The following is a 144179-nucleotide window of genomic DNA, read 5'->3' as shown; positions in this document are numbered from 1 at the left end:
TGACTGCTTGGTACCTGGTCTTGGGGCAGAAAAGGAGATCACAATCACTTCCTCACCTTGGTTTCCAGAGAGGTTAGGATCCTTCCCGACTGGCTTTTATCATCTTCTCTGGAAAACTGAGCCATGCTTTCTAATGACCCACCCCCCATCTTTGGCCACCTTTGACCAACTGTCTGTAGCCATGTCCATGGGAGGTTATAGGAGGCAGAAAATATAAATACTTCCCTGAGGATCTCAGACCTGTTTACCACAAAAAAGACTTGAGATTTGGACTTGCATTTCAGATCCATTGATCCTTGAGTTCCTTCCCCTCTGGCTCTGTCTGAGGAGCAATATACAAGAACACAAACTTTGGTCAAACAGTCTTAGGATCCCGGGAGATCCTAAAATATTCCAGATACAGTAATCTGCAATAAATTTACAAAGCTGAATAAGACAAAGCTCTGCTCTTGAAATGCTTCCAGTCTATTGGGAGAGGAAGGGGGTCTAAGAAAATGTTTTACAACATACTATGAAAAGAACATTTTGGAGGGAGACGTGAATCTGGATTAACCTCACCTGTGGTTCTCAGGAGAGCTAGACAGAGATGGGAATGTTTTAAGTGGATTTGGAGTATGAGTAGGTGTTTTAGTTAGACTTGGCTATTTTATTTTACAGGAACAAAAATTCTCTAAGTGTAAATGGATAAACACAATAAAAGTTTATTCCCTGCTTGTGCAAAGTCTAATTCAGATGTTCCTAGTCAGGCAGCTCTCTTCTCTGCAGTGATCTAAGATCCTAGGCTACATCATTCGATCAGTTCTACTGTTCTTTAGGACCTCAGAATTCTTCTTCTGGATTTTCACTGGATCCTCTTCCTCTTCACAATGAAGACACTGGATATAGACATCTCAAGAGACTTCAGGGGCCAGCCAAAAATTGCCTTACATCACTGTTATCCACATTATGCTAGCCAGAAATAGTCACATGGCTCCACCTAACTGCAAAGGAAGCTGGGAAATGTATTTTTCCTGTATGCCAAAGGGCGTAGAAAAATGGGTCTGGTTAATTCATAGTACTGATTGTGCCAGAGTAGGATTTACCAAGGAGAAAGGGAAAGACATGTCATGGAAGCTTTAAAAATGCAGGTGTGTGGTTACCCAATGTGAGCACTAAGTAGAACAGTCTCTCAAGAAAAATATATTTGGAAACCAGCCAGGAAAACCAAAGATAAGGCTTGAGATTTTGTGAAAGAGGGTTGCAAAGGGTAAAGTGGAAAGTTGGTCCGGGGGTCAGCTGACATATAAGCTAAGCTATCCGACTGGGGCTAATTCTTTCCTAAGGAGCCCACATGACTTTCTTTGCTCACACAAAGGGACAAGTCCCCAGAGAAGCTCCCACAAAAGGTGGCTTGGTCTATTTAAAAACAGAAACTATTCTTTCCTTTTCCTTTCACATGTCCAGATCCCAATGCCAGATACCTAAAGGCCTCCAGGAGAGTCCAGGGCTTACCTCTCAGCACAGGAGCTTTTACCACTGCCCTGAATCTCATGCAGCTACTCATCCTCATGTGCGCCTAGAGGGCCTAAAGTCATGAGTACTTGTGTCCTTGAGTCATGGGTACCGATAGCTTCCAGTTGGATCCCAGATGTTGGGTTCAGAACAGGGAACTTTGAAGACCGCTGGAAGCATGGTCTGAGATACAGTTCAGAGGCCTTTGCAGGAGAACTCTTTGGAAGAAGATGCAAACCATGGCAACCAGACCTGATACCTACACTCTGTCTTCTCACCCATCTTTGGCAGACTTTGAGATCTGACATATTAACTAACTCTAATTCTCAAATGATCTGTCAAAGAGCATTTTTTAAGTTTAAATGATTATTGACTTTAATTTCTTTTGATAATACAAGATTATTAGATTATTACAAAATTTTTTTCATGTAATACAGAAAAGTATATTTTTAAGTCACCAAAAATCTCACCACTTAAAAAATGAGCATTGAAAAATCATTTTCCTAGATCTTTATTTATATATAAAGGTAGATGGAAGGAAGAGAGAGAGGGATGGAAAGAAGGAGGGAAGAAGAAAGGAAAGGAATATGTTACAATGGACTGTACTTTTTCCTGGTGTGGTACTTTTATATTTAAAAAAAGTAATATTTATTGACTATTCAAAAAAATGCAAATTCAACCTCAAAGAAACTCTTCAACTCATCCTTCATGTTAATAAGAATTCCTAGACTTCCCTGGTGGCACAGCTTTTGGGAATCTGCCTGCCAGTGGAGGAGACACAGGTTCAAGCCCTGGTCCGGGAAGATCCCACGTGCCGCGGAACAACTAAGCCCGTGCCTCACAACTACTGAGCCTGTGCTCTAGAGCCCACAAGCCACAACTACTGAAGCCCACGTGCCTAGAGCCCCATGCACCTCAACAAAGAGTAACCCACGCTCACTGCAACTAGAGAAAGCCTGCGTGCAGCAACGAAGACCCAATACAACCAAAAATAATAAATAAATTTATTTTTTTAAAAAAGGAATTCCTTCACCTAAGAATTCTTCATACACTAGCCATGGGAACCACTATGCCACCCATCAATCTTCTGACTTTCTAAATTTCTTCATTGACCAAATAGTTCTTGAGGGCCTACCATGAGCTAGGCACTAGGCTAGTGCAGGGAAAAAGCAGTAAGCAGTCCACATTCTCACAGAACTTAGGAGCAGAAAGGTGTTTCTTGGAGCAAACTTCAAGGTCTTAGGGCATCTGACTTCATGGTATAGTGTGAGCTCCAGGAATCTGCATTTTGCAAGCTCTCCAGGTGATTTGGGTGCCTACTGGAGTTTGAGAACCCCTGTGCTTGTAGAGTTGTGTGCTAGTAGAAAGAACATTGCCCAGAAAAGACATGGCAGGAGTATAGGACTGGCCCAAGTCAGGAATCCAGGTCAAGAGTAGGCAAAGGTCAAGGCTTATAGAGCTAGACTGACTACTTTAGATAGCCCCATGGTATAATTATGAGTCCAGTCTGATCCATGTGCAGATCAGAGTTACCACTGAAATGGAGAGAAAGCACTTTTGCAGGTAATGGACTTTGGCAGGTGTTCATGGCAGGTTTCATCCTTAGGGTAATCTGGTGGATACATTTTCAAGAATTCTGATGAAGGAATGTAACCCCAACTTTTATGACTATCTGCCAGCAGTGACTTCTTTGTGCCCTGGCAAATGTCCTGAGGACTTAAACTCTTTAGCACAAAGATTCTCAGAGGAAGAAACAGTGAACTGCTAAGGATTAGGGTCAACTTCCCACTAGAATCTGAGTGCTCTCCTTGAAATATGCAGCTAAAAAAAAAATTGTTTTTCCTTCTCTATTTCGTTGAAATGTTAATATCCAAACTAATGTGCAGGAGAGGTTGAGACCCAATGTTTATCCAGGGACCATCCAAAGAGAGGTTTAGGTGAGAGGGGAATTGTGCTTTCCACATTTAAACAACTCTGCTTAACATGGTAACATGAGACCAGGCAGGGAATCCACCCACGGGATTCATGCAATTATGTAAATTGAATTAACACACTGTTTGGAGAATATATTATATTCAGATGGCAACACTCAGTTTTTAATCACCCTCTAGCCTTTTAAAGATACATGTCTCTAGAAATATAGATCAATGGAACAGGATAGAAAGCCCAGAGATAAACCCACGCACATATGGTCACCTTATATTTGATAAAGGAGACAAGAGTATACAATGGAGAAAAGACAGCCTCTTCAATAAGTGGTGCTGGGAAAACTGGACAGCTACATGTAAAAGAATGAAATTAGAACACTCCCTAACACCATACACAAAAATAAAGTCAAAATATAAGACCAGACACTATGAAACTCTTAGAGGAAAACATAGGAAGAACACTCTCTGACATAAATCACAGCAAGATCTTTTTTGATCCACCTCCTAGAGAAAGGGAAATAAAAACAAAAATAAACAAATGGGACCTAATGAAACTTAAAAGCTTTTGCACAGCAAAGGAAAACATAAACAAGATGAAAAGACAACCCTCAGAATGGGAGAAAATATTTGCAAACAAAGCAACTGACAAAGGATTAATCTCCAAAATTTACAAGCAGCTCATGCAGCTCAATATCAAAAAAAACAAACAACCCAATCCAAAAATGGGCAGAAGACCTAAATAGATATTTCTCCAAGGAAGATATACAGATTGCCAACAAACACATGAAAGGATGCTCAACATCATTAATCATTAGAGAAATGTAAATCAAAACTACAATGAGGTATCTCCTCACACCAGTCAGAATGACCATCGTCAAAAAATCTACAAACAATAAATGCTGGAGAGGGTGTGGAGAAAAGGGAACCCTCTTGCACTGTTGGTGGGAATGTAAACTGATACAGCCACTATGGAGAACAGTATGGAAGCTCCACAAAAAACTAAAAATAGAACTACCATACGACCCACCAATCCCACTACTGAGCATATACCCTGAGAAAACGATAATTCAAAAAGAGTCATGTACCACAATGTTCATTGCAGCTCTATTTACAATAACCAGGACATGGAAGCAACCTAAGTGTCCATCAACAGATGAATGGATAAAGAAGATGTGGCACATATATACAATGCAATATTACTCAGCCATAAAAAGAAATGAAATTGAGTTATTTGTAGTGAGGTGGATGGACCTAGAGACTGTCATACAGAGTGAAGTAAGTCAGAAAGAGAAAAACAAATACCGTATGCTAACACATATATATATGGAATCTAAAAAAAAAAAGAGTGGTTCTGAAGAACCTAGGGGCAGGACAGGAATAAAGATGCAGACGTAGAGAATGGACTTGAGGACACAGGGTGGGGGAAGGGTAAGCTGGGACGAAGTGAGAGAGTGGCATGGACATATATACACTACCAAATGTAAAATAGATAGCTAGTGGGAAGCAGCCACATAGCACAGGGAGATCAGCTCAGTGCTTTGTGACCACCTGGAGAGGTGGGATAGGGAGGGTGGGAGGCAGATGCAAGAGGGTGGAGATACTGGGACATATGTATATGTTTAGCTGATTCACTTTGTTATAAAGCAGAAACTAACACACCATTGTAAAGCAATTATATGCCAATAAAGATGTAAAAAATAATACATGTTTCTAAAGATTAATTATAAATATTATGTCTTAAATGCTGAAGTTGTAGAGGTCTGTATAAACCTCTATTCAATAATAATATTTATTATTGAAATGAGTGAGTGAATGAATGCTTGAGAAAAGTAAAATTAAAATATCAGAAATTCGTTTTTAAAAAAATCTCTGAAATGTTAAATAATTATCGTGAGCTCAATAGCTTTTTCATACTAGACTATAATTTTTGTTTATACATACTGCTAGCAAGAATTGGTATCTCGGGGGTGGCGGATGGCGGTGGGATGAATTGGGAGATTGGGATTGACATATATACACGAATATGTATAAAATAAATAACTAATAAGAACCTGCTGTATAGCTCAAGGAATTCTACTTCACTTTGCTGTACAGTAGAAACGAACACAACATTGTAAAACAACAATATTCCAATTAAAATTCTTTTAAAAAGAATTAGTAGCTCATTTTTTACTGACATCAGGCTAGGCAAAAGAAAAGTTTAGTGTTTCTAGACTCTAAGAAAATAAATAGTGATGGCCACAGGCGGTTTAATTGATAACCTGATAATGAGGGGAAAAAGGAAAAAGTGATAAAAACCAGATTTAAAATTCTAAAGTCACAGATGTCTGGTGGCATTTGGTATAGAGACAAGCAGCCTGAATATCCTCTAGTACAGGGGTCCCCAACTCCAATATCCTCTAGTACAGGGGTCCCTCTAGTACACAGTACCGGTCCATGGCCTGTTAGGAACCGGGCCACACAGCAGGGGGTGAGCGGTGGGCGAGTGAATGAAGCTTCGTCTGTATGAAGCTTCCCGCTCCCCGTTGCTCACATTACCATCTAAGCTCTGCCTCCTGTCAGATCAGTGGTGGCATTAGATTCTCATAGGAGCGCGAACCCTACCGTGAACTGCGCTTGCAAGGGATCTAGGCTGTGCGCTCCTTATGAGACTCTAATGCCTGATGATCTGAGGTGGAGCTGAGGCGGTGATGCTAGCATTGCAAATACAGATGATCATTAGCAGAGATGTTTGAATGCACAGAGACCATAATAAATCAATTGCCTGCAGACTCATATCAAAACCCTACCAGTGAGTGGCAAGTGAAAACAAGCTCAGGGCTCCCACTGACTCTGCATTATGGTGAGTTATATAATTATTTAATTATATATTATAATGTAATAATAATAGAAATAAAGTGCACAATAAACGTAATGCACTTGAATCATCCTGACACCATCCCACCCCACCCCACCGCTGGTCCGTGGAAAAACTGTCTTCCACGAAACTGGTCCCTGGTGCCAGAAGCGTTGGGGACCACTGCTCTAGTAGATTTGACTACATCACACACTGTAATAATTAATATTCAGGTTATCAAGAAAGTTTTGTGATGCAGCCATATATTCTAATTCAAAAGACAGGGAGATGTAAATACAATTAATATATCCTTCGTGGTTATTTTTGAGAGTTTTGGTATTATACGGGTTTGGCTTCCTTCATGGGTAAAATTCACTTGGCCAGAAAAGCTCTTTCTCCAATGACTAAGGTTGCCAGGTTTAGCAAATAAAAGCACGGGACGTGCAGTTAAATTTGAATTTCAACAAAACAACTAATCGCTTTTGGTATAAATAAATCACATCCAATATTTGGGATTTACTTGTGTCCTATGCGATATCTGGTACACACGTATACTAAAAAACATTGCTGTTTATTTGAAATTTAATGTAATTGGGTATCCTGTATTTTATCTGGCAACCCTACCAGTGACTCAGAAGGTAGCCAGTGTTGCATCTCAGAGTTAGTACATTCTGGAATTGTTGCATTTGAGAAAGCCTGGCTGATTCCATGAGTCAGCTCTACAGAGCTTTTCAAAAGAAATCTGTAAACTTTAGGATAAAATAACCTCCTAAAACATTAGCCTACCTCTGAAAGTCTCAAGTCAAGCTAGATTAAAGCTTGAAATAGACCTGCAGGTATGCAAATAGAGATAAGCTCTAGGGCAATAGGTTATAAGGAGTAAATTAACTCATTACGGCCCCTTGCAAAATCACCTCCTTTGAGCCGAATTCTATAGTGAAAACTTTGACTCTTACTGATGGAAGCCCCAGGAAAGAGTCTCATGACAGTCGTTACTGCAACTGCCACAGAATGTTGTTGAGGGCACTGTGCTCTGTTGTCCCCCTTCAGGCCTGACCTGCCCGCAAGTCTTGTCCAACTCTCCTGGGCTGCTCCCTTTTCTAGAAACCTCCCTTTTAGCCCAAATTCTGTTTCTGTAATTGTCTGTGTTGTCCTCTCGCTAGATTCTTTAAAGGACTAGGAATGTATCTTTTGACTTTGTATTCCCAGTGGTAGAACATTGCCTGGCCTGCAGTAAGTACACAATATGTGTTTGAAAGGATGGCAGAGAGGATAGCTGGATGGATGGATGGATGATTGATGGTTAGATGGACGGATTATACAGTTGAAAATATTACATTGTGTTTACGGAAAGGAAAAAATTAACTCTTCTACTTGTACAAGAATACTTATATTCACTTTATTCATATTAGGTAAAAACTGAAAAATTCAATGTGTCCAAATAGGAGAATGGATTAAAAAACTGTGGTATATTTAACCAATGGAATTCTACTTAGCAATAAAAAGGAATGAACTACTAATACACAACAGGGATAAACTTCAAAAATATTAATATTATGCTAAGTAATAGAAGACACACAAAAGAATACATAGTATATGATTCCATTTTTGTGAAAAATCTCAACAGGCAAAACTAATTTAGGGTGGAAAAACATATGAAAACTTTGTCTGGGAGGCAGAAGGGGGTGGGGATTGACTGGGAAGGGACATGAGAAAACTTTCTGGGTGATGATATTGTTAAATATTTTGATAGTTATTTGGGTTGCCTACGTGCATTTATTTGTCAAAATGCAATAAATGTACACTTGATATTAATGTGTTTCACTGTAATAAATTTTACCTCATAAGAAGAAAAGTCTGTAAACAAATATTGAACTCTGGTTACATTCAGAAGTATTTAGGAGAAGTAGAGTAATATTTGCAATTTGCTTTGAAATGCACCAAAAAATAGGATGGATTGACAGCTAGAAAGAAGAATACATCAATATAAGACAAAGCAGGTACAATAAAATGTTAATGGTAGAATGTAGTAGTGAGTATACAGGTGTCCACTGCAAAATGCTTTCAGCTTTGCTATGTTTGAAATTTTTCATAATAAGATGTTGGGATAAAAAGAAACTTTAGGTTCACCTGTCAGCAGGCTTCACTTAGAAAGAACTCTGATGTTCTCTAAAGATGTTTGAGAACTTTTCTCAGGGTGAGCAAATTCCATCTGAGGCTTTTTGGGGGTATTGGTCCCTCTCTCATGAGAACCCCACATACCATTTGGCTAAATTGAGTACACCTGGTGAAAATTCTACTTAGTTTATTTTTTATCAACTCCGATGATTCCAGCACTTTCTCCCCTGAAAACATAGTACGTTTTACTTAGAAGTAGGAAGAACTCCATCCCCATGGCTCCCGTCCCTTCTCCTGCATCCATTGGTTTCGATCCTTTACTGTCAGACTGAGGGATGTGTTAGCATTGATAAAAAGTCGATTAGAGGTGACTGACCCCTGAAGTTCGTGCCAGGTGGAGCTGCTCCCTCCTACAGAAGTAGTGTGTCTGAAGATCACTCTCCCTGACACGTTCCTGTAGCTGCTGAAGGAGAGGATTTACTTGGGGGAAATTTAGGCCTCAGGGGGACTTGAACATCATGCTCACAATTAGAAGTGACATGTGACCCAGGATTAAAAGCTGGCTGCCAGAGAAAGGAGTAAGCTGATTCTTTTGAGTTGGTCAGCTTCAGGAAAACTGCCTTTGTAATTCCATCAGTGAAAGGTCCAGAAAGTTTTCAGGGTGATCAGTTAAAAAAAAAAAGAGGTGAAGATAAGGAATCCCTTCTAAAAACAAACAAAAAAAATGTCACAGGCTCCGTATAAAGAGAAGACAGAAGGGTAAAGAGCTCAACCACATGGAAATTATCTGTGACTCTGTGTCTCGCTGTGGCTGTAGGATGTGGAAGGTAAGTCACAGTTGGAAACTTCGCTCTCCAACTGCAGTGTCTGCCTCCATCAAGGGAGTTGCACAATCAAGATGCCGAATATTCCAGCACTCTCCACAGGAAGTCTGTGTCCTGTGACCTGTTTGGGGACAGATTTAAGCTCTATCCACTAATGACCTTGGGTAGTGCATCCCATACACCCGGAGGTATTCAAACTGACCCTGGACAGTATATGAGGGATCACTAAAGACAATTAAAGGGCACAGTGGTATTATGGGCGGAAATGCGTCCCCCCAGAATTCACACGTTGAAGTCCCAAACCCCAGTATCTCAAAATGTAACCATATTTGGAGACAAGGTCTTTAAAGACGTGATTAAGTTAAAATGATGTCATTGAGGTGAGACTCTAGTCCAATATGACTGTTGTCCTTACAAGAAGAGGGAGAGACAGCAGGGGCACATGCACAGAGCGACAACCAGTGTGAAGAGCTGGCAAGAGGGCCACCATCTACAAGCCAAGGAGAGAAGCCTCAGAGAAAAACAACGCTCCCGGCACCTTGATCTTGGACTTCCAGCCTCCAGAACTGTGATAAAATAAATATGTCTAAGCCACACACCCAGTCTGTGGTATTTTGTTATGACAGCCCTAGCAAAATAATCGAGGTGGGGCTTGGAGTAGATGGCTTTCCAAGTTCCATCTTTGAATGTAAGCTGCATAGAAGCAAAATCTGTGGCTTGTTTACTACAGTATTCCAAACACCTACGATACTCATTGACCAATAGGTATTCAATAAATACGAATAAATAAATTGTATTAGGTTTTCCAGGGAACTCTATTATTGGAAGTTCACTACCAAGCACAGAGCCATTTAAATTTACATGTTGGCCCTTGATATAGTTCTATTGAATTGATTACAGCATGCAACTTACTTTGATTTTAGAAAATGTGAAAATAAAGGCATTAATAAAGAAAATAAAAGTCTTCTGAAATCCCAATCTTAAGATTTAACTATTATGAGCATTTTTGGTTCATTTTCTTAATTCATAAAAATATATACATAGGTAAGTTTAAGACAAATTGTAAATGCAGTATATTTTCTTCTTTTTTACAGACGATTACATTTTCTTATTTTATTATATATTTTCTCAAATGGGATCTTTAACATATGCATATTATTCCATCATCTAAAAACTGACTGAAACATAACAGAAAGAATGAAGTGAATCTATGTCCAAAAAAATCAATTTTTGAAATTATTTTTAGGGAGGTTAAATATTTTCCTGTGTTTTAATTGGATATTTGACTATTTCTTTTGTATTTTATGATTTCTTATTGTTTTATGTTTAGAAAAAATTTCCCCATACCCAATTTTCCCCATAACAGTTAATTAATCACTTCTATTTTCTTTGGGGTATTTCCATTATCAAAACAATATATGTTCATGATACAAATTTTGAAAATATTTGAAAGCTGAAAGAATAAAAAAAGATCATCTATAATATTCTGATCTTTTATTGTTTTCCTTCCCATCAATTAGTAGTGTATATTTTTACGTATTTGCTATCATATAGTATCTATAAAATGTATATATTAATTTTAAACTTATCTATATGATTATAAATGAACATCTGATCACCGTATAAAATCTGGAGACTGCACAGTGCTACTCGGAGAAAATAAAAACAACTAAATCCCAATCCCCCAGGCAGAGCCATTGTTAACATTTAGTATACAATATTTCCTTCCAGGTCTTTGTTGTATGTATTTTTACATAATTACAGATGTGTAATATGCACAAAATTATACTGATTTTAATCATTTTTCATCTAATATTAATACATATTCATAGTAGAAAATTGTGTATCTAAATGCATAAAATAGAAAATTAAAATCACTAATAAGAGTACCATTTCAAAGAAAATCACTATTAATAACTTGGCATATTACCTTATAGAGTAATAGTCACATATCTTATTTGAAATGTAACAAAAGATATACATATAAATCATACATATAATACATATGAAGCAATATTCATAGGTTTCCTATATAAGGAAATATAAATAGAAGCTTAATGATTGGTATAAACTAATTAAGTCATTTAATGTTTGTTCTTTTCCTCTGTATTTGAGTTTCTCAACTTTGCCCTCCAAATTAGTGACTTGATTTTCTACAGAGCAATTCTACTCTCTACTCCCTCCAATAATGATTTTAATTATCTTTTTGTAAATTAACTTCCTAGGTCAACAGCTCTTTGCAATGTTTTTCTCCATTTATTTTTGTCTTATGGTTTTATGCTCACCATTCAGGGCTCATACTGGGTTTTTTGTTTTTTTGAATATTTCTGTGGTTTATTTGTTGAAGTTTATTAATTAAACCTTTCATTTTTGATAATTGTGGTTCACATGCAGTTTTAAGAAATAATACAGAGAGATACCATGTACTATGGCCAGCTCCCCCCAGCGTTAACATTTTGCAAAACCATGTATAATATAATATCCCAATTCTGTATCTTTCTTGTTGTTCTTTTTATACCCACACCAACCTCTGTTTTCCTCTCTCTGTCTCCCTTTACACCTGACCCCTGGCCACCATTAATCTGTTCTTCATTTCTATAATTCTGTCATTATAAGAATATTTTATAAATGGAATGATATATTATGCAACCTTTGGAGGTTGGCTTTTTTCACTCAGCATTATTTACTGGAGATTCAAGCAGGTTGCTGTCTGTGTTTTTGTGTTTTGAAACATTTACATAAATGATACAAAATTGTGGGGAACAAAGTTTAAGGTGGTTCCCATAATCACCACTTCCTGGTATTCATACATTTGTATAATCCCCTCCCGTTGAGTATGAGCAGGACCTGCAACTTCCTTCTAACCCATGGAATGAGGCAAAGGTGATGTGATGTATGTGATTCTGTTTAAATGATTATATAGAGGGTAACACCATCTTGCTAGAGTCTCTTTATCCCTTCCTGGCTTTGAAGAAGCATCTGTCATGAGGAAGAGGCTGTGTTCAGGAAGCACACATGACAAAGAATCATGGGTGGCCTCTAGGAGCTGAAGGTGACCTCCTGCAATAAAAAAACGAACCCTCAGTCTTGCAGCTATAAGGAAATGAATTCTTCCAATAGTCTGAAAGAGCTTGGAAGTGAATCCCTCCCCAGTAGAGCCTTTGATGAAACTGCAGCCCTTACTGATACTTGGGATACAGCTTGATGAGATACTGAAACAGAGAACCCAGTTAAGCTATGACCACAATTCTGACCTACAGAAACTGAGATAATGACTATGTGTTATTTTAAGCCACTAAGTTTGTGGTAAAACCAATACAATAATCTATTGCAACTCCCTTTCCCACTCAGTGTTGTTTTTGAGATTTGATATATTAACAGCTTTACAGAATTTCAATACTTATACAAACCACAACTTCTCCATTCCACCCTTCAAAAAGGATGTATTTCCACTTCTTAGATATTAAAAAGCAAATGCTGTAGAGACTACCCTTATACTTCCTCAGTACATATATAACAGCTTCTCTAGAAAATGTATCTTGAAGTAACATAGCTGGGTCAAAGTATATGTGCATCTTCGACATTACTACATATTGCCAATTTGCTCTCAGAAGTGGTTTGGTTGCATACATTTTTTGTAGAGGAGAGTTCCTGATTCCCTACATCTTCACCAACACAGTATAATCACACTAAGTAATTTTTACTGATGTAATCCTTATGAAATGACAGTGCTTTGTTCCATAACGCACGATGAGGTTGAGCTTTTCATATGTTAATTGATTTTTTTGGGTTTCCTCTTATAAATATCTAAATTAACTATTCATGTCCTTTTCCCTTCTTTCTACTGACCAGCTTTCATTTTTCTTGTTGATTTGTAGGAAGCTCTGTTGTATTCTGAATTTTTAGCCTTTGTTGATTTTGAGTTGATAGTTTGTGAATGATCTTTTAAGTTGGTTTATGATAGTATGTCTACATTTTTTTTAAATTTTGAAGTCAAATATATCAAAATTTTTCTTTATACTCTGTACATTTTGAGTCCTGTTAAGAAATTTTCCCTTCTTCAAAATCATAAAGATATTCTAAACATTTTCAAGTTTGCTCTTATTATGAACTTAGAATTTATAGTTTCATAGTGAAGTAAGAATTTACTTTTATCTTTCCTCATGGTTAGCCAATTGTTCAAGCTCCATACATTGAGTAGCTCATTCTTTCTCACTGACATAAATGGTATCTCTGTCAAAGTCCAATTTGATTTTTATATATGTGAATCTATTTTGATATTCTCTATTTGTTACATCTATCTAATATGTCTATCTGTGAGACAATACCACACTATTTTAATTACTAATATCTTAATAAGTCTTGAAGCCTGGTAAGCTTGGTTCCAAACATTATATGTCTTAAATTTTTACTATATTGGTTTTGACTCTTTATTCACCCATATAAACTTTAGGATCAATTTATCGAGTCGAATAACAAATAAACAAACAAAAAAATCCTGTTGGGATTGTCACTGAAATTACATTTAACCCAAAAATTAATTTGTGGAGAATTGCCAGCATTATGATATTGAGTTTCCTCTCATTTATACATGGGGGGGGTGGTAGATAGAATAGTGGTCCTCCAAAGATGTCAGCTTCCTCTGAATATGTTAGGTTGCAAGGCAAAAGGGAATTAAGTTTACAGTGAAATTAAGGTTACTAATCAGCTGACTTAGAGATGGGGAGATAATTCTGCATTATCTGGGTGGGTCCAGAGCAAACACAAGGTTCTTAAATATGGAGGAAAGAAGTAGAAGAGTCAATGTAAGAGTGATGCAAAGTGAGAAAGACTCAATCAGCTGTTACTGGCTTTGGAGATGTAAGAGGCCATGAGCCAAGAAATACAGGAAACCTCTAGAAGCTGGAAAATGCAAGAAAATAGATTCTAAGAGCATACAGAAAGGAAGGCTCTGACACCTTGATTTTAGCTCAGTGAGACCCATTTTGGCCTTCTGACCTGAAGAAGATAAATGATCAGTTGTGTTATTTCAAGCCCCTATATTTATGGAAATTTGTTACAGCAGCAATAGAAAATCAATACAGGGAGATATTAGGTAGGTAGGTCGGTAGGTAAGTAGGTAGGTAGATGGATTACAGATCAGCAATAGGAAACTAACATGTATGTGTATAAATTTATGGTAATAGTTGACTGTCTATTTGCATTTTGATTAGAGACTATTCTCTTTGTGATATGACTTAAATTTATTCAAGACTAGTCTTGAGGCTAAGTATGTGGTCATGATTTTCATTACAGTAATCTCTCATTTGAGTTTAGGGAGGGTCTACCACTATGTGAGATGATGGATGCGTAAATTAGCTTGATTGTGGTAATCATTTCAAAATATATACGTATATGAAATCATCACATTGTACACCTTAAATATATACAATTTTTATTTGTCACTTCTACATCCATAAAGCTGGAAAATAATGCCATTTATACCAGACACAGTCCTTTGATATCTGGCATAAGGCTATGTTGTGTGTGCGTAAGAACGTAAGATTTACCAAAAGTATGTTGACAAATCTGGAGAATCCAGTGGAGTATTATACTCAGTGAATTGTTTTACATAGCATATCATTGACTACTCAACTTATTCTGAAAAAGGGAATCCAAAGTTTTGTCACCATTTTATAGATGGTAAGATAAACAAGGCATGGCTAGGTAAGTGAAAGACATTTCAAAGGCCATTTCCTTTACTCCTTGACCATATTGGTTCATTTCTGCTTTATTTTTTCAGAAGTCTATTTTCCCCCTGACCATGCTGAATTCTCTGATGACTGGTTAATGCTGCCAAGTTGGCAACTTGAAACAAAGTAATTTTAAAACCTGCATTCTAATACTGGGAGCCACTCGCTTTTGAACCTATAACTAATTCAAAAGCAATTGAAACCTCCCAAAGAGAGCACATTGTAGTGGGAAGCAATCCCCCAATCCCCCAGAATGAGGCAGTGAGTCAGGCCAAGTCCATCAGATGGGCATGCAGGCAGAAAGACTCCTAAAAGAGAGGGAGAGAGACCAAAATAGAATGGGGATAGAGTTGATCATCCCATAGTCAGGCTACTTGATTGATCCCCTTAAAAGTCCATGTTCCCACAAAACAAGCCAACCTTGTTGCATTGCACTGCTTGCAAGTGGGGCTCATACACTGGTACATACTTCTATCAATCAACAAATATTGTTTAAGTGCAGGGCATCCTATGTACTGGAGAACAAGAGAGACTATATATATAACTGCTCTATATAGTTTTGAGCAGCCCACCATGGTTTCCTTAAAGATTTACTGAGTGACTTCAATGTGCTTGATACAGTGCTATGTAGGCTTCTCCTACCAATATGGAGATTTCATGAAGATGTACACACGGAAAATAACAATTACCACTAAACATAAGTGTCCTTAACAAAATATATGGAAAGGAATGGGAAAAATCGGCTCTAGCAGAGTAAATGTATGACAACTTACAGAAAAAAGAGATGCTATTTGAATGAGATAATTCCCCAAAGCTATGAAAGGTAGTGAAATATCAACTGATTTAGAGGTTTTGCTTCTTTGCAGCCCTTTAAACTATCCATATGGCTGGCTTATTGCTACCAAGAAAGGGAAAACAGTTTTCACTTCTCAACTCCAAATTTCAATCCAGACTTATAAATCTACAGCAAATAGTCTTAAGAGTTATGCTTTCAAAGGAGAGAAAAAGGCTTTCTTAGACCTCCCCAAACTACATGTTTACATATCAGGAAGTAAAACTTGGAAAGAATAACCATATAGTATGTCTTGAACATGGAGAGGCATGAAAATGGTGAAAGGAGGTGTCTCCACACAGGAAGGGTTCCGTCATCCCTGTGCTAAAGGGGGACAAAAGAAGGTAAAGAACAAAAGTTTAAAGACTAACGCCTTCCTCTTCACGCCTTCGAGGAGGAATAAACCCCAGTGGGCAGGAGTTGAAACGTCTAGATCAGAAGGCCAAATGTCACCATGAGGATGCATAAACTCTCCACTGCATTCACATGCTCTCTTAGCAAGGAAGTAAGACAGGAAGGATAGAAAACTAGGTGCAAAGAGAAAGGTCCTCATGATGCCTGAGTCATCAACCAGAAAAGAGGGAGGTCAGGTTTTAAATGGGTGATATATCTTTAATTGGCAAGAAAACGTATTGTTCACCAAAAGAGTTCCTGGTGGTTTGAAAACAAGAGAGATCAGTTATAGAAAATAAAAGATACTTGCATTCACTTAGAGATAAAAAATAAGTAATTTAAAACTCAAATTCAAATATTGGTGAAATGGGGAGCCCTTTGACGGCATGACAAGGGAACCTTAAATTATCTAGATACTTAACCAATCAAAACTTCTCTTCCTTTGGGTTCCCTAAAGAACAGCAGTGCTCAAGAGCATAACAGTAGGTGGGAAAAGCATTTCTTTGCCCCTAACCACAAATCAGAGAATCACATTAACCTGTGATGGATCCGGTGGAGACTACTTTTCTAAAGATGATTAATTCCAATTGGTTACACACCAAACCATGTCACTGGGGTACAAGAAAAGGTGACCAATATATTAGGTAATTCCCAAGAGAGTGTGCATCAGTTCTCAGTGCCCAGTGCTGAGTTAATCCAGAGTGGATAGGGGCAGTGATGCTTTCTGGTTGCCATGTAGAAGCAAAGAGATAGAAGCCTCTGATGGTGAGAACACACGTGATGATACCAGATAAGCCCTAAAGGAAACTCCTGCTGCGTGGAAGAGTGAGAAAGCCAGCCCCACTTTCTCAGACTCATTTAATACACAATGACTCCATGCACCACTGTTTCCAAAAATAGCCCCAACAATTCATTCTTTTCTCCTCTGCAATACGAATGTGAATTTCCTGCCATTGAGAGGTGGTTTATTTCCCCTACCTTTGAGCTTGAGTCAGGCTGGCCCTGTGACAGTTTTGACCAATAGAATATCAGTGGAAGTGATGTTGTGCGGGGTCCCAGCCCACGCCTCAACAGACCTTGCATTCTCTGCCTTTGTGCTCTTGGATCACTACCCTGAGACCATCACGTAGACCACCAGTCTAGCCTACGAAAGGTAAGAGTTCACATGGAGGTAAACTCAATCATACCAGATGACATCCAGCTAAAACACCGATTGCCAGACTTAAGAATGAGACCATAAAGTTTCTTCCAGCTCATTGAACCCCCCAGCTGAAGGCTGTCACTTATGTGAGCCCAGTTGCAGCCAGCAGAGAAACTTCCCAGCCAACCCACAGAATTATAAGAAAAAATAGATTGTTGTTGTTTTAAGTCACTAAGTTTTAAGGTGGTTTGTTATATAGGAATAGACAAATATAACGGCTAGCACACATGGTCTATTTCCTGTATCTGACCTTTGTGATCAGCATCCTGGATTCTAGAGAGTGATAGTAGGTGCACCAGTAGAGGTAGAAAGATGGGCAGGGAAGGATAAAGCAAAGCAGCAGCTACCACCTGAGCAATCAAGAAGGGACAGATTTGGGATTACCTAATAGATGCTGATCAGCTGGATTTTGCACAGGACAAGTTCAAGTTTCCTTTTTACTTTGTTTCTTGGTGAGTGCAGAGAGAGGGGCACTAGCCTGGGCGTCAAGATCTGTGAGTTCTGTTTACTCACTGTGACCCTTAGATGTCTCACACCAGCCACCTGTGCCTCAGTGTCATCACCAGCAGAATGTCCTCAACCACACTGACTATTTCACAGCAAAATTATAATTAACACTGCTGGATCTTACACATGAAAGCTGTTAAGAGAGCAAATCCTAGGAGTTCATATCACAAGGAAAATTTTTTCATTTTTTCTTCTTTCCTTTTTATTGTATTTTTATGAGTAAATGGATATTAGCTGAACCTATTGTGGTAATAATTCTACAATATATGTAAATCAAACCATCATGTTGTACACCTTAAACTTATGCAGTGATGTATGTCAATTGTTTCTCAATAAAACTGGAAAAGACAGAGAGAGACAGAAGGAGAGGAGGTGGAGGTGGACCAATCTTATTCTTCAGTATAATATGGAGACTGTTAATATATTGGAGATCAAAGATAAGGTACAGAAAGAAATGAGAGATAACACTGAGTTTTTAAAGCTCCAAGACAAAGAAGGCGGGGATACCATTAACAGAGGCAGCAATTCAGGAAAAAGAGCAAGTTTGAGTAAGAGATAATGAACCTGAAATCACTTCTGGAGCTTGCAGGTGATGGTGTAACCCATCTGGAAGTCAAAAAGTTAGGAGAAAAGTCAGAGGTTTGAGATATACTCTCTGAATCAGCCTCCTTGGTGGTCATAGACCAATGGTTCAGACCACCAAGAGGAAAAGGACCCAGAAAGAGCAGAGGAGGAGGGTCACTGAGAGCCTGAGAGGAGCACTCAGAGAAATAGAAGATAACCAGGAATGCTAGGTATCCCAGAAATCTGAAAGTGATCGTGATGGCTAATTTTATGTGCCAACATCCCTGGATCACGGAATGCCCTGATATTTGGAAACATTATTTCTGGGTGTGTCGGTGAGGGTGTTTCTGGATGAGATTAACATTTGAATCAGTGGACTCAGTAAAGCAAATGGCCCTCCCCAAGGTGGAAGAGCATCATCCAATCCACTAATGCTTGAAGAGAACAAAGGTGGAGAAAGGAAGAATCATACCCTTTTCTTCTGCCTCACTGCTTGAGCTGGGACAGAAGTCTTCTCTTGTCCTGGAACTGAGATTTATACCATCAACTCCCCTAGTTCTCTGGCCTTTGAACTTGGACTGAATTACATCACTGGCTTTTTTCTGGGTCTCAAGCTTGCTAACAACAGATCACAGGACTTCTCAGCTTCTATAATCATGTGAACCAATTCCTCATATGTGTGTGTGTGTGTATATATATATATGTATATATATATATATATATATATACACACACACACGTGTATACATATATATATCCTATTGGTTCTGTTTCTCTGGAGAGAGTTGTCTAATTCAATGATGTTTCAAGAAGACATAGGTAATTACTTCCAAAAAATGAAAGCAAGACCAGGGATAAACTGTGGTTAGAACACCAACTAGGTTGGGGCCAAGAAATGCTGTAGAATAAGAGGTGGACTTTTTTTTAATCAAGACTCCCATTAAAGAGTTGAGCTCCCAGGTCTATAAATAGAGTGGGTAGACAAGATGTGCAAGGTAGGATGTACATTACTCCAGAAGAAAAGGAAAATATATTCCAATAGGTGATTTTATTGATGTTACCCATTAACTATGCTTCCCTGTGTGGGATTTTTGAGGCCACTTAATGAGGGATCCAGATCTGGCTTCTGACACCAATCATGACAGCAACTTTGAAGACTCTTCACAGAAAACACAAGTATCAAGAGGGACAGTTGCTTAAGGTTCTTGAAGACTACAGGGCAGTTTTATAGAATGGTGGAAGGTTAAGCATATTGCAATGGATCAGAATGGACAGAACTCAGCCCAAAGCCAGGATGATGTGGTCTCATTCTGGAAACACTGAGGATATGTTGGAGAAGCTGATGAGATCGCAAAGGTGAGAAACCCTGGGAAAACATCAGGGTCCATGGGATTTCTGTACGCGTTTGTCATCCACCCAAAAGGTACAACTCACCCACTGGTCAGGAAAGCTTCAAGTCTTGTTTTCCTCAAGGGAAGCCACATTGTTGAGAAAATCATTCCTCCCTGGAAATTCCTGATCTGGATGCCCACTTCTCTAGAAATGATATCTTAATTGACATTTAATCATTTTCATTTCTCAAATTTAATTATCCTCCTAAGTTCCCATCCTGGCCAAATCACTCTGCCTGCCTCTGTGTATGTGTGAATGGGTGTGTATGGGTGGGTGGTTTGTGCAAATAAATGTGCACATGCAGCTATAATGACCTGTGGTTTTCCTTCTTGGTCAAAGATAATTGTCACAGTATCGATACTACACATGTGAATAGAGCTGAGAACAACCTTTTGGTATAGGGAAGAAACATTGGAAAATATCTTCATGCTTGTGTCTAGGGTAGAATTTCCTACATTTTCTCAGTTTATGACATACTTGTCTCAGTAATAATTTCACTGCAACCCTAGGCCAAAAGGAAAACCTGTTCCCTTTACTAAGTTGTTAGATCCAAACACCTTAATAAGTAGTTATGTTCTAACAACTTAGTAGCCATTCAGAAAAAAACAATTCATATAAAGGAAGTCCCCAAATCACCTCCATTAACTGCACTCTCAATCACTCCATTTGTTCTGTCACTCCTCCCTACCTGAAGCATCCTCCTGCCCAGTTCTTTCCCGACACACAGCTCCTGTCATCATGACACAACTCAAGCATTACCCTACCCGCTTCTCATGCCCTCCCTCCACTCTGCCGTGAGAATTGCTCACACCTTCCTCTACGCTTCCAAAAGACTCTGCCCATGCCCTTAACACACAGCATCACAGTTACCCACTGATGATAGACTGCATACCTTAAAGTGAGGGAACATGTTTAATTCATGGCTCTCTCCTCATCTCCTTACAGGGTCTGCCACCTTGTAGGTGCTTGGTACATGTTTATTCATTGAGTGAATGATTGATGTTATCAAACTCACCAAACAACTTTGAAGTGACAATGTGTGAGAACTCTAGGTGCCAACATACGTATAAATGCACAGCTATCTATACACACGCGAGTCTACATATATACTTGCATTTATAATATACATATGCATGTTGACATAAACATCTGCCCACATCCCAGATGCCTGACTATTGGTTGCATGTCCTCTTTCTGCGCAAAATACAGAGAGACCTAATGACTTACTCAAGGTCACACAGCTCGTATGTGGTAGAATTAGAATTCAAACTCAGGCAAATTAGCTCTGGGTTCTTAACTGATAGGCTCTCCTGCCTCTCATTCCTCTTGGCTGAAGTTCTTTCTTAGGAGTGTGTCTATAACCAGGAAATCCTTCCCAAAACAAGTGAAGTGAACCACTTGTACTTTCCCCCCACCCTCTGCCCTGCTGCCCAATACTCCCTGAGACACCCATCAGCATAAAATCTATGAGTTCAACACATTCAGCAAATGGGCAAGTAGAGCCCTAATCTACACCAGGCACAGAGGTACTGATCTCAGTAGAGCACGGCCACTGCCATGGCTGAGAAGGGAAAACAGAGGCATTGCAGACATTAGGAAGACAATACACAAGGTGTACTAGGAGCATGGAATAAGACAGAGCAACTCATGCTGTTAAGATCACAGAAGGCCCCAAAGGAGGACATCAAGCTCCCAGAAAGCAGGGTTCCTATTCAAACCAGCCAGACCGAACTCATTCCAAAATGATTAGTCTAATTCTGAATGAGGCTGGTACATTTGAAGCAACATCACACTGCCCCAAGACAAGGAGACAGGGAAGGCCACCCAGCTCTGCCAAAGCCTTGAGCTAGCTGTTTCCCAACATTGTGCCTTAGTTTCCTCCCCTGCAGACGCTCCGTGGAGCGGTCTGGACTCTACATACACTGTCTTTAGCTCTAAAATGTCAGCTCATCCTTTATTAGAATCCAAATATGTGATAAAATATTTATCATGGTTCTCCAAAAATAAGGGGAAGGCATAGAATTTAAAGTAGTTGCATTTATTTTAATTTTTGGCGAGAGAACCTGGAGGCCAAGGGAAGAGGTCAGTGGCCAAAGAACCCACAGGGACATAGTCTTTCATTCCCGACCCATCACTCTTCTTGAGTAGCGGAGCAAGAACACTCAGATTGCTCCCTGCTGCCCCCATACTCCAAAGCTTACCCCCCTGATGAGCAATGCTTAATATCACTGAGCATCTCCCCGTGTGGCCAGAATTGTGCTAGACCCTTCATATCTACGTTGCCTTACTTCACCTTCTCAACGACACTGTAAAGAAAGGGTTATCCACGGGGAGTGGGAAGTGTAAGCTGGGACGAAGTGAGAGCGCGGCATGGACATATATACACTACCAAACGTAAAATAGACAGCTAGTGGGAAGCAGCCGCATAGCACAGGGAGATCAGCTCGGTGCTTTGTGACCACCTAGAGGGGTGGGATAGGGAGGGTGGGAGGGAGGGAGATGCAAGAGGGAAGAGATATGGGGATATATTTATATGTATAACTGATTCACTTTGTTATAAAGCAGAAACCAACACACCATTGTAAAGCAATTATACTCCAATAAAGATGTTAAAAAAAAAAAGAAATGAGTCAATTATAAGGGATATGATCTGAAGACAAAGCCCAGGGAACCCCCAGACTGTATTACCTCAAAGCTTTCACAGCATATTCTGATCCCCTGTTAAAAACACAGCATGCAAAAAGAAACGAACTTGTATTATTCCCTTTCGATGCCTATTTGCTGCTGCTTTGCTCTCTCTCAGTTGCTGCCCACAGCTGTTTTTTTGTTGTTGTTGTTCTTGTTGTTGTTTTGTCCTCTTCCTTTTTTCACATTTGCTCAAGAAAATGCCTGCCCTGGATGCAAACACCGAGAAGGGCAGCTCCTGGCTCCCTTGAGCGTAGGATAAGGTATACAGAGCATCACACTTACATTCCACAGTTTGTTAGACCAGCCATTCAAGAGCCAAGGTGATGTGTATCAGTTCATGTCCTCTGAGAAGCAGGCACCAAGGTGGAATCAAACGTGCAAGAGGTTGATTGGGTGACACACCTGTAAAGGATAAAAGGGAGAGAGAATGGGAGTAGACTGGGGAGAACCTTCGGACTGGAGGGAGGGAGGGAGGGAGGAAGGAAGGAAGGAGAGAAAGGAAGGAAGGGAGAAAATCCTCCAAAGGGACAGATCTGTGGAGAATCATCCTCAGCCACAGAGTTCTCCACATAAAAGCTGGCACTAATATTGATGGAATGAGTGAACCATCTCTGTATTTCGTCTACTAACCTTTGAATTAATTGAGGTCTTCTAATTGAGGTCACTCATTCAGCAAGCAGACACGTGCACCTACTATGTGCCAAATATTATACTAGGTGCTGGAGATGCTGAGATCCCTTTCACAGTTCCTGCCTGCAAGACATAAAGAGTGTGAAGACACTCAGGGGAATCAGAAATGTGAGCAAATGTTTACTTTTCTAAGTGCTCTGATAGCAGGATACACAAGATTTTTAGACGATTGCTATGATTAACAGGCGTCTATGGCAAGAAACACAAAACCCAACTCAAGTTGGCTTAAATAGAATAGCTATGCTCTTATAACAGAGTTGTATTTTCCTCTCTTTCTGTGTTTAGAAAGGGCACCTGCAACCTAAACATTCTTATTTACAGAAGCTTCATATTCATGCACCAGAATTTCTATTTTTCCTACCAAGGCCACTAATGCTACAACCTTGACAGTCTCTTTCCCAAAGTGTAAGAGGAAGCTGACTGACCAAGTGGATCCTCTACTATGCCCTTCATCCCACCTCAACGAATTTCACATTTTAGAGTTCGTTATTAACAATGCCTCAATTTATGTACCAAGTTCTCTATCATTTAAGATGCCTTGAGTTGTAAATAATAGGAAATTTTTACTCAAATTGTTTTTTTTTTAACTATAAAGAGGATACAGTGGTGAAAAATGAAGGCATTATTATTGAGTAATGAAGGTATTGATGTAGGTAAGTGTTGGTTTGATTCAGCAGCTCAACAATCTAATCATTTCCATCCCTCTTCTGCTTCCCACGGAGTCAGCTTCATCCTAAGGCAGGTTGCTCTTCATGGTTACAAGATGGCTGCCAACAACTACCAAAGATCCATGCTTTCTTGAATTATACCGAGACAGATGGGGAGGGGATTGCTACCAGAAGCTCTCTAATTAGAATGAGGAAGTACAATTCCAGAAACTCGTAGAAAACATCTCTTCTCATTTCATGAGCCCAAATGGGACCATGAGGCCAGCCCTGAACCAATCACCATGGCCAAGAAATGTGGCTTTACTAATTAAAATAGCCCTGAACCATACACAGGATTCAATCTTTTTCCCCACAAAGTTTATGGATTTGGATAAAAAAGGTGTTGATACCTGAATAAAAATTGGGATTTTTATAAAAGTGGATGTTAGGGAGATAAACACAATTTCCACTGCCATGATAATAGCAATAACGACAGCAAACATTTACTGAACCCTTCTATGCATGAGGGCTCTCTAAGAGCTGGTGATCACTAGCATGGAACACAGTATGTTCCACAAGAAATACAGCCAGAGAAGACTGAGTCTAGCCGTTCTGCAAGACTCCTGCTGAAACAAAATCCCAGCGAGGCTCAGCTGAATCTCCTCCACCTCTTCCCGCATCTCCGAGCACCCATGTTTCACTGCTTTGTTTGCTTCAAGTGTGAGTCAGACATAATTACTGAATTTAGGCAAGATCCCGAAAGGACAAAAAGGTCTTTTTACCCAAACAAATCCTTTGTTCTAATGAGCCTCACTCATCACGTCCTGACCTTGGAGCTCGATTAATTTTTCATAAGAAAAGTGCTGGTGCGTCTGACCCCTGCTGTTGAAGACCGTCCCATTAAAAAGTCATCACCTACCTCAGCAGGAACGGGACTGGAAACTGGCTGTAAGGACTCTATACTCTGGCGCTGAAGGCAGGAAACTGGGTTTTCTGAAGCACCTGGGGAAGAAATGGAAATCAGGCTCCACCTGAGCCAGAGTGGCCTCCTTGGTTCAGAAGAATCCTTCTGTCCCTAGAGTGCTCAAGGACGCCATTGGGAAACAAGGATTTTCCTGGAACTTCCTCCCCATCTCTGCCTCCCTTCCCTTGGCTGACTCCTCTGCATCCTTCAGTACTCGCCCTGGTTGTCTCTTCCTTTGGGAAGTCTTCTTGGCTTTTTCTTCAACCTTACAAATTGTGTACATTCCCCTTACAAATTGTGTACATTCTCTCCACCATACATTTAATGTGTGTTAGCAAAATGGCTTGATTACTTGTCTGTGGCCCCCACTAGATTATTGGTGCCTTAAGAGTAGGAATACAGTTTATTTTATTTTCAACTATATCCTTAACTTCTTAGTACAGTCTCTGGCACACATTAAAGGCTCAATAATTATTGTGGAAGGAAGGAGAGGAATAGATAGACAGGTGCCCAGAGGAAGAATGACTTGATTTTCTTTTCACAGTTCCATATCATAGAGCCTCATCATAAAGTCTTGAACTTGGAGCTGTCTCTTTTCAAATACTGCAAACCTTGATGGTGATGAGGAATTGTCTCTGCCTGCTTTCTCCAGCCCTAGAATCTGGGGGCTCAAGGCTGTGTCTGGCAGACGAAGCTTGAAGAGAATTGTGTGATGTCAAAATTCAACTGGGAAAACCAGATGTTCTACTCCTGGAAGTGTGGAGTGCAGGTGGGGAGTTGCCTGACATCTCTCACTTTTAGAGAGTTCTTTCTCTCTACCTTTCCCACAGGGTAAGGCATTCAGGGCAGAAAAATATTTCATGCCAAACCCAATTAGAGAAACACTACCTTAAACAGAACTAAAGAAGTTTCTATAATGCAGGATTTCTTAGAAGTTTAATATGCTGTGAGATATAAATCTATGAGTGAGATAAGGATAGAAGATTCCATTTATTTCCAAAATTAGTAACCAACTGAATTTTTTTCAGGAGTTTATTTAATCATCGTCCTATAGAATAGTGCTTCTCAAACCATTTGCGGCATAGAACAAGGTTTTTTTTTAATTTCTAATTTGCAGTGGACCTGTACATGGCCTTACTCTGCATGACTGCATGCCATACGCCACAGGTGTTTGACAACATCTGTACTCATTATACCCTGTTCAAGGAGATGAGTCCGTCGCACCTCTCTCTCTCATCAAATCAGATGTCCAATAGTATCTCTTACTTCTCACTCTCTCTGAGAGGAAAACAGAGCCAGACAGTGATCTGATAAACCACTACCTCTCCATTCCCCACATTAGGAGCTACCTCTGTATCACCTAATCCAGCAGCAGAAACATCTGGAGGAAGAAGCAGATTTCCCTTAACCCATCATTTGGGGAGTGAACACCAGGACCAGAGCTATGATTTGTTAAATGGCCAGGTTGGCCTGGTTTAGTGGGAGTTGAGAGCCTCTTTTTTCCCAGGCTCTGCCTTTGGATGCTTAAGAGGAGAAACCCTCAGACCAAAGAGGCTCTAAAGTAGGATCCTGGAGAGCTGTTATGTGTTCTCATGCCCAGCACCGTGTCTGACGCTTAGAAGAAGTTTGCCTGAGAAGGAAAGAAAAAGGATTAGATATTAGGTAGAAAATATTTCAGAGTCAAGAAAGGACTAATAGGGCACAGAAGTGCTCATACGTTAAAAGAGGGAAGCCAGAGAGGAGGAGATTTTGTTCTGACTAAATAATGCAGATTATTAGATTATTAAATAACAGAGGCAGTTAGCGTTTAATGGGGAAAATTTCACCTGTTCTCTTGCTGTATTCAAGAGCTAACTGTTGAGCCAGCCATGCTTATGGTAAAGAAAAACTCATCAGTATCTCAGTCTTTCCTATTAATTTCCAGGCTTCCAATTAATTGATTTTTCCTCATTGAAACCCCATAGTAATAAGTAGCTTGTATATAAATATGACAGGTATGCTGGGTGGTTAAGAGTATGCCATGGACATAGAGCAGCATTATAAATGATCTTGTCATCAGTTGCAATATTTTAAAAAATGAAGCCTTAAGCATAGCTTGGGTGTGTGTCTGAGACCATCTTTCATGCCTTTAAAAAGTTGCTGATCCTAAAGATTTTTTTTCTCTGTGTTACAACTTGAGCTTCTTTTGATGTTTATCTCTTTGGATATTACTTAAATAATTAAAGAAGGTATTTTTTACCTACTTTACATATGGAAAAGTTTAATTTCCATCATTGAATTAGAAAATTATTTAATGGCACCTTATTAAATAGAAGATAGATAGATAGATGCTGGATACTTTTATCAAAATGTACATGCCATGAAATCCAGATGGACACAAAGCCCCACTGTGATTTTCTGAAGCTTCCAGGTGCTGCCTTCCGACTAACATCAAAGAGAATTGAGGAGGAAGAAAGCCCAGTACCTTGAGAATGCACCTGGTTAGAAGCAGGTTGCAGGGTTCATGTGGCTTATTTCTACTAAAGGACCTGATGGAAAAGTTCATCTGCCTTCATGGGCAGCCCCCAGAGCCAGTTCTGTCAATGAAGAAGGAACATGGCTGCAATCACAGGCCACTTTTGAGTCTCAGCTCTGTCATTTAGCAGCTATGGAGTCCTGGACAAGCCGCCTAACCTCTTTGAGCCTCTGTTTCCTTATTTATAAGATACAGATGATAAAATTGAACATCTAAAGTTGTTTTGAAGAGTAAAAGTAAAGTTTTAAAGTGCCCAGACAGATGTTCAGAAAGTGGTATTTATTATCACCATTATGATTATGAATAACGAGGGATTCTCCTCTCTCAATATGAGATCCACAAAGGTCTTCCCCCTTAACCTACTTTTTCATGAAATGCTAACCTTTACACATTCAGTCAGCCTGGCTTCCCTTGACAATGGCAGCCTAGAAGGGACCCACTTGACCATGACTCCAGTGTCACTAGCAAAGCTGTTCTCCTTAAAGTGGGTGTGATGTCTCCTCACTGGTCTTACCCCTCTCTTTCTAGTTTTCAGGAACATTCACTCACTCAACTTAGCTATAGCCTTCTTACTTACAGCCCTGTTGGTGACAACTTGAGTGCACCATGATTTCACCACCTAGGATGCTACTGGAAGATGTTTAGGAGAAGCAACTGTACATGGCATACCTTTCTTCTCATCACTCAGAACAGAACCCAGGGAACTCAGCCCTAAATTTTATGACTGAGGGAAGGGGCTCTTTACCCATTTAGGCAGGAGTGGTCTTTAGTCTCATTATCTATTCTCGGGTTCTCTTTCCTGTGTCTAGTGGACAGACACTCATCCTGATGTCCTCTTCAGTTTTTCTCCCCAAATGGACCCCTGGGCAGCCTGTCCTGTTAGGCTATGGTACCCTAAACGGGAACATTACACTCTCATTGTTATTCATGCATATTCAACAACCAGTTACTGAGGGTCTCTACAATGCCAGGCACAGTTCCAGGCTCTAAGGGAATCAATGATGAAAGGGAAACTAAAAGACACTAACCCTACCCTCATAGGAAAGGCAAGACATTAATCAAATAAATAACAATACAATTGTGTGAACGTGCTCTGGAGAAGATGCACACGGTGCTATTAAAGGAAATAATAAGGGGAGTTGGCCCGGTCCAGGATATCAAGGAAGGCTTGTCCAAGGCAGTGATCCTTGAGCTTCAACCTAAAAGATGCGGAAGATGAACTAGATGAAGTGAAGAGGCAAGGTGAGAGATTATTCCAGGTAAAGGAAATAGATATTCAAAAGCCTAAGGCAAGGGGTTATATGGTGTGTGCCATTGAATCACCCAGAAAATGAGGAGGCCACTCATGAGAAAAGCAGGCAACATCCATATTATGTAAGACTTTGTAGGACGGCTTAAGGATTCTGGTCTTCTGCCCAATAGCAATGAGAAGCCACTGACACGATGTAAGTGGTTGGAGTATGACATGATCAACTTTGCACTTTCAAAAAGATGTTTTGGGGCCTTGTGCTAGTTGGACATTAACCATCTTTACAGATGGACTTCCAAGACCAACCTTTCAGCTGGCTCTGAGACAGTGAACCAGGAGGAAGCCTGAGTCAGGGGTCCCTATAACTGGATGCCACTAATATCTGCTGTCCTGTTGCTGATGACTTGAGTGCACCATGATTTCATCACCTTCCTTATCTTGTCTTCTGGTGCCAAAGAGCTTTCAGCATATCCAACTTCTCTCTGCCTAGAAGGCAAGAAAATCGCCATCCTTGATATCAGCATCTTCCTCTCCTCAGAAAGGGATCAAAATACTGCATTTCAGCCTCATTAAAGGTCAAACCTATTGAGGAGTTAATCCCCTATTAAAAACTTTTATCATTTTGGATTATAGTCTCCTTTGTATTTATTGGCAATAAAACAACACGCTAATAACTAAACCATCAGATCCATGAAAAAGAGACCTCTTTTTGTCCTGTTCTAGTTCCAACCTCCTGTCCAGTAGTTGCTTAATAAATATTTGTTATATAAATGGGCCTTTAAAAAAATTTACAAGAAGTAAAATGAAAAAAAATCACTCATCATGCAACCATTTTAAAATAACTTTCTGTTTTAGAATACCTTTGTTTTTATGAAGATAGACATGTATATTGAATTAATATTTTGGCATGTAATCCTAGTTTATATATGATGTCCACACTGTTTACAATATTGTCTTATCATAAAGACATGAGTCAAACTGTTAATTAGCCACTTGGATCTTCCTGGTGTGTATGCTGATGGACACGATTTATATGCACAGCAATATATAAAAAGACATGTTTATATGTTTAAAGCTATAACCCCACTACTTCACTGGGGTTTTTTTCTCCACACAGAGGCAAAGAAAATGAAACATACTTTCAAGGGAAGAAAGAAGAAAAGAACAAACTGAGTTTTAGGAATCATAACTAAAAGTTTAGATTTTGTCTTACTGAAAGCTTTGAGCTGACTTGAAAGTATATGTAGCATTCCTGGCAAACACCTGGGGGAAGGTATTTGTAAATACAACCTTAGATAAAGAAAGAGAGATCTCTAAAGAGAAGGACTTGGATTCAAGGGATCTGAGAGATACAAAACTGGTAGGGACTCCCCAGTGGCTGCCCTGCCCCCAAAATGTGTGCCCTTCTCTCCCAATGACCTCAACCTTCCCTGGAGCTCTCAATCCTTCACAAATGGCCCCCATCCTCTCCAGGTTAAATGAAGTGAGTTTCTGTTCAGATCCTCAATACATTTGCCGGTTTAAGAAAGGTTCTCAAGATTAACTCTTCCACCCAGAAGACAAGCCTCCCACCTACCCTTCCACACAAGCATACAACTGACCTCGTGGTTAGTGAGGGCGGTGAGCTCAAGTTTAGTGTCTAGTGATGACTAAAGCAACACAAAGAAAGAGGTGTCATGGCCGTTAGCAGTGTGGGGAACTATACCTCTCTAGAGGTCCTCAAAGGCCATACACTGGAGCTTTCCAGGACTGGAGATTAGAATTCAAAGGGGCCAAAGACTGCCCCAATTTCTTATGTCTTTGTAGCTCCAGGCCTTTGAATATCTTAGCTTCCCAGGAGGAGAGATGATGTGAAAAATTCTCAGGAAGTATTGATTGAATGAATGAATGAATTAATGAAGTCCACTGTTTCCCTAATCTCTATAAGCACAAATTACCTCTTCCTTTGAGACAACAGGATGTTACAGTTTTTGATGTCAGGCCACCCTGTGAATCCCAGTTTGGGTGGCTTTAATCTCTCTGAAACTTCTTCCTCATCTGAATAAAGAGAATTATAATCCATCTCAAAGCTCACTGTGAATACTGGAAGGGCTAATTTATCAAAACTACCTGGCACACAGAGGGAGGGACTCAGTGGATGCCGGTTCCCTGATCTGAATTTCCGAGGTCCTAATGCTTGGTACCACTGAGCCAAGGTCAATGCCAAGAGAGCCCTCAAAATCACAGGCTCTGAAAGTCAACTGTTTCCAGTTGAATACTAGCTCCATCCCTTACAGCTGTGTGACCTTGGGTAAGTAACTTCACCTCTCTGAATATCTGTTTCTACATCTAAAAGATGGGGATAATAATAGTACTTACCTTGAAGGGATTTCGTGAATACACGTAGAGTGTAGAATAATGTCTTGACTTAGAACTGTTCAATTAGTGTAACTATTATGTCAGGTGTATAAATCTCTTCTTGAAATTTAAACTCCTCAAGCCAAGAACTAAAATTTCTCTCTTTCAAGACCACCATCAGTGCTTTCTCATCTTGTTGACTCCCTATGCATACTCTGGGATTTGGGCTGATGATGGTTTGTTCTACTTTGCCCCGTGCTACCCAACACCCCATCTCTCCAGACCCTAGAGAACTTGGAGCAAGCCCAGGGCCTGGAGTGTGGTGGCCCCAGGGTGAGCCCTGCAGCCTCTCTACAGCACAGAGAGGCTTGAATGTCCCCTGAAGCTGCTTCCAGCCACACACTCTGCTCCCTGTTCAAAGAACTCCACAGGTCGTGTCGAGGGTCATGTGGATGGAATTCATGAGATTTTTCGCTCAATGATAGCACCTGAAACTGCAACTCCCCCCTTCCATTTTTCTCTGTGTGTGTATGTGGGTTTTTTTAGGTGAATGGGTGCATGAGGAGACATTAAGGTTTATTAAGTAAGAGGCAGAAATGCTTGCAAACTTTATTGCTCCTCTCAGGCCTGTAAACTATTCCCCTCAATCCTTCTTTCCGAAGCAATAAAAACTAGAGGGAGGTGAGCCCTGGGACCCCTGGATAAGGGTGTGTCTGCTCCCAGCCTGAAGCTGAAGCCCAGATTGAAGTTATGGCAGCCCCTTCACTGCTCCATCCTTCATGGGAGGGGGATTAAGGGGAACCCACAGAGCTAAAACTGCTGGGAGCCCAGAAAGCCTAAGCCCCAGCCTGTATGTAAAAACTAGAGAAGGAGCCATCTCAGGGAGGCTGGAGGCAGGGCAGGGACCCAGGAGGAACCACTGGAGGCTATGCAGCCACAGTCCTTTATACGCAAGAAGGTATATAGCTTGGGGTTGCGGGGGAGGGAGATTAAGGGCCATGAGTCAGAATGCTGGTCCTGATGCAGGCTCTGTTGCTTACCAGGCAAGTGGCTCTGAGCAAGTGACAGAACCTCCTTCAGCCTCAGTTTCCTCATCTGTCATAAGACTAATAAGATATCTGGATGAATGCATAAGTCAATCAATGTAAAGCAACTAACACTATGACAAGACTAGAGTATACACTAAAGACACCATGTCAAATCATTACTTAAAATGTGGGTTGAACACACATCCTGAAGGATTTGGAGCATAAAGCCATATGTGGTTAATAATAATCTGAGAGCCCAGAGGAAGCCCCCAAAGATATGGGCAGACATCAGTGGTGCTAAGAAAACAGGCTAGCAGGCTCTCCAGGTGTTGGCACCTGAGGGGTCCACCTGTCATGGCACCAGCTGCCTCCTCTGGCTGCTTCCAGCACCAGGAGGCCCTGGTACTGCCCAGTGAGCACTGTGAGGCCAGGGTCCAGGCCTAGGAGGGACTTAAGGTGACTTGTAGCCTGGTGGCAGGCCAAACAGTACCTGATGCACTTTAGCAAGGAGGAATATAAAGATCCACACCTGGGTCCAAGAACATACCTGCACGAAGAGAAAACAGGACCGAGGACCAGCAGCTGAAGTGTAATGACAAAGTTAAAGAGTCAGGGCTCCTGGTGGGCAGTGATTTCTTGTGTGATCCTTGACAGAATTATGTTTCTTACCTCCTATCAGTTTTCATTTGTGGGGCATGTTAACAAAACCATATTTCCTTTCAAATATTCAGGGGATTCTATAATAAATCACTGATGCATTCTTTTTGGAAAAGTGACATGGATATGTGCTCTGCCTAACGGAAAGTTAAAGCAAAAACCAGAGCTCAGAAATGGTATTTAAGGGACTTCCCTGGTGGCGCAGTGGTTGAGAATCTGCCTGCCAATGCAGGGGACACGGGTTCGAGCCCTGGTCTGGGAAGATCCCACATGCCAGCGGAGCAACTAGGCCCGCGAGCCACAACTACTGAGCCTGCGCGTCTGGAGCCTGTGCTCCTCAACAAGAGAGGCCGCGATAGTGAGAGGCCCACACACCGCGATGAAGAGTGGCCCCCGCTTGCCGCAACTAGAGAAAGCCCTCGCACAGAAACGAAGACCCAACACAGTCAAAAATAAATATAAATAAATTTTTTTAAAAAATTGGTATTTAAAAGGCTACTCCTGGGACTTCCCTGGCGGTCCAGTGGTTAGGACGCCATGCTTCCACTGCAGGGGGCATGAGTTCAATCCCTGGTCGGGGAACTAAGATCCTGCATGCCGTGCATCATGGCCAAAAAAAAAAAAAAAAAAAATGCTACTCCACAGCAATAAAATCTGTTAAAGTACAGGTAAGATTAAATCATTGTTTTAAGCTTAAGACCATATACTAAAGTCAAAATTATTTTTGCAAGACTCAATATTTAGAGTAAAAGACAACAACAACAATAATAATTCTATACCAATAAGTTGTATCTAAAATTCCTGCTAAGAAAACTGTGAAGTGGAAGAGAAGAATGGGAGAATGGTAGAAAAGAAAGCAAAAGTATGCTAAAACTCCTTAATTCAAACAGGAAAAGCTAAATTTAATACAGGGTACATAATGGTAAAAAGAAAGGAAAAGAAAAAGAAAGGCATTAAAAACACCCAACAAAAAGCAAGAGAAATCAACATGATCAAAGAATGAATTTAATAGTTATAACTTATATGTAAGTGTGACTTTAAAATATATAAAAACAGGGACCTAATCAAACTTATAAGCTTTTGCACAGCAAAGGAAACCATAAACAACCTATGGACTGGGAGAAAATATTTGCAAATGATGTGATCAACAAGGGCTTAATTTTCAAAATATACAGACAGTGCATACAATTCAGTAACAAAAAAACAAACAACCCAATAAAAAAATGGGCAGAAGACCTAAATAAACATTTCCCCAAATAAGACATACAGATGGGCAATTAGCAAATGAAAAGATGCTCAATGTCGCTAATTATTAGAGAAATTCAAATCAGAATTACAATGAGGTATCACCTCACACTAGTCAGGATGGCCATCATTAAAAAGTCTACAAATAATAAATGCTGGAGAGGGTGTGGAGAAAAGGGAACCCTCCTACACTGTTGATGGGAATGTAAATTGGTACGGCCAGTACAGGAAATGGTATGGAGGTTCCTTAAAAAACTAAAAATAAAGTTACCATATGATCTAGCAATCCCACTCCAGGGCATATGTCCAGAAAAAACTTTAACTGGAAAATATACATGCACCCCAATGTTCATAGCAACACTATTTACAATAGCCAAGACATGGAAGCAACTTAAATGTCCATTGACAGATGAATGGATAAAGATATATATATCACATATTTATCCATATATAAATATATATACACACATATACATACATAAACACAAAGGAATATTACTCAGCCATAAAAAAGAATGAAATAATGCCGTTTACAGCAACATGGTTGTACCTAGAGATTATCATACTAAGTGAAGTAAGTCAGACAGAGAAAGATAACTACCATATGATATCACTTATATGTGGAATCTAAAAGATGATGCAAATGAACTTATTTACAAAAGAGAAACGGACTCACAGACATAGAAAACAAACTTATGGTTACCAAAGGGGAAAGGGGGGGATAAATTAGGGGTTTGGGATTAGCAGATACAAACTACTATATGTAAAATAAATAAAGTCCTACTGTATAGCACAGGGAGCTATATTCAATATCTTATAATAATATAAAATGAGAAAAAATATAGATATATAAACAAAGATTCTTCAATTTAATCAGAATCTAAATTTAAACAGAGAGGCATCAAAAATTTTAAGTGGATTATGAGTTTAAAATGAAATTTAAAAGGAAACAGTAGTCACAATATTACTATCAGACAGAAGATTAACTAGGGTAGAGAAGCCCACTAACTAAAGATAAGAGTTCAACACACAAAGAGAAAAAAAGGAGAAAACATGAGAAATAATCATCCTTAAAAAAAAAAAGTTAAGAGTGTTCATTTTTCAGGTTTTAAATTATGTGAGTTTTATTTTCTTAGTTTGGTTTACCTGCATTTTCTCTATCTTCTTCAATATACCGAGAGGAAGAGTTACAATGCCTTCCCTTTACTACTCTCCTCATTCCCAAAGAAACTAATACAGCTCAAGTGTCTCCTCTTCTAGGAAACTTCCCCTTATGTTACAAATCCCATTGCTATATGGACCAGATTATGTGCCCTTTTCAGGAAGGTGCTGAGCCAGCTCCTATGAGCTAGAAAGCAGGGTGTGTACATCTCTTCCCAACTCCATGTGCAGCAATACAAGGTTGCTAGATTGAAATCTGCCAAGATGGAAGTATTTACACCATGGAAAGCAGCAAAAGCTACAAATCAAATCAAGTGCCCCCCCAAAATCTCCCACCCCCCACCTTAGAGCCGGTTGTTAATCGTTTATCAACACATTACTGTTTATGTTCCCAGAAGTCCATGCATGACCCTCTATATAGTCTCGGTCGTCTTGTATTACAATGTTTAACATGGTTTTTTTCTACCACTAATTTGTGAGCACCTAGTTGGTAGAAGGAAGGAGAGTAGAAAAAAGGAAAGAAGGTCAAATGGAAGAAAGTGAGGGAAGGAGGCAAGGATAAAGGGAGGGAACAAGGAGGAAGGGAGGGAGAGGGGGAAGGAAGGATAACTGCTTTCTTTCCTCAAATGTAATAATATTGCCTAATTATCCCTAAATATCAACCACGGCCCATTCTTTGGAGCATGAAATTCTCCAACTGTCATCAAGAGGAAGATCTAAGCTTTCTTACCCCTGATTCCTAAGAAGAAAAAGTCAGAGCAGGCACTAGCCTCTGGGACTTCCAGCCAGACTGGTCAGGAAGGTAGAATGAAGCTATTTTTAAAAAGACATCTCTTAATCTCAATTAGGATGGCAAATCCCAGTTTTGCTTAGAACATTTCCTGAGAATTAACAATTCTGAGTCTATTTCCTCATTCGGCACATGGGAGCCACGAGAACCCTCTTTGTCCATAACTTCTATCATTTCATGGAGGACCAAGTATTAAGAAAGGGCTCCATTCATTAGTGGAAAAACTAGTGAAATCAAATAAAGTTTTTAGTTTAGTTCATAGTATTGTACCAACATCAGTTTCCTAGTTTTGACCAACGTGCCGTGGTTCTCTAACATGTTAACATTAGTGGAAGCTGGATGAAGGGTATAGGGGAACTCTCTGTACTATTTCTGTGGCTCACTGGTAAATCTAAAATGATTTCAAAATAAAAAAGCTTTAAAAAAAGGGCTCCATAAACATAAAGTACTTGAAAATCTTACCTATTTGGTTTCTACCCCCTTTCAAAATGTATAGGAATCTCTTCAGGAATCATTTTGTTCTCATAGCTAATTAGGTACATTTTGGTAGATTTATCCAAGGAATGTGCTCATTATGTTAATATACCCTATTATATCATCATTAATGTGAACTCCCGGTCTTCATGAATATGGAAACCCAGGCCAGAAGAAGCTCAGAGGCCAAGGAACTTGTTGAAGTTAAACTAAACAAAACAGAAAACAGTAGCTAGACCAACTGGCTCAGCCAGTTTTTCTAATACAAACTAGGAACATCCACTAAGCTGTTATTTCCATTGTCCTATTCAAGTTCCTCCAGGTTGAGTGTGCCAGTATGTGTGCATGGCAACTGCTGCTTAGAAGAGAGAAGGAAATGAAAACCACTAATTATTGAGTAGCCGCTAGATCCATTCATTGGTTCAACAATTATTGATGGGACGGTGTGCCCGGCACTGGCCCAGCCCCTGAGGTTACAGATGAATGAAACAAACTTTAGGAGAGTGCAATCCATTGGAGAAATGGGCCCGAGAGAATAAAAAGCCAATAAATAACATAATTACAGATTGTAATAAGCTCTAGTAAGTAAGGAAACAACGAGTTGTAGTACCTTGTAAAGGAGAGAGATGTATGTAGGAGGGACAGGAGAGAGTTCTCTGAGGAGATGACATTTAATGCACAAACAGAAGGATGAGAAGTCGATCATGCAAAGGAGAAAAGCATTCCCAGCAAAGGAAAAAACAGGAGCAAAGGCCTTAAGATGGAAAAGAACTCAGCACATTCAAAGAACATAAAGGAGGTCTGTGCGGCTACAGGAATAACAAGAATGGGGGTAGGAGATGAAGAGGGAAGGTGGGCATGACAAAGAATTTAGATTTTACGTGCAAAGGGAAGCCATTGATGCATTTGAAGCCACAGAGAGACAAGAGCTGGTTTCAATAAAAGTTTTCCTGTGAGTGTTGAGCAGAGAGCAAAAGACCGGGACTGGGAAGACAGCAGAGAGACCAGTTAGTTGAACTGCTGCATGGAATTCCTTTATTCAGTGTTTGGACTCAGAGGCAGGAGCCATGTTCACTAAATCCAAGTTTTCAAATGTGGATCCATCTGCCCAAATGAAACATGGGTGTCTTCATGCCTTTCTCATACTTCTAGCTGTGAAATCTTGAACACATTACATCACCTCTCAGAACCTCAGTGTCTTCATTTGCAAAAGCAGTTTAGCTGAATCTCCCAGAGGATCCCGTAAATGTTATACTCTTTGTTTTCTTGGAAAGGAAAATGACTCAGATCTGCTGGAAATAGACCAGGTGGCTCCAGGCAGTTCCCTGGGCCGGGTGACAGCCAAGCTTGGGTGGAGCTTGAAAGGGGTGAGGGTGGAGACCTACAGCAGCCTGGGTACCTCATTATGAAGTGCAAAGTCCCACGTCCCAGGCTGCAAACCCTCAGCTCAGGAATGTTGCTTAGGTGGGGCCTGCGAGTGATGGAAAGAGCAGAGAGAAAACCAGGAGGCCCTGGAAGAAAAAATATAGATGATTACTTAAATAATTATAGGGTGGGGAAACACTGCAAAACTGAAAAGCAAAGGCAGAAGGCATAAAAGCAATTATTGATAGAATTTATTTTATGAAAAATCCAAGATTATCCTATAAATCAAACATAAAATCATGAATAAATCAATCAAAAATGTGCAAATGACATGAACAGGTATTTCACAGAAAAAGCATGCATAGTCAATAAACTTTTGGCAAGTCTTTAAACAGTATTGGTGATCAGAAAAATACAAATCAAGCCCACTGGATCTATAATTTTATGCACATTCAATTGGCAAAAGAAAGAAAGTTTACAATACTAAGTTTTGGAGTAGATTTAAAGCTACAGGTTCTCTTACACACTTCTGGTGAAGTGTAACGTGGTATTATCACTTTGGTAAAGACTTGAGTAGTGTCTTCTAATAACAAATATGTATATATGTTCTATGGTCCAGCAATTCTACTTATGGATGTAATTATACATGTATAATCAGGACATACAGCCAAGAATATTCAAGAGCTACATTGTTCTCAATAGCAAAAACTTGGAAACTATTCAAATAGCCATCAATGAGAAAGTGGATCAGCAAAAGTGATATATTTAAACAATGGAATAGCATACAGTAGTCAAAATGAATGAAGCGGGCTTCCCTGGTGGCGCAGTGGTTGAGAATCTGCCTGCCAATGCAGGGGACACGGGTTCGAGCCCTGGTCTGGGAAGATCCCACATGCTGTGGAGCAACTAGGCCCGTGAGCCACAACTGCTGAGCCTGCGCGTCTGGAGCCTGTGTTCCACAACAAGAGAGGCCGCGATAGTGAGAGGCCCACGCACCGCGATGAAGAGTGGCCCCCGCTCTCCTCAACTAGAGAAAGCCCTCGCACAGAAACGAAGACCCAACACAGCCAAAAATAAATAAATTAATTAATTAATTTAAAAAAAAAAAATGAATGAAGCATAATGACATGCAACCATATGGATACATTTTGGTAAAATTATATTAAATGAAAAGAGTACCAAAAGATTACAAACAGGTCCTTTAGGCAACTGGAAAAGTTCTTTATTATATGTTGGAATGGGAGATAGTTACATGGGTGTTTACATAAATAAAAAGATTTTCTCCACCAAAAATTTATTGAACTATATACTTAGTACTTTGTATATTTTTTTTTCATTTTTTAAAAAATTTTATTGAAATATAGTTGATTTACAATGTTGTGTTAGTTTTAGGTGTACAGCAAAGTGATTCAGTTATACATATATATATTCTTTTTTATAGTACTTTGTGTTTCTTAATATGTGTATATTATAAATTAATAATAATTGTCTTAAAAAGGATTACATACCCTTGCTACAAAATTTAAAACCACAACATTTTAAAATCTACCTTTTAATACTACAGCTCTACCTTTATTTAATAAAACTGAATAAAAAGATTCAGGATAATGGAGACCTCAGAGTAGAGGAGGCATGGGATGGATTAGGAGAGGAGAGACAACCATATTCATATGTAGCTTTTTTGTCAAGGGACTAGCTGAATTTAGAGAGGTAGTTCACAGATGTTTATTGCATAACTGAAAGTAACTAACAAAAAAAAATGACAAACAAAACAACTAAATAAAAGGAGGCTGGGATAGTTAATTTTATGTGTCAACTTGACTGGGCTACGGGGTGCCCAGATATTTAGTTAAACATTATTTCTGGTGAGGGTGTTTCAGAATAAGATTAATATTTGAATCCATAGACTGAGCAAAGCAGATTGCCCTCCCCACTGTGGGTGATCCTCATCCAATCCATTGAAGGCCTGAGTAGAATAAAAGGCTGAAAAAGAAAAAATTCTTTGTCTCTGCTTCACTGTCTTTGAACTTGGACTTCGGTCTTCTCCTGCCTCCAGACTCAGCTCTCTTGGGTCTCCAGCTTGCCAACTGTAAATCCTGGGACTTCTCAGCCTCCATGACGGTGTGAGCCAATTCCTTATAATAAATCTCTTTATATATAGGAGATATGGATATATAGATATATATACCCTATTGGTTCTGTTTCTCTGGAGAATCCACACTAATACAGAGGCCATGTATGGACAATAAAACAATGTGTCAGAACCAAGGATCATGATTAATTAATTTTGTTCACCTGAGATCTAAAATGAAAAGAAAAAAAGATATGTTTTTCTATGAGAAACAAAAGCAGAATGAAAACTCATATAATTAACATCTATTGAAGAACTCCAAATCACAAAGGAAAAAGCAAACACTTCAACTGATAAAATATGTAAGACATTTGATCAGATTTTTTTTTAGTAAAATGTAAAAGACGAAGACAAAATGTTAAACCTTATTTGGAAACAAAATAAAAATACCTTTTCCACATATGTCTGAATATTGGGAGCCAGTTTTCTCACTATCATGGATGTTTACAAGTATAAAAATGGAAAGGGTAGTATGTTTACACTGAGAGGGCTAGAAGTAATGACACACTCGTAGCATTCAGATCTTGGCTTCTAAATACCATGCTCCACTAAAAGGAGCGAGGACTCCTTGGGGGAAAAAAAAGACAAGTTCCAAATATGATGCAGGGAAAATAGAAGAAAGCATCCAAAGAATGATAGGGACATATCACAAGGACACAGAAGCCAGCTAGAAGTGACTCTGACTAATGATGTTTGCAACAATTTGAGCATCAAAAGTGGATTGTAACCCAGTAAATAAGCTAAGAATCTATGAGTCTGTGACAATATAAATACATGCATGCATACCTATATACATTCATACATACCTAGGAGAGATGAGAAAGCTCTTCCTTACAGAAAATCACCAACTAATATGTGTAAACCGAATAATGGAAAGTAGAAAATCATCAATGGATGCTAGAGCTAGAGGTTGAATGCTTGATGTGAAACAGAGTATTTGCATAGGCTCAAAGTATTTACCTACAAAGAGAGTACTAATGAAAAACCAGTAACTTTATGGTGGAGAAACCTGGCAGAAATTCCTTGAACTAAATGATCAAAGCTAATATCTCTAAAAATCAACAAATGAACATCATGTGCATCCTGATATGCTGCCCAAGAAGGACACAATATTAATTCTTTAGTTTTTCTACTGAAAATGCATACCCTGAGTCAAATCATGAAGAAATATCAGAGAAACCCAACTTGACAGGCATTCTGCAAAATAACTAGCTTATACTCTTTATAAATATCAAGATCACCTTATCTTTGATAAAAGAGGCAAGAATATATACTGGAGAAAAGACAGCCTCTTCAATAAGTGGTGCTGGAAAAACTGGACAGCTACATGTAAAAGAATGAAATTAGAACACTCCCTAACACCATACACAAAAATAAACTCAAAATGGATTAAAGACCTAAATGTAAGGCCAAACACTAAAAAACTCTTAGAAGAAAACATAGGAAGAACATTCTTTGATATAAATCACAACAAGACCCTTTTTGACCCACCTCCTAGAGAAATGGATATAAAAACAAAAATAAACAAATGGGACCTAATGAAACTTAAAAGCTTTTGCACAGCAAAGGAAAACATAAACAAGATGAAAAGACAACCCTCAGAATGGGAGAAAATATTTGCTAATGAAGCAACTGACAAAGGATTAATCTCCAAAATATACAAGCAGCTCATGCAGCTCAATATCAAAACAACAAACAACCCAATCCAAAAATGGGCAGAAGACATAAATAGACATTTCTCCAAAGAAGATATACAGATTGCCAACAAACACATGAAAGGATGCTCAACATCACTAATCATTAGAGAAATGCAAATCAAAACTACGATGAGGTATCACCTCATACCGGTCAGAATGGCCATCATCAAAAAATCTACAAACAATAAATGCTGGAGAGGGTGTAGAGAAAAGGGAACCCTCTTGCACTGTTGGTGGGAATGTAAATTGATACAGCCACTATGGAGAACAGTATGCAGGTTCCTTAAAAAACTAAAAATAGAACTACCATATTACCCGGCAATCCCACTGCTGGGCATATACCCTGAGAAAACCATAATTCAAAAAGAGTCATGTACCACAATGTTCATTGCAGCACTATTTACAATAGCCAGGACATGGAAGCAACCTAAGTGCCCATGGACATGAATGGATAAAGAAGATGTGGCACATATATACAATGGAATATGACTCAGCCATAAAAAGAAACGAAACTGAGTTATTTGTAGTGAGGTGGATGGACCTAGAATCTGTCATACAGAGTGAAGTAAGTCAGAAAAACAAATACCGTATGCTAACACATATATATGGAATCTAAGAAAAAAAAATGGTTCTGATGAACCTAGGGGCAGGACAGGAATAAAGATGCAGACCTACTAGAGAATGGACTTGAGGACATGGGGAGAGGGAAGGGTAAGCTGAGATGAAATGAGACAGTAGCACTGACATGTATACACTACCAAATGTAAAATAGCTAATGGGAAGCAGCCACATAGCACAGGGAGATCAGCTTGGTGCTTTGTGACCACCTAGAGGGGAGGGATAAGGAGGGTGGGAGGGAGACGCAAGAGGGAGGGGATATGGGGATATATGTATGCATATAGCTGATTCACTTTGTTATACAGCAGAAACTAACACAACATTGTAAAGCAATTATACTCCAGTAAAGATGTTAAATAACAATAAATAAATAAATAAATAATACCAAGATCAAAAACCTTCAAGAAAAGCAAAGAAATTGTTCCAGATTAAAGATAACTAAAGAGACATGACAACTAACATAGTATGTGTTGCAGGATTAAATCCTAGACTGGGAAAAACTAAATAGCTAAAAAGAATATTATTAGACAATTGATGAAATATAAATAGAGGCTGTGGATGAGCTAATAGCAATAGTATCAATATTAAATTTCCTGATTTTGATAATCGCACTATGGTTATATAGGAGGATGTCATTTTTCTCATGAAATACACACTGAATTATTTAGTAAATAGTGTCTCCAAACTAACTCTTATATGAATCAGGGGGAAAAAATCATATATAGAAATAGAGATAGAAATATGCATATGTGTTTAGAAAGAAAGAGAGAAATACATATATAATGCTTACATGCACATACATGTGAAACAAATGTGAAAAATGGAAGCAATTGGTGAATCTGTGTAAAAGCTATACAGGAGTTTCCTGTACTATTATCATAAAATTTAAAAGTTACTTTATAATATGTACATGTACATAGATACAAATAACTATACCCAAAGTACGTGGGAATTCAAGGAAGTTGGTACTAAAATATACTGCTAGTGGAAGCATATAAGTTGATATTACTTTTCTGAATGTTGACAATTTGGCAATATATATCAGAACCCTATATTTCTGCATATAATTTTCACCTCACAATATAAATATGAACATGGATGCACGTAAATCCAGAGCTACAATTATCATTACACAGGAAACCTGGGAAAACCTAAACGCCCAGTAATAGAAAACCAACTGAACAAAATATAAACATCCATTCAATGAAGTAGAGGTACAATCCATAAAAGTGCTAGTGCAGAAGACTATTTTATTACATGGAATTTTTTTCTGCACTATATTAAGTGAAAAAAAGCTAGGAACTATAATAACAACAGCAAAGAACGTGTAATTTAGCCAATTTTTTCAGAACAAAATTATATGTTATGATAGATTACGTTCTTGGCCCCAATTCTTGACTATTTTCTGATTCTACGCCCTTGGCCCCTAGACCTTGGATTCAGTCATGTGACTTGCTTGGACAAAGAGAAGGGGGTGGCAACAACATGTGTGAGCCAGTTTTATCCTAAGTCATCAGAGGCCTTGTACCGTCCCGCTTGTTCTGTCGCATTTCTGCCCGCCTCCATGAGAAGAATATCACCGGGCTGACGTCTGTTCCCAGGAGGAGAATGAGAGCCACATGGGGAAGGGCAGAAGTGCCCAGCCAAATTCGGCCTCGGTCAGCTGACCCCCAGCTGCTCAGATTCATCAAGGATTGCTATGTTAAGGTCTGAGGTTTGGGGTGGCACATTTTTCTGGCAATAGCTAATTAATATATATCTGAAGCACATACCTAAAGTATTAGGATTGCATTATTGTAGATAATCTTTATTTTCTTCATATTTCATTTATTTTCTAAATAAAGTGTACATGTATTCCTCTTGTAATAAGGGGAAAATGAGTTAACAAAAAAATAGAGAAACAGAAAAACAACGACAAGAGTAAATAATAAGCTCAAATTCAGGATCTCAAAGGATTCCTGGAAAATGTTTCACTACTCAAATGAATATATAGCTTCCACTCATTGAATGCCCACTATAACCCAGACATTTTAATGTGTCCTCCCGCCCCTTTTTTTTTTTTTTTTGGCTCTCATCTTTACTATTTACAAAGTAATAAAGTAAGACAGGCTTATTTCCATTTTACAATTGAGACTGAGATCTGTATAAGTTACGTAGCACACCTAAAGTTACTCAGCTATAAATTATCAGAGCTGAGATTCAAACACAGGTCAGCCTGATATGAATTCACCATCCTTGATCAATATTAGGTAAAAGTCCCAGATCTCTGGTCCTGCCAGAATTCCACTGCTACCTTAGGACATTTATTTTGAGTTCCATGGTGTCCTGAAGGTCTGCCACTGCTCTTTTACTGTGAAGTTACTCACAGTACACGCCAACCTCCCACAAGGGGGAGGGTGATAGAGTAAAGAAAGCTGCAAATTTCCTAGACCAAATAAATGCTGTAGCAATGAGATTCTGGGCTTCTGTGGTGTCCTAAGGAGCCTTGAGCGTCCCTCTGGACCTTTTGGAACATTCTTGGAACCCTGCCATCCTGTTCTGAAAAAGTCCAAGGAGCCACGTGGAGAGGTCCACTTGAAGGGAACTGAGTTCCCCAGCTGACAGCACCTGGGGAGCCCCAGCACCAACACCTAGCCCTGAATGCACCATCTTGTAAGTGAATCCTCGGGCCCCAGTTGAGCTGCCCCAGCTGACAGTGTGGAGTAAAGAAGAGCTGACCCACCAAGCCTTGGCACAGTTGCTGATGCATGAGCAACACAAATGATTGCTGTTGTTTTAAGCCACAGAATTTGGTGTCATTTGCTATGTAGCAATAGATAACTGGAATAGTGGGTATTTTTTCTTAAGTGATAAAGGAAGAAAAGAAGGAATTAGAGAGGGAGAGAGAGAACAAGGAAGAAGTGTTTGCCACTTCATTCCATGGAGAAAATTGCATAAATGAATAAAATTCTCTTAGTGAGGAATGCACCCTGACTCCCGGACCTCTGTGATCCTCTGGGCAGAGAAGGGTGTATTTTGGCTCTGCATTAGGCTCTCTCTGAGCTGCTCTCCTCATCCTCAGCAAAATCAAAATGGTAAAAGGACTGAATTCTTAGTGCAATCCTATGCTTATCCAGGCAACAGCAGAGAGGCAGAAGTTTTATTTCTACACTTTCTTGTGTATTTATTTATCCTGTCAAAAGCATTTTCAAACTTGTCATTTTAACCCCAAGGAATTTTTCACCATTTCGGAATTTCAATCACCATGTCACTGAACGGTGATGGTGATGCAGGCGTGGCCAAACTCCTTTGAGCAGCAGAAATCCCATGGCCTCTGCCTCCAGGTTAGCTAGTCCCTGGTGACCTGCTGCCAAAAGCAGTCAACCAAAGGAAGCTGGACCCTGGCTATGAAGTGACATTCTTGGGCAAGATGCTCATGTGAATCATGGCTTCCTTCTTCTCCTTGAATTGTGATTAAATCCTAATAAAATAGACTCTCTTCTCGGGGTCTCTAACTTCTGGAGTGGCAAAAGGAACCTAAGAGTCCATCTTTGTCCAGACATCTGACTCTAGGCTGAGAAATAAATAAATATTCCAGGACTCCTAGAATGTCATTCATTTGCCCATCAGATTCATTCCCTAACCTTCCTCTGCTCAGCTCTATATTGTACAGAGCCAAGTCCTGAAAATTGCATTTCCTAAATCTCTCAAAATTGGCTTTTTATTAGGGTTGACCAATCGTAATCAGAGGTACTAGTGGGAGATTGGAGGAGAGAAGGAAGGGAGAAGCCAGAGTATTTCTCTCCATCACTCTCTTTCAAGCCAGTGACTGGAACTCTTCCATGACTCCCATTGGTGCAGGATGGCCCTAGCTCCCAGGTTCCCAGGCTCTGTTAATTCTGCCTCCTGCCTTTACTCATGGGCACCATTTCTAAGCTATCGGTATCTTATTCCTGATGCTCAACACCACACTCATGCGTCTACCACCACTTCCTTAACTTCTTCTCCTCCAGATTGGACTCTTAAAGTTCACTACCTCAAAGTTGTTGAGATATTTTATAGTCTAAGGAAGACTCTCATCATTCTATTCTTCTTCACCCTGGTGCAATCATGCATTCTCCCCATCCACAAGGACAGCCATCCCATTGACATCCATTAGGTCACCAGGGCTTGGATCTGAGTTCCATGAGCCAGCACTTACGTAGCTCTTGAAACATCCCATTTTAGAGTGTAAGTGTCTCGTGGGTAAGCAACTCCAGGTCAGTTTACATATGTCCTTGAAGGTTCTGAACTATGCTACATATGTATTTTTACCACCATTACCCTATTGTCATCAGGAATTTAGAGTCTGAGACAGAAAGGCATAGGAGGAAAATCCTGGTCCCGTCTACTTCTCCCTTCCATCCATCCACCATCCAACCCCTCATTGATTCAAATGAGTTTATGGATTAAGTATAGAGACTTTGGAATCTGAAAGAATAAGAATTAATTATTAATTAATTAATATGATATTTCACCATTTTTTTTAACTGTGTGAACTTGACAAATTATTTACCTTTCTGAGCCTTAGTTCATTTTCTGTAAAATAGAATCTACCATGTAGGATTGTTATGAGGATTAAAAACTATGATGTTAAAAAAAAAAAAAAAAAAAAAAAAAAACTATGATGTATAATGTGCCTGTACCTAATAAATGATAGTTATTCTGTTATTCTAATAAACATCTACTCACTGGGTGTTTCATGCATGCCGGACACTGTGCTGGGTGGTAAACCCTCAGAGTTTCTCAAGTTGATCTGGGACAGTTTAGATTGTCAACAATCAGAATGGAATACATCATTTATCCACTCTGAGCCTCAGTTTTCTGCTCTGTAAAATGGGATTGGTAATGATAGCTACCAATTGGTAACTGTCATGAGGGATGAATCAAGCAGTCCCTGTAAAGTGCCTACCACAGGACCTGGCTAGCACCAAATAAAAGTTTGTGTTGAAGAAGAAGGAGAAGAAGAAAGAGGTAGAGGTGGTGGAAGAGGATGAGGAGGAGGAGAGGGAGAAGAACAGGGAGGGGAGGGGAGGGGAAAGGGGGAGGGGAAGATGACAATGATGATGCTGTTCCCAGGAGAAATTCAAAGGCGCCTCTGCCTGGAAGTGAGTCCAGATAAACACTTTGCAAACTCTTGAAAATTCACATGAAGCTGTCTGTCCAGCTCCTGTGGTCTGAGCAATGCCAAAGGCCCATGGAAAGCAGAATGCATGATGACAGACCCGGTCTGATTTCCATGGAGAGCAAAGTATTACAAGGTTGAAAAAGGCACTTATGGACCACCAGTAGGGGATGCCAACCCTCTGTGTGATGAGAGCCAAGATCTAAACCCTCTTTGAACATGAGCCCTCTCTGTGAAAAGGCAGTACCACAAGCCCAGACCAGATTTACGGTAACAGAGCAAGAGTGGATTAGATAATGTCTACAAAGTACCTTGGACTCCTTGAAGAATGGCCATCTATAAAAATAGCAGGTGGTGATATTATTATTAATCAGGCAACCTCTCATTGAAGCTAATTGCTACTGAAGCAAATGGGACATTTACCTGGGTGTAGCCTAGGAATCAGGCTTTACAGCAGCAATCCATTATTTATTCATCATTAGATTAGTGGCCAAGAAAGAAATGCATCTGATAAAGAGCAGTGGTATTTATTGTCTACAGGAAGGCCCACAAGAGGAAAAACTTATCATCTGTTTTTCTTGTTATGAAGACTTGGGTTCTAATCCCACTTCCACCTCTGACTGGGTGCATATTTAAGGTAACTAACTTTGCTTTTCTGAGCCTCAGTTTCCTCATCTGTAAAAGATAAATACAGTTCTCACCTCAGACAGGAGTTGTGAAGATGAAATGAGATAATGAATGTTTAGTCCCAAGCCTACCATCAGGCATGGGGTAACTGTGGCAGCTCAAAAGACCCACTTCAAATACTTCGGGTTTGTCAATTGTCACCATAAACTTCTAAGCTATTTTGTCTACACCACCCTTTGCCTTATCAAACCTGGGCTTTTGTTACCAAGGAAATGGACCCACTTTCCAGGCCAAAGAAGGAGCAGGGAGATATCGTAACAAAAATCAAAGAATAGATGCACATTGTGCCCTATGCCTTACTCTTCTTTGAATAAGAGGGAATATTTACTCCCTAGTTCCCTGCCCAATTATAACTCCAACCAAGAGGAATGAATGGCTGTAGCTAAATGGCTGACTTTTCTGCTGCCTGAAATCAAGCCAATATCTGCCTTCCCCACCCACTCCTTGCTTGCTGGTGATTGGAGGAGACATTGGCTCACGTGCTTGGACTGACCAATCAATGACAAAAGCCACTATGAGAGGCTGCCTTCTAGATCTGAAGAAACCATAAAGCTGCCCCCGAAAAGCACTGTTGGCCCATCCTCTGTGAGGAGCCATGGGCCGCCATATTGCCATATTGTGTTACACAGTCCCTGCGGCTCAGCAGAGCACAGCTAACAAAAAGGAGGGAGAGGAGGAGAAGGAGGAGGATGGGAGAAGGAGGAGAGGAGAACGTAAATGCTTAAGTTATGTTACAGCCCCTTCCTGTCCTCGGAGACTCTTAATTATTTGTGGGTCTTGGATCCATCTAGAAATCTATTTCTCTCCTGTGAAAATGTTCACACATTTTGTACACAAGTTCAGGGGGTTCCCAGAGTCCCCAAAGTCTATCCATGGACTCCAAGTTTATAACCCCTGGGACACCAAACCACCAGACCATACCGTAGAACTCACCGACAACCTCTATGTGGGTGAGGGGGGGAGGAGAGAAAGAACCAGAAGAGTGGCCCAGGGAAGGTGCTTTGAGCTTGCCCAGACTAGTGGAAGCTGGAGTCAGCTGGGGGAGGAAGGCAGGCGCCAAGCACACTGCCGCAGGAAGGGGAGGAGGAGGGAGATGCAGGATGACAGCCGGAGTCAGGGTAGGGTGGGCTGGCCCCAAGCCAGAGGAGCACCTCTGAGGAGCCCAGAGCTTCTGACTCAGGATGGAGGTCATTGAGGTCATAGTGCCTCCAAGGAAACATCAGGGAGAGGCCCGACAGGAGCCAGAGCTGTGTGCAAGTGACAGCAACAGAAGGATCAACCTGGGCCACGGGGCGAGGTGGTGTCAGGACAGCCCAGCCATGTGTCTACAGACCAGACCAGCCCTGGCCTGGGGAGGCTTGGGGAGGACCTGGCAGGGCTGCCTTCCCAGGAGGAGGTTGACCTGAACAGAGTCCCAGGAGGCCTGGAGTGGGAATGGGGCTAGGCCAGTGGGAGGCCGCTTCCCAACAGCCTGTGTGGAGGAGGGTCCTGGGCCACCCTGGGAGGATTAATTCAGCCCATGTCAGGCTAGGACTTGAGGTGGGTCACCTTCTACCATCTAATCCAGAAAGGCCTATAAAGGTCATTTTTTCTGGTGAAGGTTTTGAGTATTATGAAGTTGTTTGTTTTTTTTCAACTTTTTATTTTAAAATGATTATAGACTCACCAGAAGTTATAATAATAATAATAATAACAATAATAATAATATAATAATAGCATACGGAGTCCCTTGGACCCATTGTCCAGCTTCCCCCAAATGGTAACATCTTATGACTGTTATACAATAACAAAACCAGAAAATCAACATTCGTAAAGTCGTGTTGACTAGGCTGCAGTCCTTAATGAGTTTCAGATGTCCATGGAGCTTTAAATCAATGGTTGGCATTTACAAAACAGTACTGAGCCATCTCTGGAGCCCGTAAGTAAGGTTGGGAAGCAGAGCAGGAGACAAGCAGAGATCAAGAGAGAAAATCAGACACAAGCAGCTGTCATGTCTTCGATTACAATTGTGACCATATCATGTGGCTCAGACACAATAAAATTTGACCTGGCACCTTCAGTGAATCAGCCACAACATGGCACACAGACTGGATGGGATCTTGGCACATACCTGGTGGCTTCTATGGCCACTTGCTTTGCTTGAATCGTGGCCTCCCAAAAACCTTGCCCATGTCCTAACTCTCAAAACCTGTGAATGTGATCTTATTTGGGAAAAGGGTCTTTGTAGATGTAATTAAATTAAGAATCTTGAGATGGGATCATCTTGGATTATCCACATGGGCCTTAAATCCAATGATAAGAGAGGAAAACAGAGAGAGAAGAAGAGAAGTCCTCCAAGACAGGGATTGACAGAGGCAGGGATTGGAGTGATGCAGCCACAAGGAATGTCACAGCCACCAGAAACTGGAAGAGACAATGGAGGATTCCCTCCTAGAGCCTCCAGAGAGAGCACAGCCTTCTGACACCTGAATTTCAGACTTCTGGCCTCCAGAACTGTGAGAGAATACATTTCTGTTGTTTTAAGCCACCCGGGTTGTAGTAATTTGTTATGGCAGGCCTGGGAAAACAATACATTCCAGAATACAAATCACCCATCCACACAGCCCTGGCCTTTCACCAAGCAGGCAGACAAATGTTATCTGACTTGTGCCTTAGCCGGGCAGGACTTCTGATCCCAGTGTACAAACCAGGAAACTGAGGCACAGAGCTCTGCTTTGCCTGAGGACACACAGCTGATCATGGCTGCTCTGTGACTCAAAGTCATCTCTGGCTCCCTCCCAAACCCATGATCCTCAGTAAGAGCATTGAGGGCCATGCAGAGGGACAGCTGGTTGCCTTTTGGAGCACGTTTGTGTTCTGAAGCTGTGACCGCTCTCTATTTAAAAAGAAAAATACCCACCAACGGGTCTAGGAACCTGGAAAAGGACAATTCCTGGGTCATCCTCTCACTGGACGTGTCTCTATCCCAGACAAGGATGATGTGAATTGCTGAAGAGGAAGATGCGGGCACCCCGCACAACAGGCCTTGGGGGGTGTTCCCAACTATGTTCTTCAACAGAGCATCCACTGGCTTCCACTGCAGCTGTGGGCAGCTGCTCTCTCCCAGAAGGCCCCTCCAGGGTACCCTGAAAGCCAAGTTCTAAGCCAGACAATCCTCTCTGCGCCCCTGGAGACCAAGTCAGGCCAAATCATCCTCACAGCCCTGTCCTGGCCTATCAGAGCCTTTCCCTCCTATACATTTCCCCTCAAAGTCCAAAGACTTTTATATTTTTATGTTTTTAAAAATGTGTAACATATATATAGGAAGAAGAAAGTCCAACAATTCAAAAAGATAAAATAGGAAACATCTACCTCCCACCCAAGACACCAGTTCCTGAATTCTCTTCCCTAGAGAACAACTCTAACTAGTGTCTTGGGTTAATCAGGTCTCTACACAAGCATGGACAGCCAAATATGTCCTCCTTTTATGCAAATGAGAAGACCCATCTGCATGGTACTACACCTCTTCCCATTTGACATAGTGCGAGAATTTCCCCATAACAGCACACATTCTTGCTAACAGCTTCTATTGTATTCCCTTGCATAAATACACTGTAATTTCTATAACCTACCCCCTGTGCAGCAACTTAGGGTGTTTCCAATATTTTCACACTATAAATAGTGTTGTGATGCCTATCTGGCACACTTACCTTCACACGTATGTAAGCGTGTATCTGTAGGATCAATTTCTGAAAGAGGAATTGTTGCCTCGATGGGTACATGCGTTTTAAAATTGAATAGATAGGGTGAAATTGCCCTCTGTAGGGGTTGTAAGAATTTATACACCCAGCCAGCAGTCAGTATCTGTTTCTCCATGTTAGTGCCATAATGGTATATTATCAGATCTTTTCTCTTTGCAAATCAGATAAATAACAATAGTCATATGAATGCTTACGGAGGAGCTGGTGGTATGAAGAGAATGTAGGCACATGTAAAACTCATTGAACTGTACCCTTAAAATTTGTATGCTTAAGGTACTTCATTGTATGCACGTACTACCTCAATAACAAGGAAAATAAAACAAGATGAAGGAAAAACAGGATGCTAAGATTAAAGAGTGATTGGGTCTCCTCCTTCAATAAGGTGGTCTTGAAATGCCTCCCTGAAACCCTAAGGATGACGAGGCTCCCGTGCAGAAGTCAAACATGTGAAAGAGGGTTTCAGACACGAGGAAGGACAGTCAAAGGACAGGGAAGGGACTGGCTTCTTTGAGGAAGTGAAAACAGCAAGCTAGGGAGACTGGTCCCAGAAGAGGTCCAAGAGGTTATCAGGGGCCAGATCAAACAGTCTCTTAGGCAAGAAGTTTGTGTGATTTCTTTCATTGCAATGCGAAACCATTGAAGGGATTAAAGCACGTGAGTAACATGATCCTTTCTGTTTTTTAATCGCCTGGTTACTATATGAAGAGTAGACTTTATGTGGGCAGAAATGGAAACACAGAGTCAGACTGTGTTCTCCAAGCTGAGACATGGGGGTGGCTTGGATCAGAGTGGTGATAAAAATGGGGAGAGGTGGGAGGATTGTGGCTATTTTTAGGATGAATGATCTATGGGATGTGTATACAGATGACCTATGGGCTGAAGTATGAAAGGGAATGAAAGAGAGGGTGGAGTCCAAAGACACTGTGAGCTTTCTGGTTGGGTTCGTGGCACCACCATCCAAAACTGGAGAAGGCTTACATAGGTGTTGGTTGAGGCCATGGGAAAAAAAATAATCAAATGTCTGGTCTTGATCATATTAAGTTGTAGATGTCTAAGAGGCAAGAGTTGCCAAACAGGAATCACTCAGGAGGGAGTCCTTGGAGGGTTGTGAAAAGTCTGCCTCCACATGCATTTGCACAAAGACTCAAACCACCATCACTCCTGCTTTAGTCTGAAACCCCAAGGATTTGTGGGCACCGTCCTTTTGTAGCTATGGAATCTCCCCTTCGTGGACACAGCCCTTCTCTTCACAATTTGACTCAAATCTCCTCAAGGGCAGAGACTGAGTGTAAACTTCCTAAACTCACAGGACCATTGCACATGTTCCCAAAATGGGTATGTATGTGGCCAAACTGATGGCCCTTCACAGATTTAGCTCAAAGCATCTCAGAAGAGAGGCAGTGAGCTGAGCTCAGATCATCATCCAATAGGGGCAGCATGGAGCTGGTCATTGTCAGGAGGAGAGAAGATAGCCCCCTCAAGCCCCTAACCCTGCTGGAATTGAAGAACCAGTGGCATTGCTTCCAGCATGCAGATGACCAGACCCAGGAGAGGCCATGGTCAATGGTGATGGGCCTGGTGCCACCTTCACCAAGTGGAAACCATAGAAAGTTGAGGCAATCCCTCAGAAGACCTGACCCATCTTCTTCTGGGCCAAGTCCCACCACCAACCCGTCAATCCCATGTCAAATATGCCATCAAGAAAGTCAGTAAGTTTCCTGAACATGGCTTCTTTTGCCCATCCCCACAAATAGCCATTACCTTCATCCTCCCACCTTCCAGTCTATCCCCTGCAGGGATGCTAACACACAAATCTGATCATTCCACCTCCCTTCTTAAAAGCCTTGTTGGTTCCCATTGCTTTTAAGGTAAAGTCCAACTCCTTACCCAGGCACACATGGCCTTTTATGATCTGGCCTCTGCTAATTTTTCCACCATCTTCTCCACCCATATACCCTGAGTTCCAGACTCATAGAATTTCTCCCTGTTCCCCAAACATTACAGACCCCACCCCAACCTCATCCCTTGGCTCTCTTCTGGAAAGGGCTAGTTCATATTTAAAAGAAGAAATATGGGAAGATGCTATCAGTGCACAGAGGAGCAAAAATTAGAACAAGATAGTCTTTTCCACCTATAAATTGCTAAACATTCTAAAAGATTTAGCATATCCAGAGGTTAAAGAGGGAGAAGAGGCTGTGCATTACTCTGTCGGTAAGAGCATAAGTCCTTGTAACACAACAACATTTAAAGGCAGATGTGCTCTGACCTCAGCCAACGAACTTCCAGATTCTTTCCCATTGAAGTACTTGGACATGTATACATGTAAAACATGTTTACAGCAGACTTATTTGTCATAACAAAAGTAGAGACCACTTAAATGCCAAAAAAAAAAAAAAAAGAGCTAAGTCATTTATGGCACATCCAAACTGTTGACGTCTATGAAGTTGCTAAAAAGAATGAAGTAGATTTGTATGGACTGACTTGGAAGAATGTGCATGGTTCGTTATTAACGCCAGGAAAGTAAAAAAGTTGTAAAATAGGGTAATATGATCCTACTCTTGGCGAAAACTGAGAGAGAAATAAAGACAGAAATCTGGTATACACATCATTTCTGCTCAGGCAATGGGAGGGGAGAACTGCGAGCAAATAGGAAAGACTTTCTCTTTGTACACTGCTTTATAATTAGCATATTTCTCCACAAGTATGTACTCCTTTTGAAATGAAAAGAAAACATATATAATGAAATATAATTAAAGAAAATCTTTTGAGGGCCCCAGGGCCCAAAGAGTTAGCAGTGACAACTCAAGAAGTTCAAGAAAAATCCAGCCTCAGAGAACATGGGAGATGGTTCCCCGAGATCTGAAAGGAACTGGTGCAGGAGGTGGAGGAAGGGAGAAAGGGCCATCTGCACTGGGCCTAAATTTAAAGAAGGCTGTTGGGCACTTCCAGTGGCATGTTTATGCAAAGGAGCAGCAAGATGTCACAGGAACTGAGATCCAAATGTCAACAGTGTCTGGGCCCCCGTGAGCATCACTGAAGACTGCCAATCTCCTAGGACCCATCATCTGGCCTTTGCTTAGAGCCTCGGCTCTGTATCTGCCCCTGCTAGGACCAAGCCTTGTCCCTGCTCATTTGACCTTTGGGAGGATCCTCCAAAGGCAGAAGTTCAGGGTGAACATCTTGGGAGAGAAGCCATAACAAAGGAAGATAGGGTTGGGCTAGAGCAGAGTACAGTCTGCTGTCTAGACCTCAAATCCATCCCTGGTCCTGCCCCACATTCTCCTGAGTCCTGGGGTGAGATGGGCCACAATGAATGGGAATGGATGGGTCACTGCTCACGTTCTTTGCCTTGATTGGGAACTGGTCACATGAGCGTGGTCAGTTTGAGAAACTTCGGCAGCTATACACTTAGGATACGTACACATACATATTATACTTCAATAGAACTTATTTATAAAATACACTAAATAAAATAGAGCTGTATCAATTTTTTTTAAAGCCACAGAAGATCGGGAGGACCTAGGAGGGAGGATCCTTTAAACACTAGGAGAACAAAAAGAGAGGAATGTGCTGTGTGCTACAGCATCTTGAGGGTACCAGCATCAGTCCCAGCATCAGTGGAGGCCAGGGCGATGGTGGTGCCTCCCAAGTCATATTTGTAAATGCAGAGACAGAGTAACAGGTGTAGCTGTAAAGACAGATAAATGCGGGTTATACTCATATATCTGATGTTAATAGAAAAATGTCTCAAAAGATACATACTAAACTAAGGACAATGGTTACCCTGGGTGAGTCTTTTTTATTTTTTACTTCATTTATTTCTTCATCATTTGATTATTTTTACAACAAACATTTAAAAAATTACTTTACAACACTGTAAGATCTTTTCTCCTCTTGCTTGTTGACAAACCCTTATCCATTCTTTAAAGTACAGTGTTGTGCCCTTGACATTTTCTCTGACTTCTTGGTACAGATTTTCTCAATGTGTTGTCCTTCCATCCCAGACCACTTGTCCCAGAATCGCGTGGGGAAATGGCTAATTATGTAGGTTCTTGGACCCCCTTCCCAGACTTCCCAAGGTGGAATATCTGGGTCCCCTGAATCTATATTTTAAGATGATTCTATTGCTCACTGAAGTTTGAGAATTTGAGGTTAGATGGAAAATGTTTTCTCTTTAACGTGCCCCAGGCTCCTTATTGCATTCATTCCGTGGCCCAGGGTTTACGTGGTCGCATGCATGTCCTGTCCACTAGACTCTAAGCCCCTCGAAGAAGATGACTACAGCTACTTCAACTCCATCTCCTCAGGATCTAACACGAGACCCATGACATGGAAAATACGTGTTGAATGAATGAATTAGTCAACCAATGATTCAATCTCCACCATCGCACAACCACAACCACTGAGTCCCTAAGGATAAGACCTTCTTAGTGGGCCCAGTGTAGACCCTCAACTGGGCTTGGTTCAGGTACGTTTTTGCCACTCTGAGAAACTCTAGCCTGTGATCCCAGGCTTCTCTGGGTGGAGAATAAGCCAGACTTGGTCAGACAATAGGGAAACCCCAAAAGCCAGTGGAACCAGCCAGAAGAGTGACCCAGTAACCCAGATTATGGGGTTCAGCTGCCATGTGTCGGGCTCTCCGTTAACCTTAAAGGGACTGTGGCATAAATCACAAGTTACATGACTGGTTCCCAAGACTAAGGGCTCCTCAGACCAGCAAGTCCAAACTCTCCTGACATTACAGAACAGTGGCTGTGAGCCTGCACTGCGGGGCCAGCGACCTGGGTTCAATTCCATGTTCAACTTCTAACTATGGCTTTGGGGTATGCTCCACAGCAAGCCTCAGTTCCTCCACCTGTAAAATGAGAAAAAACAATAGCACTTTCCAATATTCAGTAAGCTCCTACTGTGTGCCTGGCCCTGTGAAGAAGACAGTGGCAGACAAAACAGGAAAATAATCCTGTCCTCAAGGGGGTTAATTCATGGAAAGGAGCATCTCTAGCACAAAGTAACTGCTCCAGACGGCCAAAGGGGACTCTTTTCACATGACTTGCCTTAAAGAGGAGACTTGAAGCAGGCTATCAGCTCCCAGAGCTAAGAATTAAGACATTCAGAAAAGAGGGTAGCAAAAGTCACCCCCAGATCCTTGGCAATGACCAAGGGGGCATTGCGAATGGCCAATACATAGAAGCTTTAAAGATTGTAACTGTATTCTGTAGTGGCACCCAGAGGTGGTGCTTCTTAGGGCCCCGGAGAAACAGGAGCTGTGTAAACAGAGCATCGTGGGAGGACAGGACATCAAAATGTGTCAGAGCCAAAGCGCGGGTTCAGCAAACTCCCCTGGCTCCACTTCTTGGAAATAAGTAGCTCCCTTTTGCCAGAAGAAAATAAACTTAAACAGGAAAACACTTCGTGATTCAGTGGGTAACTCAGGGGCCTTGAGGGGTGAGTGGGTCTGAGTGTGTCGGCTGTGGCTTTCCATGCACCCCAGCGCGTAGGGGAAGAAGCAGGGTTTCCTGGAAGTGAGCACAGCCTGCATTTGTGTTTGTTTATGCCTGTGTCCTGCTATGTGCTATGTATGCGTTTGTTTACACGTACCTCTGTATTTTTGTACACGGGTGTGTGGATGTGTCTGTGTACGTGTGTATGTGCTCCCAGGTGGGTTTCTGAGTATATGTACCTCTCTATGCTTTTTGCCTCGACTCCTGAGGACCTGTGTAACTTTTTTTTTATTGAAGTATAGTTGATTTACAATGTTGTGTTAATTTCAGGTATATAGCAAAGTGATTTAGTTTTATATATATATATATATGATTATCTATATATAATCATATATATATTCCTTTTCAGGTTCTTTTCCATTAGAGGTTATTACAAGATATTGAATATAGCTTCCTGTGCTATACAGTAAATCCTTGTTGTTTATCTATTTTATATATAGTCGTGTGTATCTGTTAATTCGAAACTCCTAATTTATCCTCTCCCCCTTTTTCCTTTGGTAATCATAAGTTTGTTTTCTATGTCTGTGAGTCTGCTTCTGTTTTGTAAATAGGTTCATCTGTATCATTTTTTCAGCTTCCACATATAAGTGATATCATATGATATTTGTCTTTCCCTGTCTGACTTACTTCACTTAGTATGTTAATCTCTAGGTCCATCCGGATCTGTGTTACTTCTACATGTGTTCCTATGTACTTGTGTTTGTGTGTGTGTGGCTGTATGTACCTTCAAGTGTGTGTGTGTACGTGGCCTAGGTAATTGTGAGCATGCTTGGGGGATGAGCAGAGAGAGGAGGGGTAGCAGAGATGCAAGTAGAGGGTGTGGGTCAGAGCCTGCTTGTCATTGCCAGGGATGTGATGAGGAAACAGGTTCACAGGGTCCAATTGGGGCCTCCAGAAAGGGCCTTTGGGGCTCTCTCAGATGAGTGGCCGCTCTGGCCTCAGGGAATAGGGCAGCCTCCTGGGCATTAAAAGCCCAGCAATGTCTCCAAGGGGCTCTCTGTGGCCCTGCCCAGGGAAGCTGGCCCAGTGAGTCCCGCACAAGAGAACTTAAGAGGAAGGGGAATCAGGAGGCCACCTGTCCCCCGCTCCTCCAACGACGGAAATTAAGACTCTCCTACAGGAGGGGAACAAAGTCTGCCCCCAGCTCATGGGTACTGATCAGGCACGTAGGACAAGAATAAGCCTATGAACCTGGCCTGTCCCCTCTCCCCCGGGGGCCATCAGCAAGCAAAGCTTCGTGGATGACATGACGCTGCATATCTTCCAATACCCCCCCACCCACCCCAGGGGAGCTGGGCCCAGGCTTGACAAAGGCGAATGAGTTATTCCCAGGCTGGAGATGCTGCCGGCAGTGGAGGAAGCAAGGTTGCGCAGGGGGAAGAGCCTACTGAGAATCGTGGCATCGGGTTGACCAAGGAGGGTGATAAGGTGGGTGCCAGGACAGTGAGGTGAGAGAAAAGAATAGTCCCTGAGAGAATGTGCAGGCCCTGCAGGACCCTCTGTCTCGGGACAGCTGGGGAATTTAGATCCAAGAACACTTCATTTCCTCTCTGATGGTGGCAATTGTCCTGCGATTATCCCTGAAGCTGGGAGGGCCTGGCAAAGTAATTTACAAGGACAGTTGCCCTGGATACCAGCTGCCTCTGTCCTGGGGGCTAGGCCACGCCCTCCTCATGTCACTTCCTTCTGAGACCTCCCTGAGCCCCCGGCACCTGACCTCTCCCACACCAAGCACACAGCATCATGAGGAGAAGGGGTCTGTCCTACCTTTGGTCCCCAAGCTCAAGCATATAGAAAGAGGCCCCGTCCTGAGAGTCTCTCAGATGGGTGGTTGCTCTGACCTCAGGGAAGGTCCAGCCCCATCTTAGGGTTTTCTGGTGGGACTCAGCTGCAGTGTCTATTTACCATGAGATTGGTGAGCACAGGGCCTTAGATGTCACAGTGGGTTTGTAAAGAGTTGGATTACCCACGCTGCAGAAAGGGGGCATTCAGTGAGTATGGGGTGAGGATCGAGAATCTGCCTTTTCCACAAACACACTCAGACCACCCTAGCAAGAAGCCAGTTCAGTGCTCCCAGCCATCCTGCATCCCATCCTCACCCAAGGTTTCCTTCTGACCAGTCAATTCTACGCTAGGACCCCAGGAAGCCCCACGTGTGTCTGCCTAGGATTCAGAGCTCAGAGGGCACTGGAACTCGAGCCTTGACCGTAGAAGGTCCAGCACATCTACTTCCCCTGTATGTGAGTCCTTCCAGGGAACACATTTGGAGAGAGCCTGAGGTAGGGATTATGGCTATTTTACTCTCACTGCATACCAATTACTGTCATCAGGAAAAGAGAGAGAGAGAGCGAGAGACCGCTGTGCCCTGGCACTGAGACCAGCGAAGGGCAGTGAGCATGAATTATGTATTACACAAGCAATAGAGATAAGAGTGGAATGGGGAAAATCATAACCTTATTAATAATGGAAGTGCAGTTTGTAAACTCTCCGCTAGGAATAATTTGCATTGCAATATAAACAGAGAGTATAACACAGAGCAGCCTGCAGTGGTGCTTCAGGAAAATGTAAAAGCCACCATTCCAAACATTAAAAGTCATGATTAAATTATAAGAATTTGTTCAGCTGAATGTACAAGGACAGGGCGTGTGCTTGGCGTCCATCTGAGCATAGGGTCAGCCCTGCCTCCCCACGTCTGCCAAGAGCGTGAACAAGGGGTCTGGGTCTCAGAGACCCTGGCAGTCATTATTATCATTATTAGTTGTTGTTATTGTTGAGTGCTTACTACATACTACATACACCACTGTAAGCATGTCACCTGCAGTAACTCATTAAATTCCGGAAGCAACCCTATGAGAGAGTCATTATAACATCTCTGTTTTTAACAATGAGAAAACTGAGGCCCGTAGAGGCTAAATGACTCATGTTATGTTTGTATTTAGTAAGTTGGACTTGTTGAAGAACAAACCCAGACCTTCTGACCTCTGAACCACCCTCCCATGCTCTGGTATCTCCTGGTAGCAGCTCAGATCCCCCTTCATGTGCCTCTCAACCACGGCTGATGGAATGGGAAATCGGAACCACCCTTTTAATAAATACTTTTGCAGCGCATTAGGAACTTGATCAACCTTTGATCAAGTTGTCCTCCATTGTAAAACAATCTTTTCTGAAAAGAACTTAATACCATTATGATCTCTATTAGCTATTGAGTAGAGTCATTTTTTTTTTAATCGGAGTAGAGTGGATTTATGATGTTGTGTTAGTTTCAGGTGTACAGCAAAGTGAATCAGTTATACATACACATATATCCTCTCTTTTTTAGATTGTTTTCCCACATAGGCCATTACAGAGTATTGAGTAGGGTTCCCTGTGCTATACAGTAGGTCCTTATTATTATTAGCTACTTATATATAAAAGTTCTGGGTACGAAGATGGTTTTTATTTCCACGTTATCATGTGAAAAATTTGGAAACAACCCAAATGTCCAATCATTGTCGAATGGTTAAGCAAACAGTGGTGAACTGCTATGCATCCAGAAGGGGCTGTTGATAAAGAATTCATAATAATGTGGAAAATGCACTTGTTAAGTGAAACAAGCGAGACATAAAAGGATAGACTCAGTATGGTCTCAACTGGGTAAAACATTATAGAGAAAAATGTGGGAATGTACCTATGAGGTTAAGAATGTTTGTCTCTGTGTTGAAAGTATGAGTGGTTCCCTTTTCTCTCTTATTTTCTGTATCTTCCAGGTTATCTACAGCAAGCATGTATTACTTTTATGATAGAAAAATGCTATAAACAGATATATGTGTGTATACATATATACATACATAGATGTTGTGGTACTTAGCATATGCAGATGTGAAGGAGCCCTCACCATCTCAGTTAGAAACACTACAGAGAATGAGAAGGGCTCTCTGTGTCCCCACCTAGTCATCCCCATCCTGAAAAGTCCTGTGGTTCCTGCCATCCCGGGAGCTTCTCTCCCTCTCTGTGATCACCTCCCTCACTGACGTGTCAGCACAGAGCTTCCTGGACCAGAGGAGTAGACACTCTCTTTCACACAGGTGAGCAGTGCCCCACGTGTCATAGACTTTTCTAGCTCATTTCTAGAAGCATCTCCAGTGGGGAAGCACCTACAATCATTTGTCTGCCGAGCTAGAACTTGACAACCCCACGCTTTACTCCCAGGCAACTAACGCGAGCAGAGTTTTCCAGAAGCTGAAGCTGGGTGTGCCTGCCTTGTGGTGACACTGAAAAGGCTCTGGTCTAGGAGGCAGTGCTGGTGCTACACAAGCCACCTGGCCATGGGATCTCAGGTAAGTCACCTGAGCTCCATACACTGTGGTGGCCCTACCCATAAGATGAGAGCATTTGCCTGGAACCCACCAAGGCCCATTTCCTACCATTAGACGGTATAAACATAAGCTCACGTGAATGCAAGATAAATCTAAATGGGAAACATTTTAATGTCGCTTCCGAGCATTCGAGTACACGATAACATAAAGTCCCAGCTGCCTTGGCCTGTTCAGAGGCTGGCTGCGGAGACAGTGAAGGGAGTTGGGCTGGAGCAGGATGGCACATCAGTGTGAGACTCTGGTGAGCCTTAGGCAGGGTGGCCGGGCTCCCAGCCCCCCTGACTGGTCCAAGTGTTGCCATCTGGAGCAGGCTCAGCTGGATTTTGTCACCGGTGGTCGCTGCCCGTCATAACGAGGGAAACCCTAGCAGGGGGTGTGTCGGGCCTCCTCCTGGTGGATGTTGGAAGCAGGGAAGATAGCCAGGTTCCTCAGAAGGGGAGTGATATACAAAGAACAGGAAGCTACAGGCCTGGGTATCCACGTGTTCCAAAACAAGAGGGCTTAGAGGCTCTGAGCCCAGCATGGGGAGGGGGCTGGCAGCCAACTGCACTGCCCACCGTCCTCAGCACATTATTGACATTCCAGAGGGGAGAGGCAGAGAATTAATTTCATGCTGGCTTCCTCCCCCCCACTCCCATACCTCCCCTGCCCACGCAGTCCCCAGCCAAGTCCAAATGAGGGTCTGTGTCTTGCGGGAAGACAAATGATCACAATTAGGAAGGTGCTTCTGAGGTCCCCACATTCCATTCCCCCATCCTCTCCTCCCCAGAATCCCAATGAGGCCACGTGCCCAAATGCTGGGCAGTGCGGCATGCGGTGGGTGCCCAGGAAACAGCTGTTGGCTCTGAACCATAGGGGTGTTCTCCTAGCTCTGCTTCCCTGAGCCCCAGCTTGCTGAAAAAACCTCTTTCTTTCTATTCTTCATTCTTACCTCTTGTGAATTCACCCCATCGTTTTTTTATCCTGTTTGTCAAATCCTAAATGACTGCAAGAAAAATTGGAGGAGATTTTAAAGGTTTTTCTCTTTACTTAATATCAGTCATTCAAATAACTCATTCAAATAACTCCCCTTACTGCCTGGCTTCAGAAGGATAAAAGCATAGTCTCTGTGCTTAGAAGTTTAATATCTCAATGAGAAAGAAAAATGAAAAGGAGTTGCGTAGAGAGGGTAGAGAGAAGAGAAAACACTTACCGAGCATTTATTATGCTCCAAGCACTGTGCTTTGCATATATTATTTCTTTTATCCATGATAATAAGCTCACGAAGTAAGCCTCTTTATCCCTATGTGATATATGAGGAAAGTGAAGCTCAGAGAACTGCCATCACTGACCAAGTGTCGCTTTCCTTCTTCCTGCCTGGCAGTGAATCAGCTGGACCTTGACCTGGGGTAGACCAGAGCCTTGCTACTCAAATTGTGGTCCATGGACCAGCATCAGTTTTATCAAAGAGCTTGATAGAAACAAAGAAACTCAGGTCCCACCCCAAACCCACTGAATCAGAGTCTGTATTTTAATAGATCCTTAAGTGATTAGTATGCACGTTATTATCTGAGAAGCCCAAGTCTAGATGGTTATCTTCAGTGCATGGATTTTGCCTGGAGGTGATGCAAGTCCAGAGTTTCTGACTCAAGAGGTCTGGGGTAGGAACCCGAGAATTTGTACTTCTCGCAAGTTGCTAGCGAATGCTGATTCACTGGTCCAGGGAGCACATTTAGAGAGCTTCAGAGCTGAAGACATCCTTAGGAGCTCCAGCCATTCACCCTTTCTTCCATGCAGCTGGTGGGTATTTGTTGAGGTCCTGCTGGGCACCACTCGGCACCATTGCTAAGCATTTGGGGATCTGGACACGAGGGAGAGTCCCAGCTCATGTTCCAGTAGAAGAGGCAGGTATGATAAAAACTGAATCGAAATTGCCCCTACATGCCATTGGAATCTGGGTGCTATCAAAGTACTGAGGAAGGAGGTACCAGGTGGGTCTGGGGACTGAGCAGATAAGGCCCCACAGGAAGGGTTTGAACTTGGGTCACAAAGAAGCTGGCAGATCCCTTTCTTGAAAGTTCACGAGATGGCCGGTGGGGAGGCCGGGGGGATTACCCAGAAGGTATTATAGACTCAGGCTTATGGGTTTATTCAAGGGCCTCCAAAAAATATTAGGACTTTAAAAAATACAGCTCCAATAGATCATGAGAAGAAAATGTAAAACAAAAATAAGTAATCATTCATTAAATGCCTACAAAATAATGTAGATGGCAACTACGGAATGCAGGTCAACCTGCATCCTTAATTTGAGATGCGAGTGCCTTTTAAATGTGTTTGACGATGTAGGATGGGACCTCCAAAAAACTGGAGACCCTCACAACCTACAAATCTCCTCAGGCTGTCCTGGGGAGGCCACAGTCCCAGGAGGGAGGAGTGCCAGGCCTTAACTCCGTGCTTACTCCGAAAGGCTACCCCCTTTTGCTGCCTCCACCTGGCAGTGAGGTCTCCCCACTGACCGTGTCCCAGGGGCTCACAGTGGCAGGAGGCCTGGGGGGCTTTCTCAGAGCTGCCTTTAACATTTCCTTCTGCTTTCAGCATGACTGTTCTGGTGACTGATGTTGTTCGTCAGTCACCACCCAGGGGTCACGGAGAAAGCTTGCCCAGGTGCCTGTCACATTCCAGGTACAGCCATGGGTGCTGACACCTTGTCACAGCATCACCCTGACCTGATCTTATTGGCCTTTACATGTCACTGTCCAAATAGACATCAGGAGACATCGGTGGCTGAGAAAGCGAGTCTCAGGAGCCCCAGCTCACGTCCTTCTACCTGGGGCAGGAAGACCGTGACAAAGAAGCAAGAGCACAGCACATGTGGAGCATGGAAAGCCCTAGGCTCCTGGGACAACGAAGGAAACCAAGCGAGGAGAAAAGTTCAGGGTACAGGGTCTGTCCAGATGTGGCACAGAATCACCTGATTATCCCCCTTTCGGGAATCGATTATACGGTAATAATCAAGCACATGGCCAAAGGTTTAGGTCCAAAGATGGGCTTTTCAGTGCCATTTATAAAAGTGGAAAATTAGAAGTGCCATCATTGAATGTGTTACTTTGGACAAGACACCCATCTCTCCAAGCCCCAGTTACGTCAGCTACAAAATGGGAAAAATAATAATACTAGCTTTATGAATTGACTGCAAAGATTAAATGAGGTAGCACATGGAATGTGCTTTGCATGGTACTTGTCACAGAGGAAGGGTCACTAAATAGCCATTGCTAAAATTACATCCAAAAATAATACGTCAGTTGCACAACTGGTGGTATACCAAAAGAACCTGAAATCATACAGCAATTCAGGGCGGTTTTCTTTCCAAAAAGATGTACTGATAAGGGGGTCAAAGCTACGGTATAATGCATAATAATATTTACCTGTATTTTTTTCAGATAAAAATGTGCATATTTATAATGGAGAAGTGGATTTTATTTTTCTTTTTGGAACTTCAGGTTTGCGATCTAATGTCACGCGTGGCTGAGGACAGGAACAGCTTGACCAAATGTGGGAGGGGCCTGGGAAACCAGATAGAGCCAGGGAGCTTGCTTCTCCTCAGCAGCTGACCTTCAACTCTGAGAAACATTTTCTGGCCTCCCATACTGATCTTGGGGTGTGTGTGTGTGTGTCTGTGTGTCTGTGTGTGAGAGAGACAGAGAGAGAGAGACAGAAAGTCCCCGACCACATATGGATTCTCCAGAGCCGTGTTTCCAGATTGTTCTCCCCCATCAAGGGGCTTGTTCAAAAGGCAGATTCAAAATCCAGAGGTCTGATCAGAATCTCTTGGGAGGAGAGAGGGCATCCCAAACTCTGAGTGCATGATTAACCCCACAAAGCATCTGGAGTGTTGGGTAACTCTCAGGATAGAGATCTTATCCTGTTTACTTTCACATCACTGGTGCCTAGCACATCACAAAAGGCTCAACAAATGGTTGATCAATCACTGGATCAATCAATCAAGTAATCAATCCGCATATTCTCCCAGCTTTGAAGGAAATACACACATCCTGAGCTGCCCTAGACTGTAAGTCCCGAAGGATAGGAACCAGGAACAACCTCTACATGGCGGAGTAGATGTCTGACAAATGTATAGAATTAATGAATTAATTTTTACTAGTACGATGAAAAAAATGTAAAAACTCTCTTTTTCCTGGAAAGACTGTCTTCCTTCACTGAGCAGCTCATGGTCACAGGGGACCCACATAGGAGCGAAGATGCGCCCTTGGCGGAGCCCACCCACCCAGTGCGGACCTGAGGGCTGTGACCGTGAGCGGCCTGACAGTAGGAAGATGCGCACCCGTGAGAGTATGGCCACATCTCACCCCCTTAGGAAAAGACTGAATAAGGTAACAACACTGGCAATTGTAGTCGCAGTCACCTGTCAAACGTACATGGTTCTCCAAAGCTGACAATTTGCTTCATCTCATTTGAGCCTTGCCATGACAGGGGTGAGTACCATTTTCACAGGTAAGAAGATAAAATGACTTGTCCACGTTTCTTCATCTACTCAGTGGCATCACCAGGTCACGTGAATCCTAGTGGTCTAACTCCAATTTCAGGATTCTTTGCCAAGACGATGATGAAAAGACCATAATCTTCCTTTGCTTGCTCTTCCCAACCCAAGCACAGACAGACCCAACTGCAGGAAGCACCCAGCTAAAAGTGTTCTACGAGCCTCTCCAAAGATTTAAACAAGATTATTTCCCAGGTGCCTCTGATTCACCAACTTTAAATGGCGGGACTGGTTCAGCTTGTTTGCACACAAATGCAAAGCCATTAGGAAGCCCCAGTTCCAACAGTGGGGATTTGTTTTAAGTACCAATGTCCCAGAATGGTTTCCATTACAGATCTGGAATCTCAAAATCGTGCCACCAACGTTAAGTTACCAAGAAAATAAAAAATAATAACAGCAATGCTAGAAAGGAAAATACAAGGAAAGACAATATTTTTCCAATATTTTCCCAACTGTTATTTTAATAATGGTCTAACAACTGGGTATGCTAATTTCCCTCCACAGATACCTGCGAATGCAAATGCAAAACAAATAGTAATTAATGTCTCGGTGTGAAAACCAAGCGATTGGTATTAATTTTGCATCAGACCTGAGATTATGCACATTCAAAATCATGATCTGTTTTGTTTTCAGCAGCAAGTGTGACAATCATAATGAAAAAATGGTGAGGGGAGACTCTGAGGTTAATAGAATCCACACAGCCATCCCTGATAGGACCTCTCCCAGCTTTTCACTAAAATACACATGAACACTCTCAGAGCTAAGAATCATAATCAACCAAGTCTCCAATTCTTTTTTTTTAAATTGAAATATAGTTGATTTACAATGTTGTGTTAATTTCTGCCAAGTCTCCAATACTGAGCAAAAGTTTTACTAACTCTATTCATGGCAGGGAACTGAGAAAATTAAATCATTCTTCATGGCACATCTTGGCTTCTGAAGAAGAATATCAAGGCTGGCAGGTACTATCAAACCCTAGTTCACAGGAAGAGACCCCAGAACTTTGCTGATTAGAAAAACAGACATCCTATACTATGCTCAAAGAGTTTTATAAAATCATCCTCCCTGAAACCACCAGGAATGGTTCTCCGCTTCAGCTGAGAGACTATTTTATGACCACACAGTGGAGGGAAGGGGAAGAGGTCCAAGGTGGGATGTTAGGCAGACAAAGTCATAAAAGGAAGCCTGGAAGTTATGTTCCTTAGGGGTTGTGAGTTTTCAGATATCATTTCTAGAAAAGGAGAGAGAGAGAGAGATTATCTCAGAATGTTCAGAAATGAATTATCTGTTTCCTAATCATAGAACTGGGGAACAAAAGATCCCAGGACAGTCCAACAAAGGACACTGCAGTCAACGCACACTAGAAAATAGAAATCCACCCAGAGCTGTGCTGTCCAATAGGATAGGCACTAGTTCTATGTGGCTATTTAAATTAAAATTAATTAAAATTAAATTAAATTAAAGATTCAGTTTCTAAGTTCATAGCCGCATTTCCAGTGTTCAGCAGCCACATATGGCTAGTGGCTAGCATATTAGACAACATAGATATTTCCATCATCAGAGAAAGTTCTATTGGATAGCTCTGACTGAGAGCCTATAAACATAAACTCCAAGAGCTGATGTCTTTCACTTCCTCACTGTGAGCTGTGCCCCCAGAAAGCAGATCTGTGTGGGATGCAGTAAGTGAATCCTTTGTCCTCTGGTTTCTGGTTGACTTCAGCCATTGAGAGGTACCAGCACGGCACCCTAGGACAGGAGTGAGATGAGGACATTTGTTACTCTGGCTTCCCCGCTACTAGTCACTGTGATACAGATGCATCTCTCTATTAAAAGCCACACCTCTTGTCAGGCAACTCTCCACTCAGCTATTCTATCTGGGTTCTGGTACTCCTCCCCTCCTCCCCTTAATCCTTCAGACCTAGGGTAGGAAGCTACTAGACTTGGGATCCTGCATCACTAATTTTTGGAGTCCCTGAACTCTTCCCACACCTTTGGAAATAGACCCTTAATGAATCTTTCATCAATTACCCAGTATGAGTGTGTTATCTGTTTCCCACGGGTACCCTGATGGTAAGCTCCCTGCTCTAACTTAAATCTGAGAGGACATCTTTATCAACACCTACAGAGACAGTGGGATGGATAGCCTTCCAGGGTCAAACAATGGATTTAGAAATAATGTTCTACCTTTAACAATGATTTAACAGTGGAGACTAGCACAGGGGTTGGCAAACTTTTTCCATAAATAGCCAGATAATAATATTTTAGATTGTGGAGGCCACACAGTCTCTGTTGTAATTATACTGTAGGGTGAAAGCAAGCAGCCATAGACCATATATATATAGATATATAGATAGATAGATATATAGATAGATATATAGATAGATACTGCTGTGTTCCAATAAAACTTTATTTATAAAAACAGGGAATGTGCCAGATTTGGCCCATGGACCATAGTTTTTCAGATATTGCTCTAGCATAAGTGTTTCCCGAAGATATGGAGAAAAGGCATGCCTTTAAATTTGTTTACTTTAAAAAATTGAAGAAAATCTTAGCAAGTCCATATATTTTGTTCTCAATAAATTGCAAGAAGGCATGGCTTCTAGAGAGGGAAAGGAGATGAAAAATAAGACCAAATGCAAAAGTAAACTGCAGGCTAAGATGAAGGAAAGTCTGGCTGAGATACACAAGCAGGCCAAGAAACTGTAAATGCACTCTTAGAATCACAGTTTACATTAGAAGTAATAAAGAGCAGAATTTATACTGCAAAAAACTGAGTTTCAGAGAAATAGTAAATTTGAAATATATCTTTCAGAATCTAGAGTTGAAAATAATGAGGCAACAGATGGTATGTATGAAGAACAGAGAAAAGTGATCCAATTCACAAAAAGAAAAAAGATGTGTTCCTTAAAAAGTCTTTTAAAAAGTAATGACCCTGAAACACCAATCAAATCTATAGTAGAACATTCCTGAAATGAAAAAAAATGATCTAAGATTGCAAAACAAAACAATATATGCTGTACCAAGCATAATTAATAAAGAAAAAAGAAACCCACAGCTTGACAGCAACGAAAAAATAAATTATAAGTATCTCAAGCAGAAAACAAAACAAAGCAAAGCAAAAGTAATGAAAACCATGTTTTTTGCAAATGAGTAAAAAAAAAAATAAAATATTTTTTAAGGCAAAATCAGGCTGGGCTGACCTCAAAACTCTACTTGATAAAAAATTAAAAATAAACAGCTTGGTCCACAATGTGGAAATGTTTAGGTGTACTTACAGTGTAACCATATGTTAGAATATTATGCAACTATCAAAAGCAATGCAGAGCAGGTGTTTTTAATGAGATTGGAAAATGCTTATGAAAAAATGTTTAGAAAGCAAGTCAGACACTAAAAAATACATTACAGGCATGTAGGTGTATTAACACATCTATTGTACTTCTTTCTATTGTTTTGCCTGCCCGTGTACACAAGTAGAAAAATACCACGAGTTCTATCTGGGAGCCAGATGCCTTCACCTCCTTTACCACTCATAGTTTAATTCTCCCAACAAATCCGTGATGTAATTTGTGGATATTATGTCCACAGTCCAGCTAAGGACACCGGGTGTCAGAGAGGTCCTGGGCTCATCCAAATCATCCAGACAGTGGCACAACCAAGATTCTATTCAATATCTAAAATGGGCATTTTTCCATGAGGATGGAGACTGAGACCCTGGGTGAGGGGAGGGGAGGAGATAGGAGGGTCTAGAGGAATTTAAGTCCTGAGGCTACAGCACTAGGGTCCTGTGTAATCAGCAGTAGTAAAGCTGGTCAGATGGGACCAGTTTTCCTTTACCTACACTGCCCTGAGATTTCCCCTTCAGAACATCAACAATGATCAATCTCCCTTGAGTACTGATCTCATCCCTGAGAGGCTGGAGGAGCCAACAGAATTTAACAGAAACCCCAGGGCTGGCTAACTCTGAGGATGATTGACCGTTTCTTCAATGTGTTGAGATGTGAATTTAACATTGTAACTTCCTTAGACCTCTGTGATAATTTTGTTTAGAGTAAAGAATTCAGCTGTCCCCTGTTTCAGGAAAACAGATCTGGAACCCAGCTACAGAGATCCCAGCCAGTTCTGAAATGTCCACCTCTTCTGAAGGAACATTGATAAAGTCAAATTTCTCTGCTGCGCTTTCTGATAGACTTAAGTCTCTGGGGACTTTTAGAGATAGACATTGACAGAGCAGTCAAAAAGAAAAAAGAATAATAAGGACACCTTCCCCAGAAGGGGGCCAGTGTAGGAGAGGTTGTTTGTTCTGGACTTTCAAGTTCTCCATGATGTGGGGAGCTTTTGTTATGTTCATTCATTCAATAAGTCTTTTATTCACCCAGTTTTTGTAAAAGAAGCATCAGACGCAGTGTTAAGACTCACAGGACGCAAGGAAGAATCAAACACTGTCCCTGCTTCCAACACCCAACAGTGTGAGAACAGGGGAGCATAAGAAGGAAAGGGACACATAAACCATTGTGTGGTTTAGGAAGCTCGCTCTGTGAAATAAGCAAGCGGCAGGACTTTTTTGCATTGTGAAGCCATTTATTTAAATAAAAACAAAACACATCCAAAGCAACTGTTCCACACGTATGTAAACACACAAGGCATGAACTGAATATGTATAACACTGATGATGTGTGGTTGTCTTTGGGGAAGGAAAAAGAATTAGAAGAACTAAAACAAAGAGGACATCACATTTCTCTTTAAAAATGTCTTTCTCAAAAAGGAGATTCAAAATAAATACAACCCACAAGGGGCATATTGTGTGGCTGCATTTACATGAAGTTCGAAAGTTCGCAAACCAGGCTACGCTGGTAGATTCAGGATAGTGGTTCCCTTTTGTGGGGGTGGGTAGAGGGGGGTTGACGGGAAGGAGGCAAAAGGGGAGGCTGAGAAGTCTCTGTTTTTGTGTGGTATTGGTTACATAACTATGTTCCTTTGGTGAAAATTCAACAGCTGTACAATTATGGTAGGAATGTCTTTCCATATGTATGTTATGTTTTAATAAACAATAGGGAGAGAGAGAGAGATGATAGATAGGTAAACAGATGATAGATAGATGATAGATAGATAGATAGATAGCTGATAGATGATATATAGATAGATAGATAGATAGATAGATAGATAGATAGATAGATAGATGATAGATAGATGATAGATGATAGATAGATAGATGATAGATAGAGATAGAACATCGCAGAAAGTTAGCATCTGTTGATTTGACACGGCAAATATATGGGTGTTAGCTATAATATCCATCTAGCTATATAATGTACTTTTCTGTATTTCTTTACATTTTTCTAATTATGTAAATGATGAAGAATAGAAGAGACAACTCTAGCTGTAATACATAGTGTGTAGAGATTGAGTCAGGCAGATCCAGCTAGGAAAGCATTGCAAGAGCCCAAGTTAGAAAACATGAGACCTGATCCAGGAGAATGACACAGGGGTGGAGAGAAAGGGATGGTGACCAGGAGCCAGCCCTCCTGGTTGCTCTGCAGACTCTGAACACTCCATCTGCATGATCAACGCCACTGCTGTCTCAGCATCCTTGAACATGGACCAGCCCCTGTCATTTGTGGGGTGAGATGTGTTTGGCCCCAAAATCCCCTTCCCCAAATGCTTCCTTTTAACCTGCCCTCCTCTGATTCTGAACCCCCCAACCCAAGTCATTCCCCCAGAGCCTTTTCATTGGTGTAAACATTAAACAGGAGATTCCCTGGGAGGGATGGTCCATTCTTGAACCCTGATCAGCATGATTAGTTTGTCTGATTAACAAGATTTCTCTACCTGTGATCACCTATCTGAGAGGGGGCCATGCAAGCTCTGACAGCAGGTAGGCAAAGGCTCAGGGCCAGATACCTTGGGCAGGGGGAGGGGGACACTGCAGGAGGTGACTCAGAATTACAGGGACTACCAGGACCACAGCAGTGCTTGTCCAAAGGTTACTATAAAAGGGCAAAGGAATGGGAACAGCAGCCCTCACCAGCAGCACGGCAAACGTCCACCTGGTAGTGCCCTGTGGGTCCACGCCCATCCCACAGAAATGTCCATGAGTTGGGAACACTTCTCCTCTTACCTCATAGGCAGAGGGATTCTGCTTTTCCTCCTCAGAAAGAAGTAGTAGGCATGAACACCTGCCATTCCTCTCCCCATTCTCTCACTGCCCCATCCTATGGGAAGAAAAAGGATTGATCTGATTGGTGAATGGAAGGAGTCCATCAATCAGGCCAGATTTACCAGGCTGGATATTCTGAACCATGAGCGTCTTTGTGCATCTCTCCCTCCTCTATTCTCTCCTCTTTAGACATTCATATTTTCAATAAGAGTAAGCCCCCTTCTCTGCATCCTGCTTCTAGTAGACAAAACTGGCCTGTGATCTCTTCACTTTTCCTTCTCGGCCTGCATCTGGCTGAATAAACTCAGCTAGCCCCCACTAGAGATCTGGGGGAGGAAGAGCAAACCCCCTTTAGCCTAATACTCCCTGAGACAGATTGCACTATTGTTTCCAATTCTTGATCCCTTCCTGTATCTATGCCCTTTGTATGTGCCTTTGGTGTACTTCTCACTCAAGACAGAGTGTATTTCCCTGCCCCATTAAGGCTGGGCTTGTCCATAGGACTTGCTTTGGCCAATGGAATGTGGGTGGAAGTGACAGTGTACCAGATCCAAGCCTTGGTGTTAGGAGGAAACATGTTTCCACTCATGTGCTTCTGTTTGGCTTCTGCCCTTGCCATGAGAAGAGCATGTCCCAGCTGGCCCACTGGTCCATGGGTAAGGACAGACATGTGAAGCAGAGCTGGGCCCAACATGTAGCTTGGATTCAAGCCCAGCGTAGATCAACCAACCTACAGCCAGAAGAGTGAGAATTGATGATCATTGCTTTAAGACACTGAGTTTGGGAGTGGTTTGTCTGATATACCCCACCATCCTTTGTTCTCCAGTTAAATAGTGAAAACCACTGCTTTGGGTTATAATCCAATATGTTGGCTGAATTCTTTGTGTTTTTACTCCATCAGTCAGACCCGTGGGGGGAAATTTCAGTAAGTAGGAGGATTAAAGCATTAAGTCTAGGGTAATCACATGTCCCAGTCAGCCTAGACAATCCTGATTTACACCTGTTAACTCAATATAATTAAAAATAACACTCACCTCCCCCAAAATCCATCAGCTTGGATGTTTAAATTATAGAGCCACTCTACTTAAACCCCAAAAGACCCAACATGAACTATGGCCTCCCTACAATAACCACAGGCACCTCTTTATTGTCAGTAGATACTATAGAAATTTTGTAAAACCATGCTCTGAAAGGCTGGAGGCCTGGATAGTGATTCCCAGGGCACCAGGTGAGGTAAAAATAATTCTTCTCCTAAATGCAGTCTCTCTGTGTAAGGTTTCATAAAAGCGCTATGGGGTATTTTCTGAGAAATAAACTCCTTAATATGACTTCATGGTAAGAGTTCTATTTCCTTTATTCTCTGGAGTCCTGAGGAAGAAAAATATGCCCCCTGGCAGTGTTCCATAAAATTAATGATGTGGGAGAATACGTGAATAATTGCTTGAATTGGTGGGCTACGGATCTATTAGGAAATCTCTTGGCAATATAAGGAAGGGGCTCAGGACAGTTAAATTGGAGTCAAGTGAAATAAACTCCTGCTGCATCAGCTAGACAATATTGTGGGTCAAGAGAACTATAGCAGCCATCTCCATAACTTGGGAGATTTGGGCTTCTAAATATTCACTGTTCACAGCAATGGGGAAATAGAATGAGGGAGTGGAAGTGAGAAAAGATGTGGGCAAGAATTTGCAGAGGCAGAAGAGCAAGACAAAGCAAGGCAGGCAGGGCAGTTCCTGAGCTTGGAGATCAGAAACTTGGACTACTGCCCCAAGCATTAGTGTGAAGTGATGGAGCAGCCAGAAGTGATACCTGAAAGGTGTGTGTGGAGTCTCGACACGATGATAGACATCGTCACCAACTAAGGAGCACTGAGCTTGCTTCCTTCTGGGTCAAGAATTAGTCCCCAATCATGGGCAGTCCAAAGGCACCAGCTGACCAGAAATAGGACAAAGTACCTGAGAAGAAATTACTTGACAGGACAAAGAATGACATATCCTAACCTCATACCAGTATGTGATTCAGTGGTTGTTAATTTCCTAAACCGTGGTACCTGATGGTTTCCTGTGGAAAATTACACAAGGTAATCTTCATCATCAATTGGGGAAAATCTGGCAATGTTCAATAAATGTTTGATGTATGCATGATTAAATTAATATATTCTACAAATATTTGTTGAGCACTCTTTCTGCGCCAGACACCACCTAAGGCACTGGAAAAGTGGCAAAAATTAAAGAGACATGGTCCCTGCCTTCATGGAACCTTGAGTTTCATTCCTAGGGGCACCTTAGAATCACTTGGAGAGTTTTAATACAATGCCAATGCCTGGGCCCCGCCGAAGATGAATTACACTAGAAACTTCACTTATCGTTGAAAAACACTTGATTAGTAGGCGGGTAGATAGATAGACGATGAATGAATGAGTGAGTGAATGAAGAAGTCTACGTGTGAGGTTTTTCCTTGTGCAATATTGATGTCATGCTTCATAATATTACACTTTCAAAATTATTAGAGTGAAATAAATAAAGGCCTTTAGAGAATGCCAAGTGATGAAACCTAAAGGTGACTAAAGCAAGGCAAAGTTCAGTGTACTGTGTACTAAAAACTCCTTTCTCACCCCCTCCACCCTCAGCCACCGGAAGAGGATTGACATTTAGAGCATCAGAGACCATCCAAGAGAATATTTTAGATAAATCAGGGTCATATAGAGATTTGGATCAAAGTCTTTGACTTCTAACAAAGTAGACAACCAGTTTACACAACCCAGGACACCAACCCATATCCTTTATCTGCAGGTATTTGGTGCTGACGCGCATGTGTGTCAACCCAACTTTATAAATCATATTTCTCCCAGCTGCCTCTCTGCCTGGGATCTCCCCTTTAAATACACAGCAACCAGAGTGATCTTTCCAAAACAGAAATTGCCCACATTGGTCCTGAAAGCCATCGATGGCTTTACACTGGGTTTACAGGTTGAGTCTGAATCCTTTATGAGGCTCTGCACAATTTGGTCTCGGCTTACCCTTCCAGCCCCATCTCTCCCCACTCCCTGTTCCTCAATTCCTCCATTCAATGGCATCCTCAGTTCCTCCTGGCTCCTTGCTCTTTCTCACTCCCTGTTGTTGGATACCGTCTTTCATCCCCTGGAACCCAACTGCCCACTCATCCCAGTCCTACTTTACCCACAACTTCACTGCACACCCAAGATTGAGAACTGCAGCCCCCATCCTTGCTCAGGTCACACAAGTTGATAACAGCTTCTCCTTCCTGGGAATTTATTGAGCACCTTCTATAGGCCAGGCATTCTGTGAAAAATGTTCATATACATCATCTCTTTAAAAGTGATCATGCCATTAATTTGTACCCTGGTTTGAGCCAGGTTCAAACATCATTGCCTTTAATTCTCCCAACAACTGTATTGATAACTGCATTGAATAAGAACAAACTGCCCTCCTTTCGCCTGAAAGATCAGAAAAGACAGAGCCCAGGTCAACCTTGTTTGTGATTGCATTTCCAGCACCTAGTTCAGTTTCTGCCCCAAAGCTGGTGCTTCAGAAAGGCTTTTTGAATGTGGGATAAATGCATGAGTGGAAGACAATTGTTTGTTTACTCAACATGAGGGCCTACAATGTATCAGACACAGTTCTCAGCGAGTTGAATGCATCAGCAAACAACAGGTAAATCCTGCCTTGGTTCAGCTGACTTTCCAGACAGAGAGAGACCTTTACTTATGTATTCAACAAACATTTGTTGGGCAAAGAATCTTAGCATGCACAAAATACGGGGTGGCTTAGCTGAACATGTGTGACAGGTCAGCATTCAAATACTTTTATTGTTTTTAATTTCTACCTCAATGAAAAAAAAAGTGGTTATCATTTTAGTGTTATAGTCCTGCAACTGCCCATATCTTCTTTATCTGCTTAATGTTTTTCTGTAGAACTTCTCACCATCTAATATAAAGAGTAACCCATAGGGTTTGTGCTCATCCAAGGTTTGTGGAATTAAATAAATGAATGAGGAGTTCATTCAATAGTGAAACTTGCAACAGGTGAGAAGTCCACGCAAAGCAAAAGAGAGAGAGGGAAAAAAAGCAATTTTTCAAACAGCCTGAAAAGGGTGAAAAGATTTGCAAAATTCAGAGAACCAAGGGCTCTGTCTTATTTTTATGATTCAGGGCAGAAATTGAGAAAACGACAGCCTATCTCATGTTTGAACATAAGGTTATTTACATAGTGGCCTAATCATTATGTCTCAATATAGGAAAAAGGCAAGTGTGCCTTAAAGCTCCAAGGGTAATAAGCTGTTGGTTTTATTCTTAATTGGTACATGCTTCTTATTTCTTTTATTTAAAAAAATCAATATGTGGTTTGTGATACCTTCCATGGAGAGGAAAGAACCGTGGCTGACTTACTATCCTTATTATCAAGATAATCTGTCAGCATTTATTCGTTAAAGGGACCTCATGTAAGGCAGACTCGTGGTCAGTTTTCTGCAATAGCAAATGTCAAGCCATTTCTAAAGTTAAAATGATATGAAAAGTATAACCGATTCAGGCTATGCTTGATAAAAATAAAAGGCACTGCTTCTTTTACAAAACCCATGGGCTGTGGGTCTGATCTGTCGAGGCGGGGCTCCCAACATCTTGGAAATGTGGTGCTCGGCCACTGCCCACCGCCCTGGCCCCGTTCCTGCCCCCACTGAGCTTCGGGAAGTGGGAGCTGCTCTTCCCAGCGAGTCTGGCCAGAGGCAGAGGCCGCTGGTAACCTTAACCCCACGTGGGCAGGCCCTCATCAGAGCCTCTCTCCAACCCTAAAATTAGCTGGCAATTTTTTGGAAGGGGAGGTGGACACAGAAGCGCGGGGCCATGTTTGCTCTTCGGAGCCCAAAGGAAACAGGATTCTGATAACTGGCTCCTTGGACCTGAAAACAGACATCCTCGAGGGAGTTCAAGGGAACAAGAGCCTCCCTAGCCCGATCTGCAGTAGTCAGAGCCACGTGTGCAGGGTCCCACACACTCTGAAGGAGGTGGCGAGGACCAGAGGTCACTCTGGGAGGGAGGAGGGCGGAGCGTGGGAAAGTCTGAAATCCATCAGTAACCGAGTACATGACAGAAGCTGGGTTCTGGTAAAGCCCTGCGTGCAAACCTAACTCACATTCCCTGTACTCCCTCATGGTGCCTGCGTGGACCGGACAGTGTGCTACAATTTAACATCTGCAAAACTTGCGTGATGTGGGCATTTTTATGCCCATTTTATAGATGATGAAGTCAAGGCTCAGAGAAGTGAATTAACCTTCCCAAGATCACACAGGCAAGTGGCTGGGCTGAGATACACACGCTGTCTATTCTAGGTCTCATGCTATCTTTACCGTACCAAACACCACAAGCAAAGAAGGCAGTAGGAGTAAATATGAAGAGCGTGGGCTCTGGAGCTAGGAAGCCTGGGTTCTAATCCTGGTTCTGCCCCTTTGTAGCTGTGTGACCTTGGGCAAGTTACTTAACCTCTCTGTGCCGGCATTTTTCTCATCTGTAAAACAGAGACAAGAGCTGTATCTTTCTCAGACCACACCTTGATTAGAAGCTTGGAACGTTCAGTCCACTCAACCCGCCTCCATCCTCTGGATTGAGTTAATGATCAATCATGCCTACACGATGAAGCCTCCATAAAAATCCCAAAAGTGGGGTTTGGAGAACTTCTGGGTTGGTGAACACATCCATATATTAGAAAGGTGGCACACCCCAACTCCATGGGGATGGAAGCACCTGTTCTTGTGTCTCATCTTATGTGTCTCCTCATCTGACTGTTCATCTGTATCCTTTTCACATCCCTTATTATATAATAAACTGGTAAACATTAAAAAAAAGTTGTATCTTTCTCATTGGGTGATTAGGGGAATTTAAACGTGTTAATATTTATCAAGTATTTAGAAGACTACATGGTACCTATGAAGACTGTTTACATGTTTCATACTTGTTCAATAAATAAATGAGGAAAAGGATCTTTTCATTCTCACCACCATATAGCTCACTTTCCAATCACTGAACTCAGAACATGCCTTACATTTTCCTAACATCACGGCATCTGCAAAGTGCATTTGCTGCCATGACTTCATCTTACTGTTACAACAGCTGTCCAGAGAATGAAGATGGTACCCAGGTTACAGAAGATGCCTCAGAGACCTGACGGTGTGAGGGTTTTCCAAGGTCACTGAGCAGATAAATAAAGAACAAGGACTCCAACTCAATCTTTCTGACCTTGAATCCTGAGCTCTGCATACACTCCAAATAAAAGCATGAACTTCAGGAGTTCGTAGATGAAAGCTTGGCATTGCATCCACCATGGGACCTCAGGACAGACTTGTGTCACCATTTTGCACCGGCTCTCTGATCTCACGTGCTCTGGTGAAATTCCTCAACCCTCCATACAAAGTTAGTGACTTCTGGTTTCACATGCTGTTGTGAACTCCCCACTGTGTGTCTCTCCTCTTTACTCAAGAAATGGAAGTTTCTCTAGCACTGACACGTTCTTGATCTCTTTGTACCAAAGAAAATATAGCATTCTCTTTTTGCACATAGGACAAACAGAAGCTTCAAGAGTGTGAGTGATTTATCCAAAAGTCACGTGAGTTCAGTGAGTAGGGAACTACTACATCAAGAGAAACATCTTCCAGTTAATTTTATGAACCTTATATGAATTGCCCAATTTGAGTGTTCAACCCCATGGTTCCTTGTTTTTTGTGTGTGCAATCAATGACCCAAATTCTAAGGAAGTTGGACTAGGGCAAGGGGGAGATAGGGAAAAGTAAAAGAAAACAAAACACATTCAGTTTGGTTTGAAGGAGCAGCGAGGAGGCTGGAAGAAGATGGAGAAGGTTTGGGGAACAGAAGATATCAAGAGCGTTGATGTCCTTGGCAAGAACTAAAGCCAGAGTTTTCAAGTGCATAGGAAAGTGGCTGATAGCCGTGTTCGTGGAAACCCTACAGCAACCAGCGATACTTGAACTTAGAGTCAATCCTGGCGTCTTAATGCTGCTTATGGTTCTAAAGTAAAGTGTCCAGTGCTCAGGACCTGAACCATTCCTCTCATGGGGAAACTGAGAAGCAAGATGTGTGAGTTCCAGAGCCCATTCTAGATGGTTAGATCCCAGGCCAATGCCCACTAGCCTGATTCTGGGTCCCTAACTCTCCAAGGGGTGGTGCCTAAGCCCCTGATCCTCCCCAGTCAGGTCAGGACCCCAGTCTGCCACTCGAGGGACTGACAGTAAAAATGCCCACATTTCAAATGCATGCATGCTACAATTTTCTGATGATAAAATCAATACAGGTTTATTCGAAAAAAAACTTGGATCTGCTGGCATATGCATATATTCTGCAATGAATCAAAAGGATTTTTTATCAGTGGTTTCATTCGGGAGGCTTGTGGATCAGAAGGAAGACTTTTGGCTTTGTTTTTGTACCTTGTTGTATTGTTTTAAATTGAGAATTAGGTTCACGTGTCAGTGTGTGTGTGTGTGTGTGTGTGTGTGTGTGTGTGTGTATACAGGAGATATCTGGGATGTGAGATTGCAGGCCATTTTGTCTTTTTGTTGTCATAAATCTACTTCTCTGTATTGAGAGAAAGAGAGAGAGGGAGAGGAGAAAGCTAATAATGATCTATCTTAAATAATTTGAAAACTAAAGAAAAAATTAAAATCAACAATAATCACATCATTCAGATATGAACAGTCTTACCATTGTAGTGTATATATCCTTTGTGCTTAGAGAATGAGGAGTATTTTATATCCAAATTCTAAAATCTGTTTCTTATGTATTCTTATTTTTTAAATTATTTTTACCATGAATGCTCTTTCATTTCTAAATATTCTTCAAAAGCATCTTTTAATAGTCTTTTAATGAGTCTTTTTAATGAGTCTTTCTACAAAGTATTTTTTTTAATTTTTTTATTTTATTGAAGTATAGATGATGTACAGTATTATATAAGTTACAGGTGTACAATATATTGATTCACAATTTTTAAAGATTATACCCCATTTATGATTATTGTAAAATATTGGCTATATTCCCCGTGTTGTACACTACATCTTTGCAGCTTATTTTATACAAAATAGTTTGTACCTCTTAATCCCCTACCCCTATCTCGCCCCTCCCCCTTTCCTTCTCCCCACTGGTAACCACTGGTTTGTTCTCTGTATCCAGTCTGTTTCTTTTTGGTTATATTCACTAGTTTGTTTTATTTTCTGGATTCCACATATAAGTGATGTCATACAATGTTTGTCTCCCTCCGTCTGCCTTATTTCACTAGGCATAACTGATCATTCGTGGAGTATTTTCCCCTGTGCTCCTGCCTCCCACGGCTTCCTCTGGGAGGGCTAGCTGGTTCTCCATACACAAAGCACTCAGCACCATGATAGAATGTCTAACCACACGGGGTTTTGTCTGAGACTACATACTCAACCACTTTCCTTCTAGATGTAACGTAATTTCTTTAGCCAACCATCTTTAGTAGAATATTTATACTGTTCCATATTTTTCACTATTAAATAATCCTGTGATGAACCTCTTCACCCATAAATCTTTACGTGTCTGAGTATTTCCTTCAGTGGAAACTCTTAACCAAAGAATTGCTTGATGCATAAGAATAAAAAATGTTAAGGCTCTTGATAACATTTCCTTAAGTGACCCACTTCTACCTCCACAACAGGGTTTGTTTGAGAGGGTAAATATTAGATCTCATTGTTCACTTACTTGTAATTTATTTTATTCCAGTGAAGAGGATGTTTCCTGTTTGTTAGCCATGTACATTTCCTGATGGTTAACACATTGTTTTATAAAACCGACCTCACTGATACAATAATAAATTTGGTGTCCTTTAGCATAGATGTGGGAGTCTCTTTAAAAATGAGCAGCCCTCTTGTCTGGAGAAGTGAGTTGTTACTTTCTGGAATGTGGATCACTATAGGATTGTAACAGTGAGGGTCCGGGAGGAAACAGATGGTACACTCAATGGAGGTAATTGAGGAGAGTTTATTAAAGGGGTATTCACAGGAGTGAGAGCAGGATTAAGGAGACCCAGAAGAGCTAGTGCAGCATCCCGGGGCCAGCATCACTGAGGACCCTTTACCTCCCCAAGCCAACAGGGGAGGGAGCAGTTGCAGGCACCTGGGGAGAGCAGCTGTGGCTGGAGGAGAGGACCGCTGGGCAGGAGCCGTGCTGGAGAGAGGCAACCGGCCCTCAGAGAATCTGCAAGGAGGAAGCCAGGGCATCAGTTATCCCGACTTCACTCCCACTTCTTCTAATCACTGTGCCTCCCACTGGCCAATCCAAGCAGAAAGCAGAGGAGGAGAAATCCCCACCAGATGGCCTGCCAGCCTCCTGGAACACAGAGCAGGGCCGGGAAGGGTGGAGAGTGGATCTGGAGAGGGGCTCACGGAAAACATGCAAACATCGTGTGCCGTATGCCCTTTTTGATCTTTCTGTTGCTTTACAGACCCCACCAGGACCCCACCGGAATTGAAACTCCACCATGGGAGGACCCAGGGACCCTGTCAGCCTGGCTTGCCGTGGGTTCCCGGAACTGGGAACAGCACCTGGCACGTAACAGGTGTCCAGTGAATGCCTGATGAATACGGAATGCGTGAATGCATGCATGAATGAATGAGCTCCAAATCAGCCCTACTAGTTCTCGAAACTTCTATCAAAGGAAGCCCCTTGTCAAAAGCTGGAGATGCCCACACGGGGGGTAAAAGAAAACCTTATTTCTCATTCCCTGAATATCATCTGGCAACATGGACTCAACAGGCCACCTCCACCAGGTCTGGTTCTCGGGACAGGAGCATTCAGAGCTTCTGCCCACCCCTCCCCCAGCTTTCCTCCCCTAGGAAAGCCCACCTTAGGGATATGTTTTGGCCACTGCTGCTGGACAGGACTCTTACAGTGACTGGCAGGGGCCCAGGGGCTGCTCTCTCTCCCACCACCTTGCCTGACAGTGGACTGGCTCCCTCAGAGCCCCAAGGCAACTTATGGAAAACAGAGATTCCTGGAGCCCAATCCCAGGGATTTGGATGAAGTAGCTTGGAGTGAGGCCTTCCCCTCAGCACATTTATGTTTTTCAAAAGACTTAAAGGTCATTCAGAGGACCAGCTCTGCTTTCAGGGCGACGTGGGGCTCTGAGTGCTAAACCCGGGAGAGTCCTGGGGGAACCAGGCCAAGTCGGTCACCCTACCTGCTGCTGTACTGGGCCCACAGGCTGCCTCTTGTGCTGTCTCTTCCTTATTGCTGAAGGTTGTGGCCTTTTCTCAGGGTAAAACAATGACGTCTGAGAACAGCCTCAAATTCAACAGAAAAGGAAGCCGTTGAGGTGTTTATTTGGAGCAGAAATGATTCTCCATACACAGCTCACAGGGGACCTGCAGAGCCATTCAGGACCAAAGCCAGAGACCACTAGACCACTGAGCATAGCTCTGATTGGCTCTGCCTCCCCCGTGTTATCTCCCTCCCTTGGGGCTCTTGAAGGAAGTTGCCGGCTGGTAGAGGGTGGGACGTAGGTTTTCAGTAGGGCAATTTTTAGAAAAGGCAAATTGCTACATTGTTCTTTGGGCAAATCCCCCACCCTTCACTGGGCAACTCCAATGGCCCCCTCAGACCACCACCAAACGCTCCGGGACAGGGGCAGCCATGAAGCCCCACACAGAGACCCAAGGGAGATGGAGTAGCAATTCCAGCCGGGATGAAAGGGATCAGGGAGTTACGCAAAAGCAAGTGCTCAGAGCTCACTTTTGTCCATCGGCTGACTTAGGGGTCTGTCTCCCATCTCCTTTAAAGGATGGTAGGCAGTATTGTGTAACAATAACTGCTCACATTCACTGGGTTCCAACTCCAGGCCAGACACTGAGTCAACCACTTCATCATCAAAACAGTCCAATGAGGTGGGGGCTGTTTTTATCCCCATTTTACAGATGAAGAAACTAAGGCCCAGAGAGGTTACAACTTGCTCGAGTTCACCCAGCTAGTAAGTGGGGGAGCAAACATTCAAAGCCAGGTGAGTCTAGCCACAAATCCTTCACATAACTCCATTGTAGTGCCTCACTCTAGTGGACATAACACGGACCTGGGTCTCAATCCCAGTTTGGCCTCAGACTCTTCTCTGTTAAGAAAATTAATCTTTAAAAAGCCAATGCCGTTAATACTCCCCAGGCTGTTGTAAATGTTACAGGCAATGCCTGCACTCCCCCCCACCCCGCCACCGATGCTATTATCACATGACTGTAATTTGTTTGTTCTGCTCTCTGCTTACATGTGGTCTCATCCTCTGAGGGGTCCCTGTGACCCCAACTAAAAGAGCAAAACCCCAACCCCTGCCCCACTACCCAGCCACTCTCTAGCTCCTTACTCTACATTTCTTTCTATAGCACTTAACACCAGCTAGCCCTGCAACGTGACAGAGTGCGCATGCGTGTGTGCGCCTGTGTGTGAGCATGTGCGAAATTTACATGTTTAGCGATGGAGTCCCACTCTGTATGTTGAGCCCTGGAAGGCAGGGACCTTGGCCATGTTTACCAAAGTCTCCGCAGCACCGAGAATGGCAGCTTGACCTATGGGAGGTGCTCACCAAATATTTGAGAAACGGTAAACAAATAATGAATGGATAGTGAACAGGGGCATAAACTGTATATACTTGGCACATACTAGTCACACGTTTTTCCTCTACCCTCTTAACAGGTTTTGAAGTGTACAATATTGCTAATTTTAGGCACAATGTTCGATAGCACATCTCTAGAATGTATTCATCTTACAGAAATGAAATTTTGTACCCCTTTATTAGCAACTTTCCATTTCAGCCCCTGGAAAACACCGTTCCAATTCTTTGCTTCTACGACTTTGACTATTTTAGATGCCTCGTATAAGTAGAATTGTGCAATATTTTATTTTATCTGAATCCTAGGTGATTGTATAGTAAGAGGTCAGAAAAAAAATAAAAGTTTTTTTAGAAGGCTTGCCCAAAAGAACCAGCATGTAGAGGACAAAGGGAGGAGACTATTCAAGAACTTCTTTTTTAATAACAGTTACAGCAACTGAGTATAAATCTGCAGTATGAGCATCTTAGCAGCCAAGGCAAAGAGGAGACCCAGATGAGATACCACAATTCTGTTATCTGCAGAAAGCAGCCTGCTGTCAGCCAGATGTCTCAGCCAATGCTCCAGGTAAACAGGAAGGTATTATGATTCCCACTTGGCCTCAGCAGATCTGCTTGAAAGAAATAACCCAGCATTCAACTTTTGCTCCATGTGGTCCACTCAGACCCCCATCTCTTCTTCCCCATCTGCAATCCTATCAATCACTCCTCCTTAGGAGGAGAATGCCTGGGGTCTTCATAGTTTTCCCTTCTACAGCTGAGGTGCTGAATCGAATGAGATACGTGCCCATCTCCTGGGTGTGCCAGACACCGTCTGAGACGGCTGTGAGATTTCCTGGCAGGAATCACTTTACAAATGTAGCATGCCTCCTCCAAAATACCAGGACTCTGAAGGAGATATCCCTTGGGAGACCCAGGGAAGTTAAAGGCAAGAAACACCACAACCAGGGCAACCTCCCAAAGGCAAAGTTCATCTTCCCTCGGAAACAGCAAACTCGCTCAAACCGGAAGGCTCCACGAGACTGTACATGAATGCTGATTGATCCTCAGCTAAGACTAGAAAATGGGAGGCAGCTGCAGCCCAGGGTGTCGGCTGCTCAGGAACTGGGAAGGGGTCAGAGCAGAAGCTTCCATGACATGCTACTGTACTGCCTCTAGGAGGTGCCCCAGTGCAGTGGGAGGACATTTGGAATCCACTGAACTTGGATTCAAATCCACCCCTCCTAATCATTAGCCCATGTGCTTCAACAAATGACTTTACCTCTCTTTGGACAGCTTTTCCTCCATCTGCAGAACAAGGTCGTTCTCATCTTCCCTGTGCAGTGCAGGGGTTAAGAATGCAGGTCTGCAGCAGGGCAGGAATAGAGACGAAAACGTAGAGAACGGATGTGTGGTCATGAGCGGGGTTGGGGGGATGAATTGGGAGATTGGGATTGACATAAATACGCTACCATGTGCAAAACAGACAGCTAGTGGGAACCTGCTGTGTAGCGCAGGGAGCTCAGCTCAGTGCTCTGTGGTGACCTAGATGGGTGGGATGGAGGTCCAAGAGGGAGGGGATATATGTATACATATAGCTGATTCACTTCGTTGTACAGCTGAAATTAACACAACATTGTAAAGCAGCTCTACCCCAATTTTAAAAAAAAAAGGAGAAAGCAGGTCTGGAGCGGGCTGCTGGAGTTGAACTTCTAGTTTACTGATGGGGTGCCCTTGGGCAAGGACTTTTATGTTCTTGTCTTGATCTCCATACTATGACTCTGGTGGGAACTATACGTGCTGAACCAGGTAAAGTTTTAAGAAAGTGCCTGTCGTACACCAAGTGCATCATGGATGTAACTCTTTCTGTTCTCCAACGTTTGGGGCTTGTTGTAAGGCTCATGGAAGAATATAGACAGCACAGCGCCCGACTCTTAGGGTTCGCACCCTGGAGGAAGTCAGACCCTGAGTGTAAACCCACCTGCAGGGCAGGGTCCCTGCTCCAAATCCTCAAAGGGTTCCTGGGACAGCCCGCGGAGGAAGGTCCAGGCCAAGCCTTTTCCTCGGATGCGGCAGAGAGAAGAGACCGCGCTGGAAAGGAGCTGGCCAGCGCCTGCCCCCCAGGGAGTCAGAGGAACAGAAATAGGAAGCCCGGGGCTGGTATTTACAGTAACTCCTCAGCCCCTGACCACACTGTCTTGTCTGTGGTGCATTTATTTTAGGGACAAACACTGAAGTCATTGCTGCCCGAAAGTGCTCCGGGCAGGCCCGCCTCACCTCTGCTTTCCCAGGAGAGCCCTGGGGCGAGGGAATCAGACCCACAGGCAGGCCCAGAGGTGCCCCCAGTCTGGCAGACTGACCGCAGGCGGGCTTAAGCCCAGGCCCGGGATCAGACTCAGGCTCCCTATGTGGCTTCGAGAGGTGCCCCAGCAGGAAACTCTGAGGAGGCGGTGGTAGGAGGTGCAGCCCCATTCCACCCACCCTTGCCCTGGGTCTCACTTTCCTTTTCCTCCCAGGGCTGCCTCGGCCTGTCTTCCTGACTCTTAGGCCTCCTCTCTCTCCATTTCTTATAACCCAGTAGGAAAAGGGGAAGTAGATTCTTCAAAGTCTCTCGCTGGCCTTAATGAGCACACTCTCAGGCCTGAGGTCCAGCCTAGACAGGCCTCTGTTAGCTGCTCCCTGGGCTGAATGACAGATCATTCTAAAATGCCTCAATTCTGGACACCTTTGGGTAGCAAGGGCCACTGAATTTCTCCCGAGACAAGCCTAAGGCTCTACCGGTGACAAGGTTGTCCTTTCTGTGAGGTTGTCCTGGCCAGAGCCTCCCCTTCCTGCCTTGGCATACTGCAGAGATGGGACACAAACCTAACCCACGTGCCTGTCCTACCCTGGTCCTTCCAGGCCAAAGGATCCTGGGTTATAATGCCAGCTCAGCCTCATTCTCCCAATGCAACCTTGGTTCTCCAATTGCAAAATGGAGAGGTTGAATAGGGAGCTAGCTTACATCTCTCTTTATCTTTAAAGAAAACCTTCCACAGAATCCCACTTAATCCCACGGGACTTTTCTAAAGGCAAGTGAGCACTATGGCAACATCGACTTGCCAGCATCCCTAACCTCCTTCCAAAATCACCTCTAAGGAATCCCTTAGGTAGAGCCACCATAGACAGTTGTGCAGGTTGCACACTGCACAACCTTAGGAGATGCCGTTCACATTGTAGACTGGAAGGATGGCTCTTCCTAGGTTGCTCAGGATACAACCAAACATAATGGCTCCATCTGCAGAGCACGACAAAGTAGAATTTCTAAACCATTGGACTTACATTGTTACCTTGCAAGCTTGGAAAGCTGACTCTCTATCACAGTAGTATTCAGCCACTACTTCACTAACTCTTACTAAGGTGTGAGTACATAAGGGCTTAAACCCACTAATATTCCTTATTAGGAATATCTGTATACTCACTGAACACATTAAAAGCCGATCTAATGCCCATGATTACAGGGCATATTTGGAGAATTCTGGGTATTAACTAAAGCCGGATAAAGATGCCAAAGGTCCGGGAGTCTTCCTTGTGCCTGACAATTTATTCCAGAACATAAATACCCTCCCTGTCTGTGACTGGTCCTTTCTTAAGGTCAAGAATTATGCCTCTTGGGCATCTTTACTTCCCCAGAAGACAATGTCATTTTTCCTAAACCAAGGAGAGGAAGAAAACAGATTTATCTACCCTCTACTTGGGGCCAGAAATTACTTTAGCAGTCTGACCAGTATCATCTCATTTATTTTGACTATCACCAAAATTGTGGTTCTCATTGTCACTTTTGAAAACAAGAAATGTGTGGCTAAAAGCATTCAAGCATATTGCCCAAAATGACAAAATGATTAGGAAGCAAACCCATGGGTAGAACTTGTATCTGTGTAAGCGCAAAGTCTGTCCTTGCTCCCCATCAGGTGGAATTCCACCTGCGTACTGGGAGTCAGAATCCCCTGGGGATTTTATTAAAACGTGTGTTCCTATCTGAATTTCTCAAGGGGAGTCCCAGAAATTTCTATTTAATTCCCCGGGGGATTCTGACGCATAACCTGGTTTGGAGACTGTTTCGGAAGGTAGATTGGCAGTAAAAATAAACTCACACAGCCTACCTTCCATACCTTTGTTCATGCGTTCTCCCCTGCCTAGAAGGAATTCTTCTTTCTTTCATCCTCCAGGGTCCAATCCTAATTCAACCTTCTATAGGAAGACTTCTTGGACTTCCCATCCTCTCCTCTGTTTCCTATCACTATCTCCTTGGGCCACCCTAATGCACTGACCACAGCACACCTCATATAGGAGATCTGCACACTTTTGCCTGTCCTAACTTCAAAACCCCTCCTGGACAAAACCTGAGTCTTGCATGTGAGTCTCCATTTACCCCCATCATCACGACGGACACCAGACACATGGACAGAGCCCTAGATGTGAATCAAAAAGCATTTACTGTATTGAGTTGGTTGGGCTGGTTGATCAATACACTTCATTAGAAACTGGTTTATATGTGGTCAGCCTGTAGCCTGTTCAAACCCCTTGACTATTGCAGGCTTCTTTGCCTTTAATGACCCAAATACCTTGACCAGAAAAACGTCTCTCTCAAACTCACCCACCTGGTGAATTTCTCTAGCTGCTTCAATCATCATGTCCTTTACAGAATCATTCCCAACCAAGGCAGCATTTATTACACTGGCCTCTGTGAAAGCTCAGCTAGGATAGTACTTCTCCCAAGTATTGTATATTTTCTTCTACCCCTTTCCCACTGAGCTACAAAGTTGCTAAACAGCGTTAGGTTTTCTTCATTTTGTATTCCTGGGGCCTCAGCACTTGGCGAGGCACAAATAGAGGCTAATACGAAGAATGAATGAATGAACCAATGAATGAAGGGGAAAATAACTTGGTACCAGGTGACACTGCTTGCTCAACAGGTAGGTCAGTCTTTCTCCCTAGATTTAGGGTCTCAGAGCATGAAAAAAGGGCAGCTGCCCATTACCCAGACTTGGGCTGCACAGACTTTCATGGGAGTCTTTTGGTAGTTCTGGGTGGAAAATGACTGTCCCTAAAACTGGTTGCCTTTCTGCCTGTCACAAATGGTCCTGCTGCCCAACACCTGGTACAAGACCGGGGACATGGTAGAGGAGTCTTATCCATTCTTCCTTCTCACCTTCCTCCTTTCCCTCTTATTTTACTTCTTCCCTCCCGTGAGATGCATCTTAGGTAGCATGCTTTTGACTACCGAGGACATTTCCTGAAGTGGACCCCAGAGTGCAACGATGACCCTCGTGAAGCAATTCTTCAACAGAACAAGGTCCTGGCAGGGAGGGGCCATCCTTCCCCCGCCCAGGCTCCATGGGCACCAGAAAGTGACACACACTCGAGTCCCTGAGACTTCATCAACATGTTCCAGATCCAAGTCACAAGGGTCAATATCTGTCCCCATTTTTGCCCATAATCAGTAACAAATGCAGCAAAGACCGTGAACTTGCTTTTCTAGTACTTTTTAAGAGACCTTTAACCACAGAATTTTTATTAGCTTTTCTTTTTTTTTTTTTTTTTTTTTTTGGTCATTTAACAAATGAGAAAATCCCAGCAAATGGAAGCCAGATGTGTGTTCAGGGGCTATCAAAAGCTGTGATATTTTTATCTTGTTTGTTTTTATTTATTCAGTCTCCTTCACTCTCTAGTCATGGGGTTCCAGCGTTTCCTCATTATCTTGAAAGCCAAGAGATGTTGGCTTGTGGTGTGAGTTGATTCTCCACCAGACCCATAAGTCTATCAGCTCTAGATGCTTCTTTGTTGGGGAAAGTAGGGAAGCATGTGAAATGAGAATCTCTGGTCCATTTTCATGGACTCAATCAAATACGCCATCTCGTACATACAATTAAGCCCTGATATATATCATAATTGTGAAACTGGCACAATTTTGTGTTTCATTAAAGTAAACGGTGTGATTAGAACAGTATAATGAACACTGTATAACTTCCTCCTCCCATGTACATACAGGGCCAGGTTTTTATGGTGTTCCAGGGCGTTTACATAATCAGACCATCCCAGTGAGGCTGGGGGCTCATGGAGCCCACCACAAGCATTCAAGGTCATTGGCACTCAAGCACTTTGGCACCACACCCACTGGCTTGGTGTTCAGACTCAGAAAGACTCCATTCAGTGCCATCCCAGGCTAAAGGAAAAGAAAAATCAATATTCGTAAGTGGAAAAAAGACCCAATAAGTTGCTGTAAACGTTGCTTCCATTTCTGCCTCTGCTACGAAGTAGGCACTCCTTTGGGCAGTAAAATGGCAAAGTGGTCAGAGCACTGAGGAGGTAACCAGACCAGCTGCCCTCTTGGAGCCAGCAACTGCTCTCAAGCCGCTTTGCAGCCCCAGAAACTCAATTAACCTCGCCAGGCCTTGCTTCTCTGTCCATTAGTATTTATTTATTTGATTTCCTTAAGTTTGCTCTTTGTGGTTAAAAAAAAAAGAAAAAATCACCTCGGGCACCAGCACAAGAGAGTAACAATTAATTAAAATACATAAAACAGAGCTGAGATGGCCAACAGCCTTGAACTTGGAAACAGCCAGATAAGCCTTTTTAAAGATCTATCCCCGGAAATGTCCAGAATTAGAGGAGGAGGCCAAGAACACAGCAATGAAGAGCTCGCTAACATGGGGACAGAGGCTTCAGCATTCAGAGGTCTCGGCAAGTGTGAAGAGCATCACCCGGCAGACAATGCGCTCCTTGCAGAACTGATCTCAAAAGTGTGGAAGGGTCTTCTCAGCTTTGGAGTCAATGTTGGAGAGTCTATCATCGACGCAAGGCACTGGCGCTCCCCACATGAGTGACCCCTATTCAGAGCCAAGCCAGAAAACCTGCTAGTGCTTAAAAAGAGGCAGTCAGGCTCAAAATAAGGTCTCTCCTAAAAACTGGAAATGTCCAGCAAGAGAGCAGTGCAGTGGTGAGCTCCATCCCTGAAGGAGTTCCTGCAAAGATGGAGACCCACTGTATGTCAGGAGCCATACCAGGTATTTGCACAACAGCTCCTGGGGAACCAGAACACCCAGATCGGGAGGGACCATGCCCAGTAGGTGAGACACAGCTCAAGCTAAGGCTAATTCAGCACAAAGCTCTCTACAAGGAGTCATTTTTGCAAGACTACCTCAATGAAGCCTAAAAAGATTCTCTAGTACTTTTTAAAAGACCCTTAACCTCAGAATTTTTATTAGCTCTTTTTTTTTTTTTTTTTTTTTGTCATTTAACAAGTGAGAAAAGTCCCTGAAAAAATTCCTGTATATATCATCCTTCCCTCGGTTTCTTCCACTGGCCAATCTATCTTGAATATCATTCCCTATCAGTCCATGAACAGTGTCTTAATCCTTTACAATGGCTGCAATTATAGGCATCTATGAATGTATCGTTTTTTAAATTTAAAAACTCCCAATACATTGAGGTCATTTACGGGGCTCTGTTATCACAAACTTGGATTCAATAAATAATCCTTGTAATTCGCTGAATAAAGGTATATCTTTAGGTCATGTTTCTGGAAGTAGAATTGTTGGGTTAAAGCGGACGTACCTACTGAATGCTGATGGATCCACTGCCTTCCTCAGGGGCTGTGCCTTTATTGAACATGCTCAGAGAACTGAATTTTCACATGGTGTCACTGAAAGCTGACTGCCAGATGTGGTTATTTGGCTACACATGACCCCTTCTTGTAGAAGCCTCGCCAGGCTACCAATTCATATAGTCATGGTGCTGCACCCCCAGAGGAAACATAGACTCCTATTCTTGGAAGCCCTTGAACACATCCTGAATATTGATCCCGAGAGAGCAAAGCCCAAAGAGGGGATCTCTCTGATCTGAGGTCTGCTGTCCACATTCCCACGTCTTTTTGTAAGATCTGCTTCTTTGGGTGATTCTGATCCATAACATTCATTTCTTTTCTTTTATGAGGATACAACCCTAGCCTCAACCTCTAGACAGACACAGCAGAATACACTGCCCCAGCATCCGGACAAGATTTATACACACGGTGCTTCGTTCTTGGCATTATTCTCTCTCTAGTCACTGCTGCCTTCTAAAGAAAATGTGTCATATTTAATAAAAGGTCCTTGTCCTGCTGAGGATGTTGATGAGTTTGGATATACAAATATTGACCAAAAGTAGAGTTGGAACCAAGGACAAGCAAACATTTCTGCACAATATCAGAGGAATATGGAGATTTTGAGAGCAATGCATGAAAGAGGGTATGAGGAGGAGAGATGGAGAGGGAGGGAAGGAATTAAAGAGCCATCAAGATACAAAAAGGCTGGGATTGTGTTGGCTGGGGGAGGGGCCAGTGAGCCTTCTCGAGAGGTCCAGGGACCCAAGGATATTTTGAACAAGCAGGTTACCTCATGTTTACTCAGAAGCAGCTTGTGATGCTCTAATGTAAGCTCCCTCTTCGTACCCCTGCTGCCAAACCATTTCTAAAGTCTACCACCCTTATAAATGCTTGGAGGACTAATGGATTATTGGTTCTTCATTAGCAAGTTCTTTCTCTATCTCTGTAACTACAGCCACAGCCTCTGACCCATCTTCTCCACCCTCAAACCCTATTTTGTTTCTCATTAATAGTGCATCTCATTAACTGGCATTGTCCATTTGTTTTTTCCTTTACTCTTTGTCTCCCCACTAGAATACAAGCCTTGTAATGATAGGAATCAGGTCTACTTCCTTTGTTTCTTTGCTCTCATTGCCTAGGACTATGCCTAGCATATACTAGGTACTCAATAAATATTTGTGGAATGTACTATATAAGCAAAGAATGACCAGAGTTCATGGAAAAGAAAACACGAAAGCATTTGGACGTTGTTTAAAACTCAGCAGACTAAAAATGTAAGTGTCCCCATGTAGCTGAGAAAACATCCATTTTATAAGAACAGGGTGAAATTAAAGTCTGAGGGTTTGAATTAAGAAGAAAGCACTGCCCCTGTTATCCTCATGTTTCACAGACTAATCACATTCACAAACTTAGGTGCAGAGAAGGACAATTAATCTCACATCTTTCGGCCTCATGTGATTTCCTGCCATGAACAGGGAGGGTGTGAGTCCTGGTGCAGATATCCATGAGCATCCATGAGTAATTGTGACCAAAATCCCCTTACCGGGCCAAGCTTTGCTCTAGGAATTAGGCGATGTCGCTGAGGTCAGCAATTGGCTCTTGGGTCCTCTGTTCTGTGCCAGCCCAGACAATTTACACCCCACCAGCGATAATACAAACTGTGCTCTCACATCCTCTTCAACTGCAGAAGTGGAGAACGTGTCATGGTTTGGAGAGGGAAGGAATAGACCAGTGAGTTTAACCCAAGAGTTCCCTGCATTTCCACCATCAAACTATTCCTTTTTCACTCATCCTGACCTGTTTGCCATTCTCCCCTGTGGATTCAGAACAACCATTTCAGCAAAATAAGAAGATGTCATTAGCCAGGTGCAGGGGGTCATTGGCTCCACCCACACAGAAGGGCAGGGAGGCCAAAGGCAGCCTCTGGACATCAGCTGTGGCCAGGGTCATGTTCAGCAACCAAAACGATGAGAATTCAGGGCAACAGAGTCTCTGGCCCAAGTAATCCAGGGCCACGTGAAGAGAAGCAATAAGCTGAACAAGTGTTCCATGGCACAAGACAGTGTAGACAAGTGATCTAAACTACTCAGAATACCTGTCTACACAACCTCAACTTACATGAGGATTGTTCTCTCCTAGGCTTCAATGAGATCGTGGCAATAATAGAGTCGGTGGAAAAAATATCATAAACACCCATCCCAGTGTGTAAGTGGTCTCCTTAGAAGGATGGTAATAAAGTCATGTTTGCATTCCTCGACAGCATGCACCAGTGTAACAGCCTGGCATTGTTTTTGAGACTGAATTTGACACTTGTCTGTTCAAATAAATTAACACTGTCATTTTTTGACTGTCTTTTTTGGCAGAAATAAACCGGTTGCCTTGCCAATTTATGAGTTGACCTACCAGATCTCTTCTGAAAAATAAAATAAAAGCTATGCAAAGTACTTCATTATATTTTAATGCCAAAGTGAAAGTGTTTTTTTCTTTTGCCTCTTCTTTCTCTTCATCTAAAAATCCCTTGTTCTATCGCACTCCGTGTAACACAAATGAGATCGCGGTCATAGGAGGAGGAAGAAAGGAAAAGGAAAATGGGCAGGGGGCGTGTAGGAGATGTATATTACAATTTATCAAGGGAAGAGAATGACACCTCATTTTCTATATTAAGAAGCACTGGAAATAAATCAATCAACCATTCACTTAGTTATTCTCTCTGAGCATCCAACATCCGGTATGATAACATAATGTGTGCCTTTCTATATTTCCATACTACTTTTTTTATGAATATAGTTGAAATGAACTTAATAGCTGTTTAAAAAACAAAAAAAAAAACCAGTTGGGAGTAACAAGTTTGACTACTTTCTCCTAATTTTTCTATTAAGCTCTATTATTTTATGCCTCTTGATTGAGGTTTAGTCTATAAACAGTTAAATATACAGTGCAATGAATTTTATGTATAAACTCATGTAACACCCACCCAGGTCAAGATACAGAACATTTCCACAGCTGCAGAAAGTTTTCTCACGCTCCTTCCAGGCAATGTCTACCTCTTACCCCAGAGGTAAACGCGATGTGACTGCCTTCATATTTGTTTAATTTTCTTCGTTCTTGAAATTCATCTAACCGGAATCATGCATTGTGTTCTCTTTTGTGTCTGTCTTCTTTAGCTCAGGAGGGCACTTTTGAGATTCACCCATTGTTGCATTTATCATGAGTTTATTATTTTTAATTCAGCGTAGTAGTCTATTATATGAACATACCGCAATGTGTTTATCCACTTTCCTACTGGTGAGCATCTGGGTGGTTTCCAGTTCTTGACTATTATGAAACAACTGCTAGGAACTTTCTTGGACAAGTCTCTTGGTGGACATATGTACTCATTTCTCTTGGAAATGACATTGCTGGGGCGTAAGGGAGGCACATATTTAATTTCATTAAAAACTACCCAGTAGTGTTCCAAGGTGGTTATACCATGCTCCTATTTGCTTTTTAAATGATTGAGTCTTTAAATACAACCTGCACCCCCATTTTCTGATCCCTCCTCTCCCACGAGTAGTTTGTTCATGAACATGTAGACATTTGAGGGGTATCATGAGAGGTTGCAGTCTCTGGCATCAGATCAAACCTCAAAACCCTGTTCATTATTAGTTTACAGACTTCAAGTCAGATATAATTTTTAATCATATCAAGTCTCAGTATGACTTTGTAAAATAGCTACAGGATACCTACTTAACTCTATAGGTTCGTTGTAAGGATGCAGTGAGCTGATACAGGTGGAAATATCTAGCACAAGTTCAGACACAGGGCAAGTACTGGACAAAAGCTAAGCCCCCCCCCCCATCTCCCTGCCTTCCTTGACAAGCACCTTCCTCCCTCTAGTAGGTTTTTGGATCTTACAGTTTGTCTCTCTTTATCTCTCTTCTAAGCTTCAGGGGTTGAGGAGGAAGGCGTTCTAGAAGAGACAGACCTCGCAAGATGGAAGGTCAAGGGGCCGGATGCCGACGAGAATCTGTCTTCCAGCAGCAGAAGAGAAAAGCTCTGTTTACAGTAGGACCCAGATGGAACTGATTTGTTCAGAGTCATCTTATTCTTGAGTGTGATATTTGTCCACATCATAAAACCACAGGCTACAATGTGTCTGACATTATACCAAGTGATATAACCCCTCCTAATGATATTATAATAAATCCCAAATGAGGCAGCCATCACTGGGCAGCTCTTTCAAAGTGTTCCTGAAATAGTTTTTACAGAACAAGGGATCTGTGTGCCAAATGCAGACACTCACATGAGGCTGGAGGAGTTAGGTCAGGCTTACACATGAACACAACTCTGGCTTAGTCCTTGGCTGGGAATGTTTCCTTTTTATATGAACCTGTTGGCTTTTATGAAAATCAAAATGCTTCTTCTTTTATTTTTTTTTATATGAAAGATGAAATTGAACATTTTCTAAATGCAATAAAATATCCCCCAAGGTGCTTTTTTATTATTATCCTTTAAATCAGCAGTTTCTGTGCCTCTTCATTAGTAAAAGCCAAGGACCTTTCGTCTTGGCCTCACCTCCCTCGGTGCTCAAAGAAAGCTGACCACATTTCCTGCTGTCCTGGTGGTGGAATCTTGTTTTGCTCTGTTTTTCTGCTAACATACATAGGTATGCTTCCTAGGTACCGTGTGATCTGCTTCCACGAGCCTGGGGAGCTTGCTGACTCAGGAACCATTGAATGTCTTCTAGGACAAATGTGCGGCTCTTTCTGCCCTTAATGGCAAGAACCACAGGAAATCATGTGTTTCCACTAACGGGGTTGAAGGCACCATCCTGCTGGATTGTGGTCTTGGAATTAGTAGGGCTGGAGCAAGAAGGAATATCTGTTCCCCTCACTCTCACAAACACCAGACTTACACCACCACCATAACCAGCAACACCACTTCCATGACCAAGTTCACAGCACGCCGTGTTACTCTCACCCTCATCATTTCCCTGCCCATCTTCCCCACCATCATTATCCTTCTGGCCATTCCCACTGCAGTGGATCATCTATTCTTTGGACCTTCCCATCACACCTCTTTCTTCTCTCTTTCCCATCCCATGTGTTTCCATCACAGGTCCAATATTTGGGCCCAAGGCTCAAGTATATTTGTTTTACAGATACTGAGAAAGATGGCTGTTGTTTTTATTCTCTCACTGGGATCACATAGACGTACCGAGTAAACCTAAAACCGCTAGACATCACTTACTGCCATCATTAAGGTAAAGGGACCTTACTTAAAATGAAATACACACAGAAGGCAGCAGATCATAAAGACAGAAAGAAGCCCTGATAAAATTAGACCCCTCGGATCTAGCCATGCCTATATTTTCAGTTACTTATGGCAAAATGTTACCTGGTGTGCTTAAACTAGTTTGAGTTAAGTTTCTTTCAACTTGAAAATGAAAGAATTCTGACCAAAATAACCATCCTTGTCACCTGGTCTATATTATCCTTCCCCACCCCAAGCATACTTGAGGTTGGCATTCCATATCTGAGTTTCCGCTGGTAAGCCAGAGCCTGGGGTTGAGATTCTAAGGGCTGACTATGGTCTTTTACCCAAGGTAGCCCAAAGATAGTGAAATAAGATGAAGTCAGATTCCTTAAGGAAAAGCAGTCACTTCATACCAAAAAGATTAAATGCAAACGCCTAGAAGAATTAGGATAAGACCAAGTTTGCAACAGGGGCAAATGATCTGAGACCATTTTTTCCAGCACTAATGGAGTGCAGTAAGTTTTCTTTATGGGCCAACATTTTTGGTGGTAGAGATTGGGGGCTGACTTTAAAAATACAAATCAAGATGGGAGACACAGCCCTCACCAACACAGGATCCACCAAATATCAAGAGCGTCATGGTGGCCATCAAGCATTTCATCTTTTCCTAAGGTTTTTAGTTCCAGAGTTACAAAAAGGGCCTCTGCTTTCTGTATTTCTACCTCCAAAAAGGTAGAAATACAGAAAGAAAAATTTAACAAATAAACACCTAAGAGCAATAAAAGTTTATTTGTCCTAGAAACAGTGACTAAAATAAGAGGAATACATGAGTCTGCCTACAGCAGAAACACAAAGAAGGACATGTATTCTCCTTGGGTGATCTGAGACACACAGAGGTGCCATTCGCATCAGTCACCTCCAGGCACTCCCCAAAATCACTTCCACCACCATTCTCATCACTTCTACCACCCCTAGAATGAGATAGCCCAGGATCAAGGACTCAGAATGATCATTCCTTTCCCCCACAACTGGTAATGCTTGCGAATAGCATGTGTTCTCTTTCTGATTTTAAAAGTAATGTGTGTCCATTATTTATTTGTTAAACACTCTTGGCTACAAATAGCAGAAACCATCTGAAGCCAGCTTAAGCTTAAAGGGGCCTGTGATAGAAGGCCATATGGGGTCACCCAGAACCCAGAATACAGGCTCCAGCCAGACCTCAGTACAAGGAACAAGGCAATCCTCCTCTCTGCTTCCCGGAGTCCTTTCTGCAGTTTTCTTCCAGCTTTCTCCTAGCAGCTCCCAGAAGATCAGGAGCCTGGGAAGAAAAAACAGTGGAAATCAATGATTCTTGTGGAAAATTTGAGAAATGTACCAGAGGAAACAAAACATTACCCTAAAATAACAATTACCTTCAAAAGATGCCTGATCCTGTTACTTAATTTTCTTCTGAGTGTCACTAAGGGAAGACAGCACAATATGTAAGGTTAGCACTACATGACTTTGGGCTAGCTTCCCATCTGTGAAAATAAAAAAAAATAATGCCCTCTTCAGAGCCATGTTCCATGAATGTTGACTATTATAATTACAAAAGAAGTAGATGACCAATTCTTTTGGCTAAAACCACCCTGATGGGTTGTGAACGGTCACAGAAAAGGCAAGAGCCAACTTCCAGATTAAGAACCAGAGATTGCAGAATCACTCACATTAACAGTGAGAAGACTTCCACATTTCCCAGGACAAACTGCGGGGGGAGAAAGGGAGAAAGAGAAATGTAATTTGGTAAGAGAACGGGGCTTAACATGGCATGGTACTGAAGAACAGGAATGCCTAATACAAGGGTTCTCAGCCCAGGGCCCGTCGATCCCAAATGGTCCACAGAAAGAATTCAGAAGTTCCTTGAACTGAGATGGGGAGAGGATTACATCTTTGCTTTCACCAGTCTCTAACTGAAAACTAACATTTTTGTCTATTACAAATGTAGACAACCCATAACAATAGTATTAGCAGTTTTTATAGCTTTGTAATCAATAGATCTATCCCTATTTTCATACCATATTATAGCTGTTGTATATATCTCAAAATATCACTTACACTTATCACTATTTTGTCATATAGCCTACTTTCTAAACTTTATTTCATATCCTCAAACATGACATTAATGATTATGTAATGTTCCATCATATGGAGATGCTGTCATTAATTCCTCTAATACTTGACATTTAGATTGTGTCTAGTTTTCATTTACAAATAATGCTATACATAAAAAGTCTTGCACATAATTTTTGTGTATGTGTAACTCTGTTTCTTTAGGATAAATTCCAAGGTACAGAAAAACGAAATCAAAGTCCATTCACATTTTACCACTCATGAAATACATTGCCAAGTTATTTTTTTTATCATACTGTTACTAGGCCCATCAGATATGTATAAGAGAGTCTATCTTGCTGTATCCTTATCAGCACTGGGTAGCACCCTTTTTTTTTCTTTCCATAATCTGTATTTTTTATAGCATATTGTTTGCAAAGTTGTCTGCAACATCTCCTCCCATCCCTGCATGCATCCCACTTTTTAATGTGACTTTGCAGCCCCTTCCTTAAAAAAGAATGATATAAGGAACAGAGGTAAGTCATGCCATCTGAGGCCCTCTAGATCAACTAGTCTCCAGCAGACCCACCAGCTGCCACAGCAGAATGTGAAACCCTGGGTAAGATCAGCAGAAGAAATGTCCATCTGAGCCCAGCCAGATTGTCAACCCTCAAAATCACAAACAAATAAAATGGTTGTTATTTTAGCCACCAAGTTTTGGGGTGGTTTGTTACATAGCAATAGATAACTGATATGATGTTCAAATTTATCATTTTAAAATGTGTATTAAATTTTAGGGAAGAATAACAAAATGGACTCTTATTCCACCATCCAACACAGAGGAGACCACTGTTAACAGTTTGATTTATTTTGTTTCCATCTCTTTTATTTCAGTATGCATGTACTATTTTAATATCAGAACTATAAACTAATCTTGCTTTTAAAGATTGTTGTAAAAATTCTCAAAGCTAACACCAGCAAATCTAATTTGTTGAAGTGTAAAAGGCATAGTTATTTATAACCATAATAAAGAGATTATTTAATACTAGGGAATATGTTACAAATACATGTATCAGATCAATTAAAATGCGATCATCTTTATAAATATGAAAAACTGGTAAGTTTGATGCCCAATCCTCTAAAAAAACTATTGAATATAAAGAGTAAGAATATCCAAGCCTAATTTAGCATGATTGAAATATCTGTCTCAAATATGATAGTCAATTTTACACTTATGGCAATATATAAGCAACATTCTTATTAAAAATAGGAACAAGACAAGAATATTCCCTATAATATCACCACGAATAATTGCTCTGGAAATTCTAGTCCGTGCAATAAGACAAGAAAAAAATTGAGGTGAAACAATTAAAAAAGAGAAAACAAAATTATGAATGTTTGCTCATGATATGATTGCCTACCTCAAACCCCAAGATAATCAGCTAAAAGTGCATTGTATTAATTTAAAGGCTGAGTAAGGGAAGGTCATATGAAATAAATATATATTTTCCAATATCACAATAATAACATATTAAAAAATTGATTGAAAATCTACCAGTTTTACAACTATGAAAATATGGCTCTCTTATGTCTATTTTAAAACATAAAACATCTAGAAATAACCTATCAATAAATGTGAAGGGCACTTATTAATAAACTATAACACTTTCTACCAGATATGAAAGAAAATAATATAATAGAAAAACACTATTTTACTACATGGTAATGTGAATTGTCTTTTCATTATTTTTGTCCCATTAAATAATCTTTCTTTATGTTCCTTAGACATAGGCATGCAATTCCAACCCAGGAAAGCTGTGGAGACAGAACCACAGCCCCAGTGGGTCCTAGAGAAGAGGATCAAGCCAAAGAAACTTATTCTCAAGCTCTAAGCTTTAATGTTGTTTGCCCTATTAGGTTTTGGACTTACCTGGGATCTGTTGTTCCTTTATTCCTTCCTATTTCTCCCCTTTGGAATGGGAATATCTATCCTATACATGTCACACCATTGTATTTGGGAAGCACGTGACTTGTTTGGTTTCACAGGTTCATAGCCAGAGAACAGTTTGCTTCTGGATGAATCATACCTGAAGTGTCACCCATATCTAATTTAGATTATATTTAGATGAGACTTTGGAATTTTAGACTTTAGATTTGGTGCTGGAATAAGTTAAGACTATGCAGGCAGTTGGGTTGTATTTTGCCTGTGAAAAGGACATGACTTTTGGAGGGCCAGGAATGGAATGCTACAGACTGAATGTTTGTGTCCCCAAAAAGTCATACATTGAAACCTAATCCCCAGTGGTATTTGGAGGTGAGACCTTTGAAAGGTGATTAAGTCATGAGGGCAGAACCTTCATGAATGGGATTACTGCCCTTATAAAAGACACCCTAGAGAGCTCTCTTGTTCCTTCTGCTATGTGAAGACACAGTGAGAAGATGGCCATCTATGAATAAGGAAACAGGCCCTCACCGGACACTGAATCTGCTGGTATATTGATCATAGTCTTCCCAATCTCCAGGACCATGAGAAATAAATTTCTGTCGTTTGTAAGCCACTCAGTCTATGGTATTTTATTATAGTAGCCTGAATGGACTGAGACGCAGACATACTCCCCTTACCTCCATCATGTAGTAACAAACAAATTTCTCTTTCGCATTTAGAATCAATCACCCAGCCAGCACAGAAACTCCCTTTCTTGCTGGTTCACTGGCATGAGGAGTCCAAGGAGACCAGGAAGCAGTCTCATTTTCCATCTAGCTGACCCACTGCTGTATCCCCTGGCAGGAGCACTTCTTCCTTGGACTCTAAATCTTCTAGACCAAGGGAGCTTCCAGTCACTGGGGCAGGATGCAAGACATTTGCTCTGGAATCATTAGGGTAGTAGCAAGAAGAGCTCATTCCCAGACCAGTGAATCTCGGCTATGGAGAAAAGCAGTACCACTTACTGTTCACTGATGTAGCATAGTGACTGCATCCTGGAGGATGTTACTCCAGCCCCACAAATTGCTACCATGCAGCTAGTGCCATAAAGAGTCTTCAGAAGGCTTATTCCAGAATTCTATCAGGCCAACTGCTTGAAGGAGATGGGGAACATTGCGAGGCCAGTGAATGTAATAGGCATGAGCCCATTGTTGATCTTCATTGGCTCTCAGATGAGTTCCTTGGTCAGAGGTGATGTGGTGTGGACCACTGCGGTGGTGAATAAGGCCTTCTGTGAATCCATGGTGGTTTTGGCAGAAGTGCTGCCAGCAGGGAAGGCAAATCCATATCTGGGGTAAGTGTCTATTTCCAATGAGAACAAAGAACTGCCCCTTCTGTGATAGAAACGATTCAATGTAATCACTGCCACCAGGCTGGTCCCTTGGGGAATGGTACCACATTAGCGACTCAGAGTTGGTCATTCCTATTAGCAGGTAAAGCACCAAGCAGTGGCTTTAACCAGATCAGCCTTGGTGGGTGAGAATCCATATTGCTGAGCCCATGAAAAACCTCCATCCCTGTCACTATGGCCATTTCGTTGATGAGATACAGACCTGCAGGTGGCAGAGGGGGCTCCAAAAGACTCCGGGGTTACATCTTATTGTGCCGTGAGCGTAAGAGCAAAGCAGGAAGTAGGGAGCAAAGTTAATAGGAGGTTCTAGGTACTTTCCCGTAAGCATCTTAGCGATAGACATCACTGCCACAAGCATTTTTGCTGCACACATTTTCACCATATAGCTATTTGGCCATAAGGCAATTTTGCTGTAAAAGATAAAATAATGAAAAATTTTAAAAGGGACATTAAAAAGGACATAATGAAACATGAGAAATGAATAACAAAATTTAAAAGACTATTGCAAAATACAAAACATTTGAATACATTTAAAATGTGTGTAGATTCATGGCAAGACTGCACAAATAACTGATTTTATTTTGTGGGTTTTACCGAAGCACTTGTCTTCCAAGTCTTTCATTCATAGTATTTGATACATTTTCTGCTTGCTGATTCATCTTCTTTTTCAGCACCACACTTTTTCTTTTTCATCAGAATTTCTTCCTTCATTAAGAGAGGTATCAATCTCCAAACACTAGTATGCATGTTTGTAATTGAGCTTACTATTGTGTTGAGAAAACCGCTACACCACTGTGTGTTCTTGACATATTATCACATGTCCGCTGATAGACGTTCCAAAGTTCTGTGGGTTCAACTCTGCACCTTCTAGGCTCTTGGCAAAGATGCCTATGGCAAAAATACATACTAACAGGGATCAGGGCGACCCAGGACTTCAGGAAACAGACTGGAGTGCCAGAGCTTATAGCTGTTGCATGGGTAGGTCAAAAGAGTCAGGATAACATTATCTTTCTCCCAGTGTGTTCTGGAAGCCTCTCAGATGAGCATAGAATCTGTGAGTGATTGGTCGTGTGCATCTGCTCGGACACCCCACTCAGTGGACATTCCCCAGAGGCAAGAACTTTCTCCACCCCTCTACTGGCAGCATGATTTGGGGTTCCTATGGAGAGAAGCGAGTGCATCAGAGCTGATGGGCCTCTCCTGTGGTCCACGCCCTTCTCTTCTCTGCAGCCTTCATAGACTACTGATGGCTCCGTTGTAAAGGAGCTCCCAGAATACCAAATCAAAGCCAAGATGCGAGCTCTATAGCTCCCTCTCTTCCACCCTGGCCACGTTTTAATTTTAAAAGCCTCAGAGAATAGGCTTCCACTCCTATTGTTTTACCTTCCACTCCTCCCTTCCAGACATGGTACTGAATTAGTATTATTTGACGGCACAAAATAAGGAAGTGCTGAGTGAGAAACCCTCCTATCCTTCCCTCCCATCCCTGACCCCAGCCTTCACTTCCCTTTTTTCTGCCTTCTTTCTTTTCCATGAGAGTTCATGGGAAGGGACTATGCAGCCTTGGGACTCTTAACACACGTCCCATTGGCCCCCTGGAAGCTCACCGCCCTCCAACCCCTTCTTTAAAATCAGGAGAACAGTAGTTAACATTTGGGCAATAAACAATAAACAAACTTTACCAGAGGTCAGAGAGCTGGATTCATAGCCCAGGCTCTACCATTTACCGGCAGTGAAACTATACTTTGACATCTCTGCTTCCCAGTTCGTAAAGTGGAAATGAGAACAGCCCCCTGGAAGAGCTTTGTAAGGGGTAAAGATTTATCAGCTTGTAAGTAACGGAATTATTTTTTAAGGAGGGGCGGGTGACAGTGCATCCAAGTTACAGCAAGGCCAGGAGAGGTGATGGGCTGCCCTGACTGTAGAAGGCCTGGCCTCTGCCACCCTCTCTGGAGGGTCAACACCAGAGTTCTTAAAGCTTTGAGTTCCATCAAGTTTCTGGGTAAAAAGTGTTTGTCCTTGGAACTGCTCCTTACTTCTTCAAGGCTATTATTTCCAAGGTGGCTTTATTTTAAGAAAGAGTAAAATATGGTTTATACCCTAAGACCCAAGTCATAATCATAAAAGACCTTCATTCCCTAAGTGTGACCAAAACCACCAACATCAGAAGGAGCCAGAACATTTTTGTAAATGCAGATTCCCAGGACCTGGCTTTGAGCATCACTTAATTTCTCTTATCTTTTCCACTTCGAGAAAAATAGGCTTAATGGTAGTCCTTGCCTAAAAGCTCGGTAAAAGAGTTTAGGTGGAAAAACAAATAGGTAAAAAGATGAATGGCTTGCAAGGCGAGGGGTATGATTTGCAACTGGAGAAGATGACCTCTAATGTCCCCTTCAAATCAGACCCCGAGGATATCTTGGGCCTCAAACAACCAACAGAGTGGTCCCCATTCCTGTCCACAATGCATCCCAGCCAAATCACAGAAAGTGGACCCCTTGGCCGGGCACTCAGCCAAGGCTGGAGCTGTTAAGAAATAAGAATGTGTGTATTTATTGAGGAAAATAAAAATATGCACCCGACGTTGCACAGAGGCGATTTACGAGGTTTTATGGAAGTGTCACCAAAAGGCCCACTCAGTCACTGCCAGTGTCAGGTCTGCGGACACCTGGGAGCTTAGGCAATAAAACTCCCTGCTGGAGATGGTGAGTGGGACGTGCTTTGCGGGGGAAGTGGGAGCCACGTGGTGCAGGTGCCTGTACCCGTGGGGTGTGTGGGAGTGTGTGGATGGGTGAAAGGCAATGTGCACACGCAGTGGGTGTGCAGGAGAGCATGCATGTGTGGGGGTGTCATGAGAGTGTGTGGTGTGGGTCACCCACGAGGCTGAGCCACAGTGCAGAAGGGCACCCATTACTCAAGCTCTCTTCAGAGGACCACAGAGTCCTGGCTGCTCCCAGGAAGGGGTTAGTCATCACCTACTGCTGAGACTGAAGACCATGGGGTTGTCAAGCAAAGCAGATTCTCAGGGGCAAACATCTCTGAGCTGAGCATTCAAGGATGGGTAGAGTCTGGCCAATGGCAGGAAGAGTGTGGTCCTGACTTGCTAACTTCCTTCAATGGGTCTAAACCCCCCCATGGGTGCTACAACCTATGTGTTCCAGGTCTCTGAAGCTTCTGGAAGTTCCGTGAACCAGTCTCATGCCTTGTTGCTCTCCAGCATCTGTCCAGCCCTCCTGCCAAGCCCAGCCGAGCCTGGATGTATTCACTGTCTCACCACTATGGGAGAAGGTTCAAGGAAGTAAAGTGTGTTATTAAAGAGGAAGAGAAGCAAGGGAAGGAGGAGAGGGAGAAGGAGAGGAAGAAAGACCTTCATGGCAAGGTCTGGACCAACCAGTATCCATCTTCCTAAAAATGGTCTTAAGATCCCAAAGCAAGTAGATCCCTGCAGACCATGCAGGAAAGAGGGGCGCCCACTTCCTCCCTCCCTTTCATTCTGCTACAGCAATGAGAAAATCATGAGTTTTGCAAGATCCTTTTGTCGCCTGGGGCACGCCAGCATCACATGCATCTTCTCAGCACATGAGAAAGGTCACTTCCCTGCAAAACAGGGAGGAGCTCTGGGCAAGTGTGGTTTGGGAAATGAAACCAGACCCTTCAGTTTACAGCCCTTGGTGCACCAGGATGATTGGCTCAGCTTGGAGTCTGAGGTTAGGGTCCAGGAGTGTACGAATCCCTACCTTGTGCTACATCCTCACCCGGGCACTTCCACACACCACACCGAGTCCTCATCCAAACTCTGAAAGGGGAAATTAGCATAACATTGACATGGGATCAGACTTTGAGGATCCAAAAGGCTGTGATATTTGCTCAAAGACTTAAAGGTGGCAAACGGCAGAGCCATCTTCCACTGGAAACGAGAGACTCTCTTCTTTTTCCCCTAGCCCTGACTGCTTCCCTCTCTCAAGGCCTTTAAACCATGACACTTGCAGTCCTTTTGCTTGTCTCTTCTCCTCCCCCAGATTTGGAGCTTCTGCGATCAGGGACCAGTTCTGCCCTCCCCACCCCTAGAGACCAGCACAGGCTGGCATGGGACGAGAGTGCTCATGGAACAGCTTACAGAGGAAGAAGGAGAGATGGAGATATCGGGTCAGCTCCCTTTCTAACTAGTATCACCACTTCTGACTTCAGGAGCTAACTAAGACTCCCTGAGGGCCAGGAGGAAAATGCAAGGGCCAACATCTCTGTAACCTGAGACTTCTGGATGCTGACACCCGGCCCCAATCTTCCCGCCCAACCCCAACTGATGCCCAAAGCATCTCCTAAGGGATCAATTTCAGGCTCCCGGCCCCTCACCTCAGCCAGAGAAAGCCCCTGGCCTAGTCAAACATCCATGTCTTCAGTTAGTCATTATGTGAGCTGGACAAGGCCGGGGTGGGTCTGTTCATCTCGGGACCTGCCCCCAGGGACTAGCGCCCAATCTTATCACACTGTGGACTCTCAGGGAATGAAGGTTCCGTGACCCGTGGTGTCTGCAAGTGGCCCATAAAGCTGTCATTGAACTGACATGCTTAGAGTTTGTGGAGGGAGGTGGGTGAGAGCCAGGGCTGGTTCAAGTTCCAGTGCAAAGGGTCCAGGCTGCAGTCACTAGAACAATCAAGAGAAGAAGATCTAATGGAGGATCACAGTTATTTGATGTTACTGACCTCCGGTCTTCCCCAAAGCCCAGGTTTTTAAAATTGGAAGCTCTCAGTGGAAGATCTTAACTGTGAGCAAATATGATTAAAGTTACAAACTCTGTGAACGGCAGTGTGCTAGATCAGTGCTTCCAAATATTTTATGTGCAGACGAACCACCTGGGGATGTTGTTAACCTGCAGATTCTGACTTGGTAGGTCTGAGGTGAGCCCTGAGATACTGCATTTCTAAGCAACTCCTGGGTGACGCTGTCAGTCCACAGATCACATCCAGAATACCAAGGCGCCCAAGCTCAAGGTGCCTGGTGCTGGCTAAATCTAATCTTCCTCCCCTTCTATGTTTCAACACTCAGAAGGAGGTCCAGTACCTGTGAGGGAAGACCCAAGCCCCCATGATGCAAGTTCTTTCCCAGCCAGGACCCCACTGCACCCCGTCCACCCCAACTACGCTCTAGACCAAATGGTCGGCTGCACCCCAGGCTTCTCAAGCTTTATACCACACATCTGTCCTTACAGCTGCTGGTCCCCCTGCCTCAAATGCCATCTCCTCTGAGGCTTTAGAAACTCCTACTCATCCTTCCTCCCTCTCTCTCCAGCACCTACTCTACTTCTGCTACTTGCTACTGGTATAAACTGAAGCAAGGTACTTCACCTCTCTAAGCCTCGGTTTTCTCATCTGTAAAATGGGGATAGTAATAATGTCCACCTCACAGGAGGGTTTTCTAAGTATTAAATGAGATGATACACATAAAATGCTTAGCAAGCTTCCTGAGACATACTAGGTCATCGAGAAATAAATAAATCATCCAAATTGAATGTCACTTCCTCTGGGAAATCTTCCTGGATTTTTCCATTTATCTGTTTATTTGTTTTTTGTTTTGGGGGGTAAAAACCATAATACTTGGTTTTTACTTCTCTGATTGCCCCTATCACACAGCACTGCAATGACCTATTGACTGGACTATCTTGCTTAATAAGTCGTAAGCATCTGGAGGTCAGGACAATGTTTTACCCATCTCTGCTTTTCCAGAATCTAGCACAGAGTCAAGCACGGAGTGAACACTCAGAAGGGGTGCCAAGTGGCAACAGCCAGTAATATTCAGGGTTGCTCTGTGTCTCAAGGTGGCATATCTCACAGAAGCAGTGCGGTTAACTGAAAGATCCAGGAAAACCGAAGCTCTGTTTAAATGGGTTTTCCAGATAACTGAAGATTTCACATCCGAAAAACATCACCCTTTATTTTTAAGCAACTTTTCAAGATTTTCCTAAATGTGTCTCTTACTTAAACAGAACACAGTAGTCCTAATAGAACCTTCCCAAGATGACTTGGGAACATCATGAAAACATTAATTACTGTCCCCAGGGATAGGGTGACCATACACCTGGTTTGTCCAGGGCAGTTCTGTTTTGCACTCCTTGCCTGGTATCATTATTCACAGCATCCCTTTTCATTCTCCTAGTGTCCCCTAGTTCGGACAAGAAATTATTAGGTCACCCTGACCATGGATAGATTATACTGGATCAAAGTGATGGTCCAAGGGACCCCTAAAATGAATATTAATATTTGCTGTGGGGTTTTTCAAATATGGCCCCCAAACCCTTTGACCCTTCTCCCACTGAGAGATGAGGTCTCTTCCCCCTTCCTTGAATCTAGGCAGGTTTAGGACACCCAGACCAATAGCACATGGCAGCAGTGGCCTTGTGCTGTTTCCAGGCCTGAGCCTTAAGAAATTGACACATCTCCCCTCCCGTCTCTTGGGATGCTACTTTTGGAACCCAGCCACCACGCTGTGAGGAAGCCCAAGACACACTGTGGAAAGGCTCCTGCGGAGAGAAACCAAGAGCCAGAACCAACCTGCCAGCAGGGTGTGAGTCATCTTGGAAGCAGATCCTCAGCCCCGCTCGAGCCACTTAGCTGACGCTGTACGGAGAACAGCTGTTCCTTCCAAACCCTGCTCAAATTGTAGATTTGGGAGCAAAGTAAATGATTGTTGTTGCTTTCAGTTACCCTTTGGGGGGTATCTTTATGTGATGAAGGATCATCAGAGCGTTTGCCCCAAAAAAGAAAATCCTGCTGGAGCATTCAGTTTTTGGAATTCTGGAATTTGTTAAGAATCAGTCTCCTGCCTTCTCCCTCAAGGTCAGACTGACATTGTCACTTCCAGGAGAGCACAGCAGGAAAACAGTTTTGAAGATAGAGTCTCTGGGTTCTAGGCTCCATGAAACCTCAAGGAAATTATTTGTCCTCCGTGAGCCTCAGTTTCATTATCTGTAAGATGCAGAAAATGCGACTTACGTCATCATGTCGCAATAACGAATGTAAAGCAGAAATTGGCAACATTATTTGCAAGAGGCCAATAGTGAACATTTCAGGCCTTGCGGACCATACAGTTTCTGTCATTACTATTCAGTTCTGCCATGGCAGCAAGAAAGTAGATACATAAACAAATTGACATGGCTGTGTTCCAATAAAACCTCTTACAAAAACAGGATTTGGCCTGTGGGCCATGGACTATAGACCCCCTGCTGCAAAGGATTGGGAAAGTTCCTGGCATAAATGCCTGCTATTAGCATAAGTAGTATTATTATTGATATAAATACAACTTTCCTTAGGCAGAAAATTTTCTTAGGGATTTCACCAGCTTCATAAACACAGAGTTCACCAAAAAATGTTCACCCTGAGATAATTAGCAGCAAACCTAGTAACAAGATGAGTCACCCTAAAGTGGTGACATGGAGAAGTTTCATAAATTGCACTATCATCTTCCTTCTCATAAGTCTTGACCAAGTCATCTTATTTCTTGAATCAAAGTAGTTCATCTGTACAATGAACATATGCATTGCAACCCTTTCTGGGCAAAACTGAGATTTCAGACCCAGAGCTAAGACATTTTCTCATGTGTCCATCACTTCTTTCAGATGAGAGCCCCTGGGCAGGGATTTTGGAGGCGTTCAGCTTTAGGTTTAAAAAAAGGAAGTAGATAAGGGAGGAGAGGGAGGGCAAGGGAAGAGTCTGGAGGAAATGTGCCCCTGATAAATTTAATCTCTCTTGAGTTCCCCATTCATTCATTAATTCATTCAGCTCTTGGTATTCCCTGCCAGCTGTGTGCCAGGTCCCAGGCTGAGAGTCCGGTCGCTAGAAGTTGGATCAGGACACTCCCAACCTCTGCCCTCATGGATGGGCCCCACATCCAGTGAGGGGAAGAGACCATTAAGTAAGACACAGCAACAATAGTGTTGTGCATTGTGAAAGGGGAAGTGGAGGGTGGGGACCACCATTTGGGGCGGGGGACATGACCCAACTGGGGATCAGGGGAGGTCTCCCCAAGGAAGTGACATCGAAGCCAAGACCAGAGGGATGAGTGGGGCTTAATCATCCTCCCCTGCCTTCCTCCTCTTCTTACCCCTGTGCTTAGAGAAACACACTTCCTGACATCCGTGCAAGCATGAGATCACTCCTCCCTTCTCCTGCAACAAGTCTTCCCTTGTCTGAACTACCTTTTAAAACATCTCTTTTCCTCACCTAAACCTTTGCCCGAATTGTCAATGCTCTTAGGATAAAAACCAAAAGCCTTAACATGGGCCAATAGGCCTTATGTGACGTGGTTCCTGATACCTCTCCAGCCTCATCTCACAGTCTCCCATCAGTAACTCTGCTCTGGCCACCCTGGATTACTTTCCAGGCTTTCCTACCACAGGCCCTTTGCATATGCTCTTCCCTCTACCTAGAATACTCCCCCCCGCAATTTGCCTAATTAACTCCTACTTATCCTTCAGATCTCAGATCACTTATTCCCTCAGGAAAGTCTTCTCTGACTTCCCAACTCATTAAAAGCCCCTGTTTTTAAACTTTCCAAGTCCCATAGACCCGCTCATGCTTAGAACTTGCCACAGTGCAATCCCCATGGTCTATGGGAAGATTGGACCAATGCCTGTCTCCCCAAGGAGACCGCAAACCCCAGAGGAGCCTGGACTTGTCTGCGTTGCTTATTGTTTCACTCCAGCATCAGGGTCTGGCGCAGAGTGGGAGCTCAGCTGAAGCATTTATTGCCATGAAAAAAATGTTGGATGCAAAGGTCTGGTGCCATCACATTTCTACTTTCAAACCCTTGACAATATCAAAACCCCAACCCATTTAGTGCATATATGTTCTCTGGTTTGAGTTCGTAAGAGCAGGTGTGGCACAGTGAGGAAAAAAAAATCTACCGTGGAGTCAGGAAAACCAGTTACAGCACCATCTCTAATTGCTCTTGGGTCTAAGTTTCCTCATCTGCGAAAGGGTAAAATAACAGCATCCTCTCCAACCACCCCTTGGAGTTACTGAGTGTAATGAGACCACTTACTTCAAGGATACAGGCTTATGAGTTTATCATGGCCCAACATCCACCAGAGAATCAAAAAAGAGTCATCAACACACAGGGCCCCATTGCTCTGTACAGACGCTGCTGGGGCAGGTGGCACACCCTCTGGGAGGGGCAAGAAGAGGGGGACGCCTGAAGCTGCCTTTGCCACCCAGGGTCCTGCAGTTTCGATCATCTGTCTTGCAGAGGGACCATTTGCCTTTCTTCCCCTTCCAAATAATTAAAGTATAATATTTTACGCCCTGATAAAATTTACTGGGACCCTCGGCACGTAATTATAGTGCTTCTTTAACGGAGACCCCATAAAAGATGCATGATGAGAAAGTTAAGGGTCTGGATAGAATTACAACGATGTGGCAAATAATTTACAAGTGATAAACAGTCTGAGGGGGAAAAAATTCCAATAACCTCTGATGAAGGCTAACAATTAAAATAATAAATTCCCCAAGAGCCAGGGTAAACCTTTCTTCTTGGTCAAAGGCTTAAACTCCATGAGCCCAGGAAGAAGAATAAGCTTTCTTGTCAAAGCCAAGTCCTGGACTCCCTGGGCATCTATTCTTTCTGTATGTATGTATTTGTCTTTGTACTTAAGTACTTACTTATTTCATCTTTTTAGTAATTTATTCATCCATTGATTGATCATGTTTTATTTCTAGCCATTCTTTCATTCCATTACCAATTCTACTTATTCTTTCTCCTATTCTTCTATCCACCCACCCCATCCACCCATCCTCCCATTCATTTATTAATTTATCTACCCATTCATCTATTTCCATCTGTTCATTTGTTCATTTATTCTTTTATTTTTTAATTCATTTATCTATCCCTTCATTTATTTTTATTCCTCATTTATCCGTCCATCCATCCCATCCACATGTATTGCTCACTTGTGCTAAGCAGATTCTTTACCATGTTCTAAGGCAACCCTATCCAAAAGAACTATAATGTGAGCCATGTGAGCCAAATAAGCAATTTTAAATTTTCTAGTAGCCACATTAAAGAATAAAAAAGAAACAAGTGCAATCAATGTAAATAATCATTATATTATTTAGTAATAGTTTTCATTATAAAATAGTGTAAATATTTTAATACATTTCATGTGTTTATTTTAATACAAAATATAAATGCTGTCTAATACATATTAATTTTATTTAAATACTATTTAATACAATCACTAACTTTATTTAACTCAATTTATCCAAAATACTATCATGTGTTTTGGATTTCAACATGTAATCAATACAAATATACTAACCAGTTACTTTTCACTCCTCTTTTCATCCTAAGTCTTCAAAATCCAGTGTGTATCCTACACCCACAGATCAGGTCAATTGGACCAGCCACAGTTCAAGTGCTCAACAGCCACATGTGGGAACCATATTGGACAGCCCAGTTCTAGGGCTTCAAAGTTGAATCAGATAGAGCTTTTACCCTTGAAGTTTACATTCATGTGAGGAGAGAGAACTAAGATCTGTCAACTATGAGACTCAGTGCATGTTTCACACATTATCTCATTTAATCTTCACATTTAAGCTATAAGATACTCCCATTTATAAAGAAGATGTGGTACATATACACAATGGAATATTACTCAGCCATAAAAAAGAATGAAATAATGCCATTTGCAGCAACACGGATGCAACTAGAGATTATCATGCTAAGTGAAGTAAGTCAGAAAGAGAAAGACAAATACCGTATGATATCACTTATATGTGGAATATAAAATATGATACAAATGAATCTATCTATGAAACAGAAAAAAATCACAGACATAGAGAACAGACTGGTGGTTGCCAAGGGGGAGGGGGTTGGGGGAAGGATGAAGTAGGAGGTTAGGGTTAGCAGATGTAAGCTTTTATATATAGAATGGATGAACAACAAGGTCATACTGTATAGCACAGAAAACTATGTTCAACATCCTATGAAATTAAAATGCCCCATTAAAAGTGATAAAACCAAAAAATATATATCCTATGATAAACCATAATGGAAAAGAATTTTTTAAAAAAGAATATATATATATAAATATATATATATATAACTAAATCACTTTGCTGTATAGCAGTAATTAACACAACATTGTAAAACAACTATACTTCTATTTAAATAAATAAGTACTTTTTTTAAAAAAAAAGATACTCCCATTTTACACTTGGGGAAGCGAAAGCTCAGAGAAGTGATAAAAAGTTCTAGAACCAAATCAACTGAGCATCCCAAAACACTGTGTCAAATGATCAGCTGGAGTGAGGGCTGAGCAGCTATGGCAACATGAAAGGGGGCTGTCTGGCTCTGCCCAAGGTCTGCAAGGGCTGGGCATCAGGCAGCGGGCCAGCCTGGAGCTCGGGAAGGAGCCACACAGCAGAGAAGTCTTTCCAGACCAAGGAGACAAACGGAGAAAGAGAAGACCTGACATTCCTTTATGTCCAAGCATATCCCTGAGTTCTTCAAATATCACTGGGCAGAGACCCAGGGTGTGAAAGAACATATTTGGGAGAATAAAAATGTTGACACATGTCAAAACTAGGTTTTTGCACCCAAAATCATAATCTATCCATTCATACTGAAGAGAGCCAGGATTCCATAGCCAATTAACTGCGTGGTACCTAAGAGTGAAGAGTTGGATGATATTGCTTATGCTGAGGATAAGGAAGACCGTGGTGATGAGAGTAAGGAGAGCTCACATCACTGAGCATTTACTACAGTATTCCAAGCACTTCACTGCAGTGTTTCACTGATGCCCTTATTTTAGAGGTGAGGAAACTGAGGCACTTTTCCAAAGCCTCCTAAGTGTCATCTGCCATGTGCTACTTGCATAGACCCCCTGTCCCATGAGCATTTCACTGGAAACTGGCTAAGCCAGACAGGACAGAGCCTGCGGGATGGCCACTGGGGGTGTGAAGTTGAGTAGTGCATGAATGGTGTTTCCACAAAGTTCATAGTCCAGAGGGGAAGAGGAATTTGTAGGCAAATAAAGACCCTGCAGATTTCCGGTGCTGGGCTAGAGCATCCCAACACAGTAAAGTAGAAACAAAGAAGGTCAGCTGTCACTTCTCTGTGGCAGAGGTGGTCAGGAGGGCTTTACAGAAGAGGTGACACTGCGGCATCATGAAACTTTCTCTGACACCCCCAAAGAGAAGTAATCTCTCTCCCATCTAGAGATGAACGTCTCTGTCAGGTACTTGGACCACAGGCCCTGGCCGAACCCTTTGGGGCAGTTTCCTCTCCCTCCCCCCTCCCTCCCCAGCACAGCCGCTCAGCCTGTAATCCCCCTGCAGGCACCAGGGAAGCTTTTACACTTACTCAACGTCATGATGGATCAATGGAGAAATACAATTGCTGGGACTTCTGAGAATGTATATATTGGTTTAAAAGCCCCTGTCTCTCTTGGGTACAGACAAAACACCGACGGCTTAACACCTCCCAGAGATGCATGGTGGGAATGATTTCAAGGCTTTAGTTGTCAGTAGCAATATCAATCAGATGGTCTACCCCGTGGCCTCAGCTCAGGAACAGAAGAGACACCGGCAGAGGAGCAGAAAGCACGCGGAGAGAGATGGAGCCAAAGTTAGATGGAGACAGAGCGATAGAGAGAGCAAGAGAGAGAGAGAGAGGCAAAGGCACTGAGGATACAGGAGGGAACTCGAGAAAAGACAAAGGCTGAGAAAAAGCTATTCAGAGTTAGGGAGACTGAAAGAGTCAGAGGGGTGAAGAAAACAGAGACAGAGCCAGACTCAGACTAAGTAAATCAGGCGCCAAAAGAAGGATGGAGACCAAATGTTCCATGAGACTGGGAGAAAGAGAGTAAAGCAGAGACAGAAAAGAAAGAAGGGTGAGAGAAGCAAGGCGGGCGGCACCAAGGCTCCTCAGCACCCAGCTCCTGCCTCGGACCTTGGCTCCCTGTCCCTCTGCCTGGAAGCCTCTTTGCCCAGCTCCTTGCATCGCTGGCCTTTTCTCCTCTTCCCGGGCTTTGCTGAACTGAGACGTCCTCAGAAAGGTCTCCAGTGGCCACTCCATGCACCTGGAAGTCTGTCCTCCTCACTCCTGCCTGTTGTTCTCCATCAGAAAAGAACACCCAGTTGATTTATTTTATAAGACCTCTTAGCTTTTTATTATTCACTTGTGTGTTATCCACTCCCAGGGCTACCACTGTCTTGCCATATCCTCAGGGTCTGGAATCGTGTCTGGAATAGCGTAGGTGGCGCTTCATAGTTGAGTAATGGATGGATGGGTGGATGACCATGAAGGCAAGTCATTCACAAGAACTCCTCTCTGGATACTTAAGTTACCCAGGTTGAATGAGCATGATTTCGTGGCAGGGTTGGGTGCTGATTTGGAAAGCACACCCATCCTCAGCAGCTGTGCAAAGGTAGAGGCCACCTGTGATGGAGATAGGAGTGGAGGCGGCAGGCAAGAGCCTGCTTCTGAGGCCCCCCAGGGGGTCAACCAGGCTGAAAAGGATCCTGGGAACAGGGTGACGGGGGAGCGACTCTGCTTTAAGGGCCCCTTTGGAGTTCCTTTCAGACAGAAATGGATTCCATACATGACTTCGCTTTGTCTAAAGTTGGAAATGGTTCTGTGGAAAAGAGTGCATGATTCCCACGTGCGCTTCTCAGGCAAAGATCCTAAGTTAACGGCTGCATTGGCCCCATGAGGACTAACGCGACCTCCCTCCCAGGCAGGGCTCTTGCCTCTATAGAAAGTGCTCTCAGGAGCCTTTGAACAAGATCAGCGCCTGCTGACCAATGCTGGAGAGCATGCGGGGGTTGGGGGGACGGGGGGGCCTTCCAGTCAAGATCAGAGTGCTTTGGCCTCCCGGAAGTCCCTGAGGAAGACCAGACAGCTTTTTGGAGCCAGACAAGAGACCCCTGTACAGTCATCCCTTGGTATCCAGGGACGATTGGTTCCAGGACCCCCATGGGTCCAAACTAGATAACAAACTCCGAGGTTGCTCAAGTCTCTTATATAATGCTGGCCTAAGAGTCGGCCCTCTGTATCTGCACGTTCCGAATCTGTGGAGTCAGCCATCCGAGAATGGAGGCTGACGGTACTTGTGTCTTGAGGCCTGCGTAGAAGCTATAGCTGGGGAGTCGCTGGGGTGACCTGGCTGCAGGAGATGCAGAGAGGGGCTGGACAGCCTGGTGGGATGGACCCTGGGCGTGAAATCCCAAAGTCAGGGACTTCTCCAGGTCACTCACAGGGTGACCTGGGAACAGTGACTCAGTCCAACAAGAGCAGCAGAGACAATCCACAGGTTCCCTGCCTCCCCTCCACAACTCTCTTTATCTTTGAGCTTTCTGTCCTTTATTTACGTAAATTTAACACAGTTGCCTTCCCAGGGAAAATTCCAGTTCACATCCTGCTATCCAGATAACTGTACTATAAACATCTTTAATGTAATTAAAGTATGATTCTAGGAGACCTTCATCATTGACATAGTTGACAATTACATTAAAGACCACGATTTGACTTACCATCCCCTGTAAATGGTCCTTCAAGTGTTGTCTGGGTTTTGCTTTTATAGATCCTGATGTGACAAACATCTTCTGCTTATAGGTGTTCCTTTCTTCAAGATGATTTTCTCAAGATAAGTACCAGAATGTGACAGTATAGTATCATATTATCCCCAAAGTTTGTAAGAATTTGGATGATCACAAGTAGTGTTTGCGTGTATGATTTTTCAACCCAGTCTCACCAGCACTGGGCATTAATAAGATCATTCTTTTTTTCTTATGTGGTAGATGTAATTCATGTAAATTTCCTTGGTCAGAATTAAGAATGAACATTTTTTTAAGTGCTTGATTACCCTTTACATTTCCTTTTTATGCAAATTTTTGTTTACAAATTTTTGATCAGCTCATCTGTTTACCCACGTTCTTCGTCTGTAAATGTGAGAGTTAATCACCACCTTCTGAAAAATCAGGAATGGTATATTCAGGGGATGGAGCTATAAATCACAGGTAGCAGTCAAAGCTTCTAATCCGGTCCTTACAATGGCATCAGGGCAGCCATATTGACAAGGGCAGCGATGTTGGGTTAAGGGTATTAATGCACTCTGTGCTGAGGCACTTTACATAAATATTTCACTTAATCCTTACAACAACACTGAGAAGTAGACATCAGCATCTCCATTTTACACATACACCTGAAAGAAGTTAAGGAATTGACCCAACATCACCCAGACCAGCTGGGATTCAAACCCAGATCTGTGTGTCCATAAAGTCTGTGATGTAACCACTGCATTAACCTATGGATGGCAAAACATGCTCAAAGGAGTTTAAAAATAATTGATGAACATGACGCCATCTGTATTAGTTAGAGCTCTCCAGAGAAACAGAACCAATAGGATATACAGAGATATATGTAAGAGGGGATTTATTATAGGAATTGGCTCACATGATTATGGAGGCTGAGAAATCCTACAATCGACCCACGACAAGCTAGAGAACCAGGGAAGCTGGTGGTGTGATTCAGTCTGAGTTTGAAGGCCTGAGGAATTCCAGTCCAAGTTGGAAGGTCCGAGAACCAGAAGCTCCAATGTACGAGGGCAGGAGGAGATGGACATCCCAGCTCAAGGGAAGAGAGCAAATTCGCCCTTCCTCTGCCTTTGTGTTCCATTAGGGCACTCAGTGAGTTGGATAACGCCCACTCGCATTGGTGAGGGTGATCTTTACTCTGTCTACTAATTCAAATGCTAATCTTCTCTTGAGACACCCGCACAGACACACCAGAAATAATATTTTACCAGCTCTCTGGGCATCCTTTAGCCCAAGTTGACACATAAAATTAACCATCACATTATCTTTACCGTAAAGGAGCTCAAAGTCCCCTAAATAAACAAGTAGGAAGTGTCACTAAACCTGGTGGCATGTGTCAGTAAAGAGCCATGGAGGGATTGTGAGAATCCCTCTCTGCGGAGCTAGGAAGGCTTTCTGGAGGAGGTGATACACCTGGGGTATTGAAGGATGAATGAGATCTTGCCTCGTGGACTAGACTAGACAGAAGAGTGAAAGGAGAGCCGTGGGCTGGGCCTCACAGGGAATATGTGCCTGCAAGATGAAGGGGTTTCTGGTTGACTACAGAGGGTAGGTTCCGGAATCAGATAGACCTGGCTTTGAACCCTGCCTGCTGTGGCCGGCTGTGGCCTTAGATAGTCATTTCACTCCCTGAGCCTCCGTGTGCCCATCTGCAAAACAGGGACGATGGTTTCACCAGTTGTTGAGGGGACTGAGGAGCGTATGAAAGTGCAGTGCTCAGTCCAGACGTGGCAGGGAAGTGCCCAGAAATGGTGTGTATTTTCCTCTCTGCCACCTCGGAGGACCTCCCCCTTCTCTCTCCCGACCTTCCCCTTCCACCAAGAAACCAGAGAGCGTGACCCATGAGAAGTGGCCTCCACGGGCACGTCCCTGTGAGCACACACCTTTCTAACCAAAGGAAGCAACCAGAGTGCAGTGAAAGCCATCTGGGCCCTGGATTCCAAACACACCTGGTTTCCAATCCCGTTTCGGCCACTTACCAGCTTGGACCTTAGACTTTGGACAAGTCACTCACCTCCATGGAGGCTCGGTTTCTGCATCTGTGTGATGGAGCCAGCAATCCCTGTCTTAGAAGTTATCACGATTCATGACCACGCTGCCCTGGTCATAATAGGCAATCAGTGTTTGATGGAAACCTTCCAAAGCCCCTCCTCACCATCACCACGCAGGCACTGATGTGATGGTCTGAAATAAAAGTCCAGGGTTGTGTTCATCTGCATAGGAGAGTAGCAGCCCCATGGGGACTTCCCCCAAAGGCCCCTGAGGCCCATCACCCTCCAGGGCACCCAGCCTGGCAGGGCTTCTGGGCAATAGCCTCTGCCCCAGAGACCAACTTCTCCACATCCTCCCCCAGCTATTGCGGGAAGAAACATGAGTCATTCGAGGCAAGAGGGCTGGCATCATCTCCCCCCGCCGCATGGGGCCAGCCAGCAGGCTTGTGGTTATAGGACCTGCCTGGGTTGCAAAACAAACCAGTTTGCTGTGCTCTGGCGTCACGTGACGCGGGTGGGCGCCAGGGGTGGCCTTTTCTCTCTCGCCCACTGACTCACTGCACGCTGGCCTGCAGTCACATGGCTTCCTGGGCCTCAGTTCCCTCTGAGAGCTCCTAGCTGCTGAGATCACTTGCAGAAGAACTAAACTGGAGCAACCACTTCCTTTTTTTTTTTTTTTTTTTTTTTTTTTTTTGCACCACGAATGTATATATATATTGCCAATATGAAAAATGTAAAGACTATCAATTATAGAAAAATAGAAATCGGAAACTACCCTGTACCCTCACCACACCCTCTGCAGCAGTAAACCTGGTCAGTATTTTCCTGAGTCTCTTCAAGGGCCCTGCCTTATCTTTTAATTAATTTTAAGTTACATAAGAAGTATACAAATGCATTCTTCTCTTTTAAAATCTTAGAACATTACTGAGAAAGGAAGAGTCCCCCTTGACAGAGTTCACCTCCAAGCCTGGGTCCCTAGCCAGAGGTCACCCCTCTTATCAGTGAAATATTTCTTCCAGATCTCTGGGTTTTGTATGGTATGTAGGTATTACATCAAAGCTCATTGAAAAGGCTGGGTGTCAGAGGCCTTCCCGTATGTATTTTCAGACTGAATATATCTTTCTACAGTTGGCTATTTAACCTACCAGAATGTCTCAGCGGTTTTCCATTTTGTTGTATATAGATTCCACTTTTTTTTTTTTTTTTAAAGGCTACTTAGCATTCCTTACTATGGTCTTGCCATAATTTTTAACAGTTGCCAAGGTGTGGACTTTTCAGTTGGCTCCAATTTTTTCACTATTTGTAAACAATGTTAAAATTACAAACTCTTACATTCCTCCTTTGCCCACATGCAGAGAATGTCAAGTGGCAGATTCCCTGCATCACAGCATGCAAATATTTAGGATTAATAGATATCGCCCCATGGCATTACCAAGTTGGCAGCTCCTACCCCCTGTCTAGGTATTTACAGATATGGGTCCACGTACACAGGGGAACTCATTTCCAAGTGTTCGTGTTAGATGGTACAAGAGAAAGATTGAGAAAGAAAATTTCTTTGCCTCTGGACTGAGTGTCCTATTGAGAGGCAGGAAGAGCCACAGAGCATCTAAACTAGATGGAAATAATCAATCATTTAATTCAGACTCACTCTAGAGAGGGGGAAACTGAAGACTGGCAAGAAGAATTGACTTACCAATTAGCCCCCAGCCACTTTTTGCCAAGTTTACTCTCAGCAGTAAAGAGGAAACGTCGTCAGGAAAGTATTTTCCAAATTCCAATCATGTCTTCTCCTTTGCTTAAGCTATTTCACTGGCCTCCTGTGCTCCAACTTCAAGACACCACCCAGATATTTTATTCTTTTTGTTGCAGTGGTAAATGGGAGTGTTTTCTTAATTTCACTTTCAGATTTTTCATCATTAGTGTATAGGTATGCAAGAGATTTCTGTGCATTAATTTTGTATCCTGCTACTTTACCAGATTCATTGATTAGCTCTAGGAGTTTTCTGGTAGCATCTTTAGGGTTCTCTATGTATAGTATCATGTCATCTGCAAACAGTGACAGCTTTACTTCTTCTTTTCCGATTTGGATTCCTTTTATTTCTTTTTCTTCTCTGATTGCTGTGGCTAGAACTTCCAAAACTATGTTGAATAATAGTGGTGAGAGTGGGCAACCTTGTCTTGTTCTGATCTTAGTGGAAATGGTTTCAGTTTTTCACCATTGAGGACGATGTTGGCTGTGGGTTTGTCATATATGGCCTTTAGTATGTTGAGGAAAGTTCCCTTTATGCCTACTTTCTGCAGGGCTTCAGCCATAAAAAGAAACGAAATTGAGTTATTTGTAGTGAGGTGGATGGACCTAGAGTCTGTCATACAGAGTGAAGTAAGTCAGAAAGAGAAAAACAAATACAGTATGCTAACACATATATGTGGAATGTAAGGAAAAAAAAAAAAAGGTCATGAAGAACCTAGTGGTAAGACGGGAATAAAGACACAGACCTACTAGAGAATGGACTTGAGGATATGGGGAGGGGGAAGGGTAAGCTGTGACAAAGTGAGAGAGTGGCATGGACATATACACACTACCAAACGTAAAATAGATAACTAGTGGGAAGCAGCAGCATAGCACAGGGAGATCAGCTCGGTGGTTTGTGACCACCTAGAGGGGTGGGATAGGGAGGGTGGGAGGGAGGGAGATGCAAGAGGGAAGAGATATGGGAACATATGTATATGTATAACTGATTCACTTTGTTATAAAGCAGAAACTAACACACCATTGTAAAGCAATTATACTCCAATAAAGATGTTAAAAAAAAAAAAAAACCAGGGTAAAAAGAATAGTAGCTTTGTGGGATGTACTCAGTGATCAAACTAGCTGTTGCTGCTTTAGATAGTTTTGTGGCTTTAAATAAAACTACCAACATTAAAAAAAAAAAAAAAGACACCACCCAGCCCTTTGGTCTCTGTTCTCCAGAAAGCACCTGGATCTCTTCTGCCCCAGGGCCTTTGCATATGCATTTGACTCTCGGGAATATTTCTTGCTCCTCCCCTTCTACCTTCACAATCCCTTCGTGAATCCCTACTCTTGTTTGAGATCTCAGCTGAAGCATTCCTTCTTCAGGAAAGCCATCTTGACTTCCTTAACCATGCCAGAACCCTCTCATAATATCTCTTTGCACCTTGTACTTCTTCAGAGCACTGCTCACGGATGCAATTTACATTTATTTGTGTAATACTTGAAAAATATCTTACTTACCTACTGAGTAAGTCAAGGCCTGGGTTTCTTTCTGCTGGATCCCCAGCATTGAGCCCAAGGGATATGCTCATTATCTGAATGAATGAAGGAGTAGCTTTCCTCCTTTTCTCTACCCCATGGGCCTTCAGTCACACCATCCCCATCTCTCCCCTGGGCCTCCCCCTTCCATCATCAAACCTGAGGGGGTTGCCAATGGGAAGCCTCCTTGGAGGGCACCTTTCTGATAACAGGAGGCAGAGGATTGTCTGAAAATCACCTGGATTTCAGATTCTCCTCACCTGATTTCAAACCCCATTTCAGCAACTTAGACTTGGGTGTGTCACTTTTGTGCACTGAGATTCAGTTTTCTCATCTGTAAAATGGAGCAGCAACTTCTGCCTTGCAGGACTGTGTGAGGCATGAGCACAGGGCCTAGCCCAGTGCCCTGCATATCATGGGGGCTCTGTGTTAGGGGAAGCCCCCAGCACCCCATTTCTCATAGTCCCCCCACTGCGATCTGAAGCTGGTTTCCACACTTGTTTTAACACAGTGTCGACCTTCCCCGTGTTTCAGATCCTCGCCCTGAATCCAGCAAGGGGATTTCAGCTCCACCATCTGATGGAACCAACCACTGTCACCACCAAATGCAAGTGCTAAGGGCCAACATGGGATTCAGATGTCCCCAGGGACACCCACAAGTCTCTGAGACCTGGAACATTCAGCTAACTGGGAGCAAGTTGTACCTGAAACCCATAAAAGCTTTCTCACTTAAGAAAGAACAACCCCGTTTTTCCTTGCAGAGGACCTGCAAGGCTCCCTACTGGGCCAAGAGATCTTTGTGGGTCCCCAGAAGACAAGTTGGTCATAATGGGAGAAGGAGAGCCATTGGCTGAGCTGCAGCCTCAGGAATGAGTAAGGGAGACCAGAAGGGACGTTCTGCAGCCCTTATGGGAGGGACATGCCAAGACTCAGAGCTGGGACCATGACCAAGAACTCTGGAACTTCCCAGAACTTTGACCACTGCCTTTTTTGTTTCATTCTCCCCTCTGGATGTGGACCTATGTCTTCAATGAGCACTGTCCCCAGGCTTCATCATTCATCCAATATTCATTAGTGCCAGGTCCCTGCCAGGTACCTGGTGAGCAAGACAGACGTGGCCCTGCTCTCCCAGGGCTCCCAGGCCGGTGCTTGGCTTTAGCAGCAGCAGCAGCAAAAGGAAGTGGAGGCTAGTGGTCTGCTTTGCCAGGTCTGGGGTATCTGGAGTCTTCAGGACAATGGCATGTTAAAGGGTATTAAAGGAAACAAGAAGGGGCTGACCATGGCAAACAAGCAGCCAACCTGCCGTGAGGGGGCTTCTCCCTAGTCCTCTAGGGATCTGGGCAGCCTTCAACCTCTCACCCTTCTCCAGCTGCTGGGGCAAAAGTGGTCAGTCACCCACAGTGAAAAATAGTAATTAGTTAACACACAGCAGACCTGTTTTGTTTCACTAATGCATCCCTAGGATCTAGCATAGTGTCTGTGCTGGTAAATACTTGGAAGGAATAAAAGAAGGAAAGGAGGGAGGGAGGGAAGGAAAGAAGTGGAGATGGAGGAAGGGAAAGAAGGAAACAAGAAAGAAAGAGAGCAGTGAGTGTCCTGCACTCATTTTTTCATTTATTTATCCACTATTTATTGGCCACTTATCTTGAGCCAGACATGGTGCTGGACTCCAGGGATATGAATAAAACAGATGCGATCTCTGCAGTCGTGGAGCTTGTACTGTGGCACTTTCAGGGAGAACACACTTAAAACAGTATCCTTTTAGTGCATCCCGCAGAACAGCAGTCCTGCAAAACACCCACCAAAATGCTTCTCTGTCCGATGACCTTGAATCTGCTCCAGTCCTGCTCCGGGTCTTGGAATGTCCCGTCAGAAGAGGAAAGGTTCTGAGAAGTTTTGCAATTACAAAAAAAAAAAAAAAAAAGCCTGATTAACCAGATCCATTCCAAGCTTTTTTCAGCCTGAAAAGGAGTCTTAGAGGAATCAGACGAGGTCACCTCCCAGTCTGCCTGGGTGAGCCTCGCGCTCTTGTTCGGCCACATTCCTCCTCTCTCTGCGATTCTTACCGACAGCACAGCCTGTGGATGGAACCTACAGCCACAGTTTCCGAGGCTTGGGTTTCCTGGCACCCGGGGGGACTGCTGCTTTGACAGCGCTCCAGGAAACCGTGCTTTGTGCCATCTTTCCCCAACACGTGATGGGGCTGTGGAGACACCTCCTGCCATTCTGTCCCCGGGGCTCAAGGGCGGGACAAAGCAGCAGGAGAGGCCACAAGAGGCCGAGACACTGATTTGAACAGCAGGAAGGCAGGCGGGAGGCCTGGCCTGGCCGGAAGGGTCACGCTATCACGCCAGAGCTCCAGGTTTTAGCAGCACCCGAATCCTGCTTGCCAAGGGCGCCTGGAGACTGCCAAACCCCCAGCGCGCATGAAGACAAACATCAACCTCGTGTTTCTGATTCACTCCTGCTCAGCTCATCAAACTGCTGTTTGGTGAAAGCTGCTTACGATTCAACAAGTCGAAGGACTGGCTTTGGAAATGTGATTTAGCTTTGTCCCAAGATCTCTTGGCCGGGGAGGAAGGATTCAGGCCCTGCCTCTCCCACTTTAGAAGGAATTACAGCCATAAGATGCACTTAGAGAAACGTGCTTCACCTGTCTGAGCCTCAGTTTCCTCATCCGTAAACTGGGGATTGTACTGACCTGGCAGAGTTGCTGAAAAAGTCAAATTACTCATTGTATTATTTAAGCCCCTGTACTAAATAAGTACTAAATAAAATGGTATACATTATTAAAAATAGTATTATGAGTACTCTCAGCATCTTCCTCATCACCATTGTATGATTCAGTGAACCCACAGTTATAAAGTTCTGAAATGTTGCATAGACTATTGGGGTAGATCATCACATTAGTGACCCCCAACAAATCCCCTTTCTCAGAATCCTTACTTGTGTAGACCCCTTCCCCACACTGACTCTGGGCTTGGACTTGTGACTTGGATTGGCCAGTGAGATCACTTTGCCTGGAAGAAGGTTGGGTTGACCTCGGGCCTTGAAGATTGGCCCAGGCAACCCAGACGTCCACCAAGACCCAACTGAATGGAGTCACGTGATGAGCCGGGGTAAGACCAGCAGAAAAGACTCTCAGTCAGATAAGTCATTTTTCTAAGCCACTAAGGTTGGGGGGTGGTATTTTACACAGCAATAGATCACTGATAGGATGGGTTAGCTTGAACCTGATCTACCTTCTTGCCCATTCCTCTGTGGACAAAAAGTGTCACCTGCCATTTCAGTAAACAAAGAATATTGCCTGTCATCAGGCCATCAGCGACTGCAGCTGTCCCCAACGGTGCCCTGAAGGGAATTCAGGACAGAGAAAAACAGCATCCTGGCCCTAGATAGTTAAGATGTATATCAAAGGAATAATTTCAATGAGCCCAGACTCTTGTATCTTCCCATACACAGAAAAGCACTAAAATCATTAACTTGAGTTGTCTGTTTTTTTGTGATTAGCAGTAATCTTTGGATGCTCGACTACATGTTCGTTTGTTTGTTTGTTTTCAGCAAAGACTCCTATACATCCTTGCTCCTCCCTTACCTCTTTGGAACAGTCCCTCAGAGCTGTCTGAGAGGCTGTCTCCGGGGCTATAGTCTTCCGTAAGGCCACTGAATAAAACATAAATTCTCAACTTTTAGGCTGTGTGTTTTTTTATCAGTTGACTCTCTTCTTTCACTATTCACTTTCTTTATTCTTCTTGTTCAACCAGACTCTTTGCATGGGAGAAATACAGAGCCAGGAGCCTGGTTAAGGAAGAATCATATGTTTATCATCTAATTTGCATCAGCCCCTCCCCAGGCCACCACAAACAGGCTCATAAAACTATGAGGAACGTGCCTCTCACGACAGGCTCTCATACCCATCTTAGAGAATCGTGGGCTGCTGTTTAAACCACAACACAAGTGAGTTCAAAGTGACTCCAGGCTAATGGGAAAGAAGACCAGTCAGAATAAGGAGAAGTGAATTGCATTTTTTTTTAATGGACTGTCTTTTCATTGCTCCAGAACACACGCTGTAACTCAAACTAAATACTGAAATGCTAACAACTAGTCCCTGGGGCAGTGCTGAGGAGTGGAGTAGCTTGGTTTGCAATTGGCATATTAATTGTTCAGATGCAAATCAGTTCCTTCAAAGAATCTGCAAGGATCAGTGAAGAGTTGATTCTCTTAAACGCTAGGACATTAACCTTGCAAATATTTATCCTGAGGAGGGGAGCCCTGACCCAGGAAAACAAATCTCACATCTTTGCCTTCAGCCCAGGTCTCCCTCTTGGACTTTAGACCTATTTATTGCAAAGCAGGTGTTTACTGAAATGCATCAGAATATTTTTAACCAACAGTGATAGTTATAGTGTTGGCATGTGTCAATCACAGTACTGAGCATGACTCATTTCGTTCTCACAACCACCTGTGCAATAGGTACTGTTTGCACCCCTACTTTACAGACGAAGAAACTGGAGGTCAGGGGGGTTCAGTGACTTGTCCAGTGTCATACAGCTGCGCGGTTCCAGAGTTCCACACCTTGGCCTCAACAGGTTCAAGACCTCTCATGTTCCTCCTCTCCTCCCTGTGTTTCTCTTTTCAGTGTGTGTGTCCATCCACTGGTTCATCCAAGCCCCACTTAAACCTTTCAGAAGACCTCCTGAAGATCTCTCAAACCTCACCACTTCTCTGCACCCACTCTACCACTGCCCCAGCCCTGGACAACCACAACGTCCCCTAACTGGCATTCTCCCTCCGAGCAGTCTTCCTCCAATCCATTCTCTTGGCAACAACCACAGGGTCTGCCTACCTAAGCCTGACTACTGCAGCTTAGAACTCACATGGTGGAGGGGGTAGAGTTTTCCAAAGAAAAACCCGAAGTTGGTGGGGGCATTACCAGAAAAGTAGGGGGACATATAAGCGGGGACAGGGGAGGGGAGGTTCTCCTCCCTGAGGGAGGAGAGCCAGGCTCAGAAGGAAGAGAGATGCCCACAGAGATCACTGTCCTTGTGAAAGCAAAACACAAGAGAAAGTCAAGGGTAACCCCACTTCCGTCTTTGCTCCTCCTCTGCAATGGTGTACCTCTGTGATTGACCTGACTCTCTAGAAAAGGATTATGTGATTTAAAAAAAAAAAAAAAAAAGTGGAAAAGACCCTGAAGAATCTGGACCCTACAGGCTAGAGGATCTCCCAGCTAGATTCTTCCACACATATCCTCCTTTACAAACATCCCTAAATCAGTTTAAACTTGTGGCTTCCCGAATGCCCCATGCTCTCTCCTACCTCAGGGCCTTTGCACATGCACTTTCCAGACTCTGGAATACTCTTCTTTCTCATGAGGCCCTTCACTAGCTAATTTCTACTCATCTTTCAAGTTTCAACTTATGCATCAATTCGTCCTAAAAATCTTGCCGGAGCCCCAGGTCCCAGTTAAGTGCACTCAAAAAATATCATCCTGCTTGACTTCCCCATCATTAATTGTCATCATGCTCTTATTCTTACTTCTTTTGATGGTGGTGCCCAATTAACTATTGATAAATGAATGAATGAATGAAGATGTGTTTGCCAACACCAATTTGGTCTTGCCCAATCTGTGAAGCCCGGGGAAAAGGGGGTGCCCCAGGGCACACCACATCAGAGATAGACAGACTTCCATCCGGGGGAATCTTCTCTGAGTTCAAGGTCAAATAACAACTTGTGTCCAAAAGGAGGTCTTTGGCTTCTTGGACTCAGCCTTGGGGAAAGCTGGGAACAGAGTGGTGTAGGAAGACCTAAGGGGACATGGAAGGAAGCAGAAGATGGAGAAACTGGACATGGTCAGGAGCAGGACAGGGGGAGCTGCTTCCATTTTCAGCAGGAATCCAAGGTAGGCAGCATTTGGTACAAATGTAATGTCCTACTAGGCCATGGGGAATCATGATAATTCAGGAGAACCACAGGTCTTCTTTCTGTTTCATGAAGACCCCGAGCTCTTTGCTGCCTCATGGCCTTTGCACTTGCTGTTTCCTGTACCTGGAATGCCCTCTCCCCAGTCCTTGCATGGTTGGTGCCTCTTCACTTGGATCTGATTTCAAGTGTCTCCCCCTCAGAGAGACATTTTCTAAAGTTCCCCCAGCCCCTCCTGCAGTCATTCTCTACCTTACAACCCTGCCTTATTTTCTTTGTGGCACTTGTCAATGTCATAAGTAATCTTATATATGAATTTGCCTACTTAGTTTATTCCGTGTCTCTCCTGCTATAAAACAATATTCAAAAGGTCAGGACCATATCTGCTTGTTTGCTTCTCTATCTGCAGTGCCTGACACACACCCAAACTCAGTAAGTAGCTATTGTAAAGATGAATGAATGATTTGAACAAATTAATGAATAAAGGAAGCCACAGTGAAGTCCCAGCCTTTGGGAACGGGGTTTAGTAGGGAAGAGCAGAAATTCAGTGATAACACAAGGACTCAAGGGCATCCCAAGGCATGAGTGGATATTTCACTTTGGTAGCACAACACACTCCAGACCTACCTGTGATTTCCTAATACAAAGATGGGAAGTGCCCTAAACCAGCTGCTAAACAGAGCAGGGCGGTGCCTCTGGTTTTTGCTTCTTGGGCTTAGAGATTGGCTGCTTGTTTACTGGTTCTCAAACAACTTCAAGGCTTCACTCATTCCCTCACCACCCTCACCCAGCTCCTTCTTCAGCCTAATGAGTCTATCATGGGCATTTGAGAGGGATGGGAAAGCACTATGGTTTTGCAAGGAATGATTGATAATCCTGCATAGCAACTTTGGGAAAACAATGTCCCATCCTTCAGCCTCAAAGACATGACAGTGATACCATGCCTTCAGGTTGATGTGAAATTAAAACCTCTGAGCAGCTAGAAGCCACGTGGTGGGTAGGTTAAGCATGCAGGCCCTTTTGTACACACGTGTTCATAGCAGAATTATTCACAATAGCTAAAATGTGGAAGCAACCTAGCAACCCCAGGTGTCCATTGACAGATGAACAGATCAGCAAAAGTAGTCTATCCATACAGTGGAATATTATTCAGCCTTTAAAAGGGGGGAAATTCTGACACATGCTGCATTATGGATGAAGCTTGAGGACATTATGCTAAGTGAAATTAGCCAGACACAAAAAGGCAAATACTGTATGATTCCATTTATATGAAGTACTTAGAGTCATCAAATTCATAGAAACAGAAAGCCAAGGGTTAAGGGAGAAGGGATTGGGGAGTTAGTGTTTAATGCATACAGAATCTCTGTTTGGGAAGATGAAAAGAATTCTGGAGATGGATGGTGGTGATGGTTGCACAACAATGTAAATGTACTTAATGCCACTGAACTGTAAACTTAAAATGGTTAAGACAGTAAATCTTAGGTTAAAACATTTCTTTAATAAAGAGAGTGCAGGCCCTAGAATCAGACAGACCTGGTTCGACTTCTAGTTCCACCACTTGCTAGCTCATGATTTTGGGCAAGTTTTCTATCTCCTGTATCTTCCAGAATGCAGCCCCAAATACAGAGATTCAGGCATCTTGAGCAGAATGGGATTTAATTCAGGGAACTGGGTGATTACAAAACCTTTGGAAGAGTTGGAGGAGAGAAAGTCAGAGTCTGCCTTACCGTTCAGGTCTGTTGTCATATCCGTGGTCCAAAGTCAGCAATTTCCTCCTGCTGCAGCAATCAGGAGATTACAGGAAGCTACTACTGACCACCACAGTGGCCCTCTGTGCAGGTCCGGGACCAATGATGGGCAGGGAGAGCACAGGCTCACGAGTCTGCCATCACTGCTCGAGAAAAAGATTGGCTTCTGGGCCCATCTTCCTTCTGAATCTTACATAAGCATCTCACTGCTCACACAGAGAACTCTGGAGGGAACCTATAGAATGTGGTTGCTGGAGTTCTGGTCCCTAAGACACAGGGGAAAGCCTAGAAGGAGATAAGAATCAATACTGACCACCATATATATCTTGTATACCTCCCTGACCCCGAGTTTTCTCATTTTTTCCATGGAGATATTAATAGCACTTATCTCCTAGAGTTTTATTTGGATTAAATGAAATAATACATGGACTGCCTTATTTCCCTCGCTCCTTTCTTCACTCCTTCCCTTGTTTCTTCCTTCTCTCCTTCCTTCCTTCTCTCCCTCCTTATTCCTCATCGACTCTCTGTGTCTCCCTCTGCCTATGGATCTCTGTTAAGACTCTGTCTCCAAACAGTCTGTAGATTGGCTGGCAGTCAGCCTCCAGCCCCTGGAAGCCATATCAAATCCCACTGAGGGGGCGATTTCTGATCCAGACCATTATCTGAGCCATGGGAGACCTACGCTCTTTGAAAATGACCACCTCACTTTGGAAAGAAACCAGACTTTCACTTGTATCCAAGGCAAGGGAGACCCTAGTCTAGGTCTGGAAAGACCCAGACCCCAGGCACATTCTTTGCCCCAGGTTCTAGGACCAACTGGTGTTGGCCAGACAGGTTGGGTTATCGGCAGGTCAGGTGTCACCATTTAGAGCAGAGATTCAGCAAGTGTGGGAGGAGAGAAAGCAGGAGGTGAATGTTCAGATGAAATGGTGTTATTAATGCCAATTATGAAAATGACCCATTATCACCATCTAGTCACCACCATCACAGGCGTGTCCCCTGGACACCCACTGGGATGCAGGTATTAAATGCTCCCCCCCTTCTCCTACTCTTCTCCCATCCCCTGGGGGTAAGGGCTGTTCCTCTGGCTGCACCTTTACTCAGGTAGAGCTCCCTGAACCAGAGTGCCTTGAGAGGTGGTGAGCTCCCCGTCTTAGGAGATAGTCAAGACAGTGATGACTTAGTAAATTTGGGATATAATTACCCCAAACTGAATTACCTTTCAAAGCCAAGACCCAAGAATCTTCAAGAAAGATACAAATTAAATATTTATTTATTTATTTAAATTCCCACCTTGAGGAAGTGGGCACCATTACTCAGAGAGATTAAAAGGCAAGGCTCATGCTTTGAGGTCTCAGAGTTACATCACTGTGACACCAAAGATACCTGTCTTTGTTCTCCCATACTTTGTTCAAAAGCGGCATATGGCTGCTTAGAGTTTAAGAGGACAGGTTTAGGGGCCAGACAGACCTGGATTTAGATCCTGGATTTAGACCCACCAGCTATGCATCCCTCAACAAGTCACTTCACCCTCTCAACCTCAGGTTCCAAATGGGGACAAGAGCTCCCCTCATTGTGGTGAAGAATCGATAAGAGTATGACTCTCATGTTCCCAGCCAGTTTCCTGGCACACGGTAAGTAAGTGCTCAGTGAATGGTTGCCATAGTAATACAGCAGAAATGAGGGTTTGGCCCCAGAAAGGGATCTAAGAATGACAATGGTGGGTGATATGCCCCATAGCCCCATGACCCAGATAATCTAAGAATCTTGGCTTTAGCCTGAGCAGGCTCTGCCAGAGCCTTTGTCCCTGCCTTTCCATGTCGCAATGTCCCTTGGTTGGTCTGAACCCCCAGCATCCCCTGCCCTGTCCTATGCCAACAACCCCCAGGTATCGTACTCTGCTCCAGACTTGACATGAATCCTTTAACCATTAAGCACTGAACATTATGTTTTCCACCCTCAGAGGTTTCCAAACAGTGATTAGGTAGTGGAACACCCTGCTAGCATGGCAAGAGTCAATATCATTAGTGTGGGAAGGAGTGTGGGGTAAGTGGAGGTGCTTGGAGGCTTGGCACATGGCAAGGAGTGGGCTGGCACCAGGGTGCAAGGCTTGGTGGAGCAGTTCCTTTGCCAAACCCCCAGCTGGCTAGCACTCTCTCTTGAAGGAACCGAGCTGTGAAGCTGCAAGGACAGGTGATAGAATCAAGAGAACACTGGCTCTGGGGTCAGAATGACCTGACTTTAAAATCTATCCCTGCCATTGTGAATTTAGACACAGTACCTAACCACTCTATGTTCATTCCCTCATCTACAAAATGAGCATTACTCTTTCAATCTCATAGAATCATGGTAAGGATTTAATGAGAGTACACAGTGCTTAGAACAGAGTAAGCTTCAATAAATGGTACCTATACTACTCAAGTAGAGTCACCAGGATGTAGATTCTGAAGTCACAACATAAGGTGACAATCCCTTTAAGATTAGTAAAATAAAGTACCCAAAATTCCCCTTTAAAAAAAGCTCTGTATCAGTCAGGATGTGTTGGGTTATGCTGCTATAACAAGCAAGCCCCAAAAATCTCAGGTAAAACCACAAAGATTTATCTCTCATTCAGCACCATGTGTTTCTCGCAGATAGGCAAGGAGGTTCCATTTGTCGTAGTCACTAGGGATCCCAGGTTTACAAAGCAGCCACCAACTGTCACCATGCCAGAAGGAAACAAACATCTCTGGACATTCTTACCCTGGCAATTAAATATTTTGACCCAGTAGTAACGTACATCACTCATTAGTTAGAACTTGTCATGTGGTCCCACCCAAACATAAGTTGTTCAGTCTTCTCTGTACTCAGAGGGAGAAAAGAACTGGGTGCTGGTAACCATCATTAATCACTACCACAGGATCCATACTGGGGACTCACATTCTTTTCTCAATCTGTCCACAAGGCCAGATTTTCTCTCCAGTATTGGAACAAATCACCATTTCTTCACTTGAGTACTACAGGATAAAATAGATGTGCACTTGGGGCAATGTTGCATGAAAATATTAAAATCTTTCACTACCAGAATCATAGTTGGTGCTTCAAGGCACTCACACATAGAGAACCACTTGGACTTGCAGTTGACGCCCAGTTACGAGATTAACCTCTCCCCACTCAGGGTCACTCTGAGTCTATGCTCACTGAGATTAATGGCCAGAATCATCTGTGTATTTAAATGTTTGTTTTTCTCTCTTCCTTTTTGTTTCAAAGCTGAATTGTGTAAGTCAAATACCTGTAAGATACAAAGCTCTTTGCTAAGATAACTTTCTGGGGTTTGGTTGGTTCTCATGGCAGAAAGGAGAGATTCTCCAAGATTATCTTCATTAAGTTCCCATCCTGAGAGCTTAGCTGCTAAGGGCTCTATGGTCTCCCCTTTAGAGTCTCCTTCTACAATATGATTGGAGCAGAGGGGTTTGGTCCCAGCCTCCTATAAGACCATGATGAACTGTCTTATTGACCAGCCTCCTGTCAAGGGAATCACTTGGCCAGTGACTAAGGGGACAGAAGATATGTCTTGAGGCTCAAGATTCAGACTTCCTGTGGCAGCCCTTAGGATTCAACTTCTCAGGCCCTTGGTCAACTAAAGTGCTGAGGGTCTTCATCTTGTGGATACCCTGGTTCTGAAAGTTGTTTGGAGCCAGAAGTCAGGATTCAGTTTGAAGTGGGGCAAGTTTCTGCCTATAAGATAGTTTAAACCATAGTCTGCAACCAGTGTTTGGTAGATAGATAGATAGATAGATACTCTGAATCTCAATGTCCTCATCTCCAAAATGAAACATGATCATTACAACAGTTACCAGACACAGTTACTTCTCTACCTAAGAAATGACTTGGGGCTACATTAGAAGCCAAAATCTAATGGAAGCAAATGAACACTTATTAAGCACCTACTATGTGCCACGCCCACAGCTAGGAGTTTTATAGGTGGGTTATCTTATAATTTCACCACCTTGTAAGAGAGGCACTCTTGCATTTTATAGATGAGGAAACCGAAGCTGTGTGAGGCAGAGAGGCTCACCAAGCCTGGTGGAGTTTACACCTGAGTCCTGATCTGTCTACTTGTGAAGGCCATGTCTCTTCCTCCCCACTCTCCTGGATGCACCCTGAGAACCATGTCCTAATGGCCTCCACCTACATTTCGAGCCAAGCAGGGAGGTGCAGTGGGTTGAGAAGGAGGACAGTACTGCCAGGTTAGTCCTTGGAGACCAGAGTCTGTGTGGGAAGTGGAAAGCAAAGCTGGAAATGTGGATAAGCCCCACCCAGATGAGTGTTCTGAATCCATTGGTCCATTTCTTCAGAAAGAGGCTTCCAAGCCTGGACTTGTCATTAATGACAGGTGCAATCACCCTACTGTGCACACAGATCGTGTGTCTAGGCATAGGGTATCCATGTGTGCTGTGCCCGATATCTTCTTTCATGATCAACTTGGCAAATGAATGAACACTGGTGAGCGAGTGAAGCCATTTAGCCATTTCCCCCACCTGTTCCACCTTGAAATAGCTCTGACATCCATTCCCTCCTTTCCATCACCAAGGTCACACCAATTCAGGTCACACTGTCCAGGTGTTCACAACAGTTTCATGACTGGTTTTCTGGTTACCAGCCTCTCCTTGCATCCAATCCAACCTTCCTGCAAGCCACCAAGGGTCATCTTCCTAAAATTCAAAACTGATCCCATCTTATCCAAATTAAAAACAAACCCACCAAAAAACCTTCAATGGATTCTACCACTCTTAGGATCAAGTCCAGATTCCTAGTCATCAGCCTCAAGGTCATTCACAATCCAGCTCCTTTTAACCTCTTCAGCCCTCCCCCCTCCCACTTCATCATGAGCATCCCCAGCTCTGTTCACACCTAAATGTATAACGTTTTCTTATGTGCTTTCATGCCTTTGTACAAGGTACCTCTTTGCCACGGTGCCCTTTTCCCAAATTCTCAACTTAGTGAAACCCCATTTAATTGCAACAGGAAGAGAAAGCATTAAAACATGAGTATTCTAGATCTTCTCCCCTCCCTACTTCCTTAGGAAGCAGAATCAGGGCAATATTCCTCATTAAGATATCCACAGAATGCAGAAACGGAGCTATGTAGTTAACAAAGAGCTGAGGTATAGACACATGTTTTTGAAATACCAGAGAGCTCAGAGTAGGCGAAGCTTGTGGTATTGAGAGTTGGGATTGGAAAATAGAGGGAGTTTGGGGGAGCTGCTGTGTAGAGGATTTTGAGTGGGGAAACTATATAGGAGAAGAGATGTTTATAAGAGTAGCCCTCTCCCATTTATCACTTCCTCCAGGAACTGAATAAAGTTTACTTTTTTCACTCTCTCTTGTGTCACAACCCCATAATCGTACTGAGCCATGTGGGCGTCAATATTTATTCAGGTTACACATCCTTTAGAGTTTAAATCAAAGCTCTTGAAGCTTGTCCCAACTACCCTCTCTGACCTAGCAGAATAGTCATTCCTCTCTGTGTAAAACCACAGCACTTTATTACATAAATCTTGTTTCAAGTCTTCACACGGGGATATCTTATTTGACTGTGTATTCTCTCTGGCATCAGTTCCGATGTCCTGAGAGATCAGGGTTGGCTGTATCCTCACCACCTCTGAATCTCCAGCTCCCAGAACAAGTCCTGGCATCGAGAAAGGGGCCATCCATTCTTGTTGAATATACTACTAAATATTGGGCTCTCTTATGAAGTCCTCACCAAGCTGACCCAGCACCCAAGTCTCACCTTGGCCAGTCTGAGATGGGGGACTCCCCTACAGAGAATTCAGCGTCATGTCTAGATGCCACCATTTTCAGTTTTGGTTCTGACCCCGTCCAGCTGAAGAAGGAAAACAGAAGTTTAAAAAAAAAGTGTCCGAACCTTCAGAACCACGAAGAGGAGTTGTCTACTTCGGTCCTTAAAATGTGCCTTGTGCCTCTTCTTCTTTTCACTGTCGAGATTCAACCAAGCCCAGTAAAAATTCACTCAACCCTCACCCTGCCTGGATGATCAAGTCCCAACAGGGTGCCTTTGTCACAGTCACGCATGCAAGCATCTCTGAAGTCTGGAAACAAAGTAAGTTCCAACACCAATCACCCTCCTAGAGGTCAGGCTTCATGTTATCCCTAAGTCTGAGAAGATTTTATGCCACGGGGCTGTTTCTCCTCCCCTGTGGGCCTCTGATATTGTCTGAGTATTGGAGGGACCTCAAACATACGCTCCCTCCTCATTCACTGAGTTAATGGGTTGGTCTCTGAAATATTCTATAAAGACCAAGGTGACAGCTCAGAGAGCTGGAGATCCAGCAACTTCTTTCATCCTTCACTCTTTAGAGGAGTAGACCTCAGGCACCTCCTCAACTTCAATGGACACCAAATACAAAGGGAAAGTTGGAAACAACATGGGAGACCGAATTACATACATGGTATGAGCCTCCTAGAGAAAAAACTTCCCAGGAATTTTGAATGAATCCAGAGGTTGTGTGTCCCTGAAGAAAAGTGACAACAAGGTGACCAGTCAAGGAGAAGAGATGAAAGTAGCCCTCCCTCATTTCCAGCCTTTCCTTCAAGTGTGTCTACTTTTCCAGCATCTCTCCTCCTACATTATGAGAATCCTTTCATGCCCTTGGGGTTGCCCTTGGTGTCACCCAGGTTGCCAACCTCCAAGCAGAGCTAGTTGGAGCCCAGAGTTCCCTGAGTCTGTGCACTGTACAATCATGAGGTCTTGAATCTAAACCTGACTTCACCACTGGATGGCCAAGTGACCACAGGCATTCCTTCACCTCCCAGAGCCATAACTTCTTTAAAGTATGTATTTCGGTGGTTGCTCTGGGGATTTGATGAGATCATGCATGCAAAATAAGGCTCAATGGCAGATAGTGAGCCCTCAGTAATTGTTAGTCATTATTATTATTTAAAATACTAGCATGCTTCATTTGGGAGACTGCACCAGACTGTGCTAGATTTCCTTGGATTCACCACCCCCCAGCACCCTGAACATCCCCCTTTGTAGCTTTCGCCATATCTGTTATTTCTGCTCAGGGTCTGGCTTCCCTCATGGCCTGTGAGCTCTAGGAGTGGATCACAAACTACTGCTCCACTGTCACAGATACCTAGAATCATAATAAATGCTCAAAAAACATTGTCAACCTAATTCATTCACATTCCACCCGTTCCCATCACAGCTTCCCTTCTCTTAAGTTTTTGCCCATTTCCATGTCAACCTCAGCCACCCCCTGCTTCTCTTTCTGCCAATCCTAAATCTGAAGATACCTAAGCTCTTTGGGAGTGAGAGGGTTGATTTCTACATTACAAATGTCAACAGATGACCTGCATAATGAATATAGGGTTCAGAGGACAGAGACCTCTTAGGTGTTTCCTCTGGAAAAAGGAGCAGGGCCAGACTTAGGTGGACTGTTCTGAAAGCTTACAAGTCCCCTTCCTTGGAGGAGAAGCAAGCATGGTGACCAGTTCTGTGTAACACTGGCAAATGTAAGATGAAACGTGCTTACCGGACACTCTAACAAATGTGAGAGTCAGCTGTCATTATTCCCATTTTACAGATGAAGAAACTGAGACTCAGGAAGTTGAAGTCACTTGCCCAGGGCATTCCAGCTCCCCCGACACTGACTGAGATACATTTGAAAGAGAGCATCTGGGGAGGCAGACAGCTGATCTCACTGACACATGCCCCCACCTCCCCACCCTGGCTCCTGTCCCATCAGGTACTGGAGGATACCTGGATCCAAACTGCAGGTCATCTGGCTTAGTCTGGTGACATCAGATGCCAGATTGAACCACTCAAGGATCCCTCCAACTTTGAATTGAATCCCCTTTATTTTGGAGATACCACATCCTGCAGCTCAGTGATGGTGGGTGAGAGAAGGACAGGAGCCCCCTACCCTCTGATCCCAGAAGGAAATGTGAGAGTTCAGACACCCTGGTAGCCCCCATCTTGAACATCCCAGCACTGAGGCAGTGGGCCGGTTTTTACCCCATCAATGGAAACGAGGGCTGGCTCTGTCCTGGGGGCTCCACACTGCGATCAGACAGAGGCCAAACACACTCCCACAACTGGATCTCTGCCTTCACTGCCCCTAAAGATCTCTTAACTATTCCCAGCTCCCCTTCCCCCTCCACATCTTCCTTCTGTTTCCTTCCCTCTCCCCAGTTCTCTCCCTTTTTATCCCAGGGGAAGCAGCACCCGACTTGAAAATATATATATATTATTTAGCGTTTCATATACGCACATCACAAAATACTCACCTGACAGCCACATCTGGACCATAGAGATGTTTTATTTATGCCACATACAACGTTTTAAGAAAACTTGAATGTTTTGCCAACGTGAAAATTTGAGGGATTTCCTGTAAAAGGCCAGATTTCTACCTTCTCTTAAATAATCGGAAAACTAGCAGTTCTGAGCTCAACTTCTCACATAGCAACAGTTGGCTGAAGTTAAAGAACATCTGCCCCATTGGGTCAGGATATTTTTCCCACAGCAATCTTCCCTAAAATTAGCCTCCTTCACTCATTTGGCCACCTGACCTGGGTATATGTTTCTGTTTAAGACTCTCCGTGCTACTCTTAACTCCAAAATTCCCATCATACAGAAGAGAAAACTGGGGCACCAAGAGCTTAACAAATTGCCAAGGTCACTAGTCGGTGGCATCCCTAGGGTCTTCCCTGATGACTGCCCTTCAGCAGTCCCCAAGGGAGTGAAGGAAGTCCCCTCAACCCACTACGTTCTCCACCTTCCACCATCCTCTTGTGCTGAGCCTAGAGGCTGGAGGAGCTACAGAAGACCCAGGAGGATGCGGGTGAAAGATGGACTCAGGTGTGTGGTACTCGGCCCTCATCACAAATGAGGTCACCTCCCCCTGCAGGTGGCTTGTGGAGGTGGAGCTACCACCAGGGCAGGTGAGGACAGCTCTGAGGGCTACATTATCCTTACATGCCCTCGCAGTGCCAGGCGATTCACTCAGAGTCCTGTTCCTCAAGCATGAGAGTCTTCTGTGCTGGGGGTAAGCACAGGTGCCTCACTTGCACGCACATAATACATGCACAAACACGTACACAACATACACAAATGCACACATCCACACACACAAATACACATATCCACACACACATATACACACACACATACACACACACAAAACTCTTAGAGAGTAAGGAGGTGAGCAGTAAGGGGGGGAGGGAAGAAAGGAAGGAAAGGAGGGAGGAAAAGAGGGAAGGAGGTAAAACTTTTAAAATTACCGTATAACGAGTATTTGCTCTGTGCCCGGCATTGTTCTGTGTTTTCTGTGCTCTATGTTATTCAATCCTCTCAACATTCCTTAGAGGTAGGTATATTTTTATTTCCTCTTTTCAGATGAAGAAAGAGAAGCTTAGAGCGACTAGAAAACTAGCCCCAGATCTCAAAGCCATGACAGTTGGCAAAAGAGCTGAGGTCTGAACGAAATTCTCCTTAAGTGCCAGACTCTGCGCTAAGCCTTGAGAATACGGAAGTGGGAAAACATTCCTGATACCTACCCTCATGGGGTTCCCTGGTCAGGAGGAGGTGCAGACAATATACCAAAAAATCACACAAATAACCACATGAATACAGATGTGATAGGTACGATAAAATTAAAGCACAGAACACCATGTATCGTTTTAACTTAAACTTAGGGTGAAGGAAGGCCTCCCTGTGGGAGTAACTAGACCCCAGCCTGCTCTCCCCAGATACGGTTAAACACCTTCCCATCATCACCCTCCTGGGATGGAAGAGAGGATGGAGCGCCTATAACCTCAAATCATGAAGACTGGTTCAATAACAGTTTTAGAGAAAAATCTACCTTATTCGACATAAAGGCTTGGGTATCCAACTGCTGGGATCTTGCTGCAATGAAACCCTGCTTCTGGGACCCCTCACACCCGAATCCCACCTCTGTGAGCTGTGCAGGGGTTTCGGCCAGCAAGGACATCACTAGTTCAGTGTCCCCTGGTTCCTTGGGCTGTACAACACTGGTGTTCAACAGCGCCACCATGTGGATAGGACCTAAATGATACTCCCATGAACTGGTCAGAATTTCTGGTTCTCTCGTGCGACATCCGGGAACAGAATGGGCCACCTTCTAACTAAACAAGACCCCAGTTGGTCCTTGGAAATTGGGAACTTCATCCTAAAAATGTAAGTGGGGACTCAAGAGATTGATAGGAAAAAATAAAGAAGCAGTGACCCTACTGTCCCTCAAGTTGGTCAAACGGTTTCTACTGGCTTCAAATGAGTTTCCCGAATGTCGTCTGGGCTTCCCAAAGAAAATTTGCATTCTTCTTTACCTTCCAGAACTGGAGCTCCCACACATGGCTAACCTCTTTCCCAGCAAGGCTGCTCACAAAAGTCCTCACCATTATAATGGAAAGAGAATGGGTTCGGTATCATATAAACCTGATTTTGAACCCCAGATCTAGTACTCACTGGGTGATAACCATGGGTACTTCTTCAGTCTCTACCAGAATCTGTTTTCTTAAAATTAGCATCTTCTTCATAGGTTGCTTTGGAAGGCTGCTGTATTAGTTTCCTAGAGCTGTCATAACAAATAACCATAGACTAAGGGTAGCTTAAAACAACAGAAATTTATTCTCGCACAGTTCCAGAAGCCAGGAGTCCAAAATCAGGATGTTGGCAGGGTCATGTTCTCTTTTATGGTTCTAGGAAGGATCCTTCCCTGCCTCTTCTTGTTTCTGGTGGTTGCTGTCATCCCTTGGCATTCCTTGGCTTGTAGCTGCATTGGAGGATAAATAAAATGACATATGCAGAGAGCAAGGTATGTCATACAGTCTCAGTTAACTTTATTCACATCTGAATCTGTGTTTACTATGCCCAGTTTTGAAGTCCTTTGTTTCTTTCGCTAGTCAGTCAACAGTCATCTGATCAAATCATAAATATGACTGTGCCACTCTCTATGCTTATAGTCCTCTATAGTCCTCTATGGCTCCCCAGTGCCCTTAATAAAAAGTACATCTTTAGAATAGCCTACAAAGCCATTTATTATCCAGCCCAGCCTGATCGTCTCCTATTCTTCCATATACCCCTACTCCAAGTCATTCATCAGTCCATGAAAACTCTATGCATATTCACACTTTCAAGTCACGCCATATTTTCCTACCTCTAATACTCCACTCCACTCCCTTCTCCACTGGAGAAGCATTTCTTCTCATTGTTCAAGACTCATCTTGCATCCTGTCCTCTGTGAAGCTTTCCCAGATATGCCTGGACAGAGTTAGACCCTCCCATCTGTGAGTTCCTGCAAAGCTCTGTACACAACACCATTATGATCTGCCCATATCCCATTGTCATTTTCACTGCCTTTATGTTCTCCACCAGACTGTGAGCTCCTTGAGGACAGGGGTTTTATTCACTCCTATCCCCGGTTCCAGCCCAACGGATCGTAGACCTCAATAAATACTTGCTAAAGTAGAGGTCAATCTGAACAAGTTCTGAAGATCCCCAAATCCCACAGGGATGGAGAAAGAAACCACCAAATTCCCTCTGATATCTGTGACATCACTTAGAACAGTGAAGAGAACTGAATCTGAATGACTCAGGAGACCTGCCTTCTCCCTCCTATATTTTCCACCCCTTGAAAACTTTGGCAAACCCCTTAACCTCTCCAAGCCTCCATATCCTCATTTGTCATCCTGAGGTAACACATGTACCAGCCAGGGCTAGGCATGTTTAGATACGTCATCTCTCTTAATCTCCCCAACAGCCCAGGGATAGAGTCATCTGATCTCCATTTTACAGGTGAGGAAACTGAGGTCCAGAGAGATTAAGTAACTTTCCCACAGCTAGTAAGCAACAGAGCTGGGATTCAGAGCTCCAAGCCCCCAAATCCAGAGATTTCACTTATTCATTCATTCATTGCTTCATTCAAAAAAAATTATTGAGCATCTACTACACATCAAACATGGTTCTAGATGCTGGAGATACAGCAGTCCCTAAAAAAGGCAAACATCTTCACGTTCAGGACACTTATATTTCCACTCTGTCAGGCTGTCCTTCTAAAACTGGTCGCACAAATGAGAGGGGCAAGAGAACCGCAGTGACCCTGGTCAGCTGCTCGCATCGCACAACAGCTTCAGAATGAGGGTGGAAGACCCTCAGGTAGATGCTAACCCCTCCCACAGGCAGGGATGGAGCCAGATGAGAACCACTTCCTGCAGGCTGCAAAGGGCAGGTGAAGTTCTGCACCTGTGGCTGTGCGGAGCCAGGACAGAGACGGGGAGACAACCTGGAAATGGCAGGTCACAAATCTGCTCTCCTGCCACCTGGAGCCCCCTCCCCTGTCCTGTCCTCAGCCACGCACAGGAGCAATCGCTCAAGTTTACGATGCTCCCCGTGCAGGTTGCAGACCTACCATCATCAGTAATGGGTTGTTGTTTTTACTTTCCATTTATAGGAGAGCCTGAGTTACTACCTATGGTCACCATGGCCATTAAACTGCTCCAAGGACTGAGATTTACATATCGGCCACATGACCTGCAACAAGCTTAGGGGGAAAAAAAGGATGTTTACAGTCTAATTAGAGCTGGTGATTGATACACAGGGACAGCAGAGAGCAGCCTCGTCAAACCCCAAAAGCCCAGAAAGCTCTCACTCACAATGCACTCCTGGGTGATAACCGCGGTGGAGTGCAGGCTTGGGTGTGCTGGAAGGAAGGACCGCAGGTAAGGAAAAGGGTTCAGAACAAGTGGACACACTCCCCCAACTGGACTGGCCAGGGAGAGCTGGGAAGTGGGTGGGGTGGAAGCGGGGATAGGAGGTCCTTCACGCCTCCACTGCATCCATTTAATATAGTAATTAAGTCTATTACCTGAACAAAGGTTGCTGACAACCAGTTAATAACATGCTGCAGCCGCCACAGCTTCCATCCCGAGATCTCAAAACACGTGATAAATAATTAAATGCTATTATTTAGTGATCTGTGTAATCAAAGAACTTTACAACCATCATTTTTTTCTTTTGCTGCACACAACTCAGTACCATGCTCTGTAGTAAGGAAATTGAAAGATGCCTGGTGACCTGGCTTAGATCACCGGACACCTCACTCACCAGGTTTTTGGTACCCACCACCCTGCTTCCTTACCCACGGGCTCATGGACCACCCCTCAGCCTGACCACACTCCCAGACATCATTATGTGAATGTTCCTTGTAGGAATCATCCTTATTGTCCTGGGGCAGGGGGAGGGATCCAGCAGGACAAACCAGACACTTCCTATTCTGACCTCTACCATGACCTCCCCTTTTACAGTCTGAACCTCCAACTTGAACGTGGTCACAGAGTGTGCCCCTTTTACACGTGGGTTAGTAGAAGGACGGGTTTTGATCGTTACAAACAAAGTAACATGTTTCCACTGAGTGTCCAGAGGCTAGTGCCTTCTGCACCTATTTAGATGCTGCTTCCTGAAAGTTATCATTTCCTATTTACTGTGACTGCTGTGCGTTAGGAGCTAAATTCACACGTGTGCAGGACCTCGCATCCAAAGAGATGTTTCCTCATTGTCTGCTGACAGAGCTGTAGAGTCCAAGCTGGGATCCACTCAGGCCAAGGGCTGTGGGAAGCTGAGAGCATCATATTTATGCAGGTGTGGGCATAAACCATCATGGCCCCTGTGCCCTGCACAGGCCAAATCACAAGGTGGGCACTAATAACTAAGGATCCCACAGTTGGTCTTGGACTGACCTCTGCCAGGATACAGTTCTCATAGATCAATTTTTTTGGTTACTTTTCTATCTCCTCCATCAGCATGAGCTCCTCATCTCAGGATCTTTCCTACAGTTCCTTAATACTCTGAACAATGCTATATGGTAGATATGATTATACCCATTTTACAGATGTGGAAACTGAGGTTCAGAATTTTTTTTTTTTTTTACCCAAAACCATATAGATAGTAAATGCCATCATCATGATGAGACTTAGTTTCTTTGGCCCTAAGTTTCATACTTTTCTTATAATCCCCCAGTTAATCTATCATCCAGTCCATTTGACTAATTCAGACTCCCAAACCAGTGCTCTGGGGATTCAAGGCCACATCCCTAGAGTACAGAGCAAAAAGGAGAATTGGAAAATACCCATCTCAGACATCCAAACCAGAATATTTTTGAGGGGGAGGGGAATTCTTATTATCATCATGATTACCAACACAAAATTAATAACTAGATTGTGCCAGATTTCTTCATTACCTTGAAGACATTTAGCTGTATCTGTACATAAGTGAAATTACAGCAAGTCTTAGCCAATCATCTTGTCTATAAGGATGAAGCAACTGTAACTTGTCTATGATCTATACCTCATTTTCATTCGTCAGATATTTACTGGGTACCAGTGATGTGCCAAACCCTGTGCTAGATGTCAGGATGACACGAATGACTGAGACGGTCCCCACCCTTGGGAAATTCCTGGTCCAGAGAAGCCATGACATGCAGCTCCCAGGAGGAGGGCACTAGGACAGGTGGAGGAAGGCGGGGAAACCATACAAGTCCAGGCAGACCAGGCATAACTGCAGTGA

The 144179-nt window shown here is 43.0% G+C and overlaps 1 long non-coding RNA gene across 1 annotated transcript; it reads right to left on the bottom strand.

Annotated features, from left to right (window-relative positions):
- Window positions 1-33074: 33074 nt before the first annotated feature.
- LOC309645386 lies at window positions 33075-99260 on the bottom strand. The gene is made up of 3 exons (XR_014254853.1): window positions 82409-99260; window positions 38756-39930; window positions 33075-38443 (listed from the first exon to the last, which is right to left on the bottom strand). It is a non-coding gene; the product is annotated as an uncharacterized lncRNA (long non-coding RNA).
- Between the last annotated feature and the right edge of the window lie 44919 nt (window positions 99261-144179).

Source organism: Balaenoptera physalus, assembly GCF_965194825.1.
Source record: "Balaenoptera physalus genome assembly, chromosome: 16".
NCBI classification, from domain to species: Eukaryota; Metazoa; Chordata; class Mammalia; order Artiodactyla; family Balaenopteridae; genus Balaenoptera; species Balaenoptera physalus.
Note: the sequence above shows the minus strand (reverse complement) of the source record. Positions and strands in the feature narration are given on the sequence as shown.